At 50.7% G+C, this 125,685-nt stretch overlaps 3 long non-coding RNA genes across 6 annotated transcripts; 2 read left to right on the top strand and 1 right to left on the bottom strand.

The window, feature by feature from the left end:
- The first annotated feature begins 54,675 nt into the window (after positions 1-54,675).
- LOC122239433 lies at positions 54,676-67,721 on the top strand. Of its 4 annotated transcripts, XR_006218529.1 has the most exons (6): positions 54,676-54,762; positions 55,322-55,470; positions 56,548-56,659; positions 64,819-65,371; positions 66,352-66,435; positions 67,605-67,721. It is a non-coding gene; the product is annotated as an uncharacterized LOC122239433 (long non-coding RNA). The 4 variants fall into 4 exon arrangements; XR_006218527.1 differs by lacking the exon at positions 66,352-66,435; XR_006218528.1 differs by lacking the exons at positions 56,548-56,659; positions 66,352-66,435.
- A 5,559-nt stretch (positions 67,722-73,280) lies between these two features.
- Positions 73,281-93,806, bottom strand: LOC122239434. The gene is made up of 4 exons (XR_006218530.1): positions 93,612-93,806; positions 75,695-75,849; positions 74,110-74,665; positions 73,281-73,631 (listed from the first exon to the last, which is right to left on the bottom strand). It is a non-coding gene; the product is annotated as an uncharacterized LOC122239434 (long non-coding RNA).
- A 75-nt stretch (positions 93,807-93,881) lies between these two features.
- On the top strand, positions 93,882-95,014 carry LOC122239214. Its single transcript, XR_006218168.1, has 2 exons — positions 93,882-93,939; positions 94,527-95,014. It is a non-coding gene; the product is annotated as an uncharacterized LOC122239214 (long non-coding RNA).
- The last annotated feature ends 30,671 nt before the right edge of the window (positions 95,015-125,685 follow it).

Here is a 125,685-nt window from a genome sequence, read left to right as displayed (position 1 = left end):
AGCTGGTTCAATAGGAGGAAAAGGCAAGAGTTTGGGGTCATGCAGGTGGATCTCGGAGAGAAAAAGATGGCACCTGGATTCAGATCAATATGAAGGATCTGGGACTGAGGTTGCCCAGGCTACTCCTGAGGTCGAGTTGAGAGACCCAGATGGGCCATAGCCATCCAATGCTTAGGGTGGTCCATCAGGCACCCAGGCTCCTTCCAGCTCTCTGCTCTGCCAGCCCCAGAATGTGACCACATCTTCTTATGCACAAGACAGCTGCTGGGGCTCCAATTATCATGCCCACGTTCCAGATGGGAGGAAGGAAGGGAAGAAGGAAGGAAAGAAGGAAAGAAAGTCATGCGCCAGTTGAACGCCCTTTAAAAGGCTTTTCTGGAGGCCCCACCCAATGACTTCTACCTTTAGCTCCATTGGCCACAGATAGCTAGCTATAAGATAGCTTGGGATATGTAGCTTTTTAGTTGGGCCCATTGCTACCCACCCCCCCAAATCTAGGGATTCTGTTATAAAAAATTGGAGAACGGACATTGGATAGGCAACTAGAAATCTCTATTGCAGAAAGAATAAATAGGAGAAATTAGCATCTTTTTTTCCCATTAGATTCTTCTTTTTAATAATTAAAAAAAAATTATACACATTAGTAAATGAGGTCAAGTTATTAACAAAACCGTGAGTGTCTGAGGCAGAAACCCTGGTGTGGGCAGGTACAACCAGGGTGGGCCACTGGGGGTGGATCATCCAGGAGCTCACGTGGGCAGGCAGACATTTGGGCCATATGTCCCTGCAAATACCCAAGGACGGCACTGTTCTCTTCCCACTGTCCTTAATGCAACCCTAGCTTTCCTTCCAAGCGTGTGGAGAAAGCTTCTTTTTAACTCCCTCTAGCCTCTGTATGAGCTGGCCCCTTTTCAGAAAGGCTCTGAGGTTCCAGGATAGGCAACATATAAACTATTCTTGACACTCGTTCCTACATTTATTTTCCTCTCCCAAGTCAAAGACAAGTAAAACTGACCTTGGCCCTATTGGGTCGGAGTCTGGGGGAGGAGGATGGACCCGTGACTCACAGTCAAAGCAGACGGTGGGTTTGCACCCTGCACTGTGTGCCCCGGTGGGATATGAGCGTGTGAAGCACTTGGGGGAAATAACCAGAATTGCCTTGACAGATTCTGGATGCACAAGATAGAAGCAAGAGTGAAAAATGCTGACTCCAGCCAGTGAGAGCCAACCAGAGCCAATAAAATTGAGAAAACTGACCGAGTCTAGCAATTGACATGGCAGAATTAATGTAAAAAGTAGCACTTCGACTTTAATTTCCCAACATGTTGGAGTGAATAAATCATGATAGCACCAAAACCAAGAAAAGGCCCAAGGCCCCTGTAGATGGCCAGGTTAACCAAGTCAAGCTTAGAAAGTAAATTTCATCTCTGTGAAGTGCCACTGTATGCTCTTTGCTCTTAGAAGGATTTCTTAACATTGAATTTGAATAACATGTAATATTATGTGTTAACCTTGCAAAAGGAATGGCATCCCCTTCCACACATATGAAAATAGTGATACACAGTGCTGGTGAAGTTGTGGTAAAACATACATCTTTATCCACCTGGTTAGCTTCAGCATAAACTCCTTTGGGGAGAAACTTAGCTATGCATTCCCGGAGCCATAAGAATGCTTCTTCCCTTCTATCCTAGGAATTTATCTTAAGGAAAGGATACCCCATTACCACCAAAAGAAAAACGCTAAAAAGGATCTGTTATAAATAACCACACTTATTTATTTTTTAAGTTTATTTATTTATTTTGACAGAGCGCGTGTGCACGTGTGTGTGTGTGTGTGTGTGTGTGTGTGTGAGAGAGAGAGAGAGAGAGAGAGAGCAGGAGGGGCAGAGAAAGAGGGAGAGAGAATCCCAAGCAGGCTCTGCACTATCAGTGCAGAGGCCAATGCAGGGCTCGAACTCGCGAAACTGTGAGCTCATGACCTTAACCAAACCCAAAATTTGGATGCTGAACCCACTGAGCCATCCAAGCACTATTAAACAACCATATTTATTAAAGTAGAAGATGCCAGCATGTGTTTTCTTACTTTTCAATGCAGGCTAAGCAGGAGGCATTCATTATCTCCCCTTTTGCCAAGTAAAACAGTTGGGACCTGGGGTGTAAAATGTCACAGGATGGGAGTGAACAGCTGTGTGCCCAGTGCTTCACCTTCCAGAGCTCAGTGACATGCCTGCCCCCCCCTCCAAACACACACACATCTGTTAGGCGAGTAGCATCATCCCCTTATGGACGAAGGCTCAACTCTCCCAGTTACTGGGAATGGCAGGATTGATTTCCAGCCCAGCGTTTTTCAAAGAACTGCAACGTGGTCCATTATTCTTGGAAACTCTGCCCTTGGCATTGAGGCATCCCATCTGGGGTTCTGTTCAGGTTTGAAAGGAGAGAATATAATATCATCTGATACCTTACCAACGTGTACTCGACAAAGGAAAAAAATCTCGAGTTCAAACACATACACATGGAGTTTTTTCCCCCCCATTTCTTTCCCCCTCCTTTCATTACACACTTTACATTCTCTAAGAAGTTTGGACTCATTAATTACAGTGGTGGTAATTATAACCCACTTGTACTTCTGCAGAGCTCTTCTGAGGAGCTGAGAGTCCTTTATAAACACGAGCTCATTAATCGTCCCAGCAGCAACACAGGTAGAGGGCAGCTACTGTCCTCAGAGCTGGGGCTCCGGGGCTGCCTGGGCTGGGGCTGCAAGTGGTGTTGGGGCTGGGCTGCCTGGAGCCCCCTGCCGGAACGCCATTTGCCTGAGGGACTTACCTGGTTACTGGCTTCAAGGGCATCAAACTGCCTTGGCGTTGCAAAATCAAAGTACTTGGCAGAGCACTCCTCCAGGCCACGCTCACAGGACAGGCCAGACACCTGAGCTGGCACACCACGACCGGGCACAGTGCCATCTAATGCTCTCTGACCTCTGCACTCTGGCTCTCATCCCTTGTTGGTCACGCCTGCCTCCTCTTTCCCAAGCCAGCCCCCTCCTCAGCTGAGGATCTGCCCGTTCTGCAGCCCCTCCCCTTCCCTGCCCTCAACCAAAATGTGCAGCCTGAACCACTCCTTTCACAGGCAACTTGGAGCAGTACGGCCTCTCCTGGGTTGCCGTCTTGCATTGTGAGTGAGGTTCCGAATCGTGGTTTGGCATTCCCTGAAAGGATAGTCTGGTCTTCCTCCCAGCCAAGAAGAGCCTCTCGCAGGAGGGGAACGTCTTCCCCACACTTCTGGGAACTTCAGGGACTAGCACAGGGATTGGTATGCAGTAGGGGGTAAGAAATACTGACTGATGGGCAGATGGGGTCCTAAGCAGCTGTCTTTCACGGAACACCAACAGGAAATGGATACTGCTGTTACCTCCCTGCCTCTGCTGGGCTAGAATCCTGAGCCACTTGGGTACCATCTGAGTGCCTGATCTCACATCTCCATGCCTTACCTCGGTGGCCCCTTCCCTCTCCCGCCAGGCCTGCCTGGAATACCAAACTGTGCTCATCCTTCTCACCTATATTCGAATGCCATGTATTAGTGAATCTCCCTGAGCCAGTCCTTCCTCCTTGAAAGGTCATTGCCCTCTGCTCTGAGCCCCCACAACGTAATGCACATGAAATGGTCCAGGTTGTGGCTGTGCCCCTTCCTAACTGCAGGGTGTTGGATAGGTCCCCACCCTCCCCAAGCCTCTGTGTCCTTGTCATTCCATGGTACTGACATGCCAACTGGGTGATGTCACGAGCACGCAAAGGGAGAGCTCAGTGCCCAGTGTTTGGTATGCCCTCACTGTTAGCTGTTCTGTTCTGCTGCATGGAAGGGTGTGGGGTGGAGGCTGGGGCCTCATTCATTGTTGGAATGAGTGACTGTCAAACCTCTTGGTTTTGAAAAGCTTATCAAGTGACCCCTGATGTACAATTACATTTGTCCAGTCTCAAGACTCTCCCATGAGAGGGAAAACCAGGTTCCAGAAAGTGGGGCCAGGGTTGGGGAGGGTGTATCCAAGGTCAACACCTTAAATAAAAGTTGGAGCAAAGATGAGACACATAGAGCCCAGCTCTGGATGGGACCTTCCATGTCACCCAACCAACAACATATCTGATGCTCAAATAGCACCAAATATTGGGTACGCCTCACCACTCTTTTCATCATTCTTTCTTTTCATTCTATTCGCTCATATAAGTTAGGGTCATATTCTCATTATCAAACAATCATCGCAGAGAGAGCAGAATTTGCCGGGATGCCCATCTCCTGCCTCTCCCTACTGGCATTGGGTTTTCTATGTATCCTTACAGAACCTTTTCTGTATGCCCAATTATTTTTTATTTTATTTTGAGGGCACATGGAAAACTTCATAAAGATTATGCTACACAATTGGTATTATTCTCAAGATAATATTAAACTTGGCTTATCTGTCATATATATATATATATATATATATATATATATATATATGGTGGGCAAAGTCCTGGGGGCAGATCCTCTTCAGTCATGGCCACAGCTGTTGCCCACATTGACGCTCCATTTGGGAAATGTTGCTGAGCATCTACTGAGGGCCAAGCATTAGGCATCAAGCAAAGTCCTCTGAGTTACACTGAACTCAGTTTCCTATATTCCTGCCTGCATTTCTCCATCTCATCCGTTAGGAGGTACTGGGAGTCCGTACCAATTACTTTACAGAAATTTAAGTCTATTACATTTATTGTGTTTTTCTGATCACCCTTCCAGTAACCTTGTCCATGAGTGCTTGTTTTGACATAGGCTTATTTTGATTCAGCTAATCGTTGCAAAGCCTTCTTGAGCCCTGATGGTCACCATCTCATTTCCCAGTGGCTGTTACGTCCTTGCTTTATTCACTTGTACTGCAATCCCTCCCTGGATCAATATCAGGCTCATGAGAACACAATATTTCTCTCTTTTTTTAAGATTGCGTATTTTGAGAGAGACAGAGAGAGAGAGAGAGAGAGAGGGGCAGTGTGAGTGGGGGAGGGGCAGAGAGAGGGAGAGAGAGAATCCCACACAGGCTCCACACTTTCAGCATAGAGCCCAATGCAGGGTTTGAACCCCAGAACCCATGAGATCACGACCAAAATCAGGAGTTGGACGCTTAACTGACTGAGCCAGCCAGGTACCCAGAGAACACAATATTTCTATTACTACTCGACTTGTCTCATCTCCACAGTCCTCCCGAGATCACCACCAGCTGTTTGGTGGTCTTTTTTGCAAGAAGCTCTCAAGACCCTGGGGTATATAGCTCATTGGCCTTAGGAGACTGGACTAGGTTCAGAGTAGTCTGAGCTCTCTAACCTCCTCCCTCCTTTATAGATATGCCTCCAGCCCATACCATTCTTTCTTCTCTGGCCTGAAGCTCACTTTCCTGGCCTGAGAAGAAATCAGCAGGAGAAAATATCTATTTCCTCTTCACCCCCTGACATCACTGGAAGGCACAGTGGGAAGGCCGTGGGGCCTCAGGAATCAGACAGACCCTTGTTCAAATCCAAGCTCCGCCACCAGCTAGTTCTATGACTGGGGGCAAATTGTTGAACCTTGCTAATGCTTGCTTTTCATTTCTGCAAAATAGGCAGAATTAGTTTAAAATTGGGAATAATGTCTTTGCTCAATAATTGATAGTTACAATTACCACTATCTTCCCAGTGGCTTGACCAACCATCCCTTGGAGACAAGAAGGGAAACTTTTTTTCCCAAGGTAAGCCCCTCGGCAAAGCAATCAGCCATTGCCTTCCTAGGACCTCACTCACCGTGGGTCCTCTGCTGATGTGACTGCTGGAGAACAGATAAGAAGTTCTGAGCTTCTATAAGAAGCACCAAGAAGAGAACGAAGTAATTCAGGGCACTTTGGGCTGGAGGGCAATTCTCTGAAATCTTTTTGTGGCACAGCTGCTCTCCCGGTCCCTGGATGGGGAGAGGTTATGATTGGTCCAGTGTGCCTTGCTTAACCCCATCCTCTTTCTGTCCATCATGGAGAAGACCCTAGCCACAGCTCACCCCCAATACTGATCTCACTCATGGATTTCATAAGGTTTTTGCTATTACTACTTAGACTCCTTTACAAATGAGGAAACTGAGGCTCAGAGAGGCTCGAGGATCAACCTTGGCTCAAGGTTCTCCAAAAATTTGGCTGTGGAGCTGGGGTTCCTACCAGGAATTCTGGAAGACCATCTCTTCCCCTGAGCTTCCTCCCTTCTGATTCAGTTCTGCATAGTTGACAGGGAGCCTTCCTTAAGCCCAAAAGCTCAGTACAAACCAATTTCCATCACTCACCCCTGTTCCTCCTCCTTCATGCCCTGTCCCTACGCCGGGAGGCTCGCCTATGCATCAAGAATCATATCTCTGCCGTATGACCTTGGGCAAGTCACTGTCCCTCTCTGGGCCTCCGTCCAATGAGGAGGTAGGAATCTCTGATCTCCAAACTCATCTCCACTCTGACAACCTCAGATTCTGCGCGGGCAAGATCCACATCATCACTCCCCCCACTCAGGCTTCTATGATCCCCAGGCTCCTTCTAGTCCATAATGACAGGTGACCATTCTCTTCCAGTCTTACTTGCAGGCTTCGTGTCTCAAGTGCTGGGCTCGCGGGGTATGGGGCAGGCATGGTGCCCCCTTAATGCAACGATGTGTGCACCGTGAGCTTATATAGCAGTCAACTAACAACAGCCTCTCCACTGCAGAGTTTCTTTGGAAAGATCCCAGTCTTGCGGAAGGCACCTGAATGCACCCCACCCCCGCCCCGCACCCCCCGATTCCCCACCAAAGCTACCTGGGCTCCTGCTGAGGACTCTCAGGAAAACTATTCTAGAACTGGGGCTCCCTTGGCGCGGTCAGCATCAGGTCGTCAGCTGTTAAGAGCCAACTCTGGAGGCAGCCCCAACCCACATGCGCGCACACACACACACACACACACACACCTCCCACCCCACCTGAATCAGCGTTTGGAGAGGAGCTGAAGCAACTCCTACTGGGGCCCAAGTGGCTCCCTGCGCACGCAGCCACATCCTGCCAGCACCTCCCACTCTCTCCCGGGGCCACACCTGCAGAAGGATGATAAGGGAATCGGATTCTCCAGCGACACCGGCGGTGCAGTCCAAAGATCCAGCATATTTAGCTGTGTTTACCCGCAATAATCAGCTTCTCAAAGACATGTCGCCGGGCAGCTCTTGATACATTGATTATGCCGCCTCCTATTTTTGGCCCCCAGGGGCAAACAGCTCTGATTAATATTTCACAACACAGTTTCCCGCCCCCCCCCCCATATTTCTTTCTTCATGTTGTTGCTTTTCTCCTTTTTATTTTTTTTTTATTTTTTCCTCCTCCCGAGCCCCTGAGAGCCTGATAGAGAGACGAGGAATATTTTACCGTCTCTTGTGTCTGCCTGCTCCAGTAATCAGCGGACTCAATCACGCTTACAGTGTTTTTATGAATTAATAACAGGCACTTTGGAGGGTTAGCGGGGGAGGCAGGAAACTCCATCTATGGAAGCTTAATGAACGCCGTGGGGAACAGCTACCTCTCCGCCTCCAACCCCGCCGCACTGTGCTCTAAATCATCGTCGCTGAGACTACCCACTCACAGACCAGCCCTGACCGCTTGTGTGGGGCTCCCGAGGGCCCCTCTGTCCCTGCCGGGTCCTCCCAGGAGCAGGGATGTGGGAGAGGCGGCCTCCAGACATCTCTGCTTTCATTGCAAGAAAGAGAGACGGAGGGGCTCTGGGTTGGCCAGGGGAAATTGTGAAAGCCGATGTTGTGAAACACCACTTTCTGGATAAGATATCCAGTCCGTCGTGGTCTGACACGTGGTCCTACTGTGGCTGACCAACCCCAGTTCACACCATATGACATTCGCTCCTGGAGCATGACTACCATCCCAAACGTCATTTGAGAAGACCCATCCGCCCACCATGTGTTTGGATATTAGGGCAGTGACAAATGGCCACAAAAGTTTCTAAACATTTATCGTCGGTTACCCTGCGTTCTGGTAACAAACTCACAGATGGGCCCCTACCCTCACATGATACTTTGAACGGCGCTGACCCAGGCCTGAGTGCCACATTCTTTGTTGTTTTCATTTTTTCCTTTTCTTAATGTTTATTTATTTTTGAGAGACAGGGGGAGACAGAGCATGAGCAGGGGAGGGGCGGAGAGAGGGGGAGACACAGAATCCGAAGCAGGCTCCAGGCTCCGAGCTGTCAGCACAGAGCCCGACGCGGGGCTCGAACTCACAAACCGTTGAGATCATGACCTGAGCCGAAGTCGGACGCTTAACTGACTGAGCCACCCGGGGTGCTCCCGACATTCTTTATTTGCAGAGGGAAATGTAACCACCCAGTAAACCAGGACGATGTGGCCGGGATCAGAGCAGCAGGACAGCAGGGCAGGACAGGTTCTAATCGGAAAGTTCTATTAGAAGACATGTGTAGCTCACTCTTTCGCTCTCCCTCCCTCCCTCCCTCCCTCTCTCCCTCCCTTCCCCCCCCCTCCTTCCTTCCTTTCACTTTTTATTTTGGCAGATGTCATATCTACACAGAAATAAACAGAATAGTATCATAAGCCCTCATGCACATCACTGAGCTTTGGTTATTAAGCTGAATATTTATCATCTCACCTTCCCTGCAAGGACAGGGTTCTCAGCCACCGCATGCCACGGGCCCAGGACGCTGGGGGACCAATGTGCTCACCCAGCCTTCCTCTTCAGAGGTGTTGTGCAGCCCAACCCCCCTCCAGTGGCCAGGGCTACTCTCTGGCATGAGACCCTCCCCAGTCTTCCCTGGGGGACGCCCCCCCCCCAGGCGGGATAGGTCCTTAGATTACACGTTCAGATACTCAGCTGTGTTCTGTGCAATAGGTGATCGGTCTCATTCTTCATATTTTGAGTCTTTCTCATTCCTTCTCACGTCGTAATCTTCCAGGACCCAGGGAAACAAGGAAGTGAGAGCTTGGAGGGGCGCTGTGCACTTTACCTGGGGCTTAGGGGGGCTCCTGCCATGAGACCGGCACGTCCACATGCAGGAATACCAGCAGTGGGAAAACTGGCAAAGCTCTGCACCCGAGCCTGGTGCCAGGCCCAGTGCTGGGCAGTGGGGCTCCAAAGAGAAGAGCACCTGTGTCTCCCTCAGGGGGCTCATCGGCCCACGTTCAAGTGCCCGGGCTTGCGGGACAGTAAACACTGGTCACCTGGTGAGAGAGCTGGTAAACCACCCACGCCTCTGTGAACCAGCTGCTAGAGAGGGAACCTGGAGACGAAGCCAGCAGGGAGGATGGTGATGATAGACGGAGGGGGGAGGGGGCGGAGGTAGGTGGATAGACAGAAATAGACAGAGAAACAACACACACACACACACACACACACACACACACACACAGAGGGGCTCTGCGAAAACCTGAACTGGGGGTAGATGGCGAAGCAAGGGAAGGGGAAAATGAGGCAGATAGAAGCCGCACTGGGCTCTGTCCAGGGGGCCCGGCAAGCTCTCAAGGCCCCATCACGCATGCCTGCCTTCCGGTTGCTAAGGGCACAGCTCACTAACCAGGCTTCCAGGAAACCACCATCCAGATCAGCAGACCAACCTCCTGTGGATTAGTCCCTGCGCTCGCGCCAGGGAGAACCGCTTGTTGGCCGCGATTCCTCCCAAACCATCAAATTCTGCCGTGCTTAGGCCTTTGACCAGGTCTCCCTGGGATAGTCCGGCTTGCGGGTTTTTATCACTGTGCTCCCCAGATGTGGACCCCAGACCAGCAGCCTGCGCCTCCCCCGGGAGCTCGTGAGAAACACAGGTTCTCAGGCCCCTCCCAGGCCCCTGAAGGGGAATCCACATTTTAACTCCCCCTCAAGGTCATTCATGGGCACGTTCAAGGGTGAGAGGCTCTGGTCTATCACACACCTGGGGACCCCTTCCTAGAACATCAGCTTTTCTACCACGTCCCTGCCGGCTCCCCTGCCCCCCAGACCCCGTGCCCAGTCGGTGTCCTGGCTTGTTGCCAGTGGTCCAGCTCTCCGGCCGGCCTCTCGGGGCCCGGAGATAATGGCATCATATTGATGTCTCCCAAATGCATTTTAGTGAAAATGTCTTAAAGATCTAAAAGCCTTTAACATCCCAGGGAATGCGCTTCTAATAATACGATTTCAGGCCCTTGACAAGCCTTGACAAAAAAAAAAAAAATATATATATATATATATGTATGTATATACACATATATATATATATATATAATATATATTTCTAGATAGGGAAAGAGGCCCTCCTAATATTGCTTAAATTTGGTTATGGAATAATAACTGGTACTTGTATAGCCTCTTAATTTTACAACATGTGTTTATTCCTTCTCTCCTCCAACGCTCCTGTCACCTGCGAGATACACAAGACAGCTTTCGGGGTCCCTATTATACGATGAGGAAACTGGAGCTCAGAGTGGTTAAGAGACTTATCGGTGGTCACCCAGATGCCGTGGAGCAGAGGCCGGCACGGACCCCCAGGTCACCTTCCCCACTCACAACCCCGGGCTCCATCTGGACACGGTCACAACCTGTCCTTCCAGAAAGAACTGTGTGCATGCTGAGCTTTGCTTATTGATTTATTTATTCAATAGTAGCCCATCTTACACAGGAGTCAAATGTCCGGTCAGCACAACAAATATATCCCTTAGGCTCCCAGCTCTAAACCAGAAGGGGGGGGTGGTGCGGGGAGCATGGGGTGGGTGGGGTGGGGAGACAGGATAAATGACATCCAGCCCTTACTTTTGGGAGCTGGCACGTTACGGCTTCATTTTGTAAAAACCCTTTGCTGGAGCAGAAATGCGTTCTCACATCCCAGCATCACCAAAAAAATACATGGATTTGTTTTTCCTGTAAGAAAGCAGAAATTTCTTTTATCTTCAAAACAAGGTAACACACACACACACACACACACACACACACAGACAAAAATCTCTGCTGCCGAGCCCCTCCCCCACGCCCCAGCCAACAGGTGTTTCCCATAATGCCTCTGGTTCCAACCGGAAGTGGGGGGCCGGGAGGGATGGGTTAGCACCTTTCAGAGCTCCTGGGGCAAAATCAAACGTCTACAAAACACTACAAAACGCAAAACCTCTTTTGTTGTTTTTTTTTTTTTTTTTTTTCCAGCAACACGTTTAAAGAAGCTCTTCTCAAATTGGATTTAAGGTGGTTTCACTTCCCTCTGCTCTTCTATCAAAACCTACCTTTTCTGTGTCCCATTTCCTCAGAGGCTTTCAGGTAATTTAAAGCTAATCTGTTAAGCCACTTTGCATTTAGGAGGATTTAACCAATATTAGTATAATATTTTAACCCGCCTCCCCTCCCCCCCTCCCCCCAAATATGCTTTTCTAAACTCATCACTGCCCTAATCCAGCATTTCAGAAAATGTGTGTCCACAGAGCCCTAGCGAGGGCTTGGTGAAAATACTTCCCTGGTCAATGGGGTTGGGAAATCTTGGATGCTACAACCCTGCTTTTGGTCATTAACATGGTAAAGACTCTGAGAAGTCCTGCAGGGTGGAAAACCCCACACTGAATTCAGCACTGCTCAAACTTGTTCCCCGCGCAGAGCCCTTCCACACCCGGTCCCAGTAATCTAGTGCTCCTGTCAATGCTCTTGGGAAATTCTGTCAAAACCCAGTGGTTGACTCCCCCCATGGGGATTTTAGGTTCTGCAAGTGAGCCAAGCAGGACTTCCTCTGTCCCTCAAGTCGCCCTGCACCCATGGCATTCCCCTTGGCCTCTCCTCTGGGTCTGTGGCAAAAGCAGCAGGAAAGCTCCCAAGCTCATGCCTGTCTTTGACTGGCTGTGTGACTGTGGTCCAGTCCCTCAGCCTCTCCGACACTCACCTGTGAAATGGCGGGACAGTCCCTGCCCGCTGTGTCTCATGGCGGGGGGGGGGGGGGGGAGGCCCAGCCACAAGCTGCACTTCTAGGGCACCCCAACACGGGTTGCCCTGGATTCCACGGCGACGCCAGAGCAGCTGGCTTCTTACCCACTGGACAGTGGAGGGTAGAAACGGCTTTTCCCCGGAGCGGCGACTCCAGCTCCCCAAATCGGGCTGATATTTATGTCGTCTCTCCTCTCCCACACAGGCCAGTGTTGGAGCTGTAGCATTGCCCGGAATCTTACATTTCGGCCACGGCACCAGTGATCATGCCTCCTACTTGGTCTAGGAGGGGGGCCAGCCAGGTTGTGGGAGAGGGAGGCGGCGTGCCCCGCCCCCTCCGCCGTGTGGCTGACCACCGGCTTCCTCCCAGTCATCCTGCCTGTCTTTTGCCCTGTCCTACCCCCCCCCCAGCCGCACCTGTTGGCAATCTGCACTGACATGTGTCGAGCACAAAAGCCTGGCAGTTAGAAATCCCAGAGGATTTATTTTCGTCACATACATGCATACCTTGCGTGCAGTTGGACGGGGGTGGTATTTATGTCTCAGCTCTCTGTTGCAAAGGGTAAAAAAAAAAAAAAAAAATACAGCGGAGCTATAAATGTGTACATTTTGAACAGTTGCCCTCATGTACTGTGTATATAACTCAGCTGCAAGAAATTTAAACATAAACGAGAGGTTTTTTTTTTTTTTCTTTTCTCCCTGAGATTGGATGGAGGAAAATTTGGCCATTGGCATCTCAATTATTTTTCTGCACCAAGTGCCAAAATCAGGCATTAAAATGCAACACCTCCACCCCCAGAAAAAAGAAAAAAAAAAAAAAAGAAAGAAAAAGAAAAGAAAAAAAAAGCCACATGCACATGCCATACAGCCCAATTTTCTCTGGGGAAAAGGTTGCCGTTGTTGATATGACAGGTTTTGGTAGCACAAATGTTGGCTTCTCAACCTATTTTGCTCTTTTATATACTCTCAAAATGGGAAACATTTGAGAGAACACACACCAAAAGTTCAGAGCACTTCCCCCCTGGCCGCCCCCTGGCTGTGAGATTTCCTTGCAGGAAAATCTGCTCCAGACTCCAGGGCAAACTGTCCCGGAGTTGAGGCTGCACAGTGGGGTTTTATTGATGGGCACAGGAGGAGAAGGGTCTCATGTCCCCTGCAGGGTCGAAGAGTGGGCAACTGGGAATACTAGGAGGCAATGAAGATATGGACCAGGCAGGGAAAGGGGCGGTGACAGGGGGCGGCCACTGGAGAAATCCCCAAGGCCGAGGCAAAGCGGATGGGGATCGGGAGCTAACTTGTGCGAGCTGGAAACGGACATAGGAAGGATGAGACCTGCAGGCTTTGCACACAGAGGGACCTGAGTTTGAATCCTGACCTAGGCAAGGTCTTCCTAGATGGGGGACTGCCTCCTCCTGGGAAGCACAGGCTTTCTCCTTTTGTCCAGAAAGCAGCTTCCGAGCCCCGAGTCCACATGATCCCTAATGGTGGCCCCATGGCTCGTCCTTGGTGCCCTCGGCTGCCATTTTGGATTTTACCCTCCCTCGCTAATGGCTCAAAGGCCTTGGTGCTCCTCGCCCCCAGTCCCTCCATTGGCACTTGACCTTTGGAAAGGCTGTCTTCTTCCCTACCTTCCTGACTGCACAGCTGTAATGAACCCTGCGAGGGCCGGGCCAGGAACAAGGCGCAGTGGGGAGACAGGGCAGGATCTGCCACGTCCCCAACCCCAAAGAGGTACTCCGGGGAAGGCAGGTGTGCAGACCACCCACTAAGACGCAGCCCAGTGGCCTGTGTGCCCTGTGTCTGAGAGTTAACACGGGCTTGCGTCCGTAATGACGGAGGTTGCCGGCTCTCGTGCCCCCTCCACGAAGCAGCATCGTCCCTTGGGAGACGTCAGCCCTGCCGAGTATTTCCAATAGTTCCACAGCTGTTTTCACAGGCAGCTACGGCCCAGCCTGGCTGGGCCCGGTGACAGGTCCCGGCATCACCGCAGCTAGCAGGTGGAGAGCTTTTCTTCCAACTGGGGAGTCCTCCACCAGCCCCCCCCCAACTCACACCCCGACAGCGTCGCCCCCACCAAACATCAGGAGGACCTGCTGTGTGGCCTTAGTGGGTGCCCAGTGGTCACACGGTTCTCAAGAACTGCGTCTTAAGTGGGCATCAGAGCATCACTGTCAGATCTCAAGAGGGGGGCTAAACATGTTGAGAATAGTGACTTTCTTAGAGTCTTGTCAACTTTTCCAATACACATTTCTTAAAGTTGAGAAACTAGCCAAAAAGGTGGGGGGAGAAATGTAAAATGTAAAACCCACACTTACAATCCCGTTGCCCAGTCCCCTACTGTTAAGTGTTTTTCTGTATTTCCCCTAACGGGCTTTTCTGGAAGGGCCTTCTGCAGGGGCTGCAGGAGTTATAATCTGAGCCACGCAGATGCCCAAGAGGGAGATGAGAAGGAAAAGTCTGAACAAGAATCCAACAAGCTTTGGGATGGGCAGAAAGAAAGGGCTGAGTCCTGCCCCGCCCACTCCGGTCCTCAAAGACTAAATTGAGGGCGGCGGGGGAGGCTTCTGGAAGAAGAGAGGTCCAGAGTGGGAGACAGGATGCTATGCAGTGTCAGACCAAGAGACGGATTCAGGTTATGCAAGTGCAGGGGTGGGTGGGGTCCCGGGGAGGGGGGAATCGGGGAAGGGGTGGGGGGCCAGATGTCAGACAGGACCTTCACGCCCCTGCCCCGTATGAGCTTGGACAGCTGGCCGGGAGCATGGGAAGCTGCTAATTGACAGTCTGAAACCCGATGGCAGGTGAGCCCTTGCTAAGTATTTGCTCACCCCTTTCCCTTCTCATTCCCACTCACACGACACCGTCCTCGGTCTCCAGCTCCCTCTCTCTGAGCAGACCCAGTCGTTCAGAGAGGCGTCCTGAGGTATTCCACGCTACCTCTGTGATGGCCCGGAGTGGCATTATCCCATGGGGAATTGTCAGGCCAGGTCCCTGACCGTTTTGTGACCCAAAAGAAGAAACTCATCGAAGCTAGGCCAGTGTGGTTTGGTCTGAGGAATCTCAAGGATCCCCACCCCTGCCTGAGGCCATCACGTTTTGGGGTGCTACCCTTCCAGCTCTTTAAGAGACAGTGTCCTGGGGGGGGGCGCCTGGGGAGCTCAGTCGGTTGGGCGTCCGACTTCAGCTCAGGTCATGATCTCACAGCTCGTGAGTTCAAGCCCCACTTTGGGCTCTGTGCTGACAGCTCGGAGCCTGGAGCCTGCTTCGGATTCTGTTTCTCTCTCTCTCTCTCTACCCCTCCTCCGTTCATGCTCTGTCTCTGTCTCAAAAATAAATAAACATTACAAAAAAATTAGAAAGAAATAAAAAAGAGAACGTGTCCTGGTCTGAGTGCTGAGAGAGGAGCGAGGACACCCGGGTCCTGGTCCAGGACCTGTTTCGGACCCTTTGGGTTACGACTTGGAAAAGTCATTTCATACTCTTGAGTATTTTTCATTGGGCGAAAAAAGAAGACGGTTGTCAGAAAAGCAAAATCCAAGATGTGGTCCGGTCAAAGGCAAGATGATTCTGTAAGATACCAAGGGGCGGAGGCCCCTTTGGGAAAACCAGTGTTTCTCCCCTCTCCCACCCCCACACTTCCTCTCTGGATTTGTTGAGCCACTGAGGAACCCAGGAGGCTGGAGGAAGGAAGAAGGGTGCTCCTGAACTCAGGAATGGAAAAAGGAGTTGGGGAAAGTGGGGGTGGGGATGCCTCAGCCCCAGGGAAGGAACTGACCCAGGCCCAGGGCTTTGGGTGGGACAGACTGCTTCAATGTCCTATTTGAGCCTCGAAGCGACCCTGCAAAGTATTGTTATCACCATGTGAAGCCCTTTCAAGGCTGAGAGATGGGAAGGGACTTACCCGAGGCCACACAGCGGGAGGAGCCAAGTCTTCCAGTCGGTTTTACCTGACTCCAAATTCCAGGTCCTTCTAGAAGGACTACGGAAGCCCTCTGGAAGCCCTGCGCAGAGGTTAGGGCTCCTGGGTTTGTGCACAGCCCCCACGCTCTCCTGCCCCCTCTTATGTCAGCAGCATGGTGACCGCAAAAGTCCCCGCCAGGAGCTAATGTTGATCTGAAATTGCCATCCGTGGAAAGCCTTTGAGGAAAGCTCCGGGCAGAGACATTTTCCCTTATGCAGGGGCAAGGGCAGGACTTAAGGGCTGCCTTCTGTGGGGCAAAAAACCAGATTGCTGGTTGATGACAGCCAGAGGCAGGGGCCCCAGGAAATAGGTGGGGTGGTCTGGGCCCCCATCCACAGGGGAAGACTGAGGCTCAGAACTCCTTGCCCGGACTTGGTGCTGGGACTCCAGAGGCCGCCCCTTATCGCCCATTCCTTCCCACCTCCCCCTGGAGCCCCCACAACATTCTTCAACACCCCTTTAAAAATTAAGGGTGCGGCAGAGGTGGGGGCAGCTCCTGAAACAGATAAGAGGTAATTGCCTGCCTTTGACTCCTCTTGATGTGAAAATGGGATTGGAATGACTCACTCTGGTTGAAAGGTTAGTTGAAGGTTATTACAGGAAAATTGTTATTCATACATTTTTTCTGCGAGGGGCCGGATAGCCTGAAAGATTAAATTCACAGAGTGCATAATGACCCATCAGGGCGGACAATGGTAGGGGCGTCCCCGGGGAGGGGAGATAACGGAACAGAGACTTCTCTGAATAATTCATGCTCCAGCAGAGGCGGCACTAACAGAGATTACGGGAGGCCTTTCATTAGAAAGGAGAGGCGCTCTGAAAGCAGTGGGTGTGTTTCTCAGCGGCCAGGGCAGCGCCAGCCCCGTTTGCTGTGACTTCAGTCAGTGTGTGTCCCCACACCTTGGGGGCCGCGAGAAGGGGGGCAGGTAGGATAATGAGCGTCGTCGCCGTCGTTGTGCGGTCTGGGCTTCCTGGCTTCATCCTGAGTCTTGTGCCTCCCAAGCAGCAGAGGCCAGATTCATCCGTGGGGTTCTGCATTTTTTAGATGACGATACGGTGATGGGAAATAGCCATTTCCTGAGAGCGCGGGGACAGATGTCTTGCTCCTGTGCCATCCGAACCTCTGAGCACAACCTCGCGTGGGCACGGAGCTGGAAGTGGAACTGGAGGCCGTTTGGGAATGAGCGGGCAGGACGAGAACGTTGTCCCTCCGGGAACACCCCCAAATCACGGCTGTGACCCTAAGTGCGGGGGTAACCTTGGGCAAGTCGAGACCGTCGCTTTTTAGAGCAGGTGAATCCCATTCTGTCTCCCAGGCCAAGGCCGATGTGCAGGGACCTCTGTTGGGCAGCCGGCAGGAGGCCTGATGCAGGGAGAGAAGGGAGGGGCCCGGAAGCCATCGCGCAACCTCCATGGAGCCTGCTTTGCACATCCAGCTGCCCTCTTGGGCCTCCTCTGCTCTGCCGTCTGGAGCCCGGGGCCCGCTCCAGGTAGCTGTCCCCTCGGAGGAGGCCTGGGGCACAGCATTCTGAAGCCTGTCTCGCCGGGACCTCTTCTCTCCCAAACCCCAGTGGCAGGGCAGAAAGGATCAGGCCACGGTCTCCTGGGATCCGACCAGACACGGTGTCTGTGACTGCTTACCCGAGGCCACACCCCCTTTGCTTCCGGGGGTCCAGTGTCCTCACTGTCCCCACACAGGGGAACCCACAGCCACACCGACTTTACCAGAAGCCTCACGGCCTTGCTTCCCCACACTGAGGCCCAAGGGTGGCACCTGTGCCCGAGTCAGTGAGGTACACCAGGAAGGGCCTCCGGGCCAAGTACCCATCTCGCTGTGGCCCGAGAGGAAAAGGAGAGAGAAATCCACGCCACTCAGTGTAGTGGAAACGCCAGAACACCAAAGACAAAGGGGGGATCTCCTTGGGAGGGTGGCTCCAGGTTCTAGAACCCGGATTCTAGCTCCTGGGTTCTAGAATCAGCTCTAACCCTCGTAAACTATGGCATTGAGCTGTCATTTCGCCCCCGTCTGTAAAAAAATGCCAGATGGCAGCTGCCATGGGTAACCTCGCGGCGGTGAACGTAAGAGCCAACGACACCGAGCCCTGCACCTGCTGCTTTGTTTATCACCAGCTGCATGTCAAGCCCTGCGTTAAACACTTCCCACGGCTGATCTCTAATCCCCACAGCAGCCCCAAGAGGGAGACAGCATAATTCCCCATTTTACGCAGGAGGAAACAGAGACCCAGAGCGGTTAAGCGACTTGGCCGAGATCACACAGCTGGTAGATGGGAGCGCCGGATTCGAGACCGCGTTGTATCTCGTTCTAAAAAAGGTAGATCTCCTTCTTCTCTAAGGGTAACCCCTCAACCATTTCTGCTCGGTGGCTGTCGGTACGGAAAGGCGTTCTCAGGGCAGAGGGGCAGGAAGGAAGCTGCTGATGCAAACACGGGGCATTCGTGCATCCATCCACCCGTCTGCCCCCTCTCTGGAGAGGCCTACTCCCTGCCCGCCCTCAGCCGGGCGCCGGTCACCGAGGACTGCATCCCATGTAGGCCCATGGTCACGACCTTCCGTGCAGGCGGCGGACACAGGTACTGGCGCTCTCCCTCCCTGACCCGTAAACTCCAGAGTGGCGGAAGAGAGACCAGACAGGGTAAAGAGAACGCACCCAAAGACCGCGCTGGGGACTCAGACGAAAGGAATTCTGACCGCCTTCGTTCTTTGAGTCTCAGGCGGAAGCCTGGAAGCCCAAGTGTGCTCGTGGGTCGGCACAGCTTTCCGGCTGGCAGGGATCTAGGCGGCTGGAAGGGACCCTCACCTCCTGGACGAGGCCGCGGAGACCCTGGTAGGGGACTCGCGCAAGGTCACATGGTTAATAAACCACCACGGCTCAATCCCAGCTCTCCTGACGGCCAGTCCTCGCGAGTGGGCTTCTGCTGTGTCGGCCGTCGCCAGCCTCGTCCGCAGGTACGAGCTATCGGCCGACTTTTCCTTAAGGGCTTGACGAGGTTTCTCCTGCCTTCTAAATGCGGTCCGTTGTTGCCTTCGGTTTATGGAAGCTTATCTTAAGTGCATACGGTCTCCGGCAGGTAACTGGACCGAGGGCCGTCATCTGCAGTTGGTGTTCGAGATAAAACAGCTGTTGTTTTAAATCCTAATTAAATCCTAACTCAAGCAATTAATTTAGCCCCCGAATGCTCATGATTTGAGTTCCAGGGATTCAGACTACTTGTTTCTCCCGCACTCCCCTCCCTTCTTTCCACCCCTACATAATGAGCAGCTCCTTTACGTCGGCCACTGAGCGGGCACGTCTAGAGAGCCAAAGGCAATCACAGTTCTGCGGCCATATCTACCTCGGTAGAGAAAATAAGCAGGCCAGGGGGCTTCTCCCCCCGCTACGACGGGAGCAGACTTGGGAGATGTCCTTGGCCACGGCCAGCTGCGTGTCCTTGGCCACACCGCAGCTCTTCTGAGCCCCCCCTCCAATTCAGCACCTTAGCAGATGCAAGGGGACTTGGAGGGTCATACGATGCCTCACCTGACTTTACGCACGATTCCCTGCAAAATCCTCCCAGGTAGTTGCAGAGAGGTAACATTTTGAAAAATTCATAAAGCGGAAACGAAAACCTTGGCAGGTCGATTCTTGCCAACCCACCCCTACCTTCCTGTCACATGCAGCCGAGCCCAGGGAGAAGATCGCCCATGCTTTTAAGGGAAAATTCTACTCAGATGTCCTGTTTCTCAAAATGAAGGAATCAAAAATAAAGCCCGTCCACATGCCATATGGGATCCTGGAGTGTGTCCTAGAACAAATAGAGGTCATTAGTGGATATGCACACACACGCGGACACACACACACACACACACACACACACACAATCACAACCAAGTGCGAAGGTCTGCCCACTGTCTGATTCTTTTGCAGTTCCCCAGCGTGTCCCCTTTTCTTGACGTCCACAGCTTTGCCTCAGTCCTTTGCTATATCTCATCTCAACTATCACTTTTGCTTTCTAAATAGCTCCCTTCCTCCAGCCCATTCCCTTCCAAGCCCCCCTCCACCCTGCCGAAAAGCGCAAAGTACTGCCCATGTATTGCCAATGCCTGTTGGGTACATCCCAAGTTCCTCCATCGGGAATCCAAAACTTTCTGTAATTTACAGAAATAAACAGCCTATTTATATTCCGTCGGGGAGATTGTCTCCACTCTTCCTCCGAGGTGTGATCTTATTGGGTCTGAGCGTTACAGGAAGGCATCCGGATACAGAGACTTAGAAAACTTTATTGCGCTCGCAGTGGGCGCCATATCCAGCCCAGCTTCAAGAGGTAACTTTGGGGAAAGTTTCATACAGCTTACGACCCAGGCTTCCAATGAGTGCCTGTAAAACTGGTGAAATCAGAATAAGATCCATGGGTTGTGTCAAGGTCAGGTTCCTGCTGGTGATGCCATACGGTAGGGACGCAGGATGTTACCTCTGGGGAAACTGGGTGAAGGGTTTAAAGATCTCCCCATATCCCTTCTTTTTTAAAGTTTTTATTTAAATTCCAGTCACTTAACGTACAGTGTAATATTAGTTTCGGGGGTACAGCAAAGTGATTCAGTACTTCCATACATCGCCCGGTGCTCATCCCAACAAGTGCTCTCCTCAATCCCCATCACCTATTTCTCCCCTCCCCCCAGCCCGCCCGTATCATTTCTGACAATGACACGCATACGCACCATTGTCTTAAAAGAAAAAGTTCTGGAAAAAAAACCAAAACAAGCAAACGAAACAAAATCTTCCCCGCTGACACCTTTCCCCCCACATTTCCCTATTCCTCCCTCCTTTCCTTTTTGTCCCATCATTATAGCCCACCAGATCCCCTCACAGAAGGGGAGGCTATTTTCAGGAGAGATCAGAGGAAAAGAGCCTATGAAGGTAACGTTAACCCGAACCTTGGAGGTTCATTATCAGAAGATCCATTTGCTAATTCCACGGGCGTCTGAGCTCTTCGCGTCCGGTGGCGGGTGGCCAAGGGCCCATGCGCCCTGGAAGCGCCACCAGATGGGTTCTTGGGAGTCCCAACATCTTGGCACGAAAGCTATTTCTTGGCCCCGCATGTGCCTCTTCAGTGTCCGACGTAAAACACGAAATGAATGCTCATGGTGGTTGGATATTGTTCTGGGCACACAGCCCTTCCTTTGGAGGAACCATCCCTCCCACACACCGCGTGGTCCAGGAGGCGCCCCAGTATGGCGCCCTGGCCCCTCCCACATCACGAGGGTAAACTCTGACCTGGGGCGAGCCCTGGTTATCGTGATTGGTTCAGAGGTGTGCATGTGATCCAACCTAGGCCAATCAGAATCTTGCAAGGACTTGCCTGCTGCAGTTGCTTTCTGCCCGGAGCCTGTGTGTCAGGGAGATGTGAAGTTGGGGTTCCTGGAGCTCATCCTTTCTGACCGCACAGAAGAAGGCCCTCGGTAGGAGTGACTGGAGCCCACACATGAGGGTTATCATCTGGGAGAAGAAGGAAGGTAAAAAGAGAGCCTTTATTAAGGCTCTTGATTTCTTCTGGATACGGCCATGACCCTATAAAGCCTTCCCCGTAACAATGCGCCATTGTATCGATCACAAGTTGCTGTTGTTTTAATTTTTTTAATGTTTTTATTTATTTTTGAAGGAGAGAGAGAGAGACAGAGCATGGGTGGGGGAGGAGCAGAGAGAAAGGAAGACACAGAATTCGAAGCAGGCTCCGGGCTCCGAGCTGTCAGCGCAGAGACCGATGTAGGGCTCGAACCCACAAGCTGTGAGATCATGATCTGAGCCGAAGCTGGACGCTCAACCGACTGAGCCACCCAGGCGCCCCACAAGTTGGTTTTGGTCACATGTGACTTAGACAGTTTTGACTTCTACAATACCCTAATTAAATAATTCCTTCGCAGCCGGTGAAGGAAAGGCGAAAGAGTCCAGCGCTCCTAAACTTTTTAGGCCAAGGGTTATGTAGATGTCCAGAAATGGAAATGCAGGATGCTAGGGAACCGTAAATGCCTCTCCTGGAGAAGGAAGAAGAGGGAGACACTTTCTAGGGCAGGTGGCAAACAACCACTAAATCCTGACTTCTGCTCGTTGAGCTTTTTCTAAATAATTCAGCAGGAATAGGACTAAATGTTCCCCAGTATTTTTCTTTAGTTAGAAAATAATGTATTTGTTTTGTAATGCAACTTTTTGGATACCTTTCTTAACTCACGTTGAACCCCTGACTGCCCCAACACGTCTACAGCCATTTGGTCCAAAGTGACTTAACCCTCTACTTTATGTTACTGTATTCTTATTTGTCCACTTCCGGTCACGTCTCTGCAGCAAATTAGGTGGTGTCACGGCATCTCACTCATGAATTTCCAGACCTTCCATCATCTGACAGGAGCTTTGGAGATGCGGTTGCTTAGACGGGCCCCTAACTTCAGCTCGACCCATCAAAACCGTTGTCCGGGACTTGGGGATCTTATCCATGAGGCGCGTGGGTGAGACCCTCTTCACGTGGACGCACCTTCACCACGTGACCTGGTTCCTGGGACTCGGGGTTGTGTGTCACCATGCGGACCAGAGGGGTAGAGGGTGGAGCTAACGGCAAGAGGAAAATGAAGGCGGGAGATGGAAGGACAGCAGTTGTAGTTCTGATCGGCTTCCGAGGTCAGGGAGCCTGCTTTCCTTTGGCTTCTGTTAGAGATCGTGTGCCCCACAAATAAACCTCCCCCATTTCCCCTGTTAAGTCAAATCCAGGTGGTTGCTGCCCCCTTGCAATGGAAGGATCCTCTCTAAGCCATGCAGGTTCTTGCCCGGCCGTAAAATGCTTCCTCCACCCCTCTCTTCCTTGTCCTTCCCCCTTCTCAATCACATGTGCGATCACTGACGCATGTATATTATGCAGAATATCAAATATAGGTCAATGGATGTCACCATGGTAAAACAAGCAAACGAAAAGCTCACACTCCTCAATGCTTGTTAGTAAAAGGATCCAACAATGCGCTCCTCCCCCCTGCTGGTGGGGGGGGTCACCGGGGTCAGCCCAGGCTTTGGCGTGTGAACTTCTTGTTCCCACCAAATCCGTCAGCTGAAGTGAGAAGGTTTTATTGAGGCGGACATGTGTCAGCCTCGGTTTGAAACAAAGACACGCTGCCAGCCTGTACCATCACAAAAGCGGGGCTGTGTGAGACATCTTTGCTAAGGCAGTGGTTTTTTTTTCTCTATTGCCAGGCACCATTTTGGAAAGTTGCTATGGGAGGTTGGTCTGCACTTTAACGACGTCTGAGACACATTCAAGGCTAATGCTTTTGAAAAACAAAGCGCCTGAAAGGTTTCAGGACGGGGAGGTGGTGAAATCAAATGACCCATTGAGGCTAAATTACCAGCCTCACAGAGCGTTTTTTAGAAATACCATTCTGCCTCGGCCTGGGGCCACCACTCATTCGCTTGCTTTTCCAATTAATTATTGTGTTTTAACACTATCTCCAAAGATAATTGCCTGTCAGTGAATCAGTATGTAACACCTCGGGGTGAACGATGTTCTTGCACTCCGTCTGTCAGTGCTAATAAACACGGGGCGGGGGAGAACCCACCTGCTTTCCTGAGCATCCCGTCCTTCTCCTGAGTCACCTCCCTCGCTCACTCGCCCCCCCCCCCTTCCCCCCCAGCCCAGCACTGGGGGTGGGTGAACTGGGAGAGAAACACACAAGCTCCATGGCGGAAGAGTGCCTGATCACAGCCCTGATTCTGAGGATGGCTTCTTTCCAATAGATCCGCACTCGTTAATTTAATTCCGAGAGCCACAGAATAGATGGCAAAGGAGAGAGGTGTGTGTGTGTGTGTGTGTGTGTGTGTGTGTGTGTGTGTGTTTAACCACCCATCCCATCACCTACCAAAAGAAAAGGTATAGATCAATAGGCTTTGTAATTACAGAGTTGGTTAAAAAAAAAAAAAAAAAAAAGAGGAAGAAGAAGAAGAAGAAACTTTCAAAATAAATCCAGGTCGGAGGGGTCTTTTATATTCTTTAAAGCAAAACAGAGGAGTGACGGAACGTTAGCATCGAAACTCTTTTGCTTCAAAGCCCGCTGCATTAAATATTTCAATAGGGGAAAGACAAAATTCCCCATTTCAAATTAAATTGAACCCACTCGGTGAATGTATGAGCATCATACGGAGTAAGTGTCAATTAAAGTGATAAGTAGTGGGTCTGGCGCCGAGTTCTGGATTGTTCTGAGGCCTGCTTCCCCGGCGTGGCCGTTCAGTGCTTTGGGGTAAATTGAAACTGATCCGCCAAGTGTGACCGGTGATTCTTCTGAGAAACAGATTCTCGTCCAACACCTCTGAGTTAATTGGCATTTTATTCTCATTTAAATCTCTGTCACAACCTTTTATTTTATTTTATTTTTGTATTTCAGAGGAAACTACCATTCCAGGGCCTTCCCCGCAGCGTTCAGGAAGCTCAGCACAAATTAGGGGGTGCCCTACCATTTCACCCACGGATCACAGAGCCCTCCAGCTTCTGTCGGGACTTGGGGGGTTCAGGTTTCCTGCCAATTGCACTTTTGGTCACAGAACGGAGAGGAAATGGAATCATTAACGGCGTTGGAATTTTTCTCCGAAGCCCATTTGCTTCCTATCTGCTGGAACAGCTACCCTAGCACACAGGAGCTTCCCTGCCAGGAGAGGAGGAAGCACTGAGATGGGAGAGGAAGAGTCTAGAATAAATGATAACAGGAATGCTGCCTAGGGTGTGCCCCCTGCCCCAGCTCCTCCCAGAATGAGCCCCCGGGATGCCCATCACGGAACCCCCTGTTGATGGCAAAGGAAAGCAAGTGGGCTGTTGGTCTCATCTTCTTGGGAAGCCCCCCGCTCAGGTAAGTGCCTGGGTTCCGGGCCCTGATTTCCCTGGCTTTGTCTCCAGAGGGCATCAGTCCGTGCTTGGCTTCCCGGGGGGGGGGGGGGGGGTCCAGCCTCTTGCAGGGTCTTGGATGAGCAGTATGATTAGGCCAGCGGGTTCCACATGCACCCCACCCACGCTGGTCCTCACCGAGTACCTCCTACTTCCTATGGACTTTCAGACCCTCAGATAACCAAAGAGTGTCTCTCTAGGAACCGTTGGGTCATGGCTGCTGTTTCTACCATCCTTGGCCACTCCCGTTCCCACAAACACAAGCCCACACAGACGTTTTCACTCCCGCGTAACCCCGTCTCTCATCCCCCCAAGTGTTCTGGTCCCTTTGGGGCGCCCAATTTCCCCAGCTTCATCAGTTCGTTGGTACGCAAAAGACCTCAGTACTCCATGGTGTTCGCTCAGATTGTTCTGGTTTACCACGTTGATGTAAGGACCTCCCCTCCAAGATGTCTGCCCCCAGGAAGCGTATTTCCGGGAATCCACAAGAAAGGCCTCGTGCAGATTCTCCAGAAGTCTATCCTCTTGCCACTTGAAAACAATCGCCCATGACCACGGGGGCCTCAGCTCTCGCCCACCATCTCCACTGGGAATTACACCCACACTCTGGCATCGACTTTCCCTCACCCTTGCACGCTGCTCATGGACACCCATCATGATGACTCTGCGTTCTTGTGGGACCCAGGCAGGGGAGAAATGTATGCTTCCTCCACTCTGCGGGCCACTGTATCAACTGGGCTCCCAAACAGCCCCTGTGAAAACAGCTGCACCACACGACATCGGCCAGGGGCTGGGCCAGGGAGAGGGATCATGCTGTCTTCCTCCACGGCCGCTCAGCTCAGCTCCCGGCGTCTATGCGCAGACCCCTTCCCCACGCGCTCTCCCCCGTACAACACCTTCTCCCTGAGACGTTGCCAGCCCACCAAATCAGCAGACGGGGCGAGAGGCTGACCCCCCTCGGCCCAGCCCAAATCTTTGCTCAAAGTCCACACCACGTTTTGCAGTTCTCTTGGCCAGTGGATGACAGAGACTGGCATCGCCCTTGTATGATCTCATAGCCCCTCCAGAGTGCAGCATTCATGGGCTCTCAGCGGCCATTGCCTTAGTGAGAGCCATAATTTCATTGGTTTGCATTCACTCATGAAGTTCTAATTTGTCTTTTTCTTTTCATGTTTTTGAGCTATTTGAGGGCAGAGCCCATGTCTTCAACAGTTTTGTACTCTGCCACGGGATGTGGCCATTCCCCGGCACGGAGGAGATACTCCGTGGCCACCAAGGACTGAACCAGGGTCAACATGGGACACTTGGGGCGAGTTGAAACTTGACCTGGAGGCCCCCCGAGGCCCTTCCCAAGGCTTACTTTTCTACATTCCGATTCTGGAGGTCTGGGAGAGGTGCCTAGAAAGGAATAAAGGTCTAATAATCACCATCATTTGGAACCCCTGGCCTGGAGCTGCTTGTTCACCAGGTGTGGGATGTGTAAGCTGAGGGGGGGGGCGGGCATATGGACTGTCTTTCCAGCTGTGTCCCCCTAGAAATCCTTGTCACCTCCTCCTCCACATTTCCTGTGTCTCAGCTTCCCATATATAGGGCACATTACGTACCACATCTGATGAACAGTTTTCCAGTTTTCCAGGAGGCTGTGAGGACTCCTTGGTTAGCTCCGTGCATCCCTACCTTCCTGACCTTGAGAGATCCCAACTTTGCCTTACGGGACACTGGGCCTGTGGGGAAGAGAGCAGTGGTACCCGGCCAAGGCAGGTGCCCCGAGACTTGGCAAAGGAATGGGACGGGGTGTGGGTGGGGAGGACTTATTTATAAGCACGATGAGGCATCACCTCAGAACCCCCACGAGTATCACAGGGCAGTGGGACATGTTCAGGGGCTGAAGGCCCTGCATCGGCAGATGGGGGCGACGAAGCAGGTCTGAGGTATAACTATCTGTGCGATCTTACTTGTCCCCCGGAAAGGTTTGGTTTATGGACTTAGCAGAAGCACTTGTGGGAAGAAAGGCTCCTGGCAATCGAGTCTCACGGTTTTAAATACCAACTATATACTGATGACTCCCACATTTATATTTGCAGCTCAGACCTCTTTTCTGGACTTCGGTCTTATATATCCAAACACCCACTCAAGATCTTGATTTAGATATCTAACAGGCATCTCAAAGCCAACAGACCCCAAATTCCTAATCTCCCCCTCCCCAAAACTGTCTCCACCCACAGCTTTCGCCGGCTGAGCTGATGGTCCCTCCGTCCTCTTCTTGTTCAGCCAAAACCCTTGGGGACGTCTTTGACTTCTGTCTTTCTTTGACGCCCTGCATCCCATAGTCAGCAAACCTGCAGGTTCTGCCTTCAAAAAGATCCGGATCCTGAACACTTCTCTCCCTTCTCCCAATACCACGCTGCCGCCATCATTATTCCTCTCTGGTATCACAGACGTTTTCTGGAGGGTCTTTCTGTTCCCACCCTTCCTCTACCATCTCTTCTTCACACAGACCCAGGAGACAAGGTAAGACAAGGTCAGTCAGGCCACGTCCCTCCTCTGCTCAAAACCCTGCAACGCCCCCGCCCCCACTCCATGCAGAGTCCGACACCAAAACGTTACAGTGGCCAACCAAGCCCTGTGCGATCTGCTTTCTCTGCTCCAGCCTCCGTCGTCTTCCCACACCTCTGTCCCACCTGGCATCAGCCACCTTGGCCTCCTTCCTGTCCTTGAGCCCTCCAGCATGACTTCCCAGCCCTGCGCTGGGAAGTCCATGAGGCCACCCTCTGCCGCCCCTCCTCCCACACGCTCTCGGTCCCCTTTCCGGGCTCTAGTTTTCATTTCCTCTTGGCACCCAGTGCTTTTTAAACAAATTGTATAAGTTACGCATGTGCTATAGTTGTCATCTCTCTCCCTCCGTTAGAATGTAAATTCCACCAGGGTGTAAATCTTTGGGTTGTTCTCAGGAGGGCCTGGCGGATAGATTATGTATGAGTAGGCACTCAGTGAATGTCGAAGCAGAGAGAGTTTGGGAGCACAGATCAGATAGGAAAGGAAGGCGCCGTGCCCAAGATGGCGGAAATAATGATGGAAAACCAGTGGTTCTTGGAGTGAAAGGCACCAAGGGTTTGAAGGTCCAGTGTGAAGGTAAAAAGAAAGTTCTTTGAGGAAACCAAGGTGGATAGAGTGGCAGTCTCAACGTCTTAATATTGAATCAAGACATTAAATAACAATAATGAAAACCCTACTGGTCTTAAAGTGGTTTCTTAGTCCTATACAGTCATTTCACCCTCTAATGATTCTACAAGATAGATTTAGTAAGCCCATTTTACAGTTAAGGAAACCGAGGCTCAGAGAGATGACCAAACTTGCCTAACTTTACATAACTGGGAAGTGACCCAGCCAGTGGGGCTACCTCACCTCCCTACTCATTGTGATGCCGGCCAGAAGAGGAGAGAGGATAATATTTCACCGCTGGTCGAGCACACCGATCTGGAGTTATCACTCTTCAGAAATGTCCAGCTTGGAAGGGTTCCTTTAGAGACTGAGGTCATTCCAAGAGATGCCAACACACATTCCTCTTTGCAGCCTGGCTCCCCACTCGAGCATGAAGACCTCATTCCCCGGATTGATGCAGGAGAGAATCTTCTAGCAACGCCACCCTGGACCGTCCTCCTTCTCTACCTTCCCACCCGGAAATGCTGTCCCTTCCTCACACCTGGGCTGGCTAGTCTGCTTACCTTTCACTCCCTCTCCCCTCTTCTAAGAGGATATAAAATCAATAGCGATCCGGAGACCGATTCTGGCATTTTAATCGAAACAATAGAATCAGAGGCCAAAGGGCTCTGTGTTGACAAGACAAAGACCACATTGAGGGCTGCAGGCAGCCAGCAGAATGGAGTTATGACTGCGTCCAGCTTAATGGCAGCCAGACACAAAAGAGGTTATTCACCCGAGCAAAGTTTTAAAAATTCTATAGTGTGCAATTTGGACCTTGTTGGAGTTGTTTTGTCTATTTCTGTGGATTCTGGCCTACCCCCTCCCTTGGCAAAGCCGACAGTGCCTCCATAATTCACTTGCAGATGTCCCACAGCGCTGTTCCACTTCTGGACTTTATGCTCGTTAGCAGACACAACTGGAAATTCTTGAGCTGTTGCAAAATGGGTCATTTGGAACCAAATTCCAGTCTCTGAGTATGTTCATATGGTGGATTGTTGGAGCCCCCTTGGCTGAAAGAGATGTGGATGTTGTCATCAGGCCTCCAGCACTGAAAAGGCTCAGCTAGAGACAGGTGGCATGGTCTCAGGTCACCGCAGCTGGAGCAAGTCTTTAGGCAAGGCCAAGTTTGTCCTCCCATGAGAAACCGTGGCCCTGAGATGGGGGTCACAAAGCCATGATGGCAAACCCTCATGAGTACGCTCACAAAGCCCATCGCCAAAGCCTTCTTTGGCCCTCCCTGCAAATACTGCGATTGCCTTGGCCGTGACCCTGGGCTATTTTGTGGGAAGCAAAGGCCATTACAGACCTTGACCTTCAGCTTTCGTTCGGTTCTGCAGGATGCTTTTTAGTTTTGCGTACTCGGCAACCTCCGTCGCTCATTCAACAAACGTGTACCGAGCACCTAGCACTCTTACCTTTGCTGGGTGCTGTCTCCACAACAGTATTCGTTGCCCCTCGTAAAGTGTTCATGGTGCGTGCAGCAGGCACTGGTCTCTTAGCTTTAGCCACAAAAGCTAATTAATCCTCCCCACAACCCCGGGAGTAGATGAGCTAGTGATAACATCTAAGAAAAGAAGTCTGAAAATCAATGAAAGCCAGATACTAAGTTCCCTGGCTCCCCAGGGGTTGCTTCCCCGACATCCGTAAGAAGTGAACTGTGAAGGTTCCAGGCATCGGCTTACCCTGCTCCTCCCTGAGACACCCCTGGTCTCTTCCCCACTCCCTCCTCGTCCTCTGGGACCAGACGTCCTTCCAGGGGGAGGAAACGTTCTCTTGTTCACAAGCTTGCCAGGTGTCACAGGGCCTGGACCGTCAGAGAGGTCGGTAGGGACTGCTCTTCTCAATACAGAGCCACCCCCCAAGAGACCCACCTGCACATCCTGGGCAGCCCCTCGGGTCCCCAGAAAATCCAAAAACACTTTCCTTAGCCGTTGGCTTGTTCTCTTTCAGTGCTCCGTGCATGGTGGCTGCTCAAGCAGATGTCACTGCTGAGTCACGTGTGCACGCGTGACCGAATGGATACATGGTGGATGGGTGGACGGGTGGCTGGATGAATAGATGGCTGGATAATTTTTTTTTTTTTAATTTCAGGGACCTTGAGAAATCCCTGCCCATAAGAATCCCCTCGTCTGCTCCAAAATACCATCTCTCTAATATGTCTTCAACTATAATGTTGAATTCTTGTGGCTTAGGCTACACAGTCCAAAATGGTAGAGGCTTGGGGCGCCTGGGTGGCTCGGTCGGTTAAGCGTCTGGCATTGGCTCGGGTCATGATCTCGCGGTTTGTGAGTTCGAGCCCCGCGTTGGGCTCTGTGCTGACAGCTCAGAACCTGGAGCCTGCTTCGGATGCTGTGTCTCCCTCTTTCTCTCTCTCTCTCTCTCTCTGCCCCTCCCCCACTCATGCTGTCTCTCTCTCACACAAATAAATAAACATTAAAAAAAAATTCCTAATGGTAGAGCCCCCAGCTATGCATGGCTACTGAAATTTAAATCGAAGTTAACTGTGAATATAATTAATAATTCGGTTCCTCACCTACACTGTCTGCACTTTAAGTGCTCAGGAGCCACAGGTGGTCAGTGATTCTTGGACAGAGAGCCTTCGACGCAGAAAATTGTATTGGACGGCACTGCTCTGGGGAACCGTTTCTTGAATCGTCTTTGAGTCACAGACCAGTGACAAATCTGATAAAAAGATATGTGTTTTCTCCCCAGGAAGGAAAGTGTGAATGCATTGGACTTACACTCAGGCTTCCCGCGAACCCAGGTTAAGAACACTTGCTTTGAGTTCAAATCTTTCTCACAGTTAAAATAATCCCTTGGAGGAACAACGCATCAAGTGGTTATCAGTTGTCCATACCTGAGTGTGTATGAGTTTATCAGATGCTGTGTGGAGCTCTCTCCATCTGATTTGAAGCAAGAGGAGGAGGTGAGAGCCCTAAGGTAACGGGGGAGGCAGAGAGAGACTTGAGGAGAGAGAGAGGGTATGTTGGCCCTGGAGACTCTTGTGTACCTGCAATGATTCAGGGGACTGGTTTTTCCTGGACCACACAGCTCATCACAAGCGAGATCGTGGTGGCGGTCCCGCACGATGGAAGCACACAGTAGGCGCCTAATGCACAAAAATGGCGAATTTCTCTTGCAAGTATTGTGTTGGACTTCCTGAGGAGTACAATCATGAATGAAACATGACTCCTGTGCTCAAAGAACTCAAAGTCTCCTCTGAGAAAGACAACGATCTAAACAGCACGGGCTCACCCTTCCCCTGATTCCGCAAGCCCAGAATTTTCCCGGCTCACCTACTCCCCTTGCCTTCGTGTTGATAGTTTTGCCACACACACACACACACACACACACGCACACCATCTCTTTGAAGCCGCCCAGCTTTGGGTGCCATGGGGTTCTCGCCCCTTGTTCCGGATGAGGACACCCAGGCCCGGGGGCGTCAGTCACCTGCTGTGGTCGGAATGGCCCTAGGAAGAAGATCGGGACCCGAATGCCTGCGGGCTGTCCTGTGCTGTGAGGTGTCCACGGCCCATCTGGGGTTTTCTGGGATGCCACGGGGGACGTGGGGGCCCAGGAGTGTGGAACAGAGAAGGGCGGTGCCCAAGGCACAGGTACCGGATCTTCAGCGTTGCCTCTTCTGTGTCTCCCCGTGACTGCAGGGAACCCGCAGGGCCACCCGCCTCTTCCTCAGCCGGCAGCCCCTCAGGCTTCTGCGGGGAAGTGGGGCTCTTTCTGAGAATGTCCACCTTCCGCAGGAAGAAGAGGCCCTGGAACCACGTGGTAGGCTGGCGAGGGGGAGCCGGTCCGGGTGAGAGTCCGCAGCGGCTGGCAAATCACTTACCCTCTCTGAGCCTGCGGAAGGAGGAGAATCGTGCCAGCACTCGCTCGCCTGGGAGGGAGGGGTGAGGGTCGAAGGAGGTCATCGGTTAGAAGGTCCTTCAGAAAGCATGTTGCTGGAACTAGAGAGCTTGTAAAGAAGAGGATGCAAATGAGCCCACACTCCTACGTGCACACACGCGCGCGCACACACACAGTAGGGGTTTCCTTTGTTTTATTTTAAAAACTTATTTTTAATGTGTCATTTTATTTTTGAGAGAGAGCGAGTGAGCACGGGAGGGGCAGAGAGAGAGGGAGACCCAGAATCCGAAGCGGGCTCCAGGCTCGCGCTGTTAGCACAGAGCCCGACGGGGGGGCTCGAACCCACTGAGCCGCGAGATCACGACCTGAGCTGAGGTGGACGCTTCACTGAGCCACCCAGGCGCCCCCACATAGCAGGGGTTTCTTAAACCCTCAGCTGTGCTCCCTGGATAGCACTGGGGACACACAGGCATCTCAAGCATGGCTTCGCACACGCACACACCCCTTTGCGTCCCTAGAGAATGGGAGCGAGGGGGACCACGGAAACCTTGTCCACCGTGGGGCCGCGCTCCCTGACATCTCTTGGAACATGAAGCATTCTAATTAAGAACGCTTGCTCGGGGGCCAGGCGGGCCCTGGTTGGAATCCCTGCCGTCCTGTGTATGACCTTGAGCAAGTTACAGTGCTAAGCTCCTCCAATGTCAAGTGCGCCTGGTCTCAGTACTCGCTTGTTGTGGGCACGCTGGCTCAGCCCTTGCCCGGGTGGTCGGTCCGCTTACTGTCACCGTCCCCCTAGAAGGAAGAAAACAGAGGACTCACCCCAGGCAGCCCCTATACCCACTGCAAAGACAAAACAGAGCCTTGGCCTCAAGGATAGCGTGGCGTTTTCAGCGCCTGTCTTGTTTCACTTAATGACAATCCCATGAGGTTGTTAGGGTTGTGCTCATGATAGGGGGACATGGAGGCCCAGAGAGATGAAGTAACGTGCCCCGGGTCACACAGCCAGTAAGTGGCGGCAGGTATTTGAACCCGGGTCTGTCTGCGCCTAAAGCACAGAGACGTCCTTCTGTGTCTCCAGGAAGTTTCAACTTGCCTTCTGGCGGGGAGATGGCTCACGAAACCGGCCCCTGGGTCCCAGATCTGCCCTTTCCAAGTGGGTGAGACTGGCTAGCCACTGGCTGCCTGCCTGCCTGGGTCCCTACAGATTGTCCCAGCCTCATCTCGTGGTCTGAGTTTGGGGCTGTGACCCGCAGCCCCTCAACCAGTTCCAGACTGCACTGATCCAGCCAGCCAGGGGGCCTGTCAGCACTCTTTAATTATTTTCTAAAGCCTGCCTAGGCCAAGGCTTCCTCTTAATCCAGAAAAACAGGTTTTGGGCATGGGGAGGGGGGAATATTTCGATTGTCTACATTCCTGAAGCCAGAGACAAATCTGCCCTAGCAGGGGTGACAGGTGTAGGGAAGGACCAAAGACGTTGGCATCAGACAGACTGGAGCTCGAGTCCTGGCTTCGCTGTTCCCGGCTGAGTGACCCGGGCAAGCAGGTATGTCTCTGGTGGTCTTACCTCTTATAAAATGGGGGACATGGGATCTGCCTTGCAGGGCAGGGGTTAATGAGACTGCACGGGAAGGTGCCCGGGACAGGGCGCGCAGTGGGTGCTCAGAAACTGTGGCCCCCTGCCCTCTCCCTTGCAGGGATGAGTATGGCCAGCCCTGGTGGCCAGCCTCTTCTCAACGATGCAGAGACTCCCTCCCTAGTCCTCACCCTGCCCTCTGCCCTGTAATGAGTCCCGCTCCCCCCACCCAGGCAAACCCACAAGAACCATTCCTCGGAGATTCAGAACGGAAGAATGCGGAATCTCAGCCAATGATCTAAGCCTCAATATATTTTCCCTTCCTTCTTATTTTTTTTTTCCCCTTAACTTTAATTTCATTTAGCCTGGCTTCCATACTAAAAATACCAACCCTTGAGATAAAAGCATGTGCATTATGATTTTGCCTTATTCAACCTTCCACAATACACTGAGTGCTTGAATAATGGAGAGAGGGGAAAACCAGGGGTGCGGCGCGATGCTCCGAGCCCTGCCAACCGCTCTGTCGGCTGCAGGAGAGGGTCTTTGTGCAAGAAATTGATCGTTTTCTCCCAGAGTGATTGTGCTGGAATTAGGGAAGGGCTGTAGGAAGGCACGGGTCAGCTCCTTTTCCTTCTCTGGCTATGAGGAAACTTTATTCCAGATGCAATCTTGCTGTGGTCCCATAAATCATGACCCCTGATATACTTGCTGCATCTGTAACAGGAAGGGCCAATATTCTCGCCCACCCGGGGCGGGGGGTGGGGTGGGGGGGGGGGGCGCTGTGTGCAAAGGCCATAAATCCTCATCGTGACTCCCTTCTGCTTTCAGAGGTTAGTGTGGGGGCACCCGGCCAGGGAAAAGCAGGGTTTTCAAAGCTTCTGCTACCTTCTGTGGAACCCAAGGACCCACCAGGGACAGTGCCTCTGCTGTTTAAGGCAGCAAAGTAATGGGGCTATTTCCTGTGCTGTGGCTGTCCTCCGAGATGGTTTCCAAGCAAGAGGGTGAATAAAAGAGAAACGGACACCACTCTTCTCTCGCCCCAGATGGCAGGTTTCTGGGGAAAGGTTTTCCTACCTTTCAGTGGGTCTGAACTCCGATATTCCTGAAGATTATTGTTGTCCTTGGAAACGGTGAGTGAATGTGTGTGTGTGTGTGTGTGTGTGTGTGTGTGTGCACCTCACATGGGTGCTGCATGGTGAGGAGAATGGGGAGGCAGGAGCCTTCTTTGTATCGCCAGGACCTCCCCCTGGGATAATCCTATAGTCCCCAATCCCTCCACCCAAGTTCAGTTCAATGTCGTTTTATTTTTTTAATTTATTTTTAAAGTTTATTTCTTTATCTTGAGAGAGAGAGAGAGAGACAGACAGACAGAGAATCCCAAGCAGGCTCTGAGCTGTCAGCGTGGAGCCGGACGCAGGGCTCGATCCCATGAACCATGAGATCACGACCTGAGCTGAAACCAAGAGTGGGACGCTTAACTGACTGAGCCACCCAGGGGCCCCCAGTGTCATTTTAAATTGAATCTTGGGCTCTGGGAAATGTACAGCTGGGGAAATATGATGTCCCTCTATCTTGTGAGGAGGGGGACTTTGCCCTGAAGCGAGTTCGGCCCTTATGGGTAAAAGATAAAGTTCCCTTGAAGGGTGCTGGAGAGTCACCCCGTGGAGATTTTTCAAAAGAAAAAACACTTATGGAGGAGAGGGAGGGCACTGGGCTCCAGTGGCCAGAAGGAGACAAGACCTAAGGGCACCACAGCCCCTCCAGCTCGGGGTTAACTGCCCCCCTCCTGCCATTTTCTCTGATGGGAAGGGTCATCTTTATGCCGTGGTTTCAACTTTCCCGTATGCGACAGTTCTTTTCGGATGTCCACAGCCCGCGCTTACTGCCTTGGTGAGATTCAAGGGAACGAGGGTTATGCCTCCAAAGGCTTTTCAGTCAATGGCATTTTGTCCCACGCAGAGAAACGAGCCTTTAGATTTGTTTTCCAATCAAAATTCTCTATTCTTTCTTCTGCTTGGACCAAAATAGAAGCTGATTTGTAGGCAGTGTACTCGTTCATTCAGCAAAGGTGTACTGAGCGCCTACTCTATGTTTGCATTGTTCTAGGATTCTGTGGCAAAAAGCAGACATTGGAGACCCTAGCCCAGAGTTCCAACTTTTGGGGAGAGCCGTCTCTAATTTTTCTTAGAATCACATCATTTAAACAAATGGTAGCCACCTATGATGGTTAATTTTATGTGGCAACTTGATTAGGCTAAGGGATGCTCACATAGCTGGGGAAACATTCTTTCTACCGTGGGTGAGGGTGTTTCTGGAAGAAATCGGCATTTGAAATAGTAGAGGGAATAAAGATCAGTGCAGGGGGCACCATCCAATCTGTTGAGGCCTTGACAGGAAGAAAAAGGCAGAGAGGAATGGCGAATTCGTTCTCTGCTTGAGCTGGGACATCTGTCTTCACCTGCTCTCAGAACTCAGTGCTCTCGGCCTTTGAGTTTGGACTAGAATTGGCCACTGTCCTCTGGACATGTCCCTCACCAATGTGTTCCCTGGGTCTGCTCATCTTTTGCCTAAACATTCCCAGTTTATTCACTATATACCCCAGTGGTTGTGGTTTCTAGGCACCTACCCCGCCTTCGTCATCATCATGATTTCCTTTGCAATATGCTTTCAGGCCAATATGTCTTCTTCTTCTTCGTCTTCTTTTTATTTTAGTTTATTTATTTTTTCATCACGGTAAGTGTCCTCTTCAATCTCCACCCCCCATTTTCCCTATCCACCCCCCCCATCAACCCTCAGTTTGTTCTCTATCGTTCAGAGTCTCTCAGGGTTTGTCTTCTCTTTTTTTCCCCTTCCCCTACGTTCATCTGTTTTGTTTCTTAAGTTCCATATACGAGTTAAATCATATGGTATTTGTCTTTCTCTGACAGTTTCGCTTCGCATAATACACTCTAGTTCCATCCGTGTCATTGCAAATGGCAAGATTCCATTCTCTTTCACGGCTGAGTAATATTCCATTGTGTATATATACCACATCGTCTTTATCCATTCATCAGTCGATGGACACTTGGGCTGTTTCCATATCTTGGCTATTGTAAATAATGCTGCTGTAAACGTGGGACTGCGTAGATCCCTTTGAATTAGTGCTTTTGTATCCTTTGGGCAAGTACCCAGTAGTGCGACTGTTGGGTCGTAGGGTAGTTCTATTTTTAACTTTTTGAGGAACCTCCATCCTGTTTTCCAGAGCGGCTGCACTCAGTTTGCATTCCCACCAACAGTGCGAGAGGATTTCTTTTTCTCCGAGTCCTTGCTTGTTGTGTCTTGTGTTTTTTAGTTGAGCCATTCTGACAGGTGTGAGGTGGTATCTCATCGTGGGTTGTTTTTGTTTCTTTTTTTATTGTCAAGTTAGCTGACATACTGTGTATACGGTGTAGCCTTGGCTTTGGGAGTAGACTCCCGTGATTCATCACTTACATACAGCACTCAGTGCTCATTCCAACAAGTGCCCTCCTCAGTGCCCATCACCCATTTTCCCTGCCTCCCAACCCCCCATCCCCATCAACCCTCAGTTTGTTCTCTGTATTTAAGAGTCTCTTATGGTTTGCCATAACTTTTTTTTCCTTCCCTTCCCCTATGGTCTTCTGTTAAGTTTCTCAAATTCCACATATGAGTGAAAACATAGGAGAGCCGTCTTTTTCTGATTGACTTATTCACTTGCATAATACGATCTGCATTCCCCTGATGATGAGTGATGCTGAGCATCTTTGCATGTGTCTGTTGGCTTTCCGGATGTGTTCTTTGGAGAAATGTCTCTTCACGTCTCCTGTCCATTTTTAAATTGGAGTATTTATTTTTGGGGTGTTGAGTTTGATAAGTGTAAGAAAGTGGTCCAGGTTCATTCTTCTGCATGTTGCTGTCCAGTTTTCCCAACATCATTTGACAAAAAGACTGTCTTTTTCCCAATGCATATTCACTCCTTTGTCAAAGATTAATTGACCATATAATGGTGGGGTCATTTCCGGATTTTCTGTTCTGTTCCATTGAGCTATGGGTCTATTTTTATGCCCGTACCATACTGTTTTAATTGCTACCACTTTATAATATATCTTGAAATCTAGAATTGTGCTACCTCCAGTTTTGTTTTTCTTTTTCAAGATTGCTTTGGCCATCCGAGGTCTTTTGTGATTTTATCCAAATTTTAGCATTGTTCGTTCTAGTTCTGTGGAAAAGTTTATCTGAACAATTTTTGGTCTTCCAATGCACGAACATGGAATGTCTTTTCCATTCCTTTGCGTCCTCTTGAATTTCTTTCATCAGCGTTCTACAGTTTCCAGAGTACAGGCCTCTCACCTCTCCGGCCAAGTTCTATTGTTTGGGGTGCAACTGTAAATGGGAATGTTTTCTTAATTTCACTTTCGGCGGCTTCATTATTAGCGTATGGGAATGCAACAGAGATTTTCTAGGTCATTGTTGAAACTCCAGACCACAGACTTCTGGGGGCCTCACGTCAAAGATCCTCGGCATCTTTTGGCACCAACGTCCGTTAGGATTAGATTCAGCTGCATAGAATGCAATGGAAAAAACCCAAACAGCAGTAGCTCACAGGACCAACGTTCCTTTCCATTGCACGTGAAACAAGTCTGGAGGAGACAGTTTGGAGTTGAGATAGAAGATCCATGATTACATCAAATGCTGAAACTCCTGGGGCGCCTGGGGGGGGGGGGGGCTCCATCGGTTGAGCGTCTGACTTTGGCTCAGGTCGTGATCTCGCGATTCGTGAGTTCGAGCCCCGCGTCGGGCTCTGTGCTGACAGCTCGGAGCCTGGAGCCTGCTTCGGATTCTGTGTCTCCCTCTCTCTCTCTCTCTGCCCTTCCCCTACTCATGCTCTGTCTCTCTCTCTGTCAAAAATAAACATTAAAAAAAATTTTTTTTTTAAACTGAAACTCCTATCTCTCTTCTCTGGCATCTTCAGAATGTGGCCTCCATGCCTACAGGTCAGGTCGGCTGCTGGAACTCCAGCCATCAGATCTGTGTTCCAGGCAGCGGGAAAAAGGGGGAAAGGAAGGCATACATCCCTCCCTCTTGAGTGATTTCTCAGAAATGCCACAACGCTACCATCGGCCAGAACTTGACCATGCGGTGACACCTTAGCCACAGGGATGGTTTCCATCGCTGTGCAGAAGTTTTTGTTTTGATGAAGTCCCAACTGTCTATTTTTGCTGAGAAGCACAGGCCTTCATCCTGGATTCAACACACTCAAGCCAACCAACCACTCAACACACCAAGCCAAAGCTTGGGATTCTACCAAGGAAGAGGGAAAAATGGATATTTGGGAATCAATTATGAATCTCAGCTGTAAGCCCCCAACTTTTAGAGTAGCGCCATGATAATGGGGGAGGGGGGCAGGGACATTGTTTTTACATTATAAACAGGCCTTCCCTACAAGGGTTGGGAACCACGAAGTCATGCCTAAATATTTCTTTTTTAAATGTTTATTTACTTATTTTTGAGAGAGAGAGAGAGAGGCAGAGAGAGAGAGAGAGAGGGAGACAGAGAATCCCAAGCAGGCTCTGTGCCCTCAGCACAGAGCCCGACACTGGGCTCGAGCTCATGAACCGTGAGATCAGGACCGGAGCCGAGATGAAGAGTCAGACGCTTAACCAGCTGACCCTCCCAGGCGCCCCTCAAAAGATGTCTCTTGAATCGCCGCGTCTGGAGCAGAAAAAGTAAACCTCCGGAGCTCTGAGATGCTGGCCGTGGAAACTATGAAACTGTATATGCAGCCTCTTCTTCTGAGAAAGGCACCTTTGCTGAATCACACCAGGAGGTGGAAGGCAGCCAACACAATCCAGCCAGAGCGTGTAGGGCTCCTGCGGGTCCGATGGGAGACCCCGCCCCTCCAACCTTCCTTTCCTCCTTCTCTTCCCATAAGGAGGCAGCAACCCTGGGGAAGCGTGTCCCTCCGCGGGCCCACGCAACAACTTGGTGGGCCCGATACAAAAGCCACATCCCCTGGCCTCGCTTTCACTGGCAATCAGCTGACACCATGATTTCTGCCTGTTTGGAAGGGAGGGGAGTTATTTCTAGACCTCCTCACCCCCCACCGTCTGTTACGTGGCAACGGGCTAGTTACAGAGCAACAGGTACTGTGTATCTTCTAGAATAAGGTGAAGGAAAACAAGGAGAAGAGAGCCACAGGTCTGCAGGTGGGCCAGGCCTCACTGGGCCAAGAGTGCTCCCAGGGGAGGTCCCGTGCAAAAGGCCAGGGGGTGAGCAGGGGTATGGCAGGCTCGGAGACGTAAGGGAAGCTCCCCAGGAGACACCTGTGAAATATGGAAAGGTCAGAGGTTACAGCGATGCTGGCCTGGAAGGTGTTGCTAGAGAGGCAGAACTTTATTCTGGAAGCCAGGGGGACGCTGTTCTGGGATGAGGAGTCCAAGTGACTCCCGGGTTGGACAGCTAAGTCGGGAAGGTGCTATTGCTGCCCTTTACTGAGTCACTCCCTGCTGCGTGTTGCTTCCTTCGGGTTGCTTCCTAATGACTTGAAGCACTTAGAAGAGTGTTGTGAAGAAAGGGCCCAGGTGAGCAGAGTCAGAAAGAACTCTGGGAACAGATCTGGTGTGAGCGGCACCTTCGAAAACATGCACACGGATGGACCGGACAAGGCAGAAATCCCAGCACACGGAGAAGTGTGACGAGGGGAAGGAGCAGGACAGGCTTCCAGACCAGCCCTGAAACTCATCAGATGGGACACAGAGGGTCATACGGATGGCATGTAATCAGAGGTGTTAAAAAGAACCACATTGGTCACGTCTGTATTTGGCCAAGCTTCTGCACCCCTCCGTCCTGTGTGCACCCACGGTCGCCTGAACAAAGTCCCATGTAACACTCATCAGATCGCTTTGTGACTGTTCAGCGGCAAATCACACCAGCATCAGGGCTGGTCTGTGGGTCTCGGAGAATGTTTGTATCTTGGCTCACCCTGTGCTCCTAAAGGACCTCTCTCCAGACGTGTCCCCGGGCAAAATGCTGAAATGTGACTTTTAAACAAACAAAAATCCTGTGGCCGCTGAAGCAATCCATTCCCCATCAGCCGAAGGGAGAACAGTGGATGTTTTCAAAGATAAAGTGGTAGGCGAGCCATTTTGAAGGGAATAATAAGCAGAAGTGGTCAACGAATTGGCCCGAGAAGACCCAGCCAGCCGGCCAACAAACCAAGCAGACATGTGCTATGTATCACTAAAAACTCCTGACTTTCCTAAAATTTACTTTGAAAATGCAGGCTTTGAAAGTTGGGATGAACCTCATTCAAATCCAGTGCATCTAAAACAGAGGTTGGGATCTGTTGGGAGATTATATAATAAGATTACGTCATTGTTTCTTTTTTTTTAATGTTTATTTACTTTTGAGAGGGGGAGGGGCAGAGAGAGTGGGAGACAGAATCCGAAGCAGGCTCCAGGCTCTGAGCTGTCAGCACAGAGCCCGACGCGGGGCTCGAACTCACGGACCGCGAGATCATGACCTGAGCCGAAGTCGGACGCTTAACCAGCTGAGCCACCCCGACGCCCCAGATTAAGTCCTGGTTTAAAGACTTATAGTTACTCTTGCTGTGTGTTGTTTTAAAGCACCACAACATGGATGGACCTCAAAAACCTTCTGCTAAGTAAAAAAAAAGTCAGGTTCAAAAGGCCATATAGTGTATGATTCTATTTATATCAAATTTGCCAGAAAGACAATGGAAAGCAGACTAATGGCTTCCTGGGCTCAGGGGAGGAAATAGGAATGGGCAGCAAACGGATTCAAGGATCCTGTCGGGGTAATGAAAATGTTTGAAAATTGGAGTGTGGTAGTCATTACACAAGTCTATCAATGCACAGAAAAAATCACTGAATTATACATTTAATGTTATGCTATGCAAATCACACTTCAATACAGTTTTTTTTTAAAGCGGAAATCTTTAAAACAACCAAGGGTTTGATACTTCATAAAATGTCTATGTAAAAGATCTTTGAGATTACTGAATCCAGGCTTACAGAAGGCCCGGAGTAAGGCTGCCATTGATAGAAGCTAGCAGAAGCAGGGAGAAGTTGAACAAGACTGGAATGCAGATCCCTAGATGCCCAGGTAGAACCATCTTATTGGTCTTCACAGGGTTTGTTTGGAGTATCTAACTGGAGGAAGGATTTCATTTTACTCGTCCACAGACACTGTCAATGAGGAGGCCAGCTGCTCTCTCCCTGGGCCCCGGTAGACCTCCTAGGTTAAGTTCCCAGGCCAGGCCAGGAGGAGGCAAGAAACGGGATAAGGATGACACCCCACTCATCCATCTCATTCCAAAGGGGAGCAGGTGCTGGTTGGAATCTGTACTTCTTTGCAGGCTCAGAGGAATGTAATGTCCCAGGCTCCACCTCACCCCTCTCCAGGCCAAGGGTGCTGAAATACAGTTGCCTTTTAAGTCAGTCCCCACTGAACCTCCTTGATGTGGATGAAGCCTGTCATCTACTCATCCACCGACACCAACACTCACCCATTTATCCTGATCCATCCATCCATCCCTGCACCCATCTTTCCAAAAATCCATCCACCAATCTACCTGTCCATCCATCCATCCATCCATCCATCCCTGCACCCATCTATCCAAAACTCCATCTGCTTAGCCATTTGCCTACCCAGCCAACCCACCCTGTCATCCAGCGCACTCTGAGCCAGTCTCCAGGCTGAACCCAGCTCCTGGCCTCCAGGAGATGACAACATAGAGCATATTCTGTGGCACTTCAAACTTTCTAAAGCCATTTACCTTGGTAGTTCACATATATGCACCAAACTCGTTACTCCTCCACTCTTCATTATTTCAGGAAATATCCGATTTCTCACCTCCCACATCCAGGGTGCCCGTGATTCATGTGGGCTCTCCCAAAGTACATGCAGAACCCACCTTCTTCTCTCCATCTCCTCCACCCACCATGGTCCAAGCCACCACTTACTGCTTACCTGGATTATTACATCAGTGTCTTCACTGGCCTTCCTGAATCTACCCCTGCTCCCCTGTGGGCCCTTCTCCTCATAGCAGCCAAAGCTGATTGGATAGCTTTGTTCCCAGTGATTTTCCATCCTGGCATAAAATCTGAACTCCCTACCGTCTGTCTGTCTGTCTTTCTTTCTTTCTTTCTTTCTTTCTTTTTTCACATTTTACTTATTTTTGAGAGACAGAGACAGAGCACAAGTGGGGGAGGGGCAGAGAGACAGAGGGAGACACAGAATCCAAAGCCGGCTCCGGGCTGTCAGCACGGAGCCCGACGCAGGGCTCGAACTCACAAACCGCGAGATCACCACCCGAGCCAAAGTCAGACGCTCAACCAACCGGGCCACCCAGGCGCCCCTCCCTCCCTCCTTTCTAAAGGCCCTCCAGGTCCTATGTTTCTGTCTCGTTCTGTCAATCTCCCCCTAGTTCACTTGGCTGTAGCCACGGCAGCCTTCCTTTTGGGCCCCAATAGCTCAAGCTTCTTCTCTGCACAGGGCCTTGGCCCTGGCCGATGCCCCAGCCGGGAATGCCCACCCGCAGATCTTCCCGTGGCTGGCTCCTTCCTGCCACCCAGAAAGGCCTTCTCTGCTCCCATGTTAAGGAAGTTCCTTCTTCCACCCCACTTGCTAGCCTGTCCCTCAGGGCACCACAGTACTGGGGGCTGTTTTGGGAAACCAGGGCCCGAGTAAAGCTCACTGGCTATTCACTCCCTATATTAGCCAACATGCTTTTGCTTACAGATGATTGGTCGTAGTTTTCAAAGAAAACCACCACCACCGACAACGGGCGAAGGGGTATATTGGCTAATAAAACTTGGAGGTTCAAGAAGCAAGCTGACTTCAAGCGGTGCTGACACCTGGGTTCTATCAAGACACCAAGAAGCGGCTTCTTTTCTTCTGTCTCCTGACTCTGCTTTTCCTTGGGGGGGAATTGCTCTCAGGCAGGCACTCCCCACACTGGCAAAACCACATTCCGAATGCCTGGAATCACCCTCACCCCTGGGCTACCCCTGAGGCCAGAGGCAGCCGCATTCTCCAGAATCCCATCAAAATCCTAAGAGGGCCCTGACTGGCCCAGTTGCCCAGCTCTGAACCGATCACTGGGCCCAGCAGGCTGGCGAACTCTGATTGGTCAGGCCCCATCACATGACCACCCACTCAGATGCCTGGAAAGGCCACTGGAACCACAAACCTTGAAAATGAGGAGGGTGGTTTCCCCCCAGAGGGCGCGCAGATAAAAACACCGTGCGTACTTTTCCCTCCGCTCACCTCCTTCGTTCCACTCCTATCCGAATGCACGCGACCAGACGGAAGGAGTAAAAAGTGGGTTATTGCCCCATACCTTTCCCTTCAGGAAAGGAACAGAGTCCTGTTCCAAACAACAGTCCTACTCTTCTCTTTCCCTCCTTTGTTTTTTCTTTTCATTAAAAAAATTTTTTTTAAACATTTATGTATTATTGAGAGACAGAGACAGAGCATGAGCAGGGGAGGGGCAGAGAGAGAGGGAGGCAAAGAATCCAAAGCAGGCTCCAGGCTCTCGGCTGTCAGCACAGAGCCCCAGGCAGGGCTTGAACCCACCAACTGTGAGATCATGACCTGAGCCGAAATCCGATGCTCAACCGACTGAACCACTCAGGCACCGCCCCCCCCCCCTTTTTTTTTTTCCTTTTTGTTAGTGTTTATTTTTGAGAAAGAGGTAAAGAATGAGCAGGGGAAGGGCAGGGAGAGACAGACAGACAGACAGAGGACCCAAAGTAGGCTCCGTGCTGACAGCAGCGAGCTCGATATGGGGCTTGAACTCACAAACCGGGACATCGTGACCTGAGCTGAAGCCGGACGCTTCACCATGTGACCCACAGGTGCCCCTTCTCTTTCCCTCCTTAAGCATTCGATACTGAGCCGCTTCTGGGCCTCCACCCCGCTGCAAAGAGCGGCCGAAGGTGCATCAACAGCCACGCTGTCTCCTAGCTAGGGAGTTGAACCTGACCCATGACAATTTACCGTACAAACAATTAATTACTTGGCTGTGTGGTCAGAGAAAGGGGAGTTGAGGAATTGCAGAAGGCTCGGGTGAAGGAACGGAAATCAGACTGGGTGCTTGGGGATGTTCGAAGGGAGAGAGCTGTGTTCCACGCCATCAGACCTTTGCTCTTCCAATTATGGGTGTATGTGTTGAGGTAGAGAGAGGAATCATGCTTCCATGTACGCAAGCATCCAGCCTCCATAGCTACATTCAGGAGTCCCCAGGGGCGCCTGGGTGGCTCAGTCGGTTAAGCGTCCGACTTCGGCTCAGGTCATGATCTCGAGGTCCGTGGGTTCGAGCCCCGCGTGGGGCTCTGTGCTGACCGCTCAGAGCCTGGAGCCTGTTTCGGATTCTGTGTCTCCCTCTTTCTCTGACCCTCCCCTGTTCATGCTCTCTCTCTGTCTCAAAAATAAATAAATGTTAAAAAAAAAAAAAAAAAAGAGTCCCCAGGGCAGAACTGTGTTATCTTCCTCTTGTGCACTCAATTAAACCTCCCGAGGTCCTGTGCGTGTTGTTCTTGATCATTTCAGGCCAACCCTTACTTTTTGGTGGGTCTTTCTTTATAGTTGTGACGTATTCTCTTTGCCTCTCCAGCCCTGAATGAGTTTATGCCTGTAAAACACTTTGTCTCTTTCGAGAACATGCCAGCCCTTCAGTGCAGAGACCCAAGAGCCCTTACCATGTCTAGTCGACCCCACCTTCCAGGAACGACACGGTCCTCTTCCTACCACCCTCTGTGGACTACATCTGTTAGGACTTCGAGGCCAAGAACAATCCCATGGGCACCGTCCCACTAGCCTTTGTTCATTCATTCAACAAAAGCAAAGGGTAGACAGGACTGCAGAGGGCATGCGTAGCCAGTTTAAGAACACCAACGATTCTCAAGCATTTTCAACCCCTTTCATGCCATGCAAATGCCTCTGAACCGGTGGCCTGCTCACCATAGCTGATTCTTACCTATTGGCTGAGCTGGTCCCCAATCCTCCTTCAGCTGGTGCCATAGGCCCTGACTTGGCATTCCTCTCCCTATTTAGAATCTAGGCTTTTCACTGCTTTCCTGGCAGGCCTCTGCTGAGTGCCAGCCCCTGATGTAGCCAGGGAACGGGTGAGAGAACGGAGTGGGTAGAAACACAGGAACAAATCTTTCCGAAACCACGAGAGTCACTCCCAAACAAAAGGGGACTTTGGGGAAGGTTTTGGAAAGGTTTGGAAAGGCCGGGGCTGTGAGCTGGCCTTTGAGGATTAGTAGCCTGAATTGGTGGTTGTCAGGATAGAAAGCAAAAAGTTCACCGAGTGGGGTCCCTGCCCAGAAACAGAGTGCTTCTCCCGGGCTCCAGACAGGGCTCGAATCGAGTCATTCAGCCGGTGGTTATCATGGCTTACTTTGCAGAAAGCCCAGGGAAACTAACAATGCTTATAATTTCTTTCTCACAATATTTTGTGCAGGGTGGGCAATCTAGGGAGCCTGATAGTAAATGCTTCCAGAGTGTAGAGCGAGAGCCAGCCCTCCGTTCTGGGGTAGGAGAGGAATACTTCAGGAGAGGGGAGACGTTTGAAGGAGGGGAAACCCCACCATCAGACATTAAAAGAGCAAAGAAAGGACATCATTCCCGGGAAGTCATTCAGTAGAACCCCCACCTTCTCTGCAGAGGAGACTGTTGTGGCACAGACAGATTAAGTGAATTGCCTAAGAACACACAGCCGGTAAGTGATGAAGTAGGACTCAATCCAGATCTTTCTGGATTTGGTTACTTAGGGAGGCTTTTACTTCTTTTCCGGGAGAAGGAACATGGCAAGGGCTTAGTTTAAATTCATTCATCGGATTTGCTGATAGGGCACCGTGTATGAAGGACGTGGGGAACTGGAAGGGGAAGTTGTGGTGGGATTTAGAGATCAGGAAAAGTCCAGAACACCAATACCCTTCACAGGGGGTACTGATGATAGAGGGAACTGAACAACCAGAGGCAGCCGGTGTGCGGGAGCACACGGTAGCTGCTCGGTGTGTGCTAACTTGACCGACAACGCATCACAAAAACAAACAACAGGGCACAGAGAAAAATGCTCCTGTCCTAGTGTCTTGGGGCCACAGCGGGTCCACAGTGGCTGGGCTGGACCACACATCTTGGGTCACATCTCTTCATACCTGTGCCAGGGACCTGGAGAAGCTCTCCTCCCAAAGCAGACAGAAGAGGAGTTCCTTGACCTTGCGTGCCCCCTTCCACTTGGGTATATGACGGATCGGGGCATTTATTTCTCCTCTCGTGAGTTCCTGAGGACATGGCAGGTGATGGATTGCCCCCCACTTAACGCTCAATGTGGGAGCCCGGCCCTCCCGGGGTTCCATCCCTGTTCCTTCACTTCCTAGCTGAGTTACCTTTGACCTTCAAACTTTGGGAAGCCATTCAGTTTCTTTTTTTTTTTTTTTTTAAGCTCATTTATTTATTTTCAGAGAGAGAAAGAGTGGGGGAGGGGCAGAGAGAGAGAGAGAGGGAGAGAGAAAATCCCGAGCAGGCACGGAGCCCGATGCAAGGGCTCAAACCCACGAGCCATGAGATCATGACCCGAGCCGAAATCAAGAGTGGGACGCCCAACCGACTGAGCCGCCCAGGCGCCCCCGGAAAGTCATTCTGCTTCATCTTCCTTGTGTGTGTTCTGAAAATAGCAACTCCTCACGTGCCGGAGAGAGTTAAGTAGGACCTAGAAAGCCCCCGGCTGGGGTGTGCACAGAGTTAACTCGCCCAACGCAGCTTACCTAAAATCAAGGCCGTAACAATGGTTCCAACATTACGTGCGAAACTTGTCCTTCGTGGGTCTTTGCTTCCATTTCTGCTCTTCAAGTTCACCGAGCTACCGTCAGGGTCAGTAAGGTGATGCATGGCAAGCGAAGCCTTGAGAAATATCGCCCAATATCCAAACGCAAGGTGCTGTCATGTTTAGTTTCAGTGAAAGATCTAAAAATCGCATTTTCCAACCCGTTAGCAACAAACCATTTGTTCATAGACCTCTACTCCCCGTTCACATTAGGGAACATTAACAACCCCAGGAATATTTACACTATCACCCAGCAGAAGCAATAAAACTGAGGGGCAATAAAGTTTAAATCCATTCTGGTTTATGAAACGCTATGGCTTTGAGTAAACCCCGTGGAGAGTCGAGTGGCTTAAAAAAGGAAAAAAAAAAAAAAAAGGCAAGGAGACGAGGAGAAAATAAAACCTCCTCTCTCAAATATTTAGAATCAAGAAATATGTTATGGAAATAATACATTAGACGGGCAAGGACAGCTTATGTGCCAGGATAAGGCTCTTGATAGCTGGAGAACACAGTGGAAAAGAGAAAAATCCTTAAGCCCGGTGTTTGCACCCCTACCATTGCAATGTGAATAAGAAACCGCCTCCCTCCCAGCTCGCACCAGCGCCCCCCCGCCCCCCGCCGGTAGCCACACGTTCTCAGGAAATACATGGAAGAAAATCTGCCTGTGGGAACAAGCCCTTCAAGTGAGGCACACATCTTTGTCACCAGCAAACCAAGGGACCTCTCAGGGCCTCAGTTTCTCCATCTGCCAGATGGGTGCAACCAGATCAGCATCTCTTTTCCATGGCGTTAATTTATTTTACGTATTGTTAGAAAGCGAAGCGACAACGCCCCAATATTAAACAACACGGGAGAGGGGCACCTGGTGGCTCAGTCTGACTTCGGCTCAGGTCATGATCTCACAGTTCGTGGGTTCAAGCCCCGCGTCAGGCTCTGTACTGATAGCCCAGAGCCTGGAGCCTGCTTCCGATTCTGTGTCTCCCTCTCTCTTTGTCTCTCTCCCGCTCTCTTGCTCTCTCTATCTCAAAAATAAACATTAAAAAAAAATACCCAAAACACGGGAAATCAAAACAGTCTTGCTGTGACTGACATAAAAGGGAGATGGGGCTACACGGCTCCCCAGAACCCCGGGGGACTCTGACTAGTGCAGTTCCCAAACTACCCTTCAGGTGATCTTTGGAGACCCTTTAAAACACGGCTTTTCGTGATTTCAGGATTCTTTTGACAGTCTTGGAGGCTTTCGGGCCGCTTGGGTCCTCTGTGACACATTGGCCTTATTTTCTGAGGCTGTAGGTGCTGGGCGTGCCCCGTCTAGGCTGGAAAGCACCTCTTATGCCATGGGGTCACACGAGTGGACCTGCCTGGCACAGGGCGGGGCACCCAGCAGGGGCTCAGGCGGACCCTCTGCTTTTTCTGACCCCCAGCCTTGCCGAGGGCGCCCACCTCCAGCCCAGCTGGAGTCCCGATCGACCCTTTCCTGTGGCAAGGCCCTGTGGCCCGTGTGCGTGTGTGCAACTGACATGCTCACACGAGTGTGTGTTGGGGGGTTCGCGGTCCCACCACCTGCTATGGCCATGCCCTCGGTCCCCCTGGGGCTGTCTATATGCCCTCTCCCACCAGGGCCTGAAGGGGCCTGTGTACAGCTTTTTCAAATAACCTGGATGATTTTTTTTTTTAATAAAACTGTTTTTTTATTGCTGTTCCCAACCCACCTAGCACCAGCTGTGATGAGAATCACTTGTATGGTAAAGTGCTATTGATAAAATTGCTCCCACCGGAACTTAGCTATGCACTCATGCAGCGCTCTTGGCTCCTTCACTGCTCAGCTCCTGCAGCCCGCCCATCGCCCCCCTCCCGGCCCTCCTGGCCTCTCCCTCCTCCCTCCCGCTTCTCCTGCCCCCTCCTCCTTCTTGCTCATTTCCCTCTCCTCCCTTCCCCTTTCTTTCTATCCTCTCCTGTTGCCCTCCCTGTCCCTCAGATGTCCTCTCACGGTCCCCCCCTTCCCTAGCCTACCCAGGCCTGCCTCCCCGCCCCCCATTTCTCTCCCTTCCTGCTTCTGCCCCTCTGTACCTCCTCCCGGGGTGCACATTTGGGGCCAGGTCAGCTCAGTGGGGCCCATCGGGAGGCCCCAGGCTTCTCTTCAGAGAGAGACAGATGTGACCCCACCCAACGTTGAAGAGGCGACCCCAGTTACAGAGTTTAAAGGCATAAAAACCTGGCTGGAAAGTTTAACTTTGACCTCTAGTCCTTCCCAGTGATTAGAGTGCTTACCGCTTCGGGAACACAAGCTCGAGTTACTTCACACAGACGTGTGAGTTTCAGGCCCGGTTCCATCAGGGTTCCGGCTCAGTCGTGTCTTGTCTTGTCTTTTCTTTTCTTTTCTTTTCTTTTCTTTTCTTTTCTTTTCTTTTCTTTTTAACATTTATTTATTTTTGAGAGACAGAGACAGAGCGCGAGCTGATGAGGGGGGGAGGCGGAAAGAGAGGGAGACACAGAATCGGAAGCAGGCTCCAGGCTCTGAGAGGTCAGCACAGAGCCCCCGACTCAGGGGCTCAAACCCACGAACTTCGAGATAATGACCTGAGCCGAAGTTGTATGCTTAGCCGACTGAGCCACCCGGATGCTTCACTTTTTTTTTTTTTTTTAAGCTTATTTATTTATTTATTTATTTAGAGAATCCCAAGCAGGCTCCATGCTGTCAGCAAAGAGCCTGATGTGGGTCTTGAACTCACAAACTCTAAGATTGAGACCTGAGCCAACATCAAGATTCAGATGCTTAACCGACTGAGCCACCCAGGCGCCCCTCAATCATTTCTTATGACTTTCTCAGATGGTTTCCGCTCTACGTGGCTGCTTGTAGATGCTCACGGATGTAACAGGTCTCTGCAAACAGTAGTCAGGGCAAAGGGTTTCCTTGTTCATTTCCAGCAAGAGAGAGGAAAAAAGCACGGCTTCCCATAGCTCTCTTTTGAGAATGAGAAGGGGCTTCCTGAGAAACCACCTAGTCTTGGGTCTCGTTGACCAGAATTGGCCTGAGCCAACCAGGTTGGCCTGAGCCAACCATCGGCAAGGACAAAAGGAATACCCTTGCACCTATCAGGCGCTCTCTCTGGGCTGAGGACAAGCCCCCCCAAGTTCACACTGTGACCCAAGGAGGTGGAGTGGGTGAGGTGTCGGTGAATCAGCCCTAACACCCTCTCCAGCTCCGTGTTCGCCCAGGGGAACGGGTGATGGGGGCCGAGGGTACGTAAAGCCCCGGGGCCAGCAAGGAGCAACTTCCCAGCGCAGTAATATTAACTGAAGATACGTCACATTAAAATAAGCACAGATAGATGATTGCCGAGCATGCGAAACGCACCTACAGCTTTCGATGAAAACACGAGAGTTGGAAGACATTTTCTGCGTAATTAAGCCACATAGAAAACTCACAGTATACACTGGCTGAATGAGTGAATGAACAACTGATTGCGACAGGCAACCTCAGGCTACTTCCAGGCCTGGGGGTGCCATTTGCCCTCCTCTGTCAGGGGTGTTTTGGCAAAGAAGTTTGAGAAACACTGCAATAAACAGACAAGATGCCCCAGGAGTGTTCTGACCATTTATTTTTTTTAGCAGTCGTCTTATTGAGATATCTGTAAATTTCACTCTTTTATTTTGTAATTAAAAGATATTTCATGTTGATTTATTCTGGAGAGAGACAGAGCACAAGCAGGGGAGGAGCAGAGAGAGGGAGAGACACAGAATCTGAAGCAGGCTCCGGGCTCTGAGCTGTCAGCACAGAGCCGGATGCGGGGCTCGATCCCACGAACCTCTGAGATCATGACCTGAGCTGACCGCAGCCACTCTGGGGAGCGGGCTGGGGAGCGGGCAGCCATCTAGCAGGGTGTGGCTGGAGATGCTGAGTCCAGGTCGGTGGCTTTCTGGAAGGTCTCAGCGCCGTGGGCCTTGGTGCGACCCGATTATACCGTGCCTTCGGTACAAAGCGGGAGGGTGGGGTAAACACCGGGGCACGAAAGCAAGAACCCAAACCTTGGACCCGGCTCTGCCTTTCATGAGCCGCTTGGGCTGTGAGGTTCCTCAGCTCTAAAACGAAGGGGTGAAAAATGTTTTTGTTTTTGTTTTCCCTCTGAACCTAGGCCCTCTGAAAGAAGCTGAGAACATACCAGATACTACATCACCTCCTGGAGATATGAGGGTTCTGAGCAGTAAAGGAAGGAAACGATTGATCTTCTCTCCATTCAGAATTTCCCCAAGTATTTGATGGGTGGGCCAGGGTGGGGGGCTCAGAACATCACCTCCCAGCCCTGTCTAAAAATAGTTTCCCACCCCCAGGTCCCGCAGTATCTGAAACCCTACCCTCGCGGGTTAATCTTGGGGCTGGGTCTCCCAGCCTCCCCGTGAAAACAGAAACACTTTTAGATGGAGTCACATTAAGCCGTTATGCGTTGACATTTTGGCTGGGACTTAACTAACTGCTGGTTGAGCACAAGGTAGGCCTGGGGTGAAGGGCAAGGTAGGATACCAGGAGATGGCAGATGGGTTAGTAAAGGGACAAGGAGGCAACAGCGACCTATATTTGTCATTTAGCAACTCAGAGTGTTTTCAAGGAGGGAGATTCCACATCAGGTTATTTGTGGCTGTAGCCAAACAAGAAAGGTAGAAGTCGAGACTTTTATACCCAGGATGGCATTTTTCAGATGAGGAAAAATCCCAACTAAGCCCAGAGAATGGATTGACTTGCCCCAGACCCCATGGAGAGCAAGCAGGAGGGCAGGACGGCCCCGGGCCCTGGGGCTCCCGTCCTCTGCTCAGTGCCAGGCAGAGTGGGGTCTCGTGGTGGCCCTCCCTGCACGCACAATACATCTGTCCCAGCCCTGATGTCGGTTCTGTTCCCGGGAAGGATTTCTCTTGATAAGGAAATAGAGGTAAAAAGGCAAGGGAATATTTCCAAATGGTTGATCTGACAGCTGCAAATTTCATTTTGTGTTGCGCGCTGACCTCTAATTGTTTCCCAGGTAGCCCGGGACGGAGAGATCGATAAATCCCACAGATAGTTCCAATCCCGTCTGGCATCCTCGGCTTTCATCAGAAAACAGTCAGATTCATGGCTCTCTGCAAGTTTTAGCAGGTTTTTCATTTGCCGCAGAGCCCGGTGAACTATGTTCTGGCGGAGGACCTGGCTGGGGACTGAGACACTCGCCGTGACCCGGAGGGCTGAGCTGGGAGGGAACTGGGCGTGGCTGGCCCGACCTCCCCTTGTCCAGGTGGGAAGACGGAATGCCCGAGAGACCGCAGCGGCCACAAAGGGAGTGGGAACTGCAACCCCTTCTCCTGTGGATTTTTCTACTCGACCAAGCTGCCTCCATTAGGTTATTACTGCAAGAGGGAGGTGTCATTTGGTTAACCCGTCCCCAGAGATCTCTTTAAAGGAAGGCTCAGAGGTAGTAGAAGAAACAACAGATTCGTTAATCACAAAGGCTACTTCCTTCATTCTCCTCTCTCTGCCCACCAAGGTCGTGGCACTTCCCCTATCCCCTACTTGCTGAGCCTCAGTTTTCCCAGCTGCACAATGGGGATGAGAATTCTCCATGTCTAAATGGGCTCTCAGGAGGATGAAATGAGTGGGTGAGTGGAAACGCTCACCCAGAGCCCGCCCGAAGTCCGTGGGAGCCTCCCCGAGTGTGAGTGAGGCTCAGAACTAGTCGGCCACCTGCTCTATCAGAACTAGTCACCTGCTCTGTCTAGGAGCCCTGAGACCCGAGACTAGGCTGACTGGCAGGTAGACCTGAATTTATAGCCACACTCTGCAAGGACTGTGCCCCAGCCAGGGTGTCCGATGTGTCCTGATTCCCCCCGCTGGACCGCAGGAGCCTGGTGCGGGGCTCCAAGCAGGTGTTTGGGCACCAGGCAGTGTCTGGGTAATGGGACTGGGTGGCATTGGGTCCACAGGATGTGTTCACAGAGAGGACACTTGGGTGCAGAATCACCCAGTCTCTCTCTCTCTCTCTCACATACTACACACACACAGACACACACACACACACACGCACACACGCACACGGCTAAGAAGCCAAGGTCAGTGTTGGCATCAATCGTCACGGGCTGGCCAAATCTGAGCACCAAACTCTCCGACCCTCTTACATCCATGCAGTGTCAGGACTGGAATCCACTGAGGGCCGAGGTCTTTCCTGGCCCGCCCTGCGTTTCTGCAGTGAGTTTAGCAGAAAGAATCCCCATCTAGAGTCTGCAGACTCCAGGTTGACCTCAGCACGGCATTAGCCAGCCGTGTGACAGTGGGAAACTCACGTCACCTCTCTGGGCTTCCGTTTTACCACCTGTGAAACGGAGAGAGAGAGCTACCTGGGTTGGGTCTCTCCCCACCAGGGTCTTTGAGACAAACCGCAGCCCATGAGAGGTGGGAAAGGCCCAGCACATCGCCGAACCTAATGCCTTTCAAACGTTGATTTCAGCAGATGAAGCCTTAATTATTTTTACTCTGGACCCCAACTTCTTTTTTTTTTCAATATATGAAATTTATTGTCAAATTGGTTTCCATACAACAGCCAGTGCTCATCCCAAAAGGTGCCCTCCTCAATGCCCATCACCCACCTTCCCCTCCCTCCCACCCCCCATCAACCCTCAGTTTGTTCTCAGTTTTTAACAGTCTCTTATGCTTTGGCTCTCTCCCACTCTAACCTCTTTTTTTTTCCCTCCCCTCCCCCATGGGTTCCTGTTAAGTTTCTCAGGATCCACATAAGAGTGAAACCATATGGTATCTGTCTTTCTCTGTATGGCTTATTTCACTTAGCATCACACTCTCCAGTTCCATCCATGTTGCTACAAAGGGCCATATTTCATTCTTTCTCATTGCCACGTAGTACTCCATTGTGTATATAAACCACAACTTCTTTATCCATTCATCCGTTGATGGACATGTAGGCTCTTTCCATAATTTGGCTATTGTTGAGAGTGCTGCTATAAACATTGGGGTACAAGTGCCCCTATGCATCAGCACTCCTGTATCCCTTGGGTAAATTCCTAGCAGTGCTATTGCTGTGGACCCCAACTTCTAAGACAGAGAAGAACCGAGCTGCTCAGGCTGAGTTGGAGATGGGGGGTGGGGCGGGGAGGGTGGCCGCTGGCCTTTAGGAAGGATGCCTCCTTTTGAGTGAAACCCTGATTGTAGAACAGCTGCCTCTTTTTAGAGGTGAGGAAACTGAGGAAACCAATAAAGACCCCCCCTGCTCAAAGTCACATGTGTCCACAGAATCCTAAATCTTCGGAGGCTCCGAGTTCCAGGGGTGGGAACGCCCACTTCTGCGCCGCCCCTGTGAGCCCCGGCGTCACCTGAGGCCCCTGACAGTGCCCGGGTTACCAGGCAACCGGCCTTGTTGCCCAGCGCTGCCCGTTAGCGCCTCCCAGCTGCCCTCCCAGCCAGAAGTGGTCCAGCCAAGGCTGCCCGGCTGGCAGGTAGGGACAAAGGGATTAGGCCCCATTTGACAGACAGTGTTCCTCCCATTTGCATGTCATTAAGCTGCAGGCCAGTTAGCGGAGGGGGACACATAGCTTCAGATTCCCTGCCAAGCCGGGGCACAGAGGCGCTGGGCTTCATTTGCATTTTGGACACCTGCCCTGAGCCGCGGGAGGGGATTTGGGTGGGGGGGGAGAGTTTTCTTGAAGAGCTGACTGGGGGGAGGGGGAGGGGGAGGGCTGGGGTGGCCTGGGAGGCTGTGCTCATCTCGGTGCTCACCCCAACCTTTCTCTGACTCCCTCCCAAACTGACACAATCTGGAACAGACCTTTCTGGGGTGGGGGGGGGGAGGGTCGTTATTGTCCCTGGGCTTCAAACGTGCCACCAGAAAGCATCTCGGGGGAAGAGAGGTACCTTCTAACAACCAGGCTGCACCCCCACCCCCAGCCAGCATCCCCCATGCCACACACACACACACACACACACACCCCAGCCCAGCCAGGGGAAAAGGAAGGAAGAAAGGAACACAGGCTGCATTTTCTCTGCACTCCCCTTCAGAGGCCTCCCGGGGCGCTCCTGATTGACAGGATGCTAAATGCAAGAGGTTTCCTGCGATAGAGAAAGAGATTTTCTTGAAGCATTCAACTCCTGACCTTTAAGAGCTTGGGGAGCAAAATGATTTTCAGTCACTTGGGCCTGAGTGAAAGGTATGTGAATTGATCAACCGCAGGGCTCGGGCCTCCCGAGGTCTCAATGTTATGTCATTAAAATCTTACAATCGAGTTATCCTAATGCATCCGAGCAGCCACCTTCTCGGAGGCGATTAGTAAATAGACTCAAAGTTACATGGTACCGAACGCTTTCTCCCAGGGCCGCTCCAGCTCCAGGAAGGTCAGCAGTGAGTTAGGGGCTTGGAGCCGAAATCTGACCTGGGCTGTTTGGGGCTTTCTTTCTGACACTCCACTAGACTGTGGTAGCGATTCTTGGCTTCCTCTCGCATTTCTTCTTCTGGCTTTCTTTCTCTTGTGGAGCTGCCCACCGCTGCGGCCACAAAGCTGGCTAGGGATGTAGACCTGACTACTCACCCATTGCCTCGTTCCCTGGCAGCTGTGGTTGGTCTGGGGTACACCTGACCTGGCTGGACCAATCAGAATCTTCCTTGGGATCACTCTCTTTTTCCTGCGGAGGCTGAGCGGGGAGAGTGTGAAGGTGGGTTGGTGGCAGCCATTTTGCCTGCCGTGTGTGCTCTGTCTGCGGCAGGTGGTCAAGTGCAACGAGCAGAGGTGACAGGATAGAGTGAGAGAGGGCGGGTTCCTAAATCCTCTGAGTTACCCTCATAGCTTTCTTAGCTCCATGAACCTCGAAACTCCTCCTTGGCTTAAGTTGGCCAAAGTTCATTTCTATGGCTGGAGACCAAAAGGCTGCTGGGCAGAGGGAGCTGGTGGTCCCAAAGTACAGTTGTCTGGGGCTTGGGGAAAATGAAATTGATAGGGAATGGTATCAGGTGTGATGGTGCAAGTCGCAGGTGCCACAGCAGCGCCTCAGGGATGGCCCACTAAGAAGGGAAGCTGCAGGAGGAGAGGGACTTTTGTCTCTTTTCCAGCTTCCAGAACGATGCCTGGCAATAGCTCCCCTCCTCCCTCCTCTCCTTGGCTGCAGGGTCTTGACTGCAGGATCACATGGCACCTCTGCTTTCTCTTGATCCGTCCCCTGTCTTTTTGACTCTCTGCTCTTTCCTAACTTCGGTTTGTACCTGGCCACCATGACCCAGCTCTCCTCCACAGCCTCTGCTGGTAATCGCTTCATTCTTGGCATCAGATCCAAGTGCGTTTCCAAGGTCAGAGAAACAGCATCGGACTGGCTTGGCTCATCTTTTTGTACCAGGTTAACTCACAGGTCAGCAGGGTGTCCATGCCTGAGCTCATCAGCTGAGGGGGTGGGGCAGGGAATCACGTGGTATAAAACATGGCCACCAGGGCAGTAGAGATTATAGGTCAACCAGTTCTCCCTGGGAAGAGTCACAGCGTCTCTAGCACAGAATCTTCTGTTCAGACTAGACTGAAGGAAGCCAAGGACTGTCTACACTTCCCCTTCCTGGTTCCAGAAACTTCACCTGAGGCACAGAATTTTTGGTCGGCGGTGGGAACCCTTCCCCCATTCCAAGGCGTTTGCTCCCAGGTGCCTCTCTGGTGTGTTTCTTGCTTGAATTGCAAATGGAATCAGTGCATAAACCCTACATCACTCAGAGCCCCATGTTGGCAGTATCTTATTTTTCAATTTCTTTTTTTTTTTTTTAATTGAATGAACATATTCTTTGCAAGCCGTTCTACCTTGGTGAAGGCTGTTCCCCTGTGATTCATCAGAGTAATAACTAGAAACACCATTATTTGGCTCTATCCTCCTGCTGAGAACATCACATAACTGAGAAATGTTCATGCATTTCACAGAGTTGCAGGGAGAGGAAAAGGGAGGCAGCGGGAGGAGGAGGAGAGGGAGGAAGGAAGGAACAAATGATAATGTACACTCACGGATAGGCATCCAGAGCCGTGGCGAGACATGGAGAGGAAAATGCAGACCCACACGTGGTTGCTGATCACACACACACACGCGCACACACACACTTGACGGCACAGAATGAGCCATACATATTTCTCTACTCAGGTTATCTCACACTTGAAAACAATTTTTTTTTTTAATAAACTCAAAGAATTTCAAAGTGAGAAGAGATGTTGGAGAGCTGGCCCAATCCCCTCATGTAACATGCAAGAGAAATTAAGCTCAGAAAGACAGCGGATAGCCCTATGTGTCCCATTTGCAGACACCCACGTTCCTGGATTTCCATCTAGAAACGTATAAATCAACTAGTCTGAGATACGGGGCGCATCTTTATTTATGTTTATTGGGCTCTCGTTCCGGAGTTAATGATTTTGAGACATCCTCATCACTTCGATCGAAGGTGTGCCTAAAATATTCTTGCTCTTGGTGTTTGTTTTGTTTTTGTTAATGACCTCGGTTAGGTTGGCTGAGCACCTGGCCGTATTTTCAAAAGGCTCTTCTCTGAACAGGGAGGCCCCACAATAAATGTCATATAAACTCTAGCATGTTCTCGGGGGCTGTGTGAAGGAAGGCTTTTAGGGTTAGACAAGTCAAACGTTCAACTCAGTCTTCTGGGAACACTCCCATTTCTTCTCCAGTTGTATTGGACGCTTCCTTAGTCCAGCTCTCCTCACCTCCTGCCCGAATGATTGCCTGGTCCACTGACTCATTCCCACGTCTCCTAAAACATGGCTCTCACCTTGCCCTTCTTTGAGTGACCAGCACCCCAAGCTGCACGTGTCACTTTTGCATCGATCAGTCATCTTCTGGCTGCAAGTGAAAACACCCAACTCAAGCAAGGTGGCAAGCTTGCGGAAGGACTGGGATATTTATGGGTTCACCTAACTGGATGTTCAAGGGGTAAAGGCTGGATTCTGAGGTCTTATTGGTGCCATCAAGAACATCTCTTTTCCTCTCTTTCTTTCATTGTAACTTTTCCTCTTGTTTTCAACTTTTCAGTGTCTTCATGATGGATGAGCATCATATAAATGATCTAGAGCTGAAAAATTGCAATCCAATCTGATAATTTCTATTTTAACCAGAAATTTAAATCCACTGAAATATGTTGTGATTAGTACTCTGTATGGATTTACATGCACTGTTTTATTTTTTGCAATCTTTTTTACTCTGCTTTTTCTATATTTCTTTTCCTTCCATCTATTTGTTGGAGTGATCTTTTTCCTTATTTCTCTTCTTTTCCTTTACTGGTTTGGAGCCTGTACATGTTTTTAGTGGCTGTCTTTAATTTTTTAAACACCTTAGGATACTTTAACCACTATTGGCCCCTTATCATCTTTTTTCTAAAGGTATTTGGGGATTCTTTTTAGGCCCCTTCCTATCTTACATGCTATTCTTACCCAGTACTTTAGTTTCACATTGTTTTATATTTAATAAAATTATTTAATGTCATCACTATAGTTCTATACAGGAAATATTTGATTGGATTCTTCCACATGTGTATCATTTTATTTGTTTAACAATTCTCTTTGCACCTCAGTTCTTGCTTCTAGGTAAAATTTCCATCTTCCTAGGATCATCATGCCATAAGTCCTTCACAGAAGACCTGTTAATAGAAAACCCAGGGGCACCTGGGTCAGTTAAGCGTCCGACTTCAGCTCAGGTCATGATCTCACAGTCTGTGAGTTCGAGCCCCGTGTCAGGCTCTGTGCTGACAGCTCAGAGCCTGGAGCCTGCTGCAGATTCTGTGTCTCCCTCTCTCTCTGAACCTCCCCTGCTCGAACTCTCTTTCTTTCTCTCTCTCTCTCTCAAAACTAAATAAATAAACATTAAAAAAAAGAAAACTCTGTGTTTCTTTGAAGTGGCTTTCCTTTTTTCTGCCTCTTAATTAGAATTCTAATCTGGCAGGGTTTTTCCTCTCAACTCTTTGAAGATGTTATTCCGTTTCCTTCTTGTTTCTATAGATGCTATTAAAGTTGATATTGCTCTAGAGTTGCTAATTCCTTTATAATAATCTCTATCTTTTCTCTGTTCTCTCTCTGAAGACCTCTGTCTCTTTGGGGCTCTGAGGTTTTAGTACAATGTGTGGTGTTCAAAGGGTGGATTTGTTTTTATTCATCCTGATTGAGACTATCTGTGATTCCCAAGTCTGAGGATTAATGCTTATCAGGAATTCTGAAATATTGTTAGACATTATGTTGTCTAATGTTGGCTTTCTCTCATTCTCTCTACTCTCCTTCTGTGACCCCAATTAGATGTACATGGTGTCTTCTCATCTTGCCGTCCATATCTCCTAACTACTTGTCCGTATTTCTATCTCTAAGTCTCTGCATGCTGGGTATTTTCCTCAGACATATTTTCAAGTTCACTAATCCTCTCTCCAATTGTATCTAATCCACTCTTTAACTCATCCCCTTTTTTATATCAATGAGTATGGTGTTTTCACTTCTAAAAATTCTATTGGGTTCTTTTGCAGCATGAAAATTATTTTCCCATATTGCCATGATCTTGTATAACAAGGGTCAAGTCCTCCTTTTACATATGTATTCATTTCAAGCATGCTCATTTTGAGGGACTCAAAATGTTCTGCTACCTAGAGTTTTTGGGGTGGAAGATATTAGGGTCTAATATTGTTCTTTGTTGGGTTTCCTGACTCTCATTCAAGGTGGATATAGATTCCTTGTGTGTTTTGTTAGGTAGGGTTAGGAGACTACTGTCAATGAAGCTTTATCTGTGGAGAATAACTTGGGTTGATGGCATGTTGCCAGGGTCTGAGTTTGCTTCTGTTCAATACCCCACGGGCATTCCTTTTCCATTTTAGCATCATTTTTATGTTCGCTGTAGATTTGGGTATTCCCAGACAATGCAGGTTGTATCACGACATAGCTTAACCCCTCGCACGATACACGCTTGAATTATAAATAATCGGCGGCGGGGGGGGACGCCCCCCACTTCAGAGCTCAGGTCAAGACACAAAACAGCTTTCCTCTTTTTCCCTTGTGTAAAATGCTATGTTCAGGCTGTATCCAAGTTCAGTGGTTATCTTCGGTGTGGTTCCAGATCCCAAAACAGATATTCCCGTGCACCTCCTTTAGGGAGGGAGTGGTCTCCAGAGAAACCTGTTAGAAAGTGAGGGGTGAAGGAGAAGAAGCTGAACCAAGACATGGTTTCAGCTAACGCCTAATCTACGGGGAGCACTGGCATGGAAATGGTACCACAGGGCTGTCCGCCAATGAGGCAAGACCTTTGACGTATCCCTGCGTCAGTCAGTGGCCGGCCATGGCTGACTCTGAAGGTAGGTGGGGAGAGACCGTGACCTCCCGGTATCCCCCCCGTAGAGGAGATTCCCAGCTGCTGAGGGACATGTTCCGGAGAAGAGTGCAGCTGGGAGCTATTAGGATCCCAAACTCACAACAGCTGGGAGTTGGAAGAACTGGCCAGGCAAAGAGGATCTGGGCAGGGCACCAAGGGCATCTAAGACAGTGGGAAAGAGTGTTATAATTGATTAACAACAACAACAAGTTATGCAAGCTGTTCTTTGTTGAGCACTTATGTGCCAGACATCATCCTTAGTGCTTTACATGTGTTCTCATTTAATCCTGATAATAACCACAGAGCTAAGTGCTGTTATTTCCCAAGATTCTGGCTAAGGAAACTGAGTGAACCACAGAGAGTCTAATTAGTCAAGGTCACACAGGAGATAGGGTTCACATTGCACCCTAGAACGAGGACGCATCACCAGTCAGTGACGCCCGGTGTGAGCATGAGGCACAGGAGTAGCCACGCTGGTGGCAGAAATATACCATTTTGAAGACATGGGACTGCCTTGGGCAGGAGTCGTCTCCCTCCAGATGCCTCTGACCTTTACCTGGGTGCTCTATAGCTCACCAGCTCACACTGTCCAGGACATAGCAGGAAGACGGTGTCTCCTCTCAGAAACTTCCACTTCTAAAGGAAACTGACCACCCAGACACCATTTGGCCTCTTGAGCTGCCAGCCAGGGTGGTAAGAAATTGAGTAATCACGACATATGAAGAATGGGTGAACGGACTGGAGACATTGAACCCAGAAGGGCGTTCTGAGGGGAGTCGCAGGGTCTCAGAGAAGAAGAGGACAGCTGAACTCGTGCATTACGATAGACGAAGGGAGAGACCCAGAAAGGCGTAATGACTTGCTCCAGGTCTAGTGTCTGGTGGTTTTAACCCAAGGCCTCTGATTGAGTGGTGCGCTGGTAACTGTTTAAAGATCAGCTCTCCGAGAATCCAGATTTGTAGCAATTGCCAGTTTATGTTGTGTAAACACTCCCACTGTGGCCAATTTCAAGCTCCCAACGTGCCATCACGAAATGCAGAGCTGGGGGGAGATGTGCACCGTCGGCCGTTGTGAGTTGGTAGAAGCTGGCGTCTGCACACCAGTGATTCCCAGCACAGAGCTCGTTCTGCAGGACCAGTAATTCCCCAACACTAATCCCACAAGGCAGCCCAGCCATTCAAGGAACATTCTAAGGTCACCCACGTTTGAAATCAGAGCATTCTAAATCCCCTTCTCAGAGCACGGTTTGGTGCGTTAGCTTCGGAAAGGCCCCAAAAGTCCGGCAGTAAAGAAATCTGTGCAACTTCAATTAGCTCAGCATTCTCCAAACCCGTTTGACCGTCCAACCATTTCGTCACATGCCTCTTAGTAGCGTCCCTTGGAACTAGTGTTCAACGGGGCACACTTTGGAAATCGCCAACCAACACAACGTCTTCACATAAACCAAGGAGACTCCGCTTGCTGTTCTCTTTGGTTCCAGAGGTGGGAAATGGGACCAATGGATTAAAATCAGGGGAATCAAAATCCAAACCGGTATGAGGAAGTCCTTCCTAATAATAAAGACCACCCACAATAGCATGAAGCTAGGTCTTGAAGGGAAAAGGGAAAAGGTCTATTAACATAGAGGATGATGAAGGATCGTATGTCAAGGGACGCTGGGAATGGACTTCTTGTACCAGGAAGAAGGCTCGAAAAGATTCCTTTGAACGATTACGTCTGTGAAGTCCCAGGATTCCATTAATTTGAAGCACATAGATGGTGTCTGGGGTCCCAGAGCAGCGCTCTGTCGGAGAGGGGGCTGCCTATGTATAGAAATAGAGATTCCAACTCTATTGATGGGTGTGATATAATTTTAGAAGGACTAGGATACCGTCACTTTCCAAAATCTATGTCTTCAATGTCTAGTTTCTGCATGACTTCACCATTAGAGCTTTATTTCTTTAGCTTAATACTTTATTCCATGTTTAAATGTACATTCTTCTGGGAAAGGGGTGGTTTGACCTAAGCTACTATTGGCCAGTTATATCATAATCTGCAGTGTGGTTAGGATCTCGGTTCCTCCCAGAGAGCAGGTTTTGTTTGGAAAGAAGGACCAGGAGAGGGGCAGAGGGGACGGGGGTGTCTGGGGTAGGGGCTGCAGAGACTGCTGGCCAGGGGCGCCTGCCGTGGGAGCACCAAAGACAGTCTTGGCTGCCTTCGTGAATGTGTTTGGGACCAGGCCTGTCCTGAAGACATCTCAAAACTATTTTAGGAGGCAGCAAATTTAGCTGGTGGCTGGTTTGCAAATCATCCAGCTATGGTAGTATTTCTGATGAGACAATCTGTCTCAGAATGAGACATTTAAAGCCTTTACAACGAAAAGGGATTTGCCTCTCTGAACACTACCATCCCAAAAGCACAACCATTGCCGCTTCTCTCGCTGGCCAAATCCAGCAGCGGGTAGAACGTTCGTGACCACGCTAGCATCATTTGCCCACAGCTTTCCAGGTAGGAAACGTGTTCTGTGTTTACTATCCGGCCGAATTCTCAGAACCGCCCCAAAAGCGAGCGGTCTGGTCTTTATTTGATAAATGGGGAAACCAAGACACTCACCTGGGGTTACCCAAGGAGCAGACATCCTGGAAGTCATTTTTAAAAATTTTGATTTGCATTTTAAACAAGCTAATACACGTATTACCTTTAAACTGTTCAGTAGTTCCACAGGGCTTTTAGTGAAAATTATCCCTCTCAGCTCCGATTTCCCAAAACCTAGAGGCAATCACTTTTTAGCTATGTCTCCTTGTATTTATCTTCATATTTCTTTTTTTTAAACTTATTTATTTTGAGAGAGAGAGAGAGAGAGAGAGAGAGCATGCAGGGGAGGGGCAGAGAGAGAAAGGGAGAGAGAGAATCCCAAGTGGGCTCCATGCTGCCAGCACAGAGCCCAAATTGGGGCTCGAACTCATGAACCTTGAGATCATGACCTGAGCCGAAACCAAGAATTGAATGCTCAGCTGACTGAGCCACCCAGGCGCCCCTGTCTTCTTATTTCTTTTTCTCTTTTTTTAAATTGTTTAATGTTTATTTATTTTTTGAGAGGGAGAGAGACAGAGTGTGACTGGGGGAAGGGCAGAGAGAGAAGGAGACAGAATCTGAAGCAGGCTCCTGGCTCTGAGCTGTCAGCACAGAGCCCGATGCGGGGCTTGAACCCATGAACCGCGAGATCATGACCTGAGCCGAAGTTGGGTGCTTAACCCACTGAGCCTCCCAGGCACCCCATATCTTCATATTTCTAAGTAAAATGTTTATACTTCTACTTCTTGGTTCAAAAGAAATTTAGAGATGATCTAAAATCTTCCCTCCCTGCAAGCTGGAGATTTCATTTTTTCACATTCCCATTTTCATTCACACCCCCCCACACACACACTTGTCCGACCCACCCTGAGACATACACTCACATACACTCGCAGTCACACACACTCACATGCACACTTATGTTTACGTCACAGCTTTTATTTCTGCAGTGGGAGTTTGAATTTCCAGACTCTCTCTGACTGCTCTTTTTGTGTAGCATCCTGTTTTTGTTGCATAGACACTGTGTCTTCCTCTGGGATTTTACTTTTCTGTTGGAAGTTTTCATTCACTCCCTACAGTCTTTCTCTTTCTCCTGAGTCCCCCTTTCCAACGTTTCCATATTGACATCTGCCTTTCAAGTTAGACATTGTCTTTGAGTATCTGGTAATTCCTGTCTTCACATCCATGTGTACTTATAAGAAGCTAAAAGGCGTTCAGACACACTCAGTGCCTGGGTGGGTGGCTTCACTATAAGATGATAAGATAGACAGTAGCCAATTCCTTATGGTACTCCCTCCGCCAGCATCTGTAAGAATTTCCTCTTGGGCCTGTTGGTTTCCCCAGAAAGAAAGTCATCCACCGGGGAAGGAATAGGGAGGTGACTCTAAGCTTCGCCTCCAGCATTCTGGGAGCCAAGTGGCAGACCGGCCCTTGCCTCACCCTTGGTGGCACCTACGTCCCCCTAGGCCAAGGCTCTCGTGTTTAGCCTTTCCGAGAGCAAAGCTCCTTTCTACTGGCTGGGGAAGACACAGTGGCTTGGTGGTACTAAGAGGGGAGGAAATCCGGGGTCACACTTAGTCGGTTACAGAGCCTACCAGAATAGTTCCTGGGAGATAGACTCCAAGTTTTGCCTGTAGGTTGTCACGGTGCCGGGAGAGAGGGAAGCAGGATTGAGCAGAGGGAGGAGAGGAGCCGCAGTCATCACAAAGGACTCAGCCAATCCCAGAGAGACCTGGAGCTGGAATGATCTCCCTGAATTGCCTTGTCCCGAGGCAAGAGGGATGGGCCTTTACTGTCTTTCATTGCCCGGCCAGGGGAAGCGGGCTACCCCAGGGAGGGGTGGCGACCTCGGGCAAGAGGATTCACTTTAATTAAGAGCACGTCCTAGAGAGAGACCTGAGCTGAGAGTCATCAATACTCCCAGCAAGCTGGGGAAGTGAGTACCTGAAGCCTGAGGGGCCTCCGGGCAGCACACCGTGACCACGACCATGGCCGCGACCGTGACCGCTATGGCGCACCCTACGCTGCTCAAATGACCTGCCATCACAGGGTTCCATTCCCCGGGGAACGTGTTACTGGTTTGCATTTACTGCCTTGGCCCTGGGTGGGGGAGGCCGTTTGAAGACTTCCACTTGGCCTTCGCTACAGTAACTCTCAACTCCACACGTCAAGGACTAGTTCTGCCAACTGGTAAGTATGTCCGCTACAAAGTCTGCACTTGGAGTCTGGGAAATGAACAACGGGTAGGTCTGTAGACTTAGTGGACCTGTCACGAGGTACCTGGGTCAAGACTCCATTTATTACCCGTCCCCCGCTGTGTTCCCCCCACTCCAACAGAGGTGTCACGATAGGCCTGGTGAGCAGCAGTGGTGGTGAAAGCGGATCCTGAGAGAGTTTTGCATTGGCCTGCAGGGGAGAGGCCTCTGCCTCACCTTCAAGCGCGAGAGGATTGCTCTCTTTTAACAGAAAAAAAAAAAAAAAAGGGCACAACTTCTGTGGACCCACAAGGTTCAGAGGGATCCGGGGATTGAAGGCTTTGGAGTGCATCAACCTGAATGGCCCCATCCAGTTCTCAGGGTCCCGCTCTTCCCCAGTCACGGCCCTGACCTTGGCATGACCGACTTTCTGAGTTCAAGAATTCGACCTCCTCTAGAATTCTGCTACTCTTGTAATTAAGTCATGGATCTGGTCCTCGGCTTCTCTTGCCCTCTAGTTGCAAGAGTTGAAGTCTTTTTATGTGCTGCCGATTGGGCTCGCTGACTTTCAGACTTAGCCTTTAATTGGTGATTAATCACCCTCGGCCTTTTCTTTCTTTCTCCAATGCGTCAATTGCCCTTAGCGGTAGCCGTTTAACTTGACAGTCTCTTTAATTACTACTTCCCCAGAACCTCTCGAATGTCTCGAATATGGCCCCCACCAGAGTACTACCTTCCCCCCCGGTATCCCATTCTGGTGTGCCGTGAGCGAACGTTTTAACAATAACCCCAAGACAGCATGCCAGGGAGTTATCCACGCCAGCTGAGGAGCCCTCCCCACCAGCCAGAGGCCAGCAGTAGGAAATCTAGCCCCACAATCCCATTTTAGAGTCGGCTCCCTTGAACCACTCCTGGGACGCACCCTCTCAGGTTGGGCCCTCTGGGCCACAGACTGAGACAGAGATCTGTATTCAGGAGATGTGTTTGGGAGTGGCCTTGGGACGCACACCCGGGAGGAATGATGGAAATACTACCATGCGTTCCCAAGCAATTCCCAAGGTGAGTTCAGCACCACCTCGCCCCTCGGCTTCCAGGGGTCCTCCCGGCTTCCAGCTCCTGAGTCTTTCTGGGGTTCTATTTTTTAGAATCGGTTTTCGTTAATTTTTTTTTTTTAAGGGAGAGCCCAACTGGGGGAGGGGCAGAGAGAGAGGGGGAGACAGAATCCCACGCAGACTCCACGCTGTCAGCGCAGAGCCCAATCCGGGGGCTCGAACCCACGAACGGCGAGATCGTGACCTGAGCCGAAGTCAAGAGTCAGACACTTAGCTGACTGAGCCATCCGGGGTCCCCTTTCTGGGGTTTTACAGCGGGGAAGAGTTTGGCCCTTTTTGCCTCCCTGGCCCACCGCCACTCCCCGCCTTTACAGGGACCCTGGCTGTCTCCCATCTGATGAGTTATCTGTTACAAGTTCTACTTCTCAGCTTCAACCATTTTATTGGGATCCCTTGCGTGATGTCATTTCCTCTTACTCACGCCCAGTGTGGATTTATGCCCCTATTTTTATTCCTTCATTGTTATTTTAGTAGGGTTTGGGGAGGGAGTGAAAGTAAACACATGTTCACTCTGCCACATTTATTGGGCATCTGTCATTGAGGTTGTATTAAACAGCAAACAATCTGAGCCCCCCCTCTTCTTCTCAGCACCCTTCTAGTAGCTTCCATCCCCTAGTCTGTGAATCCTGACCTTTCCTCATCTAGGGCAGAGTGTTCTCCTGCAGTCAGAACTTCCCTGTCACCTCTACCTGAAGAGGAGAACGTTGTCCCCAGCCCCACACGATCTGACCCAATAAGAGTTGACTGTATGACGCTGTCCCATGTTGTACGGAAATGACCCTTTGGGGACTTCACATTCCTCCAGGGCGCCGTTCCTCCTCCACCAACACCTCACAGCATCTGAAAAGCTCCCTCCTTTCCCTAGTGCCTCTCACCTGGGGCTCCCACATTCCGGCCCCGACCACGATCCAGCCTGGTCAGCTCCAAAATCATTGTTTCTCAAAAGGATCATGGAACATCTTGGGGTGTGTGCCACTGTTTCCGGGAGCTGGGTGAGGGGTGGGGGGACACAAAGCCACAGGGTGAATATGGGGCATTATCTTGGGGCGTCAACATCTGCCCTGTTGAAATAAATAGAATTATGTATGTTACGTTTTTCTTTCCCCACCCACTCAGGTCCCTGCCCTCGTGGAACTTCCATTCTGGTGGATATAAGCAGTGAGTACGTGGAAGACAGAAACACCCATCTGGCTGCATAAACGCTCCCTGAATGAGTAAAATGAAAAACTAATTAAAAAAAAGAAAGAAAGAAAGAAAGAAAAGAAAAGAAAGGCCCCCTTATTAACAGTCATATCTTTTCTTGCAAAGGGTAAGAAAAGCTGAGGTTGAAAATTCTGAAAGCCCATTAAGAGGCTGAAACCAAGAAACATAACCCCGTGGTTGGGAGATTGAAAACGGGCTTAAGAAACATAACATCGGGACTCTCCGGGGAAGTGGTTAAGTCAGAGCCAAAGGCATTAACACTGAGTTAAGAGGAGCTCGAGCTAATGAGAAGGGAACGGAGCGTGGGGGAGCCCGGGAGGGAGGTGACTGGGGATCAAGTGCAGGACGGGGGAGAAAGGGAGGCAGGAGGCCAGCGCACGCACAAGGAGTCATTGACATGCCAGGCACGGGCTCCCCACTGGCGGGAGGAAGCGGCTGCCAGGGAGCAGGAGTGCAGAAGTGAAATGGGGACCCGCGAACGGCCCCCCGGGTCACACTCCAGACTTCTGACTCCTGCCAGGGACTGAACGAGCATGTGGCCAGGGCCTGGGCCGGCCAGATGTGAGGGTGTTACAGGGCTATGCGGCAGGCCCGGGACAGTTTCCTTCACCCTCTCCCTTCCTGGCCCTTGCCCCCTCCCTCTCTCCACCTGGCTCTCTCTGAGCCCCCATCTTGGTCCAGGTGTCAGGTGCTATGTTTCCCCTTCGGGGGGAAGGAAGTAGCTGAAGCCGATCTCTGAATGTAGAGAACAAGCCCTCATTTCCTGGCAAAGGGATCTCGGGGAGGGCGGAGCAGGGCAGACATCGGACCTCTGGGCAGGACAAGGCGGGCGGTGGGGGACGGCCCGTCAGGCTCTCCGGACTCACTCCGTCCAAACCGCAACCTGTTGCGGCTCAGAGCTTTGACGGCCGAGGCTGGGCCACAGCAGGGACACGGAGGCCCCCATCTATCCCAGCCAACGCATCCCGCGCACCTGGTCTGTGCCCAGCCCAGTCCGGGCTGAGAGAGCCCATAGAACAGAACAATTCCCGCCGCTCACAAACTAGCCAGGGCCACAGACGATCGATCACCTGCTCTGTGACACTTGACCCCCCCTGTGGCCGTGGCTTTCCACCCCGCACAGAAGCAGCCCCTCTCTCTGACGGGGAGTCGGAGTGGCTCGTTCACACGGAGGGCGCTGGGGCTCTGAGCCAGCGCCCCCAAAGCTTCCCCGGCCCCCAGTGCCCTGGCTGGCACCCAGGGCAGGCGCTCCCTGAAGCGACAAGGACAGCCGTGATGCTAGTGGGAACACTTGAGTTATGGTGTGCCGGGCGCCTCACAAACAAGTTTGGTGCCTGCCTGTCTTCATGAATCACTGCGGAGCCTAATCCTTCATTAGAACATTCAGCCGTAATTGCTGGCGAAATGCCACTTGCCTTTTCCTCATTTTAACAAAACATTTATGCATGAAAGATTTAATGCCAGGTATCAAGCATATCATTGTAAATTTACCACTAATTAAGCCTAATTAAAATAATTAAATGGCTGCGGAGTCACCATGTGAATGAAAATCACTTCTCCACCAGGCTGTTTCTTGCTAGCCAGGCCCCCGGTTTCAGAGACAAATATCTATCTCCCTCTCCATTTTTTCCCCCCGTCGCCCCGCTCAGCCTCACGCGGGGTATGTGCACGGCCAAGGAGATTTGATAATTAAGATAATGCCGCGATTTGACGGTGCGGTTTTTCAATTTCGGGACCCCAGGAGATTTTCCTTTATCTCGGCGAAGTATAGACAATTTGACAAATCTGTTGCTCGGAGCAGTCACTGGCGTTTGCATATTCATTACTCATTGGATTTTTAATCAAAGTAGCTGATGGACCCCTCGCACCACAAATAACTCGGTCATGAATAATTTATCGGGGCTCGCTGGCTGGGCCGCGCGCACCCCCTGGCGCCCCGGGGCTCCTGATTGGCTCGCCGGGGCTGGCCTGCCCCGAGCAGCACATGGCCGCTCCAGATGTTTCGGTATCCATATGTGCACAGCTCATCAAAAACGGCAACGGCCCGCACCCAGGGGCCTCGGCCGTCCCCAGATAGGCCATCTGGAGTTGGAGGGGAAAACAAACCACGGTGAATTGTGGGATGCGTGTTTATCTTCGGTGGCACCGGCTGTGGCTGCGGAGGGGCGCGCAGGAGGCGCGGGGACGCGGTCGATGCTCCCGTCCGGGGGTGCCACGAAGCGCCCGTTCCCCGGGGGACGCTACCGGCGCCCCCACCCCCTCCCCGCCCAGACCCCTCTGGGGGTTCCCTCAGCTGCCTCTCCTGCTCCTCCAGCCCCTGTCCGCAGGACAGCCGTCCCCCCTCCCCCCTGCACGCACATCTGTCCCACAGGCCGCCCCCCCTGCCGAACCCCACGGGGTAAGCCCAGCCCCACGTGGGGCTGCGGTTCTTTTCCTCCCCCTGGGGTGGGGCGGGGGTACCCCCAGCTGGCCGGCTCAGCCGTTCCCCGGGCCCGGCCACCCTTGGGCAGGCCTCACCCCTAATCGCACCGAACCCGTTCAAGTTCACCCACATGCCACATGAAGCGTATTTTATATATAAGCGTGGAGTTGCGTAGAGAAGCAGTTGACTGGGTGACCTAAGAGCAAGCACGTTTTGCAGGCGTTTAATGGACCATTTCCTCATTTTGATTTTGTGGTTTTCTTTTCCTTTGGAGCCCGCGATGATTGGCTACCCCCTCCGCCCCCCCCCCCCATCTCAGGACCTTATGCAGGCTCCTACCAAGCATGGAGGGCTGGCAGTGGGCCCCCAGTGACCTGTGGTTTCCAAGGCCCCCGGTGTGGCCCACAGGGTAACCTTTTCTAGTTCTTTCAAGGTCAGCCCCGGGGAACCTTGGCTGGGAGCCTTCCGTGACCCTCGCCACCCGAGGCCGAGGTGATGTCCCTCTGTGGTGCTTTGATAGACACCCCCCGTGTCCCTACGAGCTCCACCCATGTGGCAATTATTCTCCAGGGTGCCCCCACACCTAGCTCACATTTGAAGGGTAAATGGACCTTGGACTTCACGTTTGGAAGAATGTAAACGATGAGCTAAGAGGGACAAGTGAGCCAGAAGAGCAGGTGTGGAGAGCTGGGGGTGACTTGAGCCACAGATCCCCGCAGGGTGGGGAGGAGAGGACTTCCCCCCCCACCCCCCTCCACCCTGCTGCTTGCCTCGCCCCTTCTCAGCCCATCATCTGTGATGAGCACGCACGCGGCCCAATCTGCTGGGTCACACGGGGGTCTCCCCCAACCCGAGGGCTCTGAACCCAAAGAAACAGAACCCCGCCCAAGAAACTGATCTGGTGAAGGTGAACCGCAGCCACGCGCCCCCTCTCAAAGCTGGGGTGTCGGGAGTCCCGTGCCCCTGGTGCCGCAGCTGGTGAGGGGCTGGCAGAAGGCCGCCGCCGAATTGCCAGGCAGGCCGAGAAATCAGTGGGCCACGCTCTCCCTGTGACAATTAAAGTGGAAATATTTCCTGAGAGTTTTTCTCTCTCTTTTTTTTTTTAAGGTGAGAGGGAAAGTGTGATTATACGTGTGTGTGTGTGTGTGTGTGTGTGTGTGTTGTGGCGGGGGAGGGGGTGAGGAAACAGCCTGAGCTCTAAGCAGATATTCCAGAGCCCTCCCTCCTGTCGTCGGGGCCCACCTGACAGGAGGCGGCCACCCACCCCAACGCCTCCGCTGGAGACACCAGCCAAAATTCCAGAGGGAGCCAGATGGTGGCAGCCAGAGGCACAGCCGAGGCAGAGCGCAGTCTCTTCTCCAGAGCAACACGGAGACAGTCAAGAGCAGCTGCCCTCAGAGGGTCGACAGACACCAGGGGGCTGGAGAGAGATCCACGATGTGCTTGCACCAGAACCTTCCTCCTCTACCTGTGAGCCTCCAACACTTCGCCCATTCTCCCCTGAGAACCCGGCCACCAAACGAGGAGCGTTTGGCACCAGGCTGCCCTACACGTCCTCCTCTTCAGGGACCTAGCCCCCCACGTCACCCCTCGCAAGAGAAGCAATGACCAGGCGGCGGCTTAAACAAGGGCCTGTCCCTGACTGAACTTGGGGGGGGGGGCGGGCGGAGGAAGGGGCCCCAAGGACTCGTGGCCAATAAACAGACGGGATGGCGGGGGCGACACCACGACGGGCGACGTCAGCCAGACTTTCCTCCTGGGATTGAATGGGGACACAGAGGACGATCTGCCAGGTGAGGCCAGAGGTCATGAAGCCCCAGAGAAAGGAGCGTTGGCGTGAATGGTGAGGCTTGGGGGAAAACTCTAGAACTCCGCTCCTGAGGGAGGAGACAAATGTAGCTGGTCCCTAAAGACAGCCGGGCTGCTGACAATGGGTATTCTTGGAAGCCGGGCGGTCCTCGTCTCCCCCACCTCCAGGATGCACCCGCACATCCTCAAAGGCCAACTCCACCACCGGGATGTGTTCGTTGCCCCCTAAAGCCCCGAGTCTGCACTGCCTCTCACCACTTTTCTGGGATGCCTCCCCGGGGGCTTCCAGGCTTGCAGATCTCCCCGCCGATGGCCGGGAGCGCGCACGGACACGCAGGGGCACAGGAGCCGTCCAAGTAGATGCGATGCTGTTGCAGTTATGCACTTCGCCCAGAGCTCCCCAGTTAGCCGTCGGCGGCCATAACCATTCTTGGGATCCATTTCAGAGCCGGGAACTATTAGTTTCGTTTGTTTGTGTTGTAGCCGGAGCAATAATGGGTATTCCCAATTCATTGACAACTGACTTTATTTTTATTGTCTGTGTTCAGCCGTGGAATCTACCGAAGCTATGTCTGATAGCGTTACTATGATTTTCAACGCCAAGGAATATTTTTGCTTCTGTTTCCGACTCAGGACACGTTTATTGACGATCTAGTGGGTGAGGGGCATGAGGCTGGACACCGGGGACGAAGACGATAATAAGACGGACTCTTACTGAGTGTCTACCCGTTTAATTCGACTCGTGGCCCCATAGACGGATACTGTGAGGATCCCAGTAGTTACCAATTTACCAGTGTTGAAACTGAGGTCACACGGGCAGCAAATGGTAGAGCCAGGAGGCGAAGCTCAGAAATCTGGTCCCAAGATGCTCATAATCACGATTAGAAAAAGAAAATAAAAATCCTTTGGAAAGCTTACTGTCCAACCGTGGAAGCAGACCCAGAAACAGATCATCTGAATTCTTTTCTTTTAAGTTTATTTTTCAAAAGTTGATTAAAAAAAAGGAGACGAGGAAGGGCAGAGAGAGAGGGAGAGAGAGAGAGAGAATCTCAAGCAGGCTCCTCACTGTCAGCACAGAGCCCGACGCGGGGCTCGAACTCACGAACTGCGAAATCATGACCTAAGCCGAAGTCGGACGCTTAACCAACTGAGCCACCCAGGCGCCCCGGTAGATGACAAATTAATAACAAAGGCTACTAAGCCTAGGAATGCCTCTTTCTTGGGCTCTTGGTTTCTTTCACGCTGGGACCCAGTTTCTGTGACGGAGGAATTGATCGGACGTGCTTCAGGGAAACCTGGCATCGCGGGTGTCTGTCCGTCTTCCCAGTTGATGATGACACAGGAGCCAGCAACCGATCTCCTCCCTCCCTTATTGCTTTTATTTCATATGCCCAGGGAAACTGTAAGCCCCTTGAAGGCAGAGTCTTTGAATCTTCATTCATTCATTCCTTTATCCTCAAAAGAAAATACATTATATTGAGCAGGTGCCTGTAGTAGGAGGTGCCAGGCCTGAGCTAGTGGCCAGAGGTACGGAGACAAAGAGGGCCATACATTCCGAAGGAGACGGGCAGGTCAAGCTCCAACGGGTGACATGCTGCAGCCAGGCCTGTATCAGATGTGAGAAAAGGTGCCAAGGGCCCAGAGGAGGGAGTAGCCACTCTGCCCAGAAGGTGGCTGTGAGCTGTCTGCACAGAACAGGGTGTCTGTTGCTATAAAGGTTAAAAGGAGAGGGGCAATGAAGAGTGGCCCAGCTGCCAAGTGGCAATCCCATCCGAGGTCCTGACATGCCTGGGAGCGGTTTTGTCGCCACAGTTAGCACTTACGGACACACCTCAGCACGCCCAAGGTCTTACTCTCCTCTCGAACCCGTGCCTCCCCGACACCCCCTTCTCGGTGCCCCCTTCTCTGCGTAGCCTTCTCTCCCCTCTTCCTCTTCTCACCCCTTCCCTCCAGCGGCCCTCTTAGTGTCCCCCTTTCCCCTTCCTTTCTTAACTGTGGATAACTGGACGTGATCGAAAACTCAGATTCTAGAAAGAACCAGGAATCTAGCAGGGCCGAGCCATGGTATTAGCCTCTTCTGCTCAGGTGACATGCCTCTCTCTCCCAGGACCCACCACCTCCTCCTAGAAGCTCCTTCACGCTAGTCGAGAAGGTACCTGAATAGGTCACACGCGGATGAGTTATTACCTCCAATATGGGCCTTGAAGTCCACCCACCTCCATTGGACAAAATGTGAGGGAGGGGTAGTGCCAGATGGAGCCGTCCATGTGTCCATTCATCTACCTATCTGTTCACTCAATGAGCAGGACGTCATGGATCCCTGTGGTAATGACCAAGGCGGCCAAGATGGACCCAGTCCACTGGTGGAGCACAGCACACACTGACACTATGATGTAACAGAAAGCAGAGCTGAAGGCGTGGGTCCGTGGAAACAGAGCTTGCAAGAAGGGATCGAAGAGGGATCTGAGGGGCCGAATTAGGATCGATAAGAGAACGGTGTCACGAAAACCAAGAGAAGAGGTTCTAGAACAGGGGAGGCGCCAACAGGGTCAAATGCGTCCGAGTGGTCCAAGAGAATGAGAGTGGGAGAGCTTCCTCTGGATTTGAGCACAGGAAGTGGTTGGTGACCGCAGTGGTATAGTTTTGGTGGACGGGGATGGGAGTCAGGTAGTGCTGGCTCAAGGAGAGGGCAGGTGGGACAGAAGTGGTGAGCTTCCATGCACATAGCTCTGCAGAAGTTGGGCTGCGAAGGAAAGAGAGAAATAGGGCACTGTCTAGAAAACGAGATGGGGATGGAGAGTTTGGGGTTTTTTTTTAGGATGAAAGAAATCTGACGGATCCCACTGCTTCCACCGGGGACAGGAAGAGGAGAGAGTCGGTTTCCCTCTATCCTTCCTTTCAGAAGGTCCCAGGTCCTTCACCGATGCCCGTCATGGAGAGAGGAAGCAAGCAACCTCTGCTGTTCCTGATTCTGCTAGGGATTCTGGGGCCAGCAGACTCCCCGCACAGTGGCTTTTGGAGAAGTTGCCAGCTGTTGGATCCAATGAGTGCATGTCGTGGTAGGTTCCAAAGGGCTCCCCTGCCCTCGAGACAAGTTGGCTGGGGAGCCAACTTGCCCTCCTCGGTGCTGAGCAACTCTGGCATACCTCTCAGCCACTCAGGTGAGCCCTTCTGAAGGAGTGGGAGTTGCACAACCCTTCCTCCCCGACCCCACAAAGTTGGCTGTTTGGTTTATTTCACACACAGACTTGAGTGCCACCACGTGAAGACGTCTCTTCTGGGTCCCTTCTCCCTGTGGTTCCTTACGTATTGGGCAAATGGCCAAAGGGTCCCGGAGCCAGTAAAGTACGGTTCCTTTGGGCCACGGACCCTGTAAGTGCTTGGCTGAGTCACTGAAAGCAAGGATCGCGGGGAGGCAGGGGACAGGGGCCTGGCAATCAATTCAAATGTGGGCATATGAGCGCACGCACGTTAAGGGTGGTGTAACGTAGAACCCCCAAACCACAGAATTGAAGTACACAAGATCGTTGAGAAGGTAGGGACTTGCCTGAGGTTGTACAGAGGTCATGGCAGGCCTGGGTCTAGCCTACGCCCTTGACCCTTGGCCCCTCGCCCCGTCCACTCTAACCATCAGAGGCACAGCCGCTGGGCCTCCGATGGCAACACATTTGAATTCAGGATAATTTTCCCGGACAAACGATGGGCTTAGGTGGTTCCGTATAACCCTAGAGACAACCATGATGGATGACGGTGACAACACTCATTACGATACCGGGAAGCGCAGCCTGAGCCCAAGCGTGGGTCCCTGTCGCTGTCGAAGTCGGGGCACCCGGCAGCCCTTGTTCGGGACCTGGACCTGTTTGTCTTGTTCCCTGCGTGGCCCCAACACTTAGCCCACAGGGGCCCAGGGTGCAGTTCAATTAGTATCTGTTGAAATAATCAATCAGTTAATTAGTTCTCCCCTGTAAGAACCAGCTCTCCAGGTGGAAAGGTGGTCAGAATTCTGGCCTCAAACCTGAGGAAGTGCCTTTCTTCGCTGTCTCTCTCCTGCTCTGCTTCCCACGGGGCAGACCCCCCCGGCTGGGCTCCCTTCTCCCACGTTTGGATGCTGTGATTCTCCTGATGCTATCCTCCCACACCCTCTCTGTTCTCGGCCATACCACACGCTGAGCTAACAGCTGACGGACTGCCTCCTATTTTGAAACAGGCACCCCAGATTTGGATAGTTGGTGCTGGGGCCCCAAATGTAGGTCTTAATGTCGGTCCTTGTTAAATTTTCTCTTGTTGGATTTGCTGCTTCGATGTAGACGGTCAAGGCATGCATACATGCTACTTTTCCTCTGCTGTGTTTGCTGTCCTTCCCCAACAAATGGGAAGCAGTTGCCCTGTTTTCATAAATCCTACTGGATTGAAATATACACGGGGCAGCAGTGAAGACAGAGTCCTGGGGCATGTCACCGGAGACTCGTCAGGTTGACAAAGCTCTTTAAAAAAAATTTTTTTTTTAATTTACATTTGTTTATTTTTGATAGAGAGAGACAGAGCACATGTGGGGGAGGGGCAGAGATAGAAGGAGACACAGAATCCGAAGCAGGCTCCAGGCTCTGAGCTGTCAGCACAGAGCCGATGCGGGGCTCGAACCTACAAACCACAAGATCATGACCTGAGCCGAAGTTGGATGCTTAACCGACTGAGCCACCCAGGCACCCCGACAAAGCTCTTTTTAATTGGCACTCATTGAGCCCTCTCACCAGATTCAAGTGCGTCTAACCATTCCATCAGCCAGCTCTGACTTTTGTCCCCAACCTTGGTCCAGTGACTGGAAAGGAAATGTTATGTGACCTCTTGCCATTCTCTCTACTCATTTTCCTTTATATCTTAATTCCTTTCTGGGCCTCTCCACCTCCTCCTTTTGCTCATTATTGAAATTTTTAAAAAACTTTTTAATGTTTTCATTTATTTTTGAGAGAGAGAGGCACAGAGTATGAGCAGGGGAGGGACAGAGAGAGAGGGAGACACAGAATCTGAAGCAGACTCCAGGCTCTGAGCCATCAGCACAGAGCCCGATGCGGGGCTTGAACTCACAAACCACGAGATCATGACCGGAGCCAATATCAGATGCCCAACTGGCGCACCCAGGCGCCCCTCATTACTGCAGTTTTTATAAGAAAATATACATTGCTTATAGGTCCACAGTGTTAGTATTCCAGAAACCCTGATCTAGCCCAAATTTCTCTTGTGGGTTTCTTCAGGATTGCCCAAAACTAACATAAAACCATTGTGTAGTAAATGTTTGTGGAAGAAAAGAAAGACAGGTGAGTGAGTTTGTCAAATTCCTTGTTGGGATTCAAATCCACGTGTGACAGTGCTCTTCTGGAATATGAATGTTTTCTTATCCCAGTTTCGCTAGTAAAAGGAAAGCCTGAGACCAAGCTTGTGCGCTGAAGCTTTATTGGGAAGGACTAAATTCCAGGGCCATTGAGAAGGAGGGCAAAAGAAAAGAATGGAGAGGAACCTGGGTGGCTCAGTCGGTTAAGCGTCTGACTTCGGCTCAGGTCATGACCTTGCGGTTGGTGCGTTCGAGTCCCGCGTCGGGCTCTGTGCTGACAGCTCGGAGCCTGGAACCTGCTTCAGATTCTGTGTCTCCCTCTCTCCTCTGCCCCACCCCTGCTTGCACTCTGTCTCTCTCTGTCTCTCAAAAACGAATACACGTTTAAGAAAAAAGAAAAGAGTGAAACTGCACTAGATTGAAGAGTGTCTCCCCAAACTCATGTCCATCTAGAACCTCAGAGGGTGATAATTTGGAAACAGGATCTTTAGGGATATAATTAGTTAAGGTGAGGTTCTGCTGGATTCAGATGGGCCTTCAACCCAGTGGCTTAGGGTCCCTATAAGAGGAGTGATATGGAGACAGACACGCCCTGGGAAGAAGGTCGTGTAAAGATGGAAGCAGAGATCGGGGTGATGGGGTACAAGCCAAGGAGTGTTAGGAATCACCAGCAACCACCAGAAGCTACACGAGGCGAAGAAGCGTTTTCCCCCAGAACCTTCCAACGAGCATGGGGCTCCTGCCATCTTGATTTAGGAGCTCTGGCCTCCACGACTGTGAGAGAATAACCCCTGCTGTTTTAAGCCAGCACTGTGTGGCACATAGTTAAGGCAGCCCTAGGAAGCCAATACCAAAGGAATTGAATACAAGGTTGTCCGTTCTGAGACGGGCACACATGTACACACAAGAAACTTGAATGGTACGTCTTATGTTGTGTGTATTTCACCACAGTTTTAAACCTTAGGGAACGAAAAGAGACAGGATGTATCTGGACAGGCTGTTTGGAACCACAGCTCCTTGGAATGGCCCGTCAGCAGGCAAGACATAAAAGGAATTGATTCGCTGTCTCCTTCCCGCTTTCGTGTGCTCCTTGGTCAGAGTTTGCCAAAGTTTAACACGGTGTTAAATCCTCTGCACTTCCAGATTGTGTCATCTGTGAGCAGCTGCTGGGGTAGCCAAGTCGACATCGGTGGCAGGGCACCCCCACTGACCCCAGAAATGGTGCTACAAATCAGCCTCTGCTCTGGGCAGGTCGGGTTCATGGCTGAGGGGCACGTGGAGACTGGCCCTCAAACCTCAGGAGGCTGAGACGGAGGGTGGTGTCAGGACATGAGGCATGAATGGCACCCAGGGGACCCTCCTGAGCAAGCAGGGACCAGAGGCAGGTGGGCAGGTGGACCTAGAGGGCCACACACAGCTGACTTCATGCTGAGTGCATGCGGGTCAGAGTGTCAAAGTCACTGGATCAGGGTCCAAAATCCAGCATCTGACTCAAGAGGTGAGCCAGGTATCCAACTGGAAAGTGGGCAGTGATCTGTCACAGTGATTTTCTGTGACAAGCAAGCCTCTGTCAAGCGGGCAATTAATTGTTACCTAGCAGGACATGGGCTCAGTGTGGCCAGATCTTCCCATTTCCACAAGAAGAAAAAAGAAATCCGTATTTATGATTTTTTTTCATGTTTACTTATTTATTTTAAGAGAGACAGGGAGAGAGCACGCACCGAAGGGAAGGGCAGAGAGAGAGAGAATCCCAAGCAGGCTCCACACTGTCAGTGCAGAGCCCAACGCGGGGCTCAAACTCATGAACCTCGAGATCATGATCTGAGCCAAAATCAAGGGCCAGATGCTGAAACAACTGAACCACCCAGGCGCCCAAAAGAAATCCATATTTTAAAAAATGAATATTCTCAATTCTTCAATGTTTCAGGTATTGGGGGGCAAATACCTAAATGCTATGAGTGCATAGTAACAAAATTAAGAAACTGAAAATTCTCCTGAGGACAAACTACTCCTGACTTAAACAAATGGAAAAGACATACCATGTTCTTGGATAGGAAGACACAATATCGTAAGGGTGTTGATTCTCCTTGAGTTAATCTATGCTTTTAAAGTGATACTTAAGAACAACATGGAAGAAACAGACACATGAATCTAAAGTACATGCAGAAACAGTGAATAAACAATAATAGGAAAATCCTGAAAAAAAAGAGTAGAAGACGGGGGAGATGAGCTTCATCAGGCAGGAAAAATAGTATGAAGTTTCAATAGTTAAAGCACTGGTGGGGCACCTGGATGGCTCAGTTGGTTAACCATCTGACTCTTGGCTTTGGCTCAGGTCACGATGTCATAATTCATGAGTTCAAGCCATGAGTTGAGCTCTGTGCTGACGGTGCGGAACCTGCTTGGGATTCTCTCTTTCTCCCTCCCTCTCTGCCCCTCCTGCTCTCTCTCTCAAAATAAATAAACTTCAATAAATAAATAAATAAATACATACATACATAAAAATAAAACAGTGACACGGGCACATGAATAAACAGAGAGACAGATGGAACCAAAAGAAAAGTCTAGAAACAAACACAAATACATAAGGAAATTTAAAATATGTAAACACGCAGTGTCAAGATGGGGCCATGGATTATATCAATAAATAATGGAGGGAATCGGGTAAACATCTAGAAAAAATAAAGCTAGATTTACCGCTTCACCTCCCACAAAAATAATCTCTCTCTGATACAACACACCATTTAGTTCACTCATATATGTTGTTCGTTGGCTGCTTCTCCCCTCTAGAAGGTAAGTTCCACGAAGCCAGAGGTTTTTGAATGTTTTGGTCATCACTGTATCCTCAGTGCCTAGAACGATGTCTGGCATGTAGTCTGTGGTCAGTATATATTTGATGAATGAGGGAGGCAAACATTAAAATGTTAATAATGAAATCTTTGAAGTAATAGGAGAAACCATTGGAGAAGAGTTGTATAACCCTACACTGCACTGGGTGATGCTTTTTAAGAATTAAAAGAACTTGGTTCCTGGGTGGCTCAGTTGGTTAGGCATCCGACTCTTGATTTGGGCTCAGGTCAAGATCTCACGGTTCGTGAGTTCGCGCCCCGCGTCGGGCTCTGTGCTGACAGTGTGGAGGCTGCTCGGATTCTCTCTCTCTCTCTCTCTCTCTCTCTCTCTCTCTCTGCCCCTACTCCACCTCTCAAAATAAATCAATATTTTAAAAAGAATTAAAAGAATTCAAAAACCAGAAAAGAACATAATTTGATAAATTTGACCATAAAAACATTTCTTCATGGCAAAAGCCATCATAATTAGAGACAAAACGTAAGTGACAATCTGGTAAGCAAACACACAAACTTGTATCTCCTATAATAGACAAAGGGCAAATAAGTTATGAAGAACTCCTTTAGAAAACAGACAACATTACAAGAGAAAAATTGGCAACGAATATGAATAGCAATTCACTGAAAGATGTTCACCGTTACTCATTATATGAAAAATGCAAATTAAGACTCCAACAGGGTACCGGCTTTCATCTATGAGATTGGCAGAATTGAACATTTTGCCACCTCACCGTGCAGACGAGGGTGTGAGAGAACAGACCCTCTCCTGGATTGGCCATGGGAATATAACCTGGCCCAGACCACTGTGGTAGGCAATTTAATAATGCTTTCAAAATTGTAAATGCTCATACCCTTGACCCAGAAACTCCACTTCTAGGAATTTATCTTACAAATACATTCAAACATTTGCAAAACAGGTTATAGAACTTATTAGAGCATTGTTTATAGTGGGAAAAAAAAACCCTGGAAACAACCCAAATGTCTATCAGTAGGGGGCTGATTCAATAAATGATGGTGGCTCCATACGGCAGATTACAGCACTGGAATGCCATGTGGCCTTAAAACAACAAGGAAGCTCTGATGTGTCTCTATGGAGAGGTCTCCGAATGGAATTAATTGAAGAAAACAAGGCAGAGAACTGTATGTATGATGGGCTACCATTTGTATGATCACTTGGGAAAAAAACGTATATATTCACACACATGCACATGTATGTGTCATTATTTGCAAATGTCTAGAATATCTCTAGAAGTACATACACAAGAAGCTAGCAACATCAGTTGCTTCTCGGAAGGAAAACTGAAGGTCTGGAGACATAGCTAGGAGAGGAACACTCCACTGAGAACCTGCATGAGTAAGAATAAACAGAATTGTGGGGTGCCTGGGTGGCTCAGTCGGTTGAGCGCCCGACTTCAGCTCAGGTCATGATCTCACGGTTCATGGGTTCGAGCCCCGCATCGGGCTCTGTGCTGATGGCTCAGAGCCTGGAGCCTGTTTCAGATTCTGTGTCTCCCTCTCTTTCTGCCCCTCCCCACTCATGCTCTGTCTCTGTCTCAAAAATAAATTAAAAAACATTAAATTTTTTTTTTTAATTTGAAACACATACTGTATTATTCAAAATAATGAAAACAAGTAAATGTGAACAAACAGGAGTCTGGTCTGGCCTGAGAGCTGCCAGTTTTTAATCCACATACAAATGGTATTTGATTATATGATAACGATGGCTAATTGTATCAGTAAGGATTGTATAGACTCTTGGGTAAATGGTGTTAGAAAAACAGAGTAACCAATGGAGCAAAAAAAGTGAGGTTTGGTTTCTTACTTCGCGCCACATCCCACAAAAAAGTTTCTACGGGCGAAATGACTGAATATAATAAACGACACAATCAAAGTATTAAAAGAAAATATAATCTTGGGGGAAGGAAATATCTTTAAAAGATTCAGGTCTCAATGGCAACTGACAAATCTGACCACATAAAAAGTGTCATAAAAATGATGAAGAACAACATGAAGTCAAAAGACAAGAGACAGACTAGGAGAAAATATTTGCCACATGAATAAATGACAGGGAAATAATCGCCCACATATATAAATCGCACTTAGAGATCAATAAGAAAACAGACAAATGATCCCGCGGAAAAACGAGCAAGGAATGTGGAAGGAACGTGTGCAGAAAAAGAAATGCCGAGAAGCCACGAGAAGACGCTCGTGCTGACAAGTGATCAGGAAAATGCAAATTATTGCAATAACGAGATATTGCTTATCACCCATCAGAATGGAAAAACCGGGGGCAGGTTGGAGGACCGTATTCCGCCTGGAAGTGGATTAAAGAAATGGTCTTACGTGTTGCTGGCAGGCATATCGATTGGAATATCATGGTTGGAGAGCAACTTGGCATAGTCTATCCTATTTTAAATATCATATTTTTAAATACTGAAATATTTTTAACTATGCTCTCCAACCAAGGAATTTCTGAGTCCCCGTCCGGGAGAAATACTTGACCAGGCCCACAGGCAACCTGTCTAAGATATTCGTTACTGTATTGCCATAGCAAGAAAAACAGAAGGATCAAACTAAATGCTCATCGAAATAGGGGATTAAAATCATACGTCCGTATCGTAGAACGATTCGCAGCACGGCGGTTGTTGTTTTGAATGGAATAGATCTATGTGAGAAAAAAAAAAAAAACCAAACAAAGATATTTGTGAAAACAAGAAAAGCAGGTTGTAAGAGACTACATATGCTATTTGTAGACAAACCCAACCATGCATTTCTACATTAACACACACGATCGGAATGCCTATAAAATCGTCTAGGAGAACACAAGCTCCTAACAGCAAGCACTGTCTGCAGAGAGGAACATGACGAGGGAGGCGAGAGCAAATTTTTAGTTCTGCCGCATCCGCCCTGCTGCGTCAGAACGTGTGATGCGCTGTGATAAACGCGTACTCCTTGATTTGTCCAAACGTACGCGTATATTCACACCTGCACATTACACGTGATAACAGGCCTTTTCTTGAGGGCTTGCCGTGTGCCCAGCACCGTGCTAAGCACTTTACTTGCATTTTCTCATTCCGCGCTCCCGAGAGCCTTATGATTCAGACGCTGTTATCCCCATTTACAGATGAGAAAACTGAGCCCGTGACACGTTAAATCCATTGCTGCAGTCAGAGCTGAGATACCAATTCAAGGGGGTCCGACTTTAGAGGCCATGCTCTCAGTCGTGACCTTCTGAGATTGAGTTTGTGGCCCCTGAAGGCCAACCTTTCCCAGCCCGGGGGCTCTGCAAAATACGCGGGTCAGCTGGGAATGCAAGGCAAGGAGCGTGCGCGTGGGGGGAGGCCGATCTCTGTGGCGGGCAGGTCCCTGGAAGGTGGCTCCAGCCCGGTTAGCCTGGGTTCCACCTGTCCTTCCGCTGATGCTGAACACCCGGCTCATGTACCACACCCGGACTTCACGGCAGAGCTCACGGAACCTTCATCCCGGGCCTGACCTCCTCCTGGTCCGGATGGGGAAACAGAGGCTCAGCGCAGGAAAGGTCTCCATTGGGTGCAGAGGCGGGGCCAGAATCGGGAGGTCGTCTCCCCCTCCCCCTCGAGGCTGCCAAACCCTGTGGCCGTCCCTACCCCAGTTCGGTGGGCCATTCAATAGCGGTGGGGGGTGAGGGCCAGAGGGGGCAGGGCACAGACTCTTCCAATGCCTTGATAAACAGGATCGTTTATTCCTGAGGAAATAGCCACGATTGCGTCCGGTGTCTTGATGGACGGCAAGAGACGGGCAAGGACTGAGCTGGCCCTGTGAGGCCCAAGGGGGAGAGTCCCCCTCAGATGCCTCTGAGCTGGCCTTCTTCCCTCTCTCTCTGTCTCTGTCAGTCTGGTTTTAAATCACCTAACTGCTTTGGGCTGGACAGAACAATTACAGCCGATTGATCTGAATCAATCTTTAGGCCACAGGGACCTCCTTCCGGGTTCATTAAAACGGCCACCGTGGTGCCTGGTGAGAGTATCCGATTCATCTCTGGGGACTGAAGTGACAGCACCAGGCTCAGTGGATCTGGAGACTTGGTTCTCAGGCCGTATTAAAACCTGTCCCTTAAAACCCAGCCACCCTTCCCCTCTGCCCCGTCCCCTCTCCCTTTGGGCCTTGTTGCCCTGTTTCTCTCTCTGTCACATCTCTTCCTCTGCCCCTGTCTCACTGGGGCTGTCTCTCGCCGGGCCTCTGTGCCATCATCTGGACCTCGGGTGTCGCTATAATTTCTCCCCATCTGTGACGGACTCCCCCTCGGGCACTGAGGACTCGGGCGGCCTGCTGACCCCAATCTCCCGTGTGGTATTTCCCTCTCATTTGCCCTCTCTTTGCCCTCTTCTTCCTTCCTCCTTTCGCCTCTGCCCTCCCCCAGCCCACCGGGTGCTGCTCAGGGCCGGACTGCCTGTGCCCTGCAGGCGAGGGTGGCCCGGCCCCCGGGGCCCGAGTGTGGCTTGTAACTTGGCTCCCAGGTGGCACTGCCTTCATTCGGAGGGGCAGGCGGCACTCTGTGCGTGATCCCAGGCCCTCTGTGGCTGTGAGCTCTGTCACTCTCCCGTGGCTTTTGTGTAGATCATGACCTTGCCTGATCTCGCCTGTCCTCATTTATTGATCTGAAGCTCCACTGACAGGGAAATGATTGAGAAAATGAAGGCGCAAGGGCGCCTGGGTGGCTCAGTTGGTTAAGCGTCCAACTCTTGACTTTGGCTCAGGTCACGGTCTCACGGTTCATGAGCACAAGCCCCGCATCAGGTTCCACACTGGCAGGGCAGAGTTGGCTTGAGTTCCTCGGTCTTCCCCTCTCTCTGCCCCTCCCCTGCTTGCTCTCTCTCTCTCTCTCTCTCTTTCTTAAAATAAAAAATAAACATTTAAAAAATGCAGATACATACACACAGGGGAAGGGACTGTCACTGTGGCCCGATATCCATTCTCCCTTGTTTTAGCCATCACTGCGCTCCGGACGTGCACCTGGAACCTGCATTCCGCAGCCCCCCTTCCAGCCAAGGACAAAGTTGTAGGACAGAAGTAGCCTCGGGGTTGTGAGCAGAGTGACAGGTGCGTCTTCCCGCTCACGCCCTTAAAAGGGGGTTACTGCTCTTTCCAGTTCTTCCTCTTCTGTCTTCCTCTTCTGCCTGGACTCCCCTTTCGGAGGGTGATGCGTCTGCTTCTGCCATGCAGAGGGGGACAATATGGTGGGAGAAGGCAGAGCAGCAAGACAGGGGGAGCCTGGGGGCCAGGATGAGGTGGGAGAGGCTCACCGTCCACCCAGGGCTACCACCTGCTGAGACTCGAATGTGAGAACCACACCTGCTGCCTGGTTGAAACATCCACTGTTTGGTCCGTTCAAGCAGCCAAGGCAATATCCAAACCAGCATCCCTGCCATGGAATACTTCGAAGACACTGAAAAGAACAAAGTGGTTCTAGAAGCACCTCTGTGACACGATCCCCAGGATACATTGTGGATTAAAAAGGCAAGTTGCAGGGGCGCCTGGGGGGCTCAGTCGGTTAAGCGGCCGACGTCGGCTCAGGTCACGATCTCAACGGTTCGTGGGTTCGAGCCCCGCGTCGGGCTCTGTGCTGACAGCTCAGAGCCTGGAGCCTGGCTTTGGATTCTGTGTCTCCCTCTTTCTCTGTCCCTCCCCTGCTCGCACTGTCTCTCTCTCTCTCTCTCTCTCTCAAAATTAAATAAAACATAAAACTGAAAGGGTACACACCAACTGATAAGAGGGGTGGCTTCTGGAGAGCTCTGGGTCCTAAGGGTTCCAGTGAGAACTACTGTTTTTTTCACTCACTTCTGGCCGGACTGCAGATGTGAATTTCCCAGCCCCCTTCTGGCCATGACGTCTTAGGATCCTAAGTTTGATTTTACGCTGTTACCCCCTACCACCCATCCTTCCTGAGAGACTCCCGAGACATCTTGGTGAACCAAACTGATCTCCGCCCAACCCCCAGCCTCCCTCTCCCCAGGCTAATGCTCCAGGCCATTCCTCTTCCACTCCCCCTGTTAAATGCCACCTTCTCTTTCCCCATCCCTCTCTCTGTTGATCAGGACCCTGGAAAGTATGCGACAAGCTAATACCCGTGATGGGTAATGACTGATGTCCCGGCTGATGCCCCACGCCAGGCGTCCTCAGGATAGCCGGGCGTGGGTAGAACTGGCCCAGAGCGGAGCGTATGGTGACTATTCCAGGAAATAGAGACCGCCCTGAAGACATCAGGGTAAGTGAAACAAGTCAGACACGAAAGGCCACAAGTTGTATGGTGCCACTTACATGAGGTGCCTGGATTAGTCTAAGACAGACACAGAAGGGAGAACAGTGGTTGCCAGAAACGGGAGGAGGAGGGAGTGGGGTATGATGGTTCAATGGTAGGGTTTCAGTCTGGGAAGGTGAAAGTGTTCTCCAGATGGATCCAAAATAATGTGAGCTATTTTTTTTAACGTTTATTCATTTTTGAGGCGGCGGGGGGAGAGTTTGTGAGCAGGGGAGGGGCAGAGAGGGAGGGAGAGAGAACCCCAAGTAGGCTCTAAGCTCATTGCAGAGCCTGACTCGGGTCTCGAACGCATGAGCTGTGAGATCACGACCTGAATCGAAATCAGCAACTCAACCAGCTGAGCCACCCGGGCGCGAGTTATTTAATACCACCGAACTGTGCACTAAAAAATGGTTAAAATGGTAAGTCTTGTGTATATTTTACCACAATAAAAAAAAAAATCAGTCTAAAGGAAAAAGGACAGAAGGGGAAGGAAGAAGGGAAGGAGGGCCGCACACCTGTGACACACGGGGCTCTGGTGGTTGAGGGGCTTCCCGTGCCCTCTGGAAAATGCTCAAAACGCTTCCCCTTCTGTCGTGGAACGCTTGGTGCTGTAAACTTTCTTCCAAGCCACATGGACCTACAAAGAAGTGATGACTCACGGGGCTTTGAATTTCTATTAAGTGGAAATGTTACCTTTCAAAACCAGATATGAAGCCACCAATTCTTGCTGAAGACCAGAAAAGAGAAAAAGAAGACGGTGGGGTCACAGAGCCCCAGGACAGAGAACACTTCGAGGGACATTTCAAGGGGGCTGGGGGTCAGGTCAACGAGGGCCGAATAAATAGGAGCCATAGGTTTAGAGATCGGGAGGCCAGAAGTGACCTTTCCAGGAAGGGCATCCCATGTGGCAGGGACACAAACCTGCTTACGATGGGTTACAATCGTCCCTGGTGGCGCACACCCACACACCACATACACACGCCCGGAAGACCGTGGGATGATCCGCATGGCACCCTGTTCACCGAACAAAGCGGTTACGGAATTACATATATAGTACGATTTTAATTGCGTTAAAATCAAAACAACAAAAGACTAGAGGAAACCTATCCAAATAGGACCCATTGTGTTTGGGGCCTCCTTTGTCCTATTCTTCTATTTATACATCTGATTTCATGAACACGTGTTACTTTTACAATAGCCGATAAAAAACCCACACCTCCGTGGAGCTGCGTCACAGTGGTGGGGACCAGACCATAAAGAAATAAACAGCATGTCGGCTGAGGTGACCTGGAAGAAAAATAACGCAGGGTGAGGGGGTCAGGGGGTGCCAGGCCGAGGGGATTATTTAGTAGAGGGTGCTCAGGGAAGTGGCAGAGAGCAGGGACCTGAAGAAATTGAGGGGCAAGCCTTGTAGATGCGTGGGCAAAAGCAGAAATGTGGCAACGCTGGGGATAATCTGTGCACGAGGATATTCAATGCGACATTAGTTACAACAGTGAGAAATTAGGAACAACTTAAATGCCGAGGAAGAGGGGAATCGTTCAACAAAACGTGGCACATCCATGTCACGGGTTGCCACGCTGCGCTTTGAGTATGTCAACTGCAACCGACAGACGCCACGCCCACTTCCCACGTTAGTAGGACCGATGTGACGATGACGTCAGGGGGCAGGGCCAGTGACCTGGGAGAGGGGCGCTCCAGGTCACCATGGGGCAGGTCCCACATAGCAGGAAAGCGGTTTCACTGCACAATCTCATTATCTGTGTTGAAGGGACAATCCTCCTTCTAGAAACCCATCCTAGGATGATGGTGATGATGATTTTTAAGTAAGCTCTACACCCAACGTGAGGCTCGACTCGCGACCCCAAGATCAAGAGTTGTACGCTCTCCCGACTGAGCCAGTTGGGAGTCCCGGTCCTAGGATAATTTTTAAATTGACAAAGCAAGCCACGCTGTTACTTACGACAATGAAAAACTAGAAACGGTCCAAGCATCCAACATTGAGTTAATGGTTAGGTAAAATACAGTACATCCAGATGAAGTTTGATGAGGCCATTAAAAGTATGTTTTGAACAGTTTTTTTAATACTATAGGAAAATGCTTGTGATAATAATGTTAGCAAAAAAAAAAAAAAAAAAGGAAGTGAATACTCAAATTGTATACAGCACAATGTCATGTAGGAAAAGAAAAAATATCCTGGGGCGCCTGGGTGGCTCAGTCGGTTAAGCGTCCGACTTCAGCTCAGGTCACGATCTCGCGGTCTGCGAGTTCGAGGCCCGCGTCGGGCTCTGGGCTGATGGCTCAGAGCCTGGAGCCTGCTTCCGATTCTGTGTTTCCCTCTCTCTGCCCCTCCCCCGTTCATGCTGTGTCTCTCTCTGTCTGAAAAATAAATAAGCGTTAAAAAAAATTAAAAAAAAAATCCTTCCGTAAATATGAAATAAAGGTGTTCAAAATGTCATTCATGGATGCCTCTAGGTAAGAATATGGTTGTTGTTAACTGTTTTTTTGTTTCAACTTCTTTCCTCTTTCTTGAACTTCAAAAGTTTGCTACAAAGAGCACATATTATTTTGATAGCTATAAAAATCACAAAACTTTAAAACCTTAAAAATCACTTTCTGGGGAAAAGCCAGAATAAACACATGTGGAAAAGTGGGGATAATAATTGCAGGATATTTTTTTTTTTCATAAAATGGGCTCTCAAGGAAATTTCTTTTCGTAATTGAATAGTATAAGGGGGGCTTGGTCCTCAGGGTGAAATTATGATTTATTTATTTATTTTTAGCTGTTGTTTTCTGTTTGTGTTTTTAGCGATGGGAGAGATTGGACCTGACTGAGGAAAGCACCAGCAGAAATAAAGCAGTGAAAATTCAGGACCCGGGAGCTGTGGGCAGACGGGAAGGCAGGCTAATGAGGCCTAGTAGGCTCTTTTCAACTCAGAGTTAAAAAAACCTTTTTTTATGTTTATTTTTTAAGAGAGAGAGAGAGAGAGAGACAGAGTATGAGCAGGGAAGGGGCAGAGAGAGAGGGAGACACAGAATCCGAAGCGGGCTCCAGGCTCCGAGCTGTCAGCCCAGAGCCCGACGCTGGGCTCGAACTCACGGACTGTGACATCATGACCTGAGCCGAAGTTGGATGCCCAACCGACTGAGCCACCCAGGTGCCCTCCCCCCTTTTTTTAAAATGTTATTTATTTATTTATTAAAAAAAAATTTTTTTTAATGTTTATTTATTTTTGAGACAGAGAGAGACAGAGCATGAACGGGGGAGGGTCAGAGAGAGGGAGACACAGAATCTGAAACAGGCTCCGGGCTCCGAGCTGTCAGCACAGAGCCCGACGCGGGGCTCGAACTCACGGACCGCGAGATCACGACCTGGGCCGAAGTCGGCCGCTTAACCGACTGAGCCACCCAGGCGCCCCTGTTATTTATTTTTTTTAATGTCAACTCACGGTTAAAATGTCTCAGCTGATAGAGCAGTGTCACCCTGGACCCTGAGAGGAGGGACGCACCCCCAGGTGGGGGGAACGTCCTGACAGACATAGATGGGGGCTGTTTCTACCCCATCACTGAATCAAAACAGCTCTGAGTCAGCAGGAAAGTCAGAAGGGCATTAGGCTCACCCCAGCGACCCTGTCTGTGTGTCTGTCACCCCAGCCACCAGGTCCGTGCGTCTGTCTCAGGGCACTGGGCTGCACCGACCTGAGGATTGTCCCCCCCACCCCACCTCACTCCTCCTAGTTAGAAATGTGACTCTCAGGACGGGTGGTACCCTTGGCACGGTGGGGCGAGAAGGTAGCGGGAAGGGGGTGGGGAGGTTTGGGGAAGGCAGGTCACAGAAGGCACCCCATCGCCACAACCCTTTGGCCCAGGAGACCCTAAAAACTGGTGAATGGATAACGAAGCGTCCAAGCCAAGGGACGCTCCTCGGGTAGGTTTAAGGGACCAAATTCCTGGTATGAGCAACTTAGAGGAACCTCGAAGACATTATGTATAGGGACAGACGCCGTTCTCCACAGGTGACGTCCTGCATGACTCCATTTCTGTAACATTCCCAAAGAGACAAAGCTATGGGGAGGGAGAAGAGGTTGGGGCGGGGGGGAGGGGTGGGTGACCGTATGAAGAGTCTTTTCGTGGGGGACAGAACTGACCGAGAGCGGTCACGAGAATCAGGCCGGCGGTTGCCAGGAGCTGGTGGCGGGGTGGGCCTCCAGGATCAGCAGGAGGGAATCTGGGGGCAGTGACAGAAATATTTTGTATTTTGACTGCAGTGGCGGTTACGTGGCTTAGGCATGTGCCAAAATTCCTGGAGGTAGACACCAGAGAATTCATTGGACTGAACGCAGGTTAAAAAGCAAATAAATAAAGATGTAAAACTTCAATTAAAAAAAAAAAACAAACATCTTTAACGGGACCCGAGGTGCACACCTGTACTCCCAAGATGGAGATTTTACCCGTTCCTTGGAAAATACACCTTGAAGAAGAAAGCCGAGCAAATGGAGTAAAGTCAATAATCAGACTCAAAACAGAAGGAACCCTTTGTCTTTCATGGTGTTACAGCAATACCGAAAGACCAAAGACTTATCGCAGGGGCACTTTTTGCAATTTCAAAGATTAAAATGTGCCTTAGGAGCATATTTCAGAAGAGCATATTTCCAGAAGGAAATGGAAAAATGGAACCTTTTTTTTTTTTTTTTTTTTTTTTATGAATCTTGAGGGGGGAAAGTGAAACCCAGAATTCTCTACCCAACCGATTTGTTTTTCATCTGAGAGGTCAAGATACAGACGCTTCCAGATATGGAAGCCTCAGAAAATATATCATGTCTCTCCTAGAAAAAAAATATTTCGAGGCATGCTTAGTCATCTTGGAGACGAACCAAAATGGAGAATTCAGGAAAAAGAAATGTAATAGTACAAAAGGATTAGGGACACACATTAAAATCAATTAAAATATAATTAAGCAAATTAGTGCAAAAGGAAGAAACAATTCTTCACAGAGGATATATATATATATATGTATTTATATATATTTATCTATTTATCTATTTATATTTATTTATATATATGTATTTATATATATTTATATATTTATATATTTATATATTTATATTTATTTATATATATGTATTTTTATATATTTATATATATTTATATATTTATATTTACTTATATATATATGTATTTATATATATTTATACATATTATTTATGTATATTTATATATTTATATATATTTATACATATTATTTGTATATATTTATATATTTGTATATATTTATACATATTATTTATATATATTTATATATTTATATTTAAATATATATTTCTAAATATATAAATGTAAACATTTATAATATACAAATATTTATGAATATATATTTATATATAAATATATATTTCTAAATATATATATATTTTTAAATAACTGAAAAAAATGATCATTAAGCGCTGATGAAATTAACACGACTAAAAGATACATATAGATGTAAAACTTCTAGGTACGGTACAAGCCACTGCATTTGACAGCCTGTTAGGAGAACAGTTCTGCATGATTTACTAGGGTTGACATCAGGAACACGGGAGTCACTTCATATGGAGGGTGGGCATTTCAATGTCAAATTTTTAAAAAGTCTACTTAATGTTTGCTAACAATTATTCAATGGCTTTAAACATACTCTTAATTTAAAATCTCTGAGGAGATTAAGAATAGAAAGACATTGGGTGGCCTGGGAGGGTTAGTCCGTTAGGGGTCCCACTTCAGCTCAGGTCATGATCTTGTGGTTCATGAGTTCAAGCCCTGCGTCAGGCTCTGTGCTGACAGCTCAGAGTCTGGAGCCTGCTTCGGATTCTGTGTCTCCCTCTCTCTCTGCCCCTCCCCTGCTAGCACTCTATGTCTCTCTCTCTCTCTCTCTCTCTCTCTCAAAAATAAATAAACATTAAAATATATATATAAAGAATAGAAAGACATTTTTCTAACATGGTAAAGAATGTCTCAAGGGCACCTGGGTGGCTCGGCTGAGTGTGCAACTTTGGCTCAGGTCATGATCTCATGGTTCGTGAGTTCAAGCCCCATATCAGGCTCATTGCTGTCAATAGAGAGCCCACCTCAGATCCTCTGTCCCCCTCTCTGTCTGCATCTCCCCAGCTCCCGTTCTTTCTCTAAAAGGTAAAATAAACATTAAAAAAAAACAACAACAGAATCTCTCTCTCTCAAACCGACAGCCAAACTATTCAAATCGGCTCTGAGATACGACGTGGATGATGTTTAAGGATCCAATGCTAAGTGAAATAAGCCAGTTCCCAAGAGACAACACTGCCTGACTCCACTTCTCTGAGCTACCCTGAGTCGTCACATTCGTACAGACAGAAATCAGAAGGGTGGTTGCCAGGGTTACTGTAGGGTATTTTTTTTTAATTTTTTTTTTTAAGTTTTTAAATTTATTTTGATAGAAAGTGCAAGTGGGGGAGAGGCAGAGAGAGAGAGAGAGAGAGAGAGAGAGAGAGAGAGAATATCCCCAGTAGGCTCTGCACTGTCAGTGCAAGCCTGACATGGGGGTTTGGATTCCCGAATGGATACATAGCCAACTGAGCCACCGGGGCGACCCATGAGAGTTACTGTTTACTAGGTATGGAGTATTTTATAAGATAAACAGAGTTTATCTGGAAATGGATGCTGGTGATGATTGTACTACATCATGAATGTATTTAATGCTACTGAACTATACACTTGAAAGTAGTTAAAACGGGGGTGGAGGGGGTGGGGGGGGCACCTGGGCGGCTCAGTCCGTTAAGCATCTGACTTGATCTCGGCTCAGGTCATGATCTCAGGGATTGTAGGAACGCGTCAGGCTCTGCACTGACAGCATGGAGCCTGCTTGGGAGTCTCTCTCTCTCTCTCTCTCTCTCTCTCTCTGCCCCTCCCCCCATGTATACGCTCCCTCAAAAAAAAATAAACTCTAAAAAAAAAAGTAGTTAAGATGGTCGATTTTATGCTATAGGTATTTTAACACAATAAAAATACCTAAAGACTGGAAGGGAGTAAACAAAAATAATAATGGGTCGCAAGCTATGAGTATGCGTATAATGAGTATGCGTATGACTATGAGTATAATTAATTTCCTTTATCAAACTATTCATGAGAATATGTGTCTTTTATGATTTAAAACCAAGTGGAAAACCCAGCCCCAAAAAATCAGCTCTAAGAGTAGTAATCACAACTCCTGCTAGGAGCCACTTACTGGACAGGTGCCACAGAGGTGGCACAGAGGTGCCATCTAATGTTACAGCCACTCCACAGAGTCGGTGCATTTGACACGTGACAAACTGGGTCTTTCGAGGACCATGTGAAGACATTCGTAAATCTTTTCAAAAGGACAAACGTAAGGGGAAGATGTATTTAGCTCCTAGGAGGGCATGTAATTGAGCTTCTATTATGTGCCCATGTGTTCTGGGTGGGGCAGGCATTCCAGGTGAAGAAAGTGACATCACAGAAGGTAGGAGGCAGAGCAGGGGTGCGGGAGGGGGCCTCACAGAGCAGCTGAGACCTGGGTCAGCCTGGGAGGAAGGGTAAGCCAGGGGTGCCGTGGAGGCGGGTTGGGGGGGGTGGTCCCGCAGCAAAGCAGCGGTGCCTCCAACGTCCACACACGTGAAAGCAGAAGTCACCGGATGGTCCCTCTGCAAAGACTTGTGACACTAGGGACCCTCCTTCATGGACAGTACTCTGCAGACGTTTAAGAGAACACAGCCACAAATGTCGACTTAAGTCGAACCATGGGAAATTGCCACTGTCCTTTACAAGGCCGTCACCCGTCAGCAAGTTCATCTGGTTAAGCGAACGTAGAGTGTGGTCTTCCCTTCTTGTCGTGAAGAAGGAAAAAGCAAGCGTGCCTGTTCCCGTGCTGGGGTGGGGAGGGATCGGGTGGGCCCGAGAGGCGGGCGCTTATATTTTTGCTCTAACGAGACACTTCTACATGGCTGGCTCAAATTCATCACAATTAGTATGGTGATTGCTGTTTTTCTTAATAAAGGAAAATTAATTAAGTATGGAGGTTGACTTAAGGGTACTTTAGCCCTCCCGGCTGACCTGGTGCTGATCTAGGCTCTGTACACAATGAACGTCCTCAGTCACTTATTTCTTCTTTTGTTAAATTGAGGGGTTGGAGTGGATCAGCGAGAGCCCCGAACCTGGACGCACAAGAAAATCTCCTAGGGGCCTTCGAAAAACAAAACAAAACCAACAAAGAAATCAGTAGGCCTGGGAAGCTGCACGTTGACCAGTCCCTCCCCAGATGGCTCACATGATCAGTCATAGATCTGGGGACCCCGGACCCGAAGAATGCATAGTTTTGTTTCTAGCGGTGACATCGCTTTATTCTGCTCGCTTGGTGTTTCCGTCTTTCCCTCTTCAACGGAATCCGGCTCCAACCCGGTAAGACCTCCAACTTCATATCGCAACACTATCTTAAAGAACCCTCTAGCACCCAACCCCTTCAGCAAAGAAGGACCAGAGCCAGATCAGGAGAAAAAGACTATTTTTACTGTCCAAATGCTTCACATGGATTAAGCATTTGGTTTTCCTTGGATTATTATTTTTTCCATGAATATAAACCATTTTGCATGTTGGAACGCTTCTGCAAACAGAGCAGTTTGTCTTTGTGTTTGCTCATTTAAAAACAAATATTTGCCTGTCAAGCAAATACTGTCTCTTAGGATGTGCTATTAATAGGATAATTAGGCAGCCGGTAATGAAAAGGATTGCTGGTAATTATGGCAAGATTTGTTTTGGCATTTGAAGGCAGCGATGGAGGCTGGAGTGCTAAAATCTACCTTTGAGTTAATTAGTACAATTAGAACACACCTGAAAAAATAGCCTGGCTAATGAACACTTCACTCTGCTTTTAAAGTGATAGCACCCGGTGGTTCCCCGGGCTGCTTGGGCACCCCCTGCCCTGGCGTCTCTGGTGGGACGGAGGCCGGCGGACATGACTGAGACCTTGAGTTTGCCTGGCCTCAGTTTTCAAAAGAGCTCATTGTCTCTGGTCTCCTTGTCAACCCCACCCGTGCTCGTCTCACGTGCTGTCTGAAAGCCAGCTCACCTGTCATCTACTCCTTTGACTTTCATGACAACCCTTTGGTTAGGTTAGGTTGAGCTTGCTTGGTCTGGTTTTGCCGTTTTCAGAGAAGGACACTGAGGACCAGAGATGCCCAGGGGTTGCCCAAAGCCGTAGCTGAGGTCAGCGGTTAGAGGTGAGGTCAGAGGTCACAACCTGAGCCTCAGAGGAATCGCAGAAGGCTTCGGAGAAAAGCGGCTGTCTGATTCCTGCAGCGTCCCCTGCGTCTCCACCACATGCTGAACTTGGCCGAGTCACCGTTGGAAGCCTGCGCTTCAGGACCCTCTAGCCCGCGACACTGGTGAACCTCCCTGCTAGCAAGTTACTGGTGTGAAATAACGAACATCATTCAGCTTAGAAGATAGTCTCGGACACATCCTTTCCCCTCTTCCCTGGGGGTCTTCTTCCTGTGACAGAAGTTCCCTCCGCCAGCAGGCAGGCGTGTGAGCGTGGCGGTGGTGGCCAGTGGCAGTGTGGCCACCTGAGCGCCGGCGGGCCGTGCATGGGAATTTGAGTAGGCACACAGACACACGCACACACAGACACACACACACGCACACGCCCACACACACCTGGGGTGTGCTCGAGCAGCTGAGCGGGAGCAAAAAGGCTGTCAGTCAATCTAAGGAGGGCTTTGCACTTTACGGCAAATGATTCAGCCTCTTCAAAGGCTTAGTCTCCTCCTCCAAAAAAAACGGGAACGAAGTCGGTATCCATGTGGAGGTCTGTCATCGAGGGTACAGTGAGGCAAAGGACACAGCCCACCCGGCCCATCACCATCACCATAATTATCACCACTATCGATGCTGCTGTAAAATGGGCTTTCTTGGGGCGCCCGGGTGGCTCAGTGGGTGAAGCGGCCAACTTCGGCTCAGTTCATGATCTCACAGTCTGTGGGTTCGAGCCGGGCATCGGGTTCTGTGTGGACAGCTCAGAGCCTGCTTCAGATCCTGTGTCTCCCTCTCTCTCTCTCTGCCCCTCCCCACTCACACTCTCTCTCTCTCTCTCTCTCTCAAAAATGAATAAACACTAAAAAAAAAATTTTTTTTTTAAATGGGCTTTCTTGCGGACCCTATAGGTGAATGGTCCAACCCGTGAGTTGTCTCGTTCAGACCTTTGGGGCCGTTTGGTGGGACAGCAAGGAAAGGAGGGTAGAAACTCCAAGAACACCACACCTTTCCCGGATTCATCAACTCTGTTCCCTACGCAGGCCAAATCCTAAACCCCAGCATCCTGCCAGAACAGGATAGAGGCTCAGACCTGGGATCTGGGGCTGTCTCAGTCTGCACTTCACCCTCTACAACCTTTGCCCTCAATTGTAAACAATAGCAGACAGCGATTTCACCCGACTTTCAAACACAGCACTTAATATTCACAGAAACCCCTCGAGGCAGATCTCATCTTTTTAAGAAGGAGGAAATCGGGGCTCGGAGAGGTTAGGTAACATGTTCTAGGCCACAGAGCCTGTCAAGTCAACATCGAACTTGAACCAACTGGCCCCATGCCCAGGCTCTTTCCATCTCACACAAAGTGGTGCCTTGTCCTTCGTCCAAAGTCTCCTGTCGAGGACCTGAGGATTTGGGGCTGCTATGGGCACATTCCTGGCCTCTCAACCACCCCATGGCCATTAGCGTTCGAAACCACAGGAATGGGACGGGCATTTTGTAAACGGAGCTCAAAGAAGAAAACCCCTCCCGTAAACACTGAAATCGATGTCCCTTGCAGGAGCTGGATTTGCACTGATTAATTAGAAAATTGCATTTATATAACCCTTTAATCTGTATTTATGTGTTGCTCAGGGTGCGGTGAGCTGGGTGGGGAATTACATCCAGATTAGCTTTGATCCGTAAGCAGCCTGGATTGGAGCTTTCTATGCTACAAGGGGAGGATCAAGAGGATTTGGGACTGGGACCCCCAGCTGAGGGCTCTAGCCCCCTCTCCTACCTTCGACCCAATGAGTCTGGGGCCTTCCAGAGCTGCTCAGTGAAGCTTGCATGGCCTCCTTGGTCAGGCCAAGCAGTGAGATTACCCGAAGAGCTAATTTCAAGCTGAGCTGGCCCTTGGTTTCCTAAATAAAATTGCTTTCATTTTGTCTCAACACGTGTTCAGCAAGCTTAGAGATCCATCAACCTGCGGAGCTTAATACGAGCTATGCCAAAAGCAGCCCGTGTCCACCCCAGAGTGGGGGAAGGGAAGCAGCAGGGGACAGGCCTAAACTCCCACGTGTTAGAAAGACCTTTAGTAGATGAAGGGTATTGACGTAGGGAATCTTAATAATTTGTGATGTTTTGAGGGAGTTATTAAAGTACTTCAGCTTTGGTTGTCACGTTTTTTTTTCTTTTTCTTCTTAAAGTTGGATCCACAGATGGGCCTGGCTCGGGGGAGATGTGGCTGTGAGGGTCATGGGAGGCTGGGGGACTGTGGCTGTTGGTGTAGAACTCACCGAAGTCCCGTCTAGGCTGCCAACCGGGGCGGGTGAAGGGAGTCACGTTGGGCTCCATGGTGTCGTGGGGAGGGACGCAACACGGCTGGAGTTGGATTCCAGGGCCAGGAGCCTCCCACTGTCCCCACTGCCGCCGGGAAGTTCAATCCCATTCCTCTAGTGTGGCCAAAAGTTGTCGACCTTGGCCAGTCTGCTGTCCTACCCGGGCCTGCCCTTCATCAGTTACAAATGGAAGGAATAGACCAAATGACTGATGAGGCTTATTCTAGCTCAACTATTCTCATTTCACAAGCATCTCCGTGGATCTCAGAGCCAATCAGAGCAGCAAGTCCTGAAACTCTCTAATACTCCAGAGCATTGTGGTTTCAACGTGTGCAGGTTCTGCGGTCAGTCTGGCGGGGAGAGACGCATTCTGACTCTACCACTTTTGAGCCCTACGGCCTCGAGCAAGCTCCTTAACCTTTCTTTGCTTTGTTTTCTTCCCCTGCAACATTGCAGGGGTGATCCCAAGCACCTTCATCACAGAGCTGAAGTGAGAAGTAGATGAACAAATACGTGTGAAGCTGCCAGAACAGTACCTGGGCCCAGCGGGCCCTCGATAATGGTGGTCGTGATCGTGATAATGGTGGTCGTGATCGTGATAATGGTGGTCGTGACCGTCATCACCCTCCCTGTTGCAAACCACAGCACCCTCCTCCCCACCACCCCCGCCCCCACCCACCTGCACTCATATAAGCCTGAGAACACACCCCCCCGGACAGCTCCTGGGTTGCTCTTGAACTTGACTGTGCTGCATGGGGCCATGTTTCTTGCAGGACCTACCAGGCTCTCACCAAGTAGCTGTCGAATGAATAGGCAAGCAACCTTGGCCCGTGAGCAGCACAGGCCTTCTTCCTTCACTCCCTGTCGTCGGATCCTTCGCGAAGATGAAAAGACTAAAGCTTCTCTGCACAGCCAGCATTCTGGATCACACTCGCACTCTCTCACGCCTTGGGTAGTTTACCAAGAAAGTGCACATTTCTGCTTCCCAAGGGACCCACTGGCACCTCCAAATTGGAGAACCACCTGGACAGTCACGGAGGCAGAGAGGGTTTTCTGGGTGGATGTGAGTGGGGCCGTGCTGTGGAAATATGTATATATATTGGGAAATGGGGCAGCTCTATCTCCTTCCTGATGATGAGCGAAACTCATTCGTGTATTAAAGGCCCTGAGAAGTCCTACAGCACAAAGACAAAATTGTTCAGCTTCACCGTATGCAGGGATTTCCAAGAGTGTCTGCCAAGAGTCCTCTTTTCGTGTGATTCCCCTCACTGGCCTCCCACAGGATTCAATGGCAGCTTCTGATCCTTCCTGGTTCCAGCAGACTGTGCTTCCTCCCCCAGGAAACGATCGATAAACATGCAAGACGCAGCCGTCCCAAGAAGTGGTTCAGTGTCCTCATTTCTTGGCCTAAGGGAGAAAGCGGGAAGAGGAAACCAGAACCATGTGGCCAGCCTTGCGCACTGTCGTAAAAGGAGCCCCGGGACCCCTGACCCAGGGCAGCAGGGAGAGAGGTGAGACGGAGTTCACGAAGAGCCAGGAAGCCCAGCATGAGTTGCCCACCATAAATAAATAAATCAGGGGGCCACCCCGCCAAGCAGGTTGTATTACGTTATTTGAGCAAGGCTGCTAGACATCTGGACGTTTCTGTTAGCCCCCAGCCCTCCTGTCGCCATAAATTTAAGCTAATCCTGTGGGGCCCTGGATCACAAGAATAATCCTCACATCTGTGTGGGCTTTTCAGCTTTTGAAAGCTCGTTCACAGAATTATCTCATTAGTTTCCCTCAGGGCCTGTGGGAGGGACTCGGGGATGATCATCTCATTTGGCAGAGAAGAGGCTGAAGCCCAGAGAAGGAAAGTGACTTTCTCAAGGTCACACAGCAAGGCAGGGGAAAAGTAAGACTATTGTGCAGGTCTCCTGATTCCCAGCCCAGAACTCCCATGACCACAGTGCGGTCTTACAAAGAACACCCGGAGACACGGATGTCTCCCCCATGCTTGCCACAGTCATGTGGTCAGTCCCCCTGCCACCACATGAGAATGGAATGTAGGTAGGAAGCCACGGCTTAAAGATCGTGGGCTTCAGAGTCAGACACCCAAGTTCAAACCCTGGCCCCGGCTTCTTGGTCATCAAACCTCAAACAGTGTGGTCGAGTTCTCTGTGTCCATTTCTCACCCCCAAAGTGAGGAAGAAAACCCGGCAGTGAGAGCTATCTGTTCAACTGCTCTCTATCACTCTCTTCTTCTGATAATGACCCCCCCCCTCAACTTTTGCGACCCATCTCTCCCCCAACTCCAACCATGTGGCTCTGGAAGAAGTTTCCCATCACAGCATTCCCTCCTGCCTGGCTACAGGAGTAGACATCCAACCCAGACCAAGCCAACAGAGGCCTCCCCTGAGATGATTTTCAAAGTGAAATAAAGGAAGACCCCCTTCTTCCCTGGGGGTAAAGATGAGAAGATGTGACCCCAGCCTCCTGGAGAGAGCTGGCCTGTGGGCCTGAAGCTGGTGTGCAGAGGAGAGCAGAGCAGAGATGGGGAGAGAGCCCTGGGAATATCCAAGGCCCGGATGCTCCTGCCCTTCCCCTGGGTCACATGAGCCTGTGAATCACCTGGAATTGCCTCCATCCAGCCCCTAGGACCCCGACCATCCCCAATGTGTGAAAAGCAGGAATAAGGGGCCCTACCAGCACAAGTGCCAGGAAAACAGGCAGCGATCTAGGAGACCCCCGAACAGCACTCCATATAATGAACAAAGGACCTGAGTCTCCTCAGTTTTCTGAGACTCCTAAGAATTCAGAGCTTAAAGGAATTTAAAGACCGGAGTCCTGATCTCTCATTTTGACATCGGGGTGAGGAAATGCACCGCATGTGCCTGGATGTTGAATGCCCACCGAGTTAAAAAGTCATAGGACACAAGGCATCCAGAATTCAGGACCCCCGGCCGGCTGCTCTTTTGGCTTCAACCCTTGCTCGCACACTGAGAGACTAAGAGGGGAAAAAGAGAGTGGATGCACCTGGATTCTTTGCTTTTCTCAGAAGTGGTTATGAGGCTCAAGCCAGATTAGACAAGATGTGGCTAGGGAAGGATTTATCAAAGTCTCAGCACTGTCCAAAAAAGCAAGAGATTACTACGGTGAAATTACAGGCTCAAGATTCCCTAGACACAGCCTGACGCCCCCCAGGGAATTAATGGTAAGCCAGACTGTGTATGAAGGGTGAGGGAGGCAATTAGAACTGAGCCCAGATCATCTCCCAGTGAGTCTTGGCCAGGTAGCCGTTAACTCAGTCTCCTGCCTCCCCTGCCTTCTACCCCCTCAGCCACCCAGTTACCTGAACTTGGGGAGTCTTGTCGACCTATCAACAGTCCTGGTTTGTCTGTGATTGAGAGTTTCCCTGAATTAATAGCTGCCTGACAAGACTCACTAGCACCTGCCTCATTGCCATGGTTTTTTTATACTTTGGTCTCCCCCTGTACCCTGAGCCACTGTCTCTCTCACCGGAGGGGCCATCGTTTGCACAGCTAGCCTCAAATACACCCACATCCTGTGCCTCTGTCCGTGGTCCTGAAATATTTTTTTGGTGCACTTAGGACCAGGCTATTTCTCCTAAGCCTGGGACGCTTGCTGGTTTATCCAGGTATTCACTCAGTATCTTCATCAGTTAGCTTTGACTGTCCAAGAAGCCATCCCCAAACATAAAGCATCAAAATTTAAAAAAAAAAAACATTATTTTTTTCTCACAAATCTGTGGGTTACTTAGACCATCTTGGTTTGGGCCATCTTGGCGATCTGTGGTCAGCCAGCGGTTTGGCTGAAGTTGGATGAGCGAGGATGATCTCGCTCATATGTCTGATTGACAAGCTGTTGGCTGGGGCATCTCGGTTACCTCCTGTGCAGTCTCTCCGGCATGTTAGCCCAAGCTTATTTGTACGGTGAACTCGGTGCTCCAAGCCCACAAGAGAAGACAGGATCCAATGCTCAAGTTGTTTACATGTCTCTGCCACATTGCTAATGTTCTATTGTCCAGGGCCAATCACCTAGACCAGGTCTGAATCACTGTGGGAGAAGAGTCCCCAGAGGGAACACATGAAGTCGCATGACTGTGGCTGGTTTTTAAAACCAATCTGCACTCCTTGCACCCTCAAAACACCACGAGGCCACAAGCAACAGGATGACCTTCTGGCGAAGCCACCGAGAGACAAGTTTGTCCCAGAGCTGTTTTAAGCTGAGAATCATTTGGCCTCTGCTGAAATCACTTTCATAATTGTATCACGAACAATTAAAAGTCTCTTTTGAGCCTTCCCTGTAACATTCAAGGCCACACCTCCAGTTCTTGCTGCATCAGAAAAGACCTATTTTTTCACTTCTAAATGAACAAAAACATCTTCTGAATTGCAAGCCTTTTTAACAATATCCAGCAATAATTTCTTTCAGTTGTGCATGGCTAGGCAGTAATCTTAGTAATCTTGGATGAATGCAGAGGAAATCTGAAGTGCAGTAGAATTCTCTGGTCCCCAACTCCCCAGAAGGGAGGAGGCTTTAGAGAGCACCTGCTAGGGGACAGAGCCTTACATAAATTCTCATCTGGTCCTCCCAACAGTCCCTCCTTGAGAGAGCCCATGGAGAAAAAAACTGATGTTGGAGAGATTCGGTATCTTGGCCAAAGTCACAGAGGTGGCACGTTGCCCGGTGAGAATTCAAAACCAGAAGTTCTGACCTCAACATGCATTCTTTGCAACACAGTCATTAATGACCTCAGGGCTGCAGTGTTTAGAGTCACGGTCTAGGGGCACAGGCTCATTGATCCCAGCTCTGCCTCCAGCTCCGATGTGACACTGAGACAGACACTCACCTGTCCCCTTTGAGCCGCTGTTGTCTCATGTGCAATATGAACATGGAAATACCTGTGCCTCCTAATCCGGGCTCAGGCAGGGCAAATTAAAACAGCCTTGGGCTGCTTCCCTATACCTTGAAGAACAAGTCTTCTAGAGTGATCCTGGCAGCACCTTTCAAATGTTAAATGTGTGCCCTTGATCTCGCATTTCTACTTCAAAGAATCTGTGTTAAAGAGCTATGTCTATGTGTGATTTGGGGTGTATGCACAAAGATGTTTATTTCGGCACTGTTTACAATAGCAAAAAAAAAAAAAAAAAAAAAGCCCAGAAATGATGTAAATGCCAAAACGAATTACATTTATCCATTTTATGAAAAAACTGTTGGTCTTTTTACTTACTTATTTGTTTGTTTATTTATTGATTGAAGATCTAATTGGCTTTATTAAGTGATTCATGAATCAGGCAACATCCCATCTAGCAAGTAGAGATACTTCCTATTCATCTTTTTTAAAGGCAGAGAAAGACTTATGGATGAGGATATGTGTCCAAGATATATTATTTTAAAGAGTATAGTAGATCTATAACCAGAAAAACCACTAAAACATTCTTTAAATGAAAAAAATACATTTTATCTTGGTAAATAAATTTATATATGCTTGTTTAGGTTCAACAAGAGAGAAGGAAGACTGGAAGAAACCCAACAGATGGTTAACAACTACGGCCTCTGGCAATGTATTAGTTTTTTGGGTTGCTGACTTGGTTTTCCTTTCCGTAGTTCTATATTGTTGAAACATGTGCACCACAAATATTTATTATATTTTTAATGTAAAGAAAAAGCATGGGATGCCTGGATGACTCAGTCTGTTGAGTGACTGACTCTTGATTTTGGCTCAGGCTATGATCCCAGGGTCATGGGATTGAGCCCTGAGTCAGGCTCCGAGTGCCCCTCTACCACACTAGTTCTCTCTCTCTCTCTCAATAAAAAGAAAAAAGAGAGAGAGAGAGAAAGAAAGGAAGGAAGGAAAGATGGAAGGAAAGGAAGGAAAGAAAGAAAAGAAAGAAGGAAAGAAAGAAGAAAGAAAGGAAGGAAGGAAGAAAGGAATGAAAGGAAGGAAGAAAGAAAGAGGAAGGAAGGAAGAAAGAAAAGAAAAGAAAAGAAAAGAAAGGAAGAAAGAAGGAAAGAAAGAAAGAAGGAAAGAAAGAAAGAAGGAAAGAAGGAAAGAAGGAAGGAAGGGAAAGAAAGAAAGAAAGAAAGAAAGAAAGAAAGAAAGAAAGAAGGAAAGAAGGAAAAGAAAGAAAGAAAGAAGAAAAAGAAAGAAGAAAGAAAGGAAGGAATAAAGAAAGGAAAGAAAGGAAGGAAGAAAGAAAGAGGAAGGAAGGAAGAAAGAAAAGAAAAGAAAGGGAAGGAAGGAAGGAAGAAAGAAAGAGGGAGGGAGGAAGGAAGGAAAGGGAGGAAAGAAAGGAAAGAAAGAAAGAAAGAAAGAAAGAAAGAAAGAAAGAAAAGAAAGAAAGAAGAAAGAAAAAAGGAAAGAAAGAAGGAAGGAAAAGAAAGAAAGAAAAAGAAAGAAAGAAAAGAGAGAAGGAAGAAAGAAAGAAAGAAAGAAAGAAGAAAGAAAGAGAGAAAAAAGGAAAGAAAGAAAGAAAAAGGGAAAGAAAAAGAAAGAAAGAAAGAAAGAAAGAAGAAAGAAAAAAGGAAAGAAAGAAGGAAGGAAGGAAAAGAAAGAAAGAAAGAAAGAAAGAAAGAAAGAGGGAAAGAAAAAGAAAGAAAGAAAGAAAGAAAGAAAGAAAAGAAAGAAAAGAAAGAAGAAAGAAAAAAGGAAAGAAAGAAGGAAGGAAGGAAAAGAAAGAAAGAAAGAAAGAAAGAAAGAAAGAAAGAACAAACACAATTCCAGTGCTGGAAGAAATTTTGAAGAGGACCCTGACCCACGGAGAGAAGCTTGCCATGGTCACCTAGCCAACCATTGGTAGAGTCAGGCCGAGCCCCTGGCCTCTCGATGCCCAGCCCAGGCTGGTGTCACTCATCAGAACAAGTCCTTCAGAAAGCATGTAAGCCACATAAACATGAAGAATAGCTTATGTCGTACAAGGGGAAAATCCTGGTCAGAGTGCAGTGAATGGCATTCAGCCTTGGCTCAGCCACCTACCTACTGGGCAAAGTCACTTAACTTCTCTGAGCCCTATTTTCAGCATTTGTAATATGAGACTGATTATGTCCACCTCCCAGGGCTGTTCTAAGCCTCAAATAAGACAGGCAGCAGGTCCTGGCAGCAAAAGCATGAACTTGAACCCTAAACAGATCTGTGTTCAATTATTCAGTCCCCTTCTCTGAACACTGGAACTCGCAAAACCCACCTTACTGGGTTGTTGGCAAGCTAAAGTGACAAAATTCATGTCAACCACTTGGCACGGTCTAGGGACTCAATACGGAAGCCATCATCATGATGGAAAAGCTCTATGAGGACTGATGGGCTTGGCAAAGCTCGCGCCAAGCATCGAGGTCTTGTGATTCCTGGGTTGCCTTCCCTCCTGGCCCCCTCATCCCATCTTCCCTCCTCCTTGAGGCAGGATGCAAGTTCCCTGGTGCCCCAGGGCTCCGGCTCAGTGGGGGGGGCCACCCTCTGACACAGCTGCTCCCTAGGCCAAGGGCAGAAGGCAGCTCTACATTTATGGGCCTTGCCGAGGCACAGCGTCACTCCTGGGGAGAGAAGGGCACGCTTGGAGTCTGGAACCAGACAGGGACAGATTCAAATCCTGAATCGGCCCCTTCCAGGTTTTAGGACCTTCGGACTGCATTCTGCAAGCAATAGGGAGCCACGGCAAGCTGTTAAGAGACTGGCCCGATTTGAGAGAAAAGTGGGTTCTTTTCTCCATACGTGAACGCTTGTCTCTGTTCCCAGACGCAGGAATGAAGAAGACATAACCCTTCCCTGTGCCTTTTAGGACGGAGGGAATCTACGCCGTGTCTTCCGTAGCCAGTGCAGGACGGGCTAAGTGAGAGCGAGGGACGGGACATTTAGCGGAAGGATATTGCAGCATCCGAGGGTAGCTTGGTTTGGGGACTGGCCAGGGGCTTGGGGCGAGGGAGAGGCCTTCCCAATCCCCTCACTGGGCTCAGGGAAAACACCCCCCAGGGGCCCGGGTCAGGCCTCTGCTCAGCACCAGCCTCTGGCAATTCTCCCTTATTCCCCCTAGTCCCTGACTTGGCTCTCCTCCCTCGGACTCACTTGACGTACAACACGGATTGCACCGAACTATATGCCAGTCTGGCCCGGAATTGCTGCCTGGTGCCCCCACCCGGTGACCTGCCAGCAGCTGGGTAGAGAAGGAGGACACCGGGGCTCTGTGATTGACTCTGGGCGTGGGAGGGGCACGACTCTGCATTCAGCTGGAGCCTGTTTTGCATCCTAAGCACAAGGGTGGTCCTCCCCGGCCACGACAGAGCCACCACGAACTGCCCCCCTTCACCCCTCTCCTAGGAGGTGTCCGTGGCCTCAGCCCCATGTGTGTCCCCAAGGAGCAGGCTCACACCCCTCCCCCCCCCCCCGCCCCCCACCGTCTACCGCTGGAGCTTCTGACTCGCCACCGGGAAAACACGACATGAACACACGAAGCCACAGTGAGTCAGTGGATGTGTGGTTCTGACGGCGAGGTGGCGGAGAGTCAGAGAAGGGAAAACCCCGAACGGTCCAGCTTGCAGGAGCCGTGGGGCTCTGTCTCTCGCCAAGAGCCTGGCCCTGGGGCCACAGGCCAGGCCGGCCTGATTTTGACTTCCCACTTTGGGTCTTTAAATGAAGGCACGAAGGGCGCGGCCGCGAGGAGAGGCAGAGCAGTAGGCCCGCCGAGGCTCTAGGCCGAGACAACAGAAGCTCTTGGCGCATCAAGCAAAGGTAAAGGACACGTGTATTCATTCAGGAGGAAAAAAAAGAAATAGCGATTCTCTGGCATTTTCTTCTTCTAGCAAGCCTTCGCTTCTAAGTCGGGATGTGGGTCTCTGCATTTTACTTCCAGCGTTTGCAAGAGGCTTTGCTGCTTTGTTTCTGTTGGCGTGCTACCTCCCCCCCCCCCCCCCGCCCCGGAAGGTAAGGGCTGGGAAGCTGCAGGGACCCTTCGTAGTCAAAGTGGGGGGTCCGGGCCAGCCGCACCGGCGTCTCCTGGGAGCTCGTTAGCAATGCAGTCTCAGACCCCACCCCAGACCCACGGCATCAGACTCGGCCTTTTTCGTTCGTTCCGCAGGTGTTTCCGGTACACGTTGGATAAGTCACGCCCCGAGGCGGGTGCGCTCTGGCCACCGGCAGGCACCGACACTGATCGCAGGTAACGCAGGGGGGTGGTCACTTACGATTTTCATAGCTAACTGGAATGTCCATTTATAGCGAATGATGCATGGCTTACCGAAATGGCCGAGTGACATCCACTGCTGTCTCAACAGTGAGTCGACTTCAGGGAAACGTCCAGTGTACGTGGATAGTAAGGCATGCTCAGATACCATGATGCCTCCCAGGAGGGAATGAGGTGACTGTTCCCAGGAGGGCTGATCCGGCCGGCCCTCAAGGCGGGTGGTGGCGAGGACACAGCTACACACAGAGAGAGGGGACTTTGCCAAGGTCACGCAGGGGGAACTGTGGCGGAGGGAGGACTGGAGCCCAGGGCTGTAGCCACAGGTCACTGGGGTGTCCCTTCCCCCTTTAAGCCAACTGCCCAGCTGCAGACCTGAGCCCAAAGCAGGAGCTCTGGCCGCAGTGGCCTCGGGAACTGGGACATTTGCAGGTGACATTAGGCAAATCAGCGGCGTAAATGGCTGTTACTGAAAATGAAGGCATCATGTGGCCTGGGGAGGCCAAGGGTGAGTCATTTCAAGATGAGCTGTCTCCCTCCACCCAGGGACCACGGGGCACCCAGTTCTTCCCTCATGAATAAACACTTTAAGCTGTTCTGCGGAGGCTGAGAAGCCCAATGTGTTCTCAGTGTCGTCTGGTCAAGTTTTGCAAGTAGGAAACCCGAGCAAGTGGGGAAGGAGTTGGTCACTGATCTTCAGCCTGGCTTGCGGAAGTCTGCTCAGATTTCTGGGATAAGGACATTCAGCTGCGTCACCAAATAAAAACAAAACAAAACAAAACAAAACACCCCTGCATAATATTTTAAGGTTTTCTCAGCCCTTTCTGAACGACTTGCGATTCAGGATCGTCGGTATCTGTCCAATTTTGCACTTTTCCTACAGTAGGGAATAAAGTGGCAAAATTTGCCATCAAGTCTCCTGTCCCCTCTCCATTACCTTGTTCCCAGCTCTTTATCCTGACATGCAGTCCTGTCATCAATATGGCCTTAATCTAGCTTTCTGTCCCACACCGCGTTTTAGCCCAAATATACCATGAATCACACGTGGCCCAACCACAGCTGCCTTCTGCAATTTCCCCCGCCCTGCATTCTGCAAAAGCCCGGCCCCTCTGTCTAGAACTTCCTCTCGCGTCGTTGAAATCCTTCTTCTGCCAGTTGCAGTGTTTAAGCGCCCTTTCCTCCAGGAAGCCTCTTTGGATTGTCCCCAAGCCCTATTGGGAACTCTCGCAGCCCTCTGTTGCGACCTCGTTATGGCGTTTAGAACAAGCCTCGAATCTCCAGGGTTGTGGTTGAGTTTCCCTTACCTCTGCGTTCCTGGCTTCCTTGCCTGACTCCCAGAGATCTTTCCCGAATTAAGGGACCCGGACACGTCCTAGGTTTGATTCCCAGCTCACTGGCAGGACTAGTTAGGGTATGACACCGGGCCAGTTACCTAACCTGATGACTCAGCTGTAAAATGGGAAAATGAATCACTTCTTCGCAGGGAAAGCATAAAAATTAGATGAGGTGGCAGGTACAGAGTGCGTAACTTACAGCTTGGCACCTGCTGGTGGCAAGTAAGTCATAGCTAACATTAGTACCGTGGGTAATAATAAAATTTAACGCTATTTGGAGGGAAAGGCAGATTCTGGGCCCCCGGCACATCCTGCCCACTTCCCACTGGCCCTTCTGCCTGGCTGTGCCTCCCTCACATTCCGGCCCCCAGGCCTGCTCCAAACCCTCCCCCTCTCCTTCACCCCTGTGTCTTCAGTAAAGACCACAGGCACGTAAGGGGTCTGCAGTCTTAGCTGCGCTAGGCGACAATGATCCGGTCCCCCCACCCCCACCCCCCTGTGAAGGAGCCAAGGCCCCGAGGCTGCAGCTCTCAGACCCGGAAGGTTCTGCGGTTTCCAGAGTGTGGTTTCCTCCCCCAGCTCTGGCACAGATTTGGACGCCGAAACGCCGCTGAACTTCTCCTTCTCTGTTTTCGCAAAACAATGGCCCTTTCTGAGTCTGCATCGTCCCTGACGAATGTACTCATACGAGAGAAGTATAACTTCCGGGGCTCTCCTCTCTGAGCTGGGAGGGGACCACGGGGCAGGAAAACATTCCCAGGACACACGGAGGGACCCATCCCTGGGACAGAACATGGAGCAGGCCGGCCAAGCCTGCCCGGGAGCAGCCGGGGAGGAGCTAGAGGGCAGCTCAGGGGACCGCCACAGGAGTAACATAGGAGGTAGGATTTTGCAAGGGCTCGCGACGAACGCTGAGAGAGCCCCTAGGAGGGAGGCTCTCTTTTCATCCCTACATCACTGTGGGGATCAAGGCAACAGACACTGGCTCCATTTTTTTTTTAAGTTATTTATTTTGAGAGAGAGAGAGAGAGAGAGAGAGAGAGTATGTGCATGAGCAGGGGAGAGGCAGGGAGAGGGCGAGAGAGATCCCCAAGCAGGGCTCGATCCCACCAACCATGGGATCACGGCCTGAGCCGAAATCAAGAGTCAGACGCTCAACTGACTGAGCCACCCGGGTGCCCCGACACTGGCTCCATTAAAAAAATTTTTTTTAATGTTTCTTTATTTTGACAGGTGGGGAGGGGCAGAGAGAGAGGGAGGGAGAGAATCCCAAGCAGGCTCAACGCTCAGCGTGGAGCCCAAAGCGGGGCTTGTGAGATCAAGACAGGTGCCGAAATCAAGAGCCAGACGCCCAACCGAATGAGCCACCCGGGTGCCCCTGTTTCCATTTTAAACATCACACAGCTCCATTTGGTCTAACAGAAAAAAAAAAAAAAAACCTACTCAGATGCTCAGGAGAAGGCAGGACAGGGGTGTGGGGCTTGGAGTCCAGGGATGTCTGCCCAAGCCCAGCTTGCAATGCTCACTCCTTTGAGTTAAAGCACTGAGTGAGAATTCAAGGAGTTAAGAGGAAGAGGGAGAAGGCGCTGTTCTAGCTCCTTCCCAGGACGGGCGATGGTCAGATACATGGCCCGCCCTTCCCTAGCAGAGCTCCGGGGCCCCCGGGTTAAGTCCAGCTGAGAAAAGGCAGGATCTAGCTCAGAGGTGTGGACACCACACAAGAAAAACCTGAGAAAAACCCGTAGAATAAGCCCGAAGTCACATGCTATCGTTTTCAAGTCTGAGACTCACCGGCCCGGGGAAAAACCCAGACTGCCTGCCGGAGGATGAGAGAGCCAGCAGCAGGGCCCGATCTCCCCAGTTACCAAGAATGAGGCCATCCTCGATCGACCAGCAGCCAGCCGACCCCACACACACGAGAACCCAGCCAAGAACAGCGGGGTCTCCTTGTGGCTGACCCCATACCTGAACGTAGTTATTACGTGCCTCCGAGGTTTTCTGGTTGTTTCTAGCACAGCATTACTGGGGCAATAGACAACCGATGCAGCGTATTCGTTCTCATCTGATACTTGGCCAAGAAGAACTAAGTGCCGTCCCCTGACAGCTCCCCCACCCCAAGCGTGGATCTCTAAGAAAGCTTAGGCGGAAAGTACTTGGAAGAAACAAGAGATTTGTTGGCTTCTCGTTTCTGAACCGAGGCTAAAACGTTTTGTCTTCGTTCAGAGACAGCACGTGACCGAAATCGTCAATTACTGCACTCGTTAAACATTCTTTTATTTTTATTTTTATTTTTATTTTTATTTTTATTTTTATTTTAACGCTTATTTATTACTGAGAAACAGAGAGAGACCGAGCATGAGCACGGCAGGGGCAGAGAGAAGGAGAGACAGAATCTGAAGCAGCCTCCGGCTCCGAGCTGTCCGTGTAGAGCCCGACGCGGGGCTCGAACTCATCAACTGCGAGATCATGACCCGAGCCGAAGTGGGACGCTCAACCGACCGAGCCACCCAGGCGCCCCTAAACATTCTTAAAACAAACCAGTTGGACATCCTGAGCCTCTCTGCCTCCTTTCAGAAACCTCACTAAAATGACAGACAGGGGTGTAAACAGGATAAACACCGAAAAGGGGGTTGGGGAGGATGATAAGAGACAGATACACCCCTGATAAAGAGCTCCAGAAAGTAGGTCTCCTTGGGAAAAATAAAATAAAACTGAACTTCTGTCTGACGTTTTACCCATACTTGGAGGAGTTTTGCAATTCTCTTGGAGAATTCAGAGGTAAATTCGTAATAGGGATATAGAACACCGAACGAACAGCCAAGAAGGAGAAATTATTACCTGCAGAAAAAGATAAAGCAAAAGAAAGGAAATGTATTCGTAATTCACGACGTCCGCGGTGCAGCTGTGAGCAATATTCCAATTGTCATAATAGTGTAAACACTGAGTATGGATACATCACCAACATTTGTGATAGAGCTATACTTGGAGGGTAGAGGGGGGAGAAATTGTGTGTGTGCGTGTGTAAGAAAGCTAAATGCTATCCCGCGAAGCCAGGAGATGATGTTTACAATGGGGAAAAAAATCAGAAAATAGATGTATAATCACAGTATTCAAAAATATGAAAACTGTGGAGAAAACGATCGTCTCAAGAATGCAGGACTGGGGTCGGGGTGAAGTAGGACAGGGGACTGCTTTCTTTGGCCAGCAGCCTCGTCAGCCTTTTGGACGCTAGACATGGGTAAGGCCGCGATAAAAATTTAAATTCAGTGTTAAAAAATCACTTGAGGGCCACTTGGAGTAGAATTACAGAACGTACTAAATATTCAGTGATCACACATTTTTAGTCACCTACCAAAACCATAAAGCTGGCACATCCCCGGCCTCCCCAGCACCCTGCCTGGCTGCTGAGGAAAACAGGTCTACTAACTGTCCGTGACCTTGCAAAACACGTAGGCACAGAACGTCAAAGGGGCGCGGAGGGAGAAAGCGTGGCAGATGAGACGATGCTTACTCTGGGGTTCTTCTTTTGCTCCGCTGCTCCTTTAGCAACAGAGAACTGAAAATCTTTCTAGCTGTGTCCTTAACCTGTGTCGTACAGGCGTCACGGCTGGCTGTCACGACTGTATCAGCATCGACAGGCTCACCAGCTCTTTGTCTCAAAGAACCATTCAAAAGTGGAGCGCGAGTGTGCCCCAGGTACCGAGGCATCCAGGCTGGGCCTCCAAGCTCAGGGGATATTTAGCAAGAAGCCCAGGAAAAGATAGTTGGGCACCCTGCTTGGTGACAGGCTGGACTCACGGACCCCAGGGGCGCCCTCCCTGTGGAAAGGAGGGACGCCACACAGCACACAGAGCAGCCCCAACCTCTGCCATCCCCGGCAGCCTCGGCAAGACCCCCGGGGTGAGGCAGCAGCTTCTGACCATCGGCCCTGACCGGGAACCGTGGTGGGTCAGGTTCAACATCCCAAAGCAGTCCTCCGGTTCCGTTTCAAAATCAGACATCGTCCGATCGATCCCTGCTGGGGAGCTATCAGGCCGGCTGCTTCCTGATGTCAGCCAAGAGGAGGGAAGAAATTCATTGGCTGGGTCTGATTGTGGCTAACTGAAATCAAAGACAGAGGGGGCACTTTCTTCCAGGGAGAGAAACTGTTCCCTGGGGACGGCTGCCGAGGGCAGGCAGAAGGTAACCGGAAGGAGGCGGAGATGTGGAAATCCTCAAAGCTATCCTTCCGCACCGCACAGATGGGGAAACCAAGCACAGAGGGCGGAAATGATTTGCTCAAGGTCACTTCGTAGTTGAGGGAAGGCTCTGACGTATAATGACAACACCTAGCGTTTATGGAGTGCTTATGGTCATACAAAGACTTTAATATATATATATTTATATAATACATAATATATAATATATAATATATAATATATATTTATATATATATATTTATATTTATTTAGATTATATATATATATATATATATATATATATATATTCCCCCAAAACTGTGAGGCAGGAATCCTTGTACATTATGCGAGGGTCTCCACTTTACAGATGAAGAAACTGAGGCTCAGAGGCTTAATTAAGTAGTGCAATATCCTAAACACCTAGACTGCGGGGAAACTGAGACTCCAACACCGTCTGCTCATTGCAATCCGATTCCTAAGCCGCGGATCTTGGTGCTGGACTTCACTACCTCTTGGAGCTAGAATCAAGTGTCCCTTGTTTCAAGCCACAGCCTAGCCTGTTGCCTCGCAAGGCACATTTGTGCGTGTTTGTGCCAGTGCCCTCCCTCTGGGGGCATATCTGTTTCTCCCTTCACCTCCGTCTCTCTGTCTCTCTCTGTATTTCCCTAACTCCACGAGTGTCTGTTTCCATCACTGCCTCTCCCTGTGTCTCTTTCTCACTGTTTCTCTGTGTGCCTGACACTGGCCGGCTTTGTTCTGTGTATGTGTATCTCTGGGTGGTTGTGTGTATCTGCCTGTCTCTATCTCCCTCCGAATAACCGAGAAACAGAATTCTGCTGTGGATGGATGGGTGGAAGAATGGACGGATGGACGGATGGACGGAAGGAAGGGCGGGGGGCTCCCTCCGTCCACAGACAGCAGACGTGGTAACGAGCAAGCACATCCCGACCCAGGCATCCCAGGCAGCCAAGTCTCACTGGGCCATTGATCTGTCTCACCCTCTAATGCCCTCCCTCCCCAAGGCCTGTGCATCCCATTTCCGTCTTAACCCGAAGCTGCTTCCCCAGGGCTTGGTGGCTTGCATCCAGCTTTATTGTTGATACAGATCTTTATCTGCCTTGGGCTTATAACTGACATTTAAATTACTCTGCAAACAATGAATCAATATTTATGGATTCTTGGACCGGCGCATTTGCCAACCCTGGCGTCCTGAGTTTCTCCCAGGCCAAAAGGGGATGTGAGTCAAGGTCAAGGCTTTATCTCATTAGAAATGGGGGAACTGGGTCTGCCTCTAAGCAAAGGTCTCGAATTAGAGTAGAGCTGGGTGTTTGAGACCATCTAACTAGACCAAAGCAGCTCCCCGTGGGAAATTCAATTCACTTCACAAACAGTGGGCATTTCCCATGTGTGCAGAGCACCGCATTAAGCCTGCATGAGAGACAAGGACAATGAAATCAAGCCCCCACCCTTTAGGGGTCCCTACACCGGGAGGGGAACAGAGGCACACACAGGTAACTGCAAACAGATCGCATCAAGGGTTGCAAGAGAGGTCTAAACCCAGTCCGTGGGGAGACAAAGAAAGGAAACCATTATTCTAGTAAGTAGGGCTTCTTGGAGGGCTCCCTGGAGGAGGCAGGGCATTCCAGGAGAGGAAAACAGCCAGGGTCAGGCAGACCCAGAGGTACAGAACAGGTTTCAGGGCTTCTGGAAGAGCTCTGTGGGAAAGTGCCATGGGAAGGTAAACTGAGGCCCGACCCTGGAGAACTCTGGACGCGAAACTGAGGCTTGAGGCTTCCCTCCTGCGGGCCAGAACCGTGCGGGGGGGGTGAGGAGGTCTTTGAGACGGGGAGGCACCCCAAAAGACCTGCGCTCTTTCTCTGGAAGCCCCTGAGGCACTCTATGGTGAACCCCACCAGCCCTGCGCCTCTCTCCCCAGGGCGCGACAGGATGGCTGGGCCGAGTGTTTCTCTGTCTGTAAGCAAGTATGCGGCCCTCACCCGCCTTGAGGAAAACAGCGAACATGAGACGGACGCTTCTGGGCCCTCTTTGGCGCTCTGAGTTATGGGCCTGGCCTTAATCGCAGAGGCCAGACCGTTTATCACCCTGGTGAATTTAAGCTCTGGTTCCGGGAAAAAGGACAAGCAATCTCTTGTCCCTGCAGCAGCACAGACATACGTTCCCAGGCAACGATTTATTTGCCCAGCTGCCCTTGCCGGCTGCGCTGCAGAGACCCTCAAAGCTGAAATTTCCCCGGTGGCATCTATCCCAGCGCAGGGCATGGTCTGGGCATCTCCGGGGACGGGGGCTGCTGAGCTCCGGGAGTCTGGGGAGGTGGCCGTGGGATCTGAAGGAGCCGCGAAGCACTTGTCGGGGTCAGCAGGGCTGCTCTCCGTTAGGCCCAGCGGGCACCGTTCCCCAGGCCTGAGAAGCATTGGGAGATCCGTGAGAATGTTGAAAATCCATTTATTTATTTACTTATTTATTTATTTATATGTTTATTTATTTTTGAGAGACAGAGCGTGAGCAGGGGAGGGACAGAGAGAGAGAGAGAGAGAGGGAGACACAGAATCCGAAGCAGGCTCCAGGCTCCGAGCTGTCAGCACAGAGCCCGACGCGGGGCTCGAACCCACGAAGTGCGGGATCGTGACCTGGGCCGAAGTCGGACGCCCAACCGACTGAGCCACCCAAGCGCCCAATTAAGTTTTTTAAATGAAGAAATGGGGCCCAGGAGGGCAAAAGGCCCGCGGTCCACGGAAGTCCTAATATGACCCCGCTGCCCACACCTAGGCACCTAGTTTCAATTTTCTCAATCTGGCCTCAGATCCCACGTCACTCAGTGGCTCTACTCCCCCGTCTGTGCCTCGCTTTCCTCCTCTGTGAAATGGGCTGATGATCCGTACCTCACAGGTGGGCTGAGAAGGCCAGAGATGGGTACAGGGTCTAGCGGGGAAACACCCATGCCTGCAATTCGCGCCTATTTGCTCAAGCTCGGTTTATGTCTCATCCTCTCTGGGAAGTCGTCCTGACCACGCTAAGCCTCCGTGTGGCCTCCCCCTGCATGTCTGGGGCTGTTGGTGGCCAGGAGGCCCCAGGAGCCTCAGCGAGGCTGGATCCGGGCTGCAGGCAGCAGGTGCTAGGTCTGGGGAGGCTGTCCATGTCAGCAGCAGCTGTCACTGCCTTGAAGGCAGGAACCACATCTTACACAGTCCGTTTCTGCAGCGTTAGGCACAGAGCCGTACCCAGGAGGCATTCTGTGACCATTAGTCGGTTGGGGATCTCTAAAATTGAGGGTTGAGGGTCCTTGTAGTTCTCTCTCACGCTTTAAACTCCTCATGGCTGCACCCCTGGGCTTGTCCGACTTGCTAAACCCGCCTTACCCCAGTCTCCCTCCTCCTCCTGGCTCTGGCCACATGCAAGCCTCAGGACCCTTGCACCTGCTGTCTGCTCCTCTGGAAATGCCCTTCGGCCCACAGTCTGCAAGGCACCCCGTTCTTCAGGTGTCACTTAGGCCTTACTGCCACAGAGATGCCTCCCCAAAGTGGATCGTTCCATTATTTCTTTTAGCTCTGAACCTGACCGATTTCTTCACGGTCCTCAACACAAGTTTATCGCCCCTCTGTCTCAACACACGTAAGTTCCTTGGCCAATGTAAATCATTACGTTGTCCCTAACGCAGGGACAGACTCTGAAAAACATTTGTCAAATGAATAAATTAGTGAATGAATAAATCCATTATCTTACTAAGAATATCTTGTTAGTCTCTTCTGAGCAGGCGCTGAGAGACCATCAGAGATCGGTGCCCAATCCACCCGTGTCTTAGCCGGATGCCTCCCGCAGCCAGGGCGGTGACCCTGTCAGTGGTGCCCCAGGGCAGAGCTTCCCTGTGGGAGGGGACTCAAAGGACCCCGACCCCTCCCACTAGGGGGACACAAGATATTTTGAGGGTCTGCCGTGGGCCCTCCGCGCACGGAAGACAACACTGGGATTTTCACCAAACGCCTGCCGATTATCATACGCTTGTTTGAAGGAATTTGATTTCACCCATTCAGCCACCAAATGTTTATTTAGTAAGCTCCTCCAATGGGGCAGACGCTGTGCTCAGGTGGAATGTTCAATGATGAACAAAACCAGCCACTGTCTGTTGGTGGCGAGTTAAAGAATATGGACAGCAGGTAAATTGGAAAAAAAAAAAAAAGGGGGGGGGGAGCAAGGCCCATCCAGAATATAAGATCTAGAAGGATTCTTGGATGTACGACAAGGACAAGTACGTTGTACGGAATGACGTGAGGGCCTATGACCTTTCTCTGAGTTACTGCTGCGCCCCCAGACCCGACCACCGGAGGACTGAAGGGCAGGGGTGGGAGATGGGAGGCGCCCAGGCAGGGGTTAGGGGCCGGTGGGAGGAGCCGCGTGCCCCACGGAAGGAGGACGGCTCTCTGCGCAGGGGTTACAACCTCAGAAGGGAGGGTCCTCCCACCTGGCCAAGTGCTCTGTGGCCATGGGTGCTTGACATCCCCGCCCCAGCGCCCCTGACCTCGGGCCCGCGTCGTCCGGGCAGAGCACTGCGGAAGGTGCCTTGCGGCCCTGTCTGGGCCCCTCGGCCACCCGCACCTCCCGCCCCGACGGGCTGCAGGCTGGTGTGTGTGTGAACGCGTGTGGGCGTGGGTGCAGGTGTATACGTCCGCGTGCGAACGTGTGTGAGTAGAAGCGTGAGTGCGTGTGAATAAACGCGGGTGGCTGTGTCTGCGCGCGACCGTGTGCGGATGCGTGTGCGCGTGGGCCGGCCGAGTGTGAGTGCGCGCAGCTGTGGGCCCCTCCCGCCCTCTCCCTCCTCTCTGGAAGGAAGCTGCAGGGAAGGGGCCAGATGGTCTCCTCTGACCTGCTATTTATCATCCCGGCAAAAGCTTATTCAGTTTAATGCTCTTCGGCAATTCATTTAAGGGCTCTGTTTGTTTCTGCTGATGAGGACTGTTAATTTGCACAGCGGTCTCATTAGGCCTAAACCACCAATTAATTCCTTTTGTTCTCATTAAATGGCTGATTCCTAAACATTTCTCGGACAACAATGGGCCTCCCGAGCAGAGCCGCCACCGCGGGGGGTGGCCCGGAGCAGGTACGGCTGGGGGGCTCTCCTGATCCCCGTCCCTGGCACAGCCAGGGAGCTCTGTAAACCTTTGGGGCCTGCCAGCCACGGCCAGGCCCTGGACCGTAGCCTGGGAGGGTCAGGTGCCCAGCGGGGACCGTCCCCTGGCTCCCCGGGAGCCCCTTGAGTAAGCTAGTAGGAGTCGGACAGACAGGTCCCCCCGGGGAGCCATGACCGCCTGGCAGGGGCTCTGAGCCAGGAGCTTTTGTCTGCTGGAGACGCCCGGCTTATGCCCTGGAGTCTGGGGGCACAGAAGCAGGTGGGGTAGGAGGGTGGTCCTGAGGCAGCGCGGAGCCATCCGCCAGAGACCCCGCGGGCTGAGCAAGCTCACCCCCCACCCGCTCCGGGGGTCCGTTTCCCCCTCGGAGCAGAGGGCGTTGTCCCACCAGCAGGATGTTTACTTCCAAACCACAGAGCCATTTTTTGTTCAAGCGCAGGCTCGCGCAGGTGCCCAATGTATACAGTGGGTAAAAGTGGGGGTGCTCTAGTTGGAGCCCCGGCCCTTTTCAACCTCCCCTTTGCAAGGCTCCTCCCCTCCGCCCCCCATCCTCTCCCTGCCAAAGACGGGCGCTCAGAGCTTCTCCCTGAATACCCTGAAGGGTTGCTAGTGTGGAAGCTTCTGGACCAGCCGCCGTTCCCTGTGAGTCCAAGGGCTGCGTTTTTAACGGGCTTCCACTGCCTGGTCCCCACTCAGTTTCTGCTCAGCGGTTGCCCACGCCGCCCTGCTAAGAGGAAGGCAGGATAATAGGAAGTGGGAGTGAATGACATCATGCACGGCCAGAGCCGTGGAAAATTCCAGGGAGGTACAGCTGGATCTACACCGGAGTCGGAATCCGCACCCCACCGCCTCCCAGCTATCGCTCGACCTCCAGGTTTGCTCATCTGTAAAATGGGGACAACAGAAGTACCTCCCCCCGAGCGACGAGTGGCGGGATGAGGATGAAATTAGTCCATGGCCAAGGGCTTGGCAGACTTCCTGGGATGTCGTCATTGGTCTAATAGATGTTAGAGAACAGATACTCCCAACTCCTATTAACTGGACGCTGACCTGCCTCGCTTCCTTTTCCAGCCTTACACCACCCCCCTCCCACCCCCGACACACACACACACACACACACACACACTCACACACACACACACCTCCTCCCGCCCTCGGATCCGGACCCCCATCCCCTGGGCTTTTCCATGTCAGCTCGTGGGGCCTGAACCGCCCTCACCCCCACATGCAGTTACCAGATTTAGCAGATACAGAGATGAGATAGTGAGAGTTGAACTTCAGATACACAGCGAAGGGACGTGCCAAACACAAGATGGGGTACGTTAAGCCTAACATTACTTGTTACTTAGCCAAAATTAGAATTCAACGGGGCAGCTCTATTTTTAGTCTGGCGGCCCTACCCCCAACCCATGTCCAGTGAACTACTACTCATCCACACTCCAGTCAAGCATCGCCTCCTCCGGGAAGACTTCCCTGATGGTCTGTTAGTGCAGCCATCCCTTGCTCGTGCTCTGTCGGTTCTGGTTCCTTGTGCCGGGATGACCGCTACCCGGCTCGGATCACCACTTTTGACGGGGCTTTGTAATGGGGAATCCACAGGCCCGTCCCTCCCACTGGGTTTTGAGCCCCTTGGGGTGGTGAGGAAGGTGGTAAGTACACCCTTGTCCGAACCTGTTCACCGCTGTCGCCCGTATTCGGCGTGCTCTGTACGTGGACAGGGCACTTCTTCCTGTCCCCACCACAAGTCCAGGGGTGGCAACCAGGGCCCGGGACAGAGATTACTAGTTGCCAGCCAACATGGTCATTCTCATTCTTCCTTAGCAGCAAAGCTCTGTCTGGGGCAGCCGTGCGCCCGCCCAGCTCAAAGACATTTCCCAGACTCCCTTGCGGCTAGGCAAGGCCCTGTGATTAAGTGACGGCCAGAATGAGTGTGGCGTGGGAATTCCAGGAGGGCTGGGGGGAGTGGGGAGGTGGCTCTGTCCTTCCCCTCCCCTCCTTCCTGCTGCTTGGAATGCGGATGTGCTGACTGGAGCTCCAGCAGCCATCTTGGGCTATGAAGTAAACTTAAAGAGGGTGGAACAAAAAGATAAAAGGCGCCTGGCCTGGATTCCTTTATGGAGTCCCCATTCCAGCCCTTTACGGTACACCATCAAGGCCTGTGAAATTTTACCCCCCTTGTAAGCTGACGAGGTAGCCCGTCCCAGTTTCATGGATGCCAGCAGAAAACACTAGACTCCCAGGCCAGATAAAAGGGACCGTATCACCCACGACACAGCGGGCAGCGCGAGCTGCGTGTCCAGGCCTGTTTGCGTTAGGTCCACTCGTCCCCGAGTCCCAGGGGGCCCCGTGGAGCCGTCCGCGTAGACGCTGCAGATGCAGTGGGTTTGTGTCCCAGCTGCGGAACCTCAAGCTTTAAAACGGGGCTGCCGGTGGACCGGCCCAACCTTTGGCACGTTGTCTTTACTACCCCGGCGAGCAAAGAGATCTCCCCTTTGACACGCAGAATAGTGCCGTGTCTGTCTTCCAAGCCCATTCGCTATACAACACGCTTGCAAACGTGGTCTGGAAACAAAGCCGCCCGCGGCCCTGCGTGTAGGAGCGTAGAGCCGCAGGAGGCCTGCGGGACAGGGTTCCGCCTATGCCCGCAAAGGTCTCTTGGGTGAGCGATGACTCCCGTGCGTTGAAGCCACCACCGGTCAGCTGCTCGGTGCAGCTGAAGCAGATTTTAAACGATGCAACGAGAAAGCTTGTTCTGTGTTCCTCGAATCGAAGTGTGTGTCCTCCGCCCAACGCCTGGCGGGGAGAAATGGTAGAAACTTGGCCTGAGCCGCAAGAGCCCTTCCCAGGAGCCGCTGGATGTGAGACAAGGACGGAAAGGACGGGTGGGAGTTATGGCAGTCAGGACGCTCAGTCTTGTGCCGAGAAAACCGGTTCGGGAGAGGAACGCTGACACGGGATGGAAGAACACGAGGGTGACCGTGGTCAGAGGTCTGGGAGCCAGTGCCCTCGGGTGCTCTCCCAAGGTCAGTCCCGTAAGTCCGCGAAGCCCCTCTGCGGCCAGACTGGTTTGGAATGGGTTACTGCCAGGAACCCTAAGTGAGGATTCGAAGGACGACCTTCCCGGTGGGGTCTGGGGACTTCAGACTTCGGGGGCGTGGGGGGAAGGTGAAGAAGCACACAACCAGCCCACCTGTGTGGGTGATCTGTGCACGACTCCGTGGAGATCACAGCAGTAGAGATTGTGCCTCGGGCCACTCGGTTGAGAGGGGACCAGAAGGCTCCCGGCCCGTCTCCACGCCACCGTGTAGACTGCACCCGGGGAGTGAACCGGGAAGGGAGGCCCCGGCTGACCCCCGTCACCCGCTGGCGGGGAGCCCCATCAAAGCCCGCCCCAGGAAAGCAGGTGCTGCCGGCTGTCTCCGCACGATCCGAATTCATTTCCATATGTTCCTTTCGTCTTCTCTGCAGGATAATCGTTCTTCTGGGGCTCAGGGCGTGGGAGGGCAGGAGACGTGCACTTCTGTTTATTAACTCGCTAAACGCCCGCTTTAAATGAAAACCCACACCACACGCTGGCTCGCACGGGGATAATATTCAGCACGACTGTTTGCCTACCTTCTGCCATCAATGCCAGTCTGATTTAAACCTGCTTTTCTTTCTTGTCCGGGGACGCCCGTTCTGGAAGCATCTAGCAATAACCTAGTTCCTACAGCTCCCAATCCTTTTTTTTCTTTCTTTCTTCCTTCCTTCCTTCCTTTTCTTTCTTGCTTCCTTCCTTCCTTCCTTTTCTTTTCTTTCTTCCTTCCTTCCTTTTCTTTCTTTCTTTCTTTCTTCCTTCCTTCCTTTTCTTCCTTCCTTCCTTTTCTTTCTTTCTTTCTTGCTTCCTTCCTTCCTTCTCTTTCTTTCTTTCTTTCTTTCTTCCTTCCTTCCTTTCTTTTCTTTCTTTCTTTCTTTCTTTCTTTCTTGCTTTCTTCCTTCCTTCCTTTCTTTTCTTTCTTTCTTTCTTTCTTCCTTCCTTTTTTTCTTTCTTTCTTTCTTTCTTTCTTGCTTTCTTTCTTTCTTCCTTTTTCTTTCTTCCTTCCTTCCTCTTCTTTCTTTCTTTCTTTCTTTCTTTCTTTCTTTCTCCTTCCTTCCTTCCTTCCTTTTCTTTCTTCCTTCCTTCCTTCCTTTTCTTTCTTTCTTTCTTTCTTTCTTTCCTTCCTTCCTTCCTTCCTTTTCTTGCTTTCTTTCTTGCTTCCTTCCTTCCTTTTCTTTCTTTCTTTCTTGCTTCCTTCCTTCCTTCCTTTTCTTGCTTTCTTTCTTGCTTCCTTCCTTCCTTTCTTTTCTTTCTTTCTTTCTTTCTTGCTTTCTTTCTTCCTTCCTTCCTTTTCTTTCTTACTTTCTTTCTTTCTTTCTTCCTTCCTTTTCTTTCTTTCTTTCTTGCTTTCTTCCTTTTTCTTTCTTTCTTCCTTCCTTCCTTCCTCTTCTTTCTTTCTTTCTTTTCTTTCTTTCTTTCTTTCTTTCTTTCTTCTTTCTTTCTTCCTTCCTTCCTTCCTTTTCTTTCTTTCTTGCTTCCTTCCTTCCTTCCCTTCCTTCCTTCCTTTTCTTTCTTTCTTTCCTTCCTTCCTTTTCTTGCTTTCTTTCTTCCTTCCTTCCTTCCTTCCTGCCTTCCTTTTCTTTCTTTCTTTCTTGCCTGCTTTCTTTCTTCCTTCCTTTTCTTTTCTTTCTTTCCTTCCTTCCTTCCTTCCTTCCTCCTCTTCTTTCTTTCTTTCTTTCTTTCTTTCTTTCTTTCTTTCCTGCCTTCCTTTTCTTTCTTTCTTTCTTTCTTGCCTGCTTTCTTTCTTCCTTCCTTTTCTTTTCTTTCTTTCTTTCTTTCTTTCCTTCCTTCCTTCCTTCCTTCCTCCTCTTCTTTCTTTCTTTCTTTCTTTCTTTCTTCCCTCTTTCTGTCTTTCTTTCAGTTTGGGAGCCCCCCCCTCGGCATAAAAGGACACATAGGATGGTCCCTTTGTATCCTTTACTCTTCAACCAATGCCATCCCAACAGTGTGTCTGCTTCATCATCATCCAGCCATTATGGTGGCATCTCCGGGCCGGGCTCAGTGCTAAATCCTTCACGTACATCACCTCCTCTCATCTGACCCCATCCTCCCAATAAACCTGAGAGAGGTACGATCAGCCCTTTCCAGAGGGGAAAGTGGAGGTTCGGGCAGGGACGTAGAGTGCCCGGCTCAAGGGGGCACAGCTGGCGTCCCTGCCTCGCCGTTAATGCCACCCGCGCTTCCCAGCGGTTTGCCATCCACCTACTTTCCATTACTCAGCTGCTCCCCCTGCTGACTGCGGCTCGTGGGGCAGGAGCACGGCTGTTCTGTATCGCAGGATCCAGCCTTACACGAGGACCCTGCCAGTGGCCACTCCCCTCCAAGGATTCAATCCACAGGAAGACGGATTCTGTTCCTGCCCCACATCTGAGCTTCGGCTGCTCCCATGGGCGGAGATGTGTCCATCAGTCCTCCGGGCTGAGGCATACGGTCCCGAGACACCCCCTCTCGATCGTACGTATGCTCCGTGTCTCAGCTATCTCTTGCTGCCAGACGAACAGTCCCAAAGCTTGGTGGAGCCAAACCACCCCCGTTCTGTGGGTCAGCGAATTTGGGCTGGGCTTTTCTGGGGGTGCTTCTGCCGCTTTCGCCTGGGGTCACTCACCCCGCTGTACTCCCCTGGCGGCTGTCTGGGGCGGTATGATTGAAGATGACCTTGACGTGGGGGCTGGCTCTTATCGGTGCCTGGGGCTCCGAACCAGTGACGGTGGAAGCTGCAGGACCTTCCGGGCGCCTAAGCTCAGAAACCCCACAATATCTCTTCCATTGGGTTGGAAATTTGGTTGGTCAGAGCAAGCCACGGGGCTGGTGAAACAGACGCCACTCCTCGGTGGGGTGAAAGGGCCTACCCACCGAGATGGGAGGACTGTGTGGCCATTGGTCTTTGCAGCCGGCCACCTGAGAAGATCTAGGGCCCCTAAAGGAGGTTTTCTCAGCCTCAGTATTCCCGACGTGTCGGGGAAGGTAATTCGGAGGATTCTTTGCTATGGGGGCCGTCCTGTGCATCGTGCAGAATTTAGCAGCATCTCTGGCCTTGCCCACTAGGTGCCAAGAGCACCCCCTCCACCCGGCACCCAGCAGTGAGAACCAAAAATGCCTTCAGGCATTGCCTGATGTCTCCTTGGGGGCGATGTCCCTGTTCGAGGACTGCCACTCTACGCCGAAGGTGCCAGAGAAGCAATTCCCTTAGCCCCTCTCAGTGGGTCCCCGTGGGTCCTGTGATGTGCGCTCCTCAGAGCTGACCAGTCAGGAGAGATGGGGCTTAATGGTGGGAAGCCACAAGGTGCAACGTGGAAACTCACCCCCTTTCTTTGTCAGTGCCGCTTGGCCGGGGCGCTCACACCCTGGTCAGGGCTGGCAGGGCACCGTCTCAGTCCCACCGGCCTGTGGCAGGGGAGGGAGGCCCGTGCAGGGGGTGTGCCTCTGGCTGTGTTCTTGGCCCCCCCGCGTGCTCCTCAAGAGCTGTGGCCTTTCCCCGGACGCCCCCTGCCCCACCAGCTCGTTTGGCAAGGCCCGGGGCGTCCAGCTGCATGGACTGGCCGTCACCGTAACCGAGCTCCTGCTGGCCCTCTCCCCAGCTGGGCTGGGCCCATCCTAAGTAGGCTGAGCACTGGAACCAGAGACCTGCTGCCAGCCTAGCCGTGAGCGACACCGGTGCCTGAGGTCCTCGCAAGCTGATCACCCGGCAAATGCGGCCAACTCCGCCTTCAAAGGGTCCGCTCGCCCCCCTCCGCCTGGTACCGGCCAGCGCGTGCCTCGCCTACGCGGTCCTCCCTCTGGGCCCCCTGTTCCACCCTCGCTTCTGCCGTCTGGGCTCCACTCAGCAGCTGTGTGGTCTTGCTAAATCACAAGCGTGATCGTGGCACGTTCCCGTTCAAACCTTTCGTGGTTCTTGTGTTCCCAAAGGCAAAACCCAGGTGTTCACAGCACACGGCCTATAAGGCCTTGGAGGATCTGACCCCTGTTGCTCCTTGACCTTAACTCTTACATCCTCCCCCTTGCTCACTCCTCTCTGGCCATATTTTTCCTCGCCGTTCTTTAGACACGCTCCTACCCCAGGCCCTTTGCGCACCTGCTCCCTTGGCTGCAATTCTCTTCTTCTACATATCCACAGGCTCCCTCTTCATAGCGTCAGGTCTTTTCTCAAAGTCAGCCTTTCAAAGGAGCTTTCTCTGATCATTCTTTCAAAAGAGTCAGTGACGCCCCATCACTCACATTTCCTTCCTCTGCCCTATTTTCTCCATAGCGCTTACCACCATCTCGCATGTGATCCGTCCTTTATCTGGTTGTTGTCTGTCTCCCACATTAGAACCGAGCTCCACAGGGGTGGGGATTTTGTTTCTTTACTCACTGCTGTAACCCCAGTGCCTAGAACAGTGCTGAGCGCACAGAAGGGACTCAATATGAATTTGCTGAGTAAGTGATTAATTGAATCAATCAATGTATTTAAATGTATAAATACATCCCCATAGGACAGGAAGCCTGCAGGATCTGGAACCAGCCTGAGTTTTTCAAGCCCCCTGTGCATGGTGTTTGGGTGACCTAGAGGACCCCCTTTCAGCCTCAGCTATCTTGCCCCAGCCCCAGCCAGGTAGGTTCTTCCAGAATCCAGCTTCCTTCTCCTTCCCTGCCTCCCCATGTCCCCCAGCCTCACCCCTGCCCTCTGCTAGGAGCCCAGCAGAGAAGGCTGTGAGGCTGTGTGGCTGTGAGGTCTGTTCAGTTCTACCTGCCCTGAGACAGCCGGCCCCACTGGGGTTCCGTCTTGGCCAAAGGGGAGGCTGGTCCTGACCCCAACACCCCGAGCTACATGTTACACGT

This window comes from Panthera tigris, chromosome B3 (assembly GCF_018350195.1).
Source record: "Panthera tigris isolate Pti1 chromosome B3, P.tigris_Pti1_mat1.1, whole genome shotgun sequence".
In the NCBI taxonomy this organism is placed as follows: Eukaryota; Metazoa; Chordata; class Mammalia; order Carnivora; family Felidae; genus Panthera; species Panthera tigris.
Note: the sequence above shows the minus strand (reverse complement) of the source record. Positions and strands in the feature narration are given on the sequence as shown.